Genomic DNA, 144,179 nt, shown 5'->3' on the forward strand with positions numbered 1-144,179 from the left:
AAAATTTGTTATGTGTGCCCTAACCAAGGAGGAAGGGGTGAGTCAGAATTGAGGCCCCTTCTTGCCTGGATGTGCTTCCACACTGAGTTGGGAGAGGCTCCATTCAGTCTTATATTTGTGCCTAACACCATGGGCAGAGCCCATATTCAGGTTTCTAATAACTCTCTTTCATACTCCTTTAATCCATGGCTACTCACACTTGTTCCCAAGGGGCACTAGTGTTCCAAGCTATAGAGAGCAAGCGTTTGACTGTAATATTGAATGATTGCCTTTACCCTGTTTGCAAAGGAAAAATGTTAATAGATCACATGTTCTCAATTCAAATTTTTTCTCCAATCATTTTTTACAAGTCCTTGTCTCCAGACACCACTTTCCTGCTTAAGGTTGCCAGTAGATGAGAGAAGAAAATGAAATTGCAAATTCCTATGAAGAGGAAATCTCAAAATCAATCATTTGGTCTTGGCTGAACACTTTGCTGGGTGATATATTTTATTTTAAGATGTGTGAGCTGGTAGTTGTGAGTTTATATGGTATCCAAATAATATAGGTGCATTTCTTTTTGCTAGGAAATATGTATATAAAACTAGGGTGTAGAGGAAGTAAAAATGTATTGATCTGTATTTTTGAAAATATTTAACAAAGAAAATGTTCTGCAAATAAGAGCGTATGTTCTGGATCTCTGCCCTTCTGAACAAGTCTGAGATGCCCTGTCTCAGAATAGATATTTTATTCCTCCAAAGAAAGTGGATAGAAATGATTCATGGATAAAGGCTGAGCCTCAGTATATGTACTTATTTATTTTACGTGTAATTACATGTATCTATGTAGTTATTTATGAACTGTTGCTGAAACTGATATGAATGTTTGAGGATTCAAGCTATTGTTTGACATTTAGTATCGCGTAAACAAATCTGAGTTCTTACTGTTGTTTGGCAATAGAATTTTGTGATTGGGAAGGGCCATGAAGGTATTCAGAGCAAGATATCTGAAACTTGAAACTCCCAATAACTGGCCCTCTGTCCTTTCCTGTGAACACCTCCAGCAGGACCTTCACGTGACCCTGACTTCAAGGTGAAATAATAGCATCTCTGTTCAAGGCTGTGTTATTACATGTGGATTTGTGTGAAGGATATGAAGCAATACAGCACATTTTTAGACTAGCAAAATGCTTTACAATAGGAATTTGTACTATAATATGAGTGCAAATGTGAAAGTGTATCCCTATATATACAAATTCTTTGAATCATAGCTAGTGGAGCAAAATCATGTTTTAAATTGTAATCTTCAATTACATGATACTCAATTTGGAAATTTCCATCCATGGTCTGAGAGGGGAAGAAAATTCTCTTTATATATACTACCTTCATTCGCACAAGACATTTTATTTATATTACTGATTTAATCAAAATCTCCTACTGTGCAAATGTTCTCCATATGGGGAAACAGAAGACCAGAGTGCATAAAGCCAGCTCTTTGTGTCTTTCAACTTTTAAAAAATTATGGACATATAATGTTTTGCCTATTTGTTTTTAGATTACAGAATATGTATTTTTTTTAATCAAGGTAAAAGCTTACAATATAAAACTCAGTTATTATCATCTTATTTTGTCCTATATATACTCTTTCAATTTCTCATGCAAAATTCTGATGTCTTCCCAATAGAGGATATGGCCAAAGAGAAATGACACAGAGTCTGGACGATGGGAGAGAGTGATCTGAGACCATAGCAAAGAGAAAGATCAGGACTGAGCTGGTTCAGGGGCAGAGAAGTAGTTACGCAGTTTCCTTGGAAGGAGTTCGGAAGCTATTGGACAGTAATTACAGCAGAGACACAGGGAGTAGAGTGAAGGGGATTTTGTAAGAAATGGGTGTGAGACCAAATCCTGGCTCAGCCATCCAGTGGCCGTATAACCTTGGAAGAGATTTTCATCTCTCTGGACTGCCACTTCCTCCCATGGGGAGACTCCCATCTTCCAGAGCTGTAGTGAAAGGACCTGTGTGAGGCCGGTGAACCTCATAAACAGTGTTTTTGCTTTTCCCTTCCAGCTCTAACTTGACTCTCTCCTTCCTGAATTAGAGACAGCCACGATGATGATGTTATCAGTGTAAGGGGTCTTCTGGTGTTCTTGTTCAGTTGCCCAGTCGTGTCCGACTCTACGACTCCATGGACTGCAGCACGTCAGGCTTCCCTGTCCTTCGCTGTCTCCCAAGTTCATGTCCACTGCATCGGTGATGCCATCCAGCCATCTCATCCTCTGACACCCTCTTCTCTCTTCGCCCTCAATCTTTCCCAACATCAGGGACTTTCCCAGTGAGTCAGCTGTTCACATCAGGTGACCGAATCTTCAGTATCTGTCCCTCCAATGAATGCAGAGCCTACACATCCCCAGATGACCCTCCCTTTTCACTACAGAGAATTTCAAAATTTATAGAAAAAATAAACAAAATGTATAACAAACCTCCGTGTACCCATTACCCAGCTTCAACAATTACAAGTCATTGCCATCTTTTTCATTCACAACTCCATCCACTCCCTACTTTCTGCATTATTTTGAAGCAAATCTAGACATCATATCATTTTATCTACAATGTTTCAGGATGTATCTCTAAACAAGGAATCTTTTTTTAAAAACACAGTCATAATACCATTGTTGGTTGTTTTGTTGCTAAGTCGTGTCTGACTCTTTAGCAACCCCATGGACTGTAGCCCACCAGGCTCCTCTACCCATGGGATTCCCCAGGCAAGTATACTGGAATGGGTTGCCATTTTTCTTCTCTACATAATACCATAATGCACCTTAAATATTTAACAGTTAGTCCTTAATATTATTAAGTATCCAGTGTACTTAAATTTCCAATGTCTTTTGCATTTTTTAGTTTGCTTGAATTCAGATATAAGTTATATCCACAAATTACACAGGTTGCCTTTTAAATATCTTGATCTATTAGCTAACGTGCTCTTCTGTTCTCTATATTTTATGTAAATTAGAAGATTCATCAGATTCATGTTGATTTTGTTATTGTTGTTGCTACTGTTATTGCCTATGTCAGATAAGTTATATCACTTGAACACACCATGTGATATTGCCTTTGATGATGTAATTTTTCCAACTGATGAACAACTTTTGGAAAAGGTCAATAATGCATAGTTACTTTCTGGAAAATATCAAACTGTACAAAAATATTTTTCACTTATATATAACACAGAGTTGGGCTTTAGACTCAGATAATTATAAATTAGTTTTCATCTCATGAATGTCTAGCAAGTCGGATGGTACATGGGAAAATTCTTTACCAAGGAGGATTATCTGCCACGTTGCAGAAAGTCTAACACTTCTGGATCCTGTCCACTAAATGCCAGTAGCAACCCACCAAATCTTTATGACTACTACTAATGTCCCTTCATGGGATTTCCTGGTGGGTCAGACGGCAAAGAATCTGCCTGTGATGTGTGAGACCCAGGTTCAGTCCCTGGAAGATCCTCTGGAGAAGGGAATGGCTACCCACTCCAGTATTCTTGCCTGGAGAATTCCATGGACAGAGGAGCCTGAACAATGTCCCCTCACATTCACAAAATTCCCTGTGATTCACTTCATCTCCTGTTGAAAACTATTGGCTTAGTTTGAGAAGCAGCAAAAAAGGAAACTTATTTTAATTGCATGTATGCTCTAGCTTGGGAAGTAGATAAAGAAAACGTCTTGTGTGGGGAATAACTATTGAAACCTTCACAATATTAAAGCTTTTCAACATTTTTCTCCATTGGCAGATTTTTGTTTCTCCAAACAATATTGGAAAATGTGAATAGGTTTTCTGATAAAACAAATGATATCATAATGACATCATGGGAATATATGTAGTTCAAGTACAAAATTGTTTAATAGCTAGGAAATCATCCACATAGGAAGGTGTAAGGAAACTGGGATGGTGGCAAAAAGTAATAAATGCATTTTAATTCTTTTCTGAACATAAATATAAATTTATAAATCTCTTTGTGTTGATATAATTGGCCTATAAGTCTAATAAGGAATTTCCCTTCATCTCTGAGATGAAGAAAATATAGTCAAATGTTTGCTCTCCTCAAGTTTACTTGTATCATTATGTGATATACTTCTTGCCTTTTTCTTTTATTAAAACAGTTACTTTCTTCACTGTCCTTTGTATTGATATTTACATACTATGCATCATTCCAAGATCGAAGCCATTTTCTAATCTAAATTAGGAGATATTTTATCATTATTCCTTGAGGCAGGAATTGTTTGTTCATAGTATCTTGATGGTTCCTGGTAATAGTAAATGCTTGTTTAAATATCTATTGAATGAACTTACTCATGCAGTAATCATCATTGATATATCTTATTACTATGCACAATTATGTACTTTCATGTGTGTTAATTGTATCCCCATGCCATTATTATTATTACACATTAAATGTGGATCTTTTACTCAAGGTAGAATCTTAACTGAGTGATGTCTTCTAAATCATATCGCTGGAATAACTAGGAGAAGAATTTAGAACTCCTGGCTTTGGTTTCATTATTTGCACCAATAGGTTTCTTTTTGCCTCAAAATATACACATTTTCTGTTTGTGCTGCCTAGTTGTTGCCATGTCTTCAAAAAGCATTTGTCAAAACAAATGAACCAACTCCCCCACCCCCAGAACAGTGAGTAACTCCCCCCAGATTTGCATACTAGCTTTAACCCTCAGAAATTCAAAATAGGATAACAAACATTTTGATGACAAAATTTGCCTGGTAGGAGAAATGGCTCTCTTAAAAGCGATTTACATTATTTGATGTGTGCAAACTGCAAAGCAGGTACAGAATTAACACAGCAATTGTTCAGAGGCTGGAACTTTGTAACTATGGAGACGTTACCTCATAGTGTTCTAACAGGCAGGATCAGCCAGATGTGAAAGTTGTGATCATAAAGGTAGCTTTGCTGGGTTACCGCCCTGTCTCTTGAGCTGCCTCCGGTGAGGGTTGCACACCTTCGTCTTGATTTGTTTAACATTCTTAGCCAGTATCAGTACTGGCTATGTCGGTACTTACACATTCACATTAGAATCTGGCATCAGCTTGGTGAAGAAATCATGATGTCTGGAGAGTGCTTTAAGGTAGTTAGATTAACAAGTGAGATCACTTGAAAAAGAAAATCTGCCTTGAATCTCAGTTCTCTTCATTGTCTAATGCCATAATTTATTTTTCCAGAAAAGAAAAGATTCGTGTTTTCCAGCCAGTGCAAGAGACTCAGAAACTATTCAGGAAATGTCGGTGGTGCTGCAGAGTGGAGTCCATGAGACAGAAGATAAGATGGAGACTCGAGCACAGTAAGAAAGTCACAAATGAGTTTCAGAAGATGAGGATGGAGCATTTGACCTTTTTATTTCAAAACAGCTTATAAAATAGAACTAGAATCGAGTCTACAAATCCCTGAAAATTAATGATAACATACTCCAGTTTCCTCAACCACTGTTTTATAATGTTTAGTCCCTGAGTAATAAAAAAATTCACCTAGACAGATCTCCATCATATCAGACCTGGTAGAGTTTCCAAAACTCATATCTAAACATGTTAAAGTAATTGGCAAACAGTTTCTTTAAAACTACTTTACTAACAGAGAACTGCTGGAGAATTTTGGTTTAGGAAATGTCTAGGAGGATGTTAAAATTACAACTCTCTGTTTTTTACTACTAATGTAAATCATTTTATCACCTACAGCATCAGCATTTGTTTTCCAATGTTTTGTTAAAAAATGATCTTTAAGAAAAACAGCCATATGTTAATGCATATATACGGAACCTAGAAAGATGATACTGATGAATCTATTTGCAGGGTGGCAGTGGAGACACAGACATAGAGACCAGGCTTGTGGACACAGTGGGGGAGGAAGAGGGAGGGATGAATTGAAAGAGTAACATGGAAACACGTAGATTACCATATGTAAAACAGATAGACAGTGGGAATTTGCTGTATGACACTGGGAGCTCAAACCTGGTGCTCTGTGACAACCTAGAGAGCTGGGAGGGAGGGGACATATGTATATCTATGGCTGATTCATGATGATGTATGGCAGAAACTAACATAATATTGTAAAGCAATTATCCTCCAATTAAAAATGTTTCAGTTCAGTTCAGTCGCTCAGTTGTGTCTGACTCTTTGTGACCCCATGAATCACAGCACACCAGGCCTCCCTGTCCATCACCAGCTCCCGGAGTTCACTCAGACTCATGTCCATCGAGTCGGTGATGCCATCCAGCCATCTTACCCTCTGTCGTCCCCTTTTCCTCCTGCCCCCAATCCCTCGCAGCATCAGAGTCTTTTCCAATGAGTCAACTCTTTGCATGTGGTGGCCAAAGTATTGGAGTTTCAGCTTTAGCATCATTCCTTCCAAAGAACACCCAGGGCTGATCTCCTTTAGAACGGACTGGTTGGATCTCCTTGCAGTCCAAGGGACTCTCAAGAGTCTTCTCCAACACCACAGTTCAAAAGCATCAATTCTTTGGCGCTCAGCTTTCTTCACAGTCCAACTCTCGCATCCATACATGACCACTGGAAAAACCATAGCCTTGACTAAATGGATCTTTGTTGGCAAAGTAAGTCTCTGCTTTTCAATATGCTATCTAGGTTGGTCATAACTTTTCTTCCAAGGAGTAAGCGTCTTTTAATTTCATGGCTGCAGTCACCATCTGCAGTGATTTTGGAGCCCCCCAAAATAAGTCTGACACTGATTCCACTGTTTCCTCATCTATTTCCCATGAAGCGAAGGGACCAGAGGCCATGATCTTAGTTTTCTGAATGTTGAGCTTTAAGCCAACTTTTTCACTCTCCTCTTTCACTTTCATCAAGAGGCTTTTGAGTTCCTCTTCACTATCTGCCATAAGGGGGATGTCATCTGCATATCTGAGGTTATTGATATTTCTCCCAGCAATCTTGATTCCAGCTTATGCTTCTTCCAGCCCAGCGTTTCTCATGATGTACTCTGCATACAAGTTAAATAAGCAGGGTGACAATATATAGCCTTGACATACTCCTTTTCCTATTTGGAACCAGTCTGTTGTTCCACGTCCAGTTCTAACTGTTGCTTCCTGACCTGCATATAGGTTTCTCAAGAGGCAGGTCAGGTGGTCTGGTTAAATGATCTTTAATATTGAATATACACAATTTTTAAAGCCAATGTTACTTTGGACTTAGATGTCTTGTGTTTACTGATCAATTCAAGTCCATTTTTAAAATATTTGTTCTTAGAGGTCATCTGAGAAATATTAATAACTTGTCAATATGACCAATGCCGTGTTGAAATAACATTGAAATGCTGAAATTGAATATTTATAACTACCTCTGCTTTCGTGTTAACTAGTTACAGCGGAAGCAAAATACCAAGTAAGGGCTTGGAAATTCCACATGGGAAAGGGAAACCTAACCAAGCACCAGGAAGAAAGTCTCTCATCTTCCAAAAGGAGTCTAATAGGTCTGTGAGGGCAGTTTTCAAACAGTGGGCTGCCCCATGCTCATCTCTTCCTGAAATGTTTTAGCTTTTCCAACAGTGCATGCTTCCATTAGAAACTTCTTGTTCAGCTACAAAAATAAGAACACCCCTGTGGCCCTAGACCAGATTTCTTTGATCACAACATTTGCAAAAGCTCATTGGGAATCTTTCATGGAATTAAATTTACTTGGAAATGCAATTGTTTTACCAAAGGAAGAAAAAAAATCAGAGCTTATAAAATGAACATGCTGAAAAGATATAGTCAGTTGTCTGTAATGAAACCCAGATGTAAGGAACTTTGAAAGAGAAAGGTCCTTTTCCTGCTTATTCTAGACAGTGTCAGGGAAAAATTATGTCATATGATCTGTCTCATTTTAGACAGAGATTAAATGCTTGTGATTTGACAATAGACCTCTGTAGTCTCATTTTCATTACCACCCCTGTCATACTCAAGAGGGTGTCTTCATGGGTTAGAGCTTCTTTGACGAAAGCTGAGTGGCTGGGAAGCCAGTGGAATGGCATGTGCTGAAGCTTTTTAAGTACTGCACAGTAATAATGCAGGCTTTCCAGGGGTCACTGTGGTAAAGAACCCACCTGCCAATACAGGAGACACAAGAGACATGGGTTCGATCCCTGGGTTGGGAAGATCCCCTGGAGGAGGGCATGGCAACCCACTCCAGTATTCTTGCATAGACAATCTGGTGGACAGAGGAGCCTTGCAGGCTACAGTCCACAGGGTCGCACAGAGTCAGACATGACTAAAGCAACTTAGCATGCAGAGTAATAATGCAGCTGTCAATGCCATTTAATTCTTTTTTAAAGTTGCTTGAGACATCTGTGCCATGTGAGAGGGACACTCAGAGAAGTCTGATTTTGAGTAGAAATCTCTCCAGATATATAACATTTCTGATGAAGGAACTTACCAATTATAGAATAAAACAACTGTGACTACCTCTTGGTAAACAAAGAGATTGAGAGTAATACCAGAAAGACGGCAGATTAGGAAGTTTCAGGCCTTTGTTCCCTTACATAAAGATTTGGAAAAACAAAAACAAAACAGTACTGGCTCAAATAACATTATGGGAACTCTGGAAAATGAGATCAAAATAGAGATGGTGTGTAGAGGCAAAACACTTAGTTCATAACTTATAGACATGTGGCCCCCAGGAAGGCGGGGCTTAGGCTGGCCATGAATCTGGTTTTTCAGAGCTAAAGGATGGGACTCCAGGACCTTGCATTAAAAACACACAGGGTCACAGGCACATGGATTGCTTTGAGGTTACTGAGAAGAGCCTCAATATGAGTCATAAAATGCAGTTGTCATAAGCCTTTTCATGAGCTACTCCATGAAAATATTATTTTACTCATAAAATATCTGTATTGTGGTTTAGGGACTTTGTTTAAATCAATGCATACTATACTTTTATATTTATAAAAAAACTCTTTATTCATAGTAAGATTTACTTACAAAAATAATGCCTGAAGAGTAAGTCTTTCTTCTCTCTTTTGTGCTATTCCCTTCAGCATCCACACACACACATACACAAATACACACACACGTACACATGTGAGCTGTATTTGTAGTTATTAATTTGTAGCATGTATTTGAAAGCATACATTAACTGTAGATTCTTTATAAATGCAAGACAATTAAACAACAAGGGAAATTAAAGGGAAAAGGTATAGTAAACAATGATATATTAAACAGAAGTGATAATCATGTTTTTTCATGTTAATGGAAAGGGGAGATATAATACGTGATGAAAGTGGGATGGGTGAATTTAATTCAGATGACCATTATATCTACTGCTGTGGGCAAGAATCCCTTAGAAGTAATGGAGTAGCCCTCATAGTCAACAAAAGAGTCCAAAATCCAGTACTCGGGTGCAGTTACAAAAATGGCAGAATGATCTCTGTTCATTTCCAAGGCAAATCATTCCATATCGCAGTAATCCAAGTCTATGCCCCAACCACTAGTGCCAAAGAAGCTGAAGTTGAACAGTTCTATGATGACCTACAAGACCTACTAGAACTAACATCAAAAAAAGATGTCCTTTTCATCAAAGGGGACTGGAATGCAAAAGTAGGAAGTCAAGAGATACCTGGAAAATAGGCAAGTTTGGCACTGGAGTACAAAATAAGCAGGGCAAAGGCTAACAGTTTTGCCAAGAGAATGCACTGGCATAGTAAACACCCTCTTCCAACAACACAAGAGACAACTCTACACATGGACATCACCAGATGGTTAATACCAATTGTAGCTGAAGATGGAGAAGCTCTCTACAGTCAGCAAAAATAAAAGACCGGGAGTTGACTGTGGCTCAGATCATGAACCCTTTATTGCCAAATTCAGAATTAAATTGAAGAAAGTAGGGAAAGCCACTAGACCATTCAGGTATGACCTAAATCAAATCCCTTACAATTATACAGTGGAAGTGAGAAATAGGTACAAGGATTAGATCTGATAGAGTGCCTGAAGAACTATGGATGGAGGTTTATGACATTGTACAGGAGGCAGTGATCAAGACCATCCCCAAGAAAAAAAAATGCAAAAGGGCAAAATGGTAGTATGAGGAAGTCTTACAAATAGCTGAGAAAAGAAGAGAAGCGAAAGGCAAAGGTGAAAAGGAAAGATATACTCATCTGAATGCAGAGTTCCAAAGAATAGCAAGGAGAGATAAGAAAGCCTTCAATTAAAATAAATAAATTTAAATTAAAAAAATAAAACAAGACACAAAGAGCATTAAAAAAAGAAAAAGAAAGCCTTCCTCAGTGATCAATGCAAAGAAACAGAGAAAAACAATAGAATGGGAAAGACTGGAGATATTTTCAAGAAAATTAGAGATATCAAAGAACATTTCATGCAAGTTGGGCACAATAAAGGACAGAAATGGTGTGGACCTAACAGAAACAGAAGAGATTAAGAAGCGGTGGTAGGAATACACAGAAGAACTATACAAGAAAGATCTTCATGACCCAGATAACCACTGTGGTGTGATCACTCACCTAGAGCCAGACATCCTGGAGTCCAAAGTCATGTGGCTCTTAGAAAACATCACTACAACCAAAGCTAGTGGAGGTAACGGAATTTCAGCTGAGCTGTTTCTAGTTCTAAAAGATGATGCTGTTAAAGTGCTGCACTCAATATGCAAGCAAATTTGGAAAATGCAGCAGTGGCCACAGGACTGGAAAAGATCTGTTTTCATTCCAATCCCAAAGAAAAGCAATGCCAAAGAATGCTCAAACTACCACACAATTGCACTCATCTCACATGCTAGGAAAGTAATGCTCAAATGTCTCCAAACAAGGCTTCAACAGTATGTGAACTGAGAAATTCCAGATGTTCAAGCTAGATTTAGAAAAGACAGAGGAACCAGAGATCAAATTGCCAACATCCATTAGATCATCAAAAAAGCAAGAGAGTTCCAGAAAAACATCTACTTCTGCTTTATTGGCTATGCCAAAGCCTTTGACTGTGTGGATCACACAAACTGAAAATTCTTCAAGAGATGGGACTACCGTACCACCTTGCCTGTCTGCTGAGAAATCTGTATGCAGGTCAAGAAGCAACAGTTAGAACCAGACATGGAACAACGGACTGGTTCCACATTTGGAAAGGAGTATGTCAAGGCTCTATATTGTCATCTTGCTTATTTAACTTATATGCAGAGTATATCATGCAAAATGCTGGGCTGGATAAAGTCCTCCTGACTACAATCTTTCCCAGCTTCAGGGTCTTTTCCAGTGAGTCAGTTCTTCCCATCAGTTGGCCAATATTGGAGCTTCTGGAATCAAGTTGGAAACAAGGTTGCCAGGAGAAATATCAAAACCTCAGATATGCACATGACACCACCCTTATAGCAGAAAGCAAAGAGGAACTAAAGAGCCTCTTGATGAAAGTGAAAGAGGAGAGTGAAAAAATTGGCTTAAAACTCAACGTTCAAAAACCTAAGATCAAGGCATCTGTTCCCATCACTTCATGGCAAATAGATGGGGAAACAGTGGAAACAGTGACAGATTGATTTTGAGGGGGCTCCAAAATCACTGCAGATGGTGACTACAGCCATGAAATTAAAAGATGCTTACTCCATGGAAGAAAAGCTATGACCAACCTAGACAGCATATGAAAAAGCAGAGACATTACTTTACCAACAAAGGTCCGTCTAGTCAAGGTTATGGTTTTTCCAATGGTCATGTATGGATGTGACAGTTGGACTATAAAGAAAGCTGAGCACAGAAGAATTGATGCTTTTGAACTGTGGTGTTGGAGAAGACTCTTGAGAGTCCCTTGGACTGCAAGGAGATCCAACCAGTCCATTCTGAAGGAAATCAGTCCTGAATATTCATTGGAAAGACTGAAGCTGAAGCAGAAGCTCCAATATTGGCCACCTGATGGGAAGAACTGACTCACTGGAAAATACCCTGATGCTGGGAAAGATTGTAGTCAGGAGGAGAAGAGGACGACAGAAGATAAGGTACTTGGATGGCCTCAATGACTTGATGGACATGAGTTTGAGTAAGCTCTAGGAGTTGGTGATAGGGAAGCCTGGCATTCTTCAGTCCCTGGGGTGGCAAAGAGTCGGACAGGACTGAGCGACTTAACTGAACTGAAAAGTGGGATATAAATGGTTTATAGAGTCTCAATTTTGAGTGAAAAGTCCTGGAAGGAAAAAATATTGAATCAGTACATTGTACATCTGAAACTAATATAATATTGGAAATCAATTGTATTTCAATTTAAACATTCTTAATAAAAATAAGAAGCCTGGAAGGAAATGGTAAAAATTTTAGTTGGTGGGATTGTAATAATTTTTATTTTCTTCTTTCAGGTTTTACACTTTTGTAAAGCTATCTGAAATAGGAGTTTATTGATTTTTAAATAGAAAAAAGAAAAGCTTGACTTGATACTGAAGTGTTTTATTCAGATTGTTAAAATTAAAAATATAAGATACTCTTCTTTAGATGCATAATACCTTTGAAAAGCAAAAACTGGAGTAATAGTAACAGTGAATGCTTCTTGTGTTCATAGTCTATCATTTTGACCATCTCACTTTGTTATACTCATTTTTGTACGCAGAACAGAAGACTCACGGGACGACTTCCCAAAGAAACTGCCATCTTTAGTGCATTTCTTTCCATCGTCGACAGATTCAGATAGCACGACACTGCCGTGTTCACGGTCTTTCTCTGATGAAATCCCTCTCAGTTACTGTCTGTCTAGCCCTCAAGTTAGTGGAGCAACTATATCGACAATTGGACCAAAGCCTCTTCAACCTGCTCTAGGGACCCATTCCAACTCAGAAAACAGCTTGGGTAAGCAAAATGCAAACTTTTTAAGAGTGTTTTTAAAGCATATAGTTTGAGTCATTATATGCCTCGAAGTCAAAATGACGTTTTATTATTTGTCTTCAGTTCAGTAGATCAGTCACGTCCGACTCTTTGAGACCTGATGGACTGCAGCATGCCAGGCCTCCCTGTCCATCACCAACTCCCAGAGCTTACTCAAACTCATGTCCATCAAGTCAGTGATGCCATCCAGCCATCTCATCCTCTGTCGTCCCCTTCTCCTCCTGCCTTCAATCTTTCCAGCATCAGAGTCTTTTTAATGAGTCAGTTCTTTGCATCAGGTGGCCAAAGGATTGGAGTTTCAGCTTCAGCATCAGTCCTTCCAAAGAACACCCAGGACTGATCACCTTTAGGATGGACTGGTTGGATCTCCTTGCTGTCCAAGGGACTCTCAAGAGTCTTCTCCAACACCAAAGTTCAAAAGCATCAATTCTTTGGCACTCAGCTTTCTTTATAGTCCAACTCTCACATCCATACTACTACTGGAAAAACCTTAGCTTTGACTAGACGGACATTTGTTGGCAAAGTAATGTCTCTGCTTTTTAATATGTTGTCTAGGTTGGTCATAGCTTTTCTTCCAATGAGTAAGCATCTTTTAATTTCATGGCTGCAGTCACCATCTGCAGTGATTTTGGAGCCCCCCCAAAATCAAATCTGTTACTGTTTCCACTCTTTCTCCAACTATTTGCCATGAAGTGATGGGACCAGATGCCATGATCTTAGTTTTCTGAATGTTGGGCTTTAAGCCAACTTTTTCACTCTTATCTTTCACTTTCATCAAGAGGCTTTTTAGTTCCTCCTCACTTTCTGCCATAAGGGTGGTGTCATCTGCATATCTGAGATTCTTGATATTTCTCCCAGCAATCTTGATTTCAGCTTGTGCTTCCTCCAGCCCAGTGTTTCTCATGATGTACTCTGCATATAAGTTAAAGAAGCAGGGTGACAATATATAGCCTTGACGTACTCTTTTTCCTATATGGAACCAGTCTGTTGTTCCATGTCCAGTTCTAACTGTTCCTTCCTGACCTGCATACAGATTTCTCAAGAGGTAGGTCAGGTGGTCTGGTATTCCCATCTTTTTAAGAATTTTCCAGAGTGTCTCCAGTATACTAATTTCTTAATGCCATATGCAGAATAATTTAACTATATTCACCATTGATTCTAGCACTGGAAGTCATATTCAGGTCACATAAATATATGTGGTCAAACACATCGTCTCTATGATTAAAGTGTCTTATGTTGTCATAATGGTTCATGGGTTGACCAATTCGATTATCTAGAATTGCTGGATAACTGAAAGTTTTGTTGTATGGCATTAACTGCCTTTCCTTTGAATGCCACCAGAAAGATTAACAATATTGTCCATATTGTGCTATAGAACTATGGCTTACAGAAGGAAAGACAGCTAAGAGAACGAAGAAATACAAAGTGCATAATGAAATGGTGGAGAGAAAGGGAGAAACAATCATTTGGAAACAAGGAAAATGACAGTAATGTTTTGACAGTTGCCGCAATGCAGTCAGCAGTGTTCACACTATGAGGTGTATGTTCCTCACTGCGTTTGAGGAACTTTGAGTTTTCAGCATTTAATGAAAAGACTACTGTCTTTGGAAACCGAAAACCTTGGTTCAAACCTACAACATGAAACATTTGGAATTAAATTAGTTCATTCCCACTCGAATGAGAATTTGCTTTAATTTTTACGTGAGACATTAGTTTAGATATTTGGTAACTCTGAGTCTCATTTTCCATAACCACAAAATGCAGGTTAAAATATCAACTTCGAGGGCTATTTTAAGTATTAAATGAGATATTTATGAAAATCACCTAGCGCATAATAAATGTGCTCAGTAAAGTTAGTTGTGAATCTGAACGTATCTGTACCTTCTCATAGAATAGGCTAAATTTGAGGTTTGCATTACTTCAACTAACAAATTTCAAAATTGTTAGCACAAATACACTCATGACTACTTGATGTCTTCATTTTCCCCTACCATTCTATGCACATCTACAACCTCTATATTTCACTTTGTTCGTGATATCTTCTTAAGATTTTGACACAGTGTCATACAAGATTTTGACCTTCTGCCATTATTGCTGTATTCCCTGTGCTTCAGTGTTTGTATGCCTATTTTTCAAAGCAGCCTCCTAAGTTCACACTGACCTTGAGCAATGACCAGTATCTCTATGCTTAAGAGTAAAAATACACATTTTATATCTAAGGAGGTAATATTTCTCATCCTTTGGCACTGTATCATTGTGTATGTTCTCTATTTGGGTTGAACTGCAGCAGCTCTTAGTATGAAGGGAAAAATAAATATATTGGTTTCCCCTTGCAAGGTGAGAGTGGTGCTGGGATAGAGTCTTTTCCTTCAGTTACTGTAGATCCTGACTCTGAAGATGGGTATCTGAGTTCTCCAAGACTTGTTTTGCATTTGGTCCATTTCATTTCTAGATGAGATGATAATTGGAACCCAAGATCCATGTGTCTTCTTCCCTTTCAGAGTACAAAGATTTTCATCCCTCAAGATGAGCTGTTAACAATGCTAAATAGTCTCTGTCTTCAAAGGAATTTAAAAATTTAGCAAATACTCACTTGAATAGGAATGAATTAATTTAATTCCAAGTATTTCTTCTAAACAAAATCCCCTAAGGAATCCTCTTTAGGAACTATGTGTTTTTATTTTTTTCATATCTAGCCTTGCTTTGGTTTTGTTAAAGACACAAGAAGATAAAGCACACTCTGCTGCTGCTGCTAAGTCACTTCAGTCGTGTTCGATTCTGTGTGACCCCATAGACAGCAGCCCACCAGGCTCCCCCATCCCTGGGATTCTCCAGGCAAGAACAATGGAGTGGGCTGCCATTTCCTTCTCCACACCCTAGATTGTCTTAATCCTTCGATGATTTTGGACCCAGGGTCATGTCAGCCAAAGTCCCTGTGCTACAACAATCTCTATCAGTTATTGAGTACCTGCTAAATGCTAGACACGCATCTATATTATCTGCAATCCTCACACTGCCTCACACAAGGTAGTATTATCCTTATTTTATTTTCAAGAAAACTGAGAATTAGAAGGTTTAAATTATTTTATTTAAATCAGTAAGTAACAAAGCTGGGATACAAGTGTGTCTAAATCCAAGACACAGTGCTCTATTTCATCATGATGTCTCTCTGTAATGTTTCTCTCTGCAGATACACAATTAGATTTATCCAGCATGATTCCTTCTATGCAAAATAATGAAACCCATTTTATGTTTGAATCTTAGTATTAAGAATTTTAAAAGAGTAAATTTCCAAGAGGGCATTAGAATCTGATTAAGTATTACTTTATCTTCCTAATACAATATTTCAGTTGATTAGAGGAAATTTAAGTCTGCCTGGCAAAACATACACCATTGGTAGGAAAGAACTCATTTGAGACTTTAATTTATGCATAGCAATTTGGGGAGAAGAGCTAATTATGAAATAGAATAAACTGTACATATCCAAATTTGAGAGACTCGAATGTTTTATCTACTCAAAAACTTACATTGCTTCTACTACAACTTACTTAAATTATAATTATGCTGGTAATTGAGAGTTTTAAGATAACTGAAATAATCTCTAAGAACTGAGTGTCCCTAAAAATAATCACTTACTGGTTATTTTACAGACTTTGGTTTAAAGTTTCTAACTATCCTCACTGAGTTTGACTGTGACAGTAAAGTATATAAAGAACGTTGTTTCGTATGGAAGTGAGGAATAAAGATAGTAGCTTTGGGTCCTTTTACTCTTTTATATACTTCTCTATATTTGGTTTCTTTGAAAGGACTCAACATCATCAAAATTCCAAAGAAACACTCTATTCCAGTCCTTGCTGGTGAGCCAACTGTGACTGGGGAAGGGGAAGATTATTTCCTGTCTCTGTTTGGTGATACAAGGAAACTTGTGCGTTCATTCCACGAGAAAAGTTGGAAGCACTTCTCTATGATTCTTGAAGAAGTGGGCCAATCTAGATCCAGGTATATACTCTATTTGAACTATTTATGTCTTCTATTGGAGTAAGAGTAATAAATTAGTAGGAAATAAAGATCTAATCTGTTGTTAGATCCAAGGTCTCTTCTACGAACCCTAAGCAATCCATTAAAATATAACTATTTCATATTCTGGGCAATTAAAAGGGATAAATGCAACTTTCTAGGGAACCAAACAAGGAATGTTAATTCTTCTAAGATGCCAGAGAAAACAGCACTACATAAGTCTTACCAATAAAGTTAACTCTATATAAGAACCTTTTTATTATTGGCAAAGCATTCAGATGGATTTAGAATCATTTTTTCATCTGCTTTGAGTTCAAGACAGAGGGAGAAAGGTGGACCTATAACTCACTTACAAAAATATCCATTTTTATGGTTGTTAGTATCTACAGGAAAAAGAATTGGTCAGAAAGAAAGTTGATGTTAGAATCAAAATAAAATGACTTGTTTATGCATTTACTTCACCCTGCTTTTCTTGTTGCGTGAGCAACAGGTTAAATTGTGAATTTTTAGTAATAAACATATTTTTTAAAAAGCTTTTATAGAAGAATTGTTGGTTTAAACTGTTGTGCTGGTTTCAGGTGTCCATCACATTATTTGTGATGTGCCGTTAAAAATAATGTGATTTGTGATGGACATTATATCACATTATTTTTAAAGACAGCCATTCTGATAGGTATGAGGTAATTCCTCATTGTGGTTCTGATTTGCTTTTCTCTATTAATTAGGAGTGTTAAGCATCTTTTCATGTGACTGTGTGTCTTCTTTGAAGAAACATCTATTTAGATCTTTACCTATGTTGGATACATTTTTTTTATTATTAAGTGTATGAGCTGTTTGTGTACTTTGGATATTAACCCCTTGCCGGTTGCATCATATGAAAATATTTTCTCCTATTCCATAGATGTCTTTTCATTTTGTTGATAGTTTCCTTTGCCGTGCAAGAGCTTTTAAGTTTGATTGGGTTCCGGTTTTTAAACTTTCCTTTTCTTTTTGCCTTGGGAGATTGATCTAGGAAAATATTTCTACAATTTATGTTAAATTATGTTCTGCTTACGTTCTCTTCTAGGAGGAAATGGCAATCAGCTCCAATATTCTTGCTTGGAGAATCCCATGGACAGAGAAGCTTGACAGACTGTGGTCCATAGGGTTGCAAACAGTCAGACATTACTGAGCAACTGACCATGCATGCACAAAGCTACAGTAAACAAAATGGTGTGGTATTGGCACAAAACTAGACATAAGGATCAATATAACAGGATAGAAAGTTCAGAAACAAATCCACACACCTATTACCAATTAATATTATGACACAGGAAGTAAGAATATACAATGAAGAAAAGACATTTTTCAACAAGTGAATATTTTTTTACAAGTGAGTTATACATCCACTTTTCTCCCTCTCTTGAACTCAAGATAGGTGAAAAAAAAGATTCTAAATCCATCTGAGTGATGTGCTTGTAAGGTTATGGTCAAAATCCTTCAAGCTAGGCTTCAGCAGTATGTGAACTTTGAGATGTGCAAGCTGGGTTTAGAAAAGGCAGAGGAACCAGAGATCAAATTGCCAACATTCATTGGACCATAGAGAAAGCAAGGGAATTTTAGAAAAACATCTACTTCTGCTTCATTGACTACACTAAAGCCTTTGACTGTGTGGATCGCAACAAACTGTGGAAAATTCTTAAAGGGATGGGAATACAAGACCACCTTACCTGTCTCCTGAGAACCCTGTATGCTGGTCAAGAAGCAACAGTTAGAACTAGGCATGGAACAACAGACTAGTTCCAAATTGGGAAAAGAGTATGTCAAGGCTGTATATTGTCACTCTGTTTATTTAACTTATATGCATAGTACATTATGTGAAATGCTGGCTGGATGAATTATAAGCTGGCATCAAGATTTCTAGGGGAAATATCAGTAACCTCAGATATACAGATGATACCACTCTAATGGCAGAAAGTGTAGAGGAACTAAAGAACCTCTTGAAGAGGGTGAAGGAGGAGAGTGAAAAAGCTGGCTTGAAACTCAACATTAAAGAAACAAAGATTATGGCTTCTGGGCCCATCACTTCATGACAAATAGAAGGGAAAAGAAAAAATGGAACCAGTGACATTTTATTTTCTTGGGCTCCAAAATCGCTGGATGGTGACTACAGCCGTAAAATTAAAGGCTTACTCCTTGGAGGAAAGCTATGACAAGCCTAGACAATGTATTTAAAAGCAGAGACATCACTTTGCCGACAAAGTTCTGTCTAGTCAAAACTATGGTTTTTCCAGTAGCTAGGTACAGATGTGAGAGTTGGACCATAAAGAAAGCTGAGCCCTGAAGAACTGATGCTTTTGAATTCTGGTGCTGGAGAAGACTCTTGAGAGTCCCTTGGACCAAAAGGAGATCAAACCAGTCAATCCTAAAGGAAATCTGAATAGTCATTAGAGAGACTGATGCTGAAGCCACAGTTCCAATACTTTGCTCACCTGATGTGAAGAGCTGACTCATTGGAAAAGACCCTAATGCTAGGGAAAATTGAGAGTAGGAGGTGCGGCAGAGGATGAGATAGTTAGATAGCATCACTGACTCAATGGACATGAATTTGAGCAAACTCCAAGAGACAGCGGAGGATAGAGGAGCTTGGCATGCTGCAGTCCATGGCTTCACAAAGAGTCAGATATTACTTAGCAACTGAAGAACAAGAAGAAGGAGCTATATGGTGTCATATCATACATTTAGGTCTTCAAACAATTTTGAGTTTACTTTTGCATACGATGTGAGGAAATTTTCTAATTTCATTGATTACACCCAACTTTAGCTGTCCAGCTTTCCAAACATCACTTAAGAAATGGTATTTTCTCCATTGTATATTCTTACATCCTGTGTCATACATTAATTGATGTTAGGTGTGTGGGTTTATTTCTCGGTTCTCTATCCTGTTGCACTGATCCATATGTCTGTTTTTGTGCCAATACAACACTATTTTGATTACTGTAGCTTTGTGCATGCATACTCAGTTGCTCACTCAATTCCAGCTCTTTGCAACCCCATGGACTGTAGCCAGCCAGGTTCCTCTGGCCATGGGATTCTCTAGGCAAATATACTGGAGTGGGTTGCCATTTCCTCCTCCAACGGATCTTCCAGACCCAGGGATCAAACCCAGATCTCCTGCGTCTCCTGCACTGACAGACAGATTCTTTACCACTCTGCCTTCCGGGAAGCCCACTATAGCTTTGTAGTATAGCCCAAGACTGGAAGAGTAAAACTGCCAACTTTGTTCTTTTTCCTCAGGGTTGCTTTGGTAATTCTGGTTTTGGTTTCTTACTCTTGATTTGGCAGTTCCATATAAATTTTAGGATTATTTGTTCTAGTTCTGAAAAAAATGCCATGGGTAATTTGATAGAGATTGCATTAAATCTGTAGTTTGCTTTGTTTAGTGAAAGTGAAAAGAAAGTGAGGTCACTCAGTCATGTCCGACTTGTGACCCCGTGGACTGTAGCCCACCAGGTTCCTCTGTCCATGGGATTCTCCAGGCAAGAATACTGGAGTGGGTTGCCATTTCCTTCTCCAGGGGATCTTCCCAACCCAGAGATAGAACCCAGGTCTCCCACATTGCAGGCAGATGTTTAACCTCTGTGTGTTCTAGTTTTTAGCATAAAAATCTTTCACCTCCTTGGTTAAGTTTACTCCTAGGTATTTTATTCTTTTTGATGAGATTTGAGGGTCGTTTTTGAGGATTAGAAAAAAATTTCTATCTAATATTTCATTATTAGTGTATAAAAATGAAGAAATTTCTGTATATTAATCTTGCATCCTGCTACCTTGCTGAAATCATTTATGAGTTCTAATAGTTTTTATGTGAAGACTTCAGGGCTCTCCATATAGAGTATCACATCATCTGCAACTACTGACAGTTTTACCTTCTTCCTTTCCAATGTGGATATCTTTTATTTCTTTTTTTTTTTTCTGATTGCTATGGCTAGGACTTCCAATTCTATGTTGAATAGAAGTAGTGAGAGTTGGAATCCTTGTCTTGTTTCTGAATTTAGCAGGAAGGCTTTTAGCTTTTCACCATTGAGTATTATTTGGCTATGGGTAGCTTTAATTATGTTGAGATATGTTCCTTCTATGTCTTGTTTGGAGAAATATCAATTTAGATCATCCACCCATTTTTTTATTGGGTTTTTTGTTGTTATTATTAAGCAGTATAAATTGTTTGTAGCATCATTTGCAAATATTTTCTCCCAGTCTGTAGGTTGTCTTGATATTTTGTGATGATAATGTTCTATTTTACATTTTAATGCTTATCCTTTTACAGTTTATTATGGTTATAATCACTTTTACAATTTTTTCAATTTTTTAAAATCTACATACTAACTTATTTAAGTGATTTTCAATCCTTCTATATATTTGCCTTTCCTATCGTGATTTTTTTTTCCTTTCCCATAGATTATTCTTTCTTTTCTATTTAGAGAAGAGCTTTCAGTATCTATTTTAGGGTAGGTTTGTTGTTGTTCAGTCGCTAAGTCTTGTCTGATTCTTTGTGACTCTGTGGACTGCACCACCTTCACTATCTCCTAGAGTTTGTTCAAATGCATGTCCATTGTGTCGATTATGCCATCCAACCATCTCATCTTCTGTCACCCCCTTTTCCTCCTGCCCTCAATCTTTCCTGGCATCAGGGTCTTTTCCAATGATTTGGCGATTCACATCAGGTGGTCAAAGTATTGGCATCAGCTTCAGCATCAATCTTTCCAATGAATATTCAGGGTTGATTTCCTTTAGAATTGACTGGTTTGATCTCCTTGCAGTCCAACACTCTCAAGAGTCTTCTCCAGCACCACAATTCAAAAGCATCAATTCTTTGGAGCTCAGCCTTCTTCACATTTGTACATGACTAGTGGAAAAACCATAGCTTTGACTATATGGACCTTTGTTAGCAAAGTGATGTCTCTGCTTTTTAATATGCTGTCCAGGTATGTCATAGCTTTCCTTCCAAGGGGCAAGAGTCTTTTAATTTCATGGCTGCGGTCACTGCCTGCAGTGATTTGGAGTCCAGGAAAATAAAATCTGTCACTATTTCCATTTTTTTCCCCATCAATTTGCCATGAAGTTATGAGATCAGATGCCATGATCTTAGTTTTTTTGAATGGTGGCTTTCAAGCCAGCTTTTTCACTCTCCCCTTTCACCCTCATTAAGAGACTCTAGTTTCTCTTCACTTTCTGCCATTAGAGTGGTATCATCTGCATATCTGAGGTTATTGATATTTCTCCCAGCAACCTTGATTCCAGCTTGTGGTTCATCCAGCCTGGCATTTTGCATGATATACTCTGCATATAAGTTAAATAAGCAGGATGACAATATAAAGCCTTGGCATACTCCTTTCCTAATTTTGAACCAGTGCTGAATTCTTTTTGCTTGTCTGAGAAATTTTTTGTCTCTCTTTCTGTTCTAAATGATAATCTTGCTGGGCAGAGTATCCTGGATTTTTAGTTTTTCTCCTTTCAGGACTTTGAATATAGCATGCCACTCCTTTCTGGTCTGTAAACTTTCTGCAGAGAAACTGGCTGATAGCCGTTTAGGAGTTCCCTTGTGAACTGACTTTTTGTTTTTCTCTTGCTACTTTTAGAATCCTCTCTTTACTGTTAACTTTTGTCATTTTAATTATGACATGTCTTGATGTGGGTCTGTTTGGTTTCACCTTGTTTGGGACTCTCTGTGCTTCCTGTGCCTGGAGATCTTCTTGCTTTAAGTTTGGGAAGTTTTCAGCCAAAATTTCTTCAAATACCTTTTGGATTCCCTTGTCTCTCTCTCCTGCCTCTGGAACCCCTCTTATGTATAGGTTCACATGTTTTATTTTATATTATCCAATAGATCTGTTGCTTTCTTTTCTTCTTCTTCTTCTTTTTTTTTTTTTTTTTTTTTGGTTTTCTGTCTGCTGTTCTGATTGGTTGATTTCCATTATTCTACTTTTCAGATCACTTATTTGTTCTTCTGTGTTATCTAATTCGCTACTCATTGCTTCTAGATTGGTTTTTATCTCAGCAATTGAATTCTCTATTTTTGATTAGTTCATCATCATTTCTAATTTCTTATTTCTGTGATCTGCATTTCTATCAATAATCTTTCTTAGCTCACCATTTTATTATCACCTTTTCTGAACTTGGGAGTCTAGTAGACTGGTGAACTCTGTTTCATTATTCTTGCAGAGATTTCCCTTGTTCTTTTAACCAGAATTAACTCTTCTTCCTTTTCATTTCACTCAACTTTCTCTACCTCTATGAATTCAGGAAAAATAGTTATCTAATGTAGTCTTGAAGAGGTGTTTTTATGTGGAATATTCCTGTGTAGACTGTGTCCAGTGTTCTTGGTGCGACAGCTGCTTTTGCTATGGACACCTGTGTATAGTTTCTAAGGGTATACTGGCCATTATCCCTGTGATAGGTGTGTAGTTGGTGTTACAGTGTCTAGAGTCTGTGCAGGTTGTGAAGCAGGGCTCTGCTCCGTGGCTGTTGCTGTACACCCTATCGTAAGCAAGGTGTACTCCTCAGAAGGAGCAGAAGCCCTGAGTGTCGGACTCTGTTGCCCTTAGGTATATTCCCTGCCCCAAAGGAGGTAATTGCTGCAGCGAATGAGGTCTGTGCAGTCACAGAGGACCTTTGAACCACCTGTGCAGGTGTCTGCAGTTCTGCTCAGAAGCAGCCCCAAGGTCATGTACCTTTCTTTGTTTTGTTTGTCCCAGATCTAGTGCATAGCTATGATGTGGAATTGCCTGGGGTTAGGGCTTGAGGTATCGTGGCTACTGAAGTTGAGGTGGTTCAGCTGCTGAGATCTGGGCTGCTTCTGTGGCATCTTCTTCCAGGACCTGTCTGCCCTAGATCTAGTGCTAAGCTGCAGTGTGGGATAGGCAGAGGCAGGGCACTCTCACTAGGAGAGCGCTGCATCCTCCTGACTGTGCTGACGGTGGCCACCACCACTCTATCCAGACCACACTTCAGGCTCTCCTTATTGTCTCTGCATAGTGAGACTGAGTTCTCTTCCAGGGCCTGTCTGCCCAAGATTCAGTGCCTACTGATGGCATCAAAATACTTGCTAGTTTCCATTTCTATGTCGTCTTTGTTCCTTGAGTATTTAGAAGTGCATTGTTTAGTTTCCAAATAATTTTACAGATTTTCCATTTCTAATGACTTTCCAGATAGCCTTTTAAAATTAATCAATCGTTATTATTATTGGCTGTGCTCCGTCTTCACTGGCGCACTCAGGCTTTCTCTAGTTGTGGTGAGTGGGGGATGCTCTTCGTTGTGGTGCAGAGGCTTCTCACTGTGGTAGCTACTCTTGTTGCAGCTCACCGGCTCTGGAGTGCAGGCTTAGCAGTTGTGGCACAATGGCCTAGTTGCCCTATGGCATGTGGACTATTCCCAGACCAGGGATCAAAGGATTCCCTACATTGGCAGACGGATTCTTAATCACTGGGTCACCAGGGAAATCCCAGATATCTTTTGTTATTGATCTCTAATTCAGTTTCGTACTGGTCAAAGAATAGAATTTGCATGACTTAAGTCATACAATTTTAAATGTATTGAGACTTACTTTTTAGCAAGATATTGTTTCTACCAGTAAACGTTCATTTTACAAAGAATGTATATTCTGATGTTGAGTGAAGTGTTTCATAAATATTGATCAGGTCAAATTGGTTGATGGTGCTTTTTGTCTTTTTTTTTGATGTTGTTGATTTTTATGTCCATCAGTTATTGAGAAAAAGGTGTTAACATTTCCAACTATAATTGTGGATTTGTTGATTTCTCTTTGCAGTTCTCTCAATTTTAGCTTCATGTATTTTGAAGCTCTGTTTTCAGGTGCATAAACATTTAGGATTGTTACTTCCTCTTGATGAACAGATGTCTATATCATTATGAAATAACCTTTATCCCTGGCATTATTCTTTGCTCAGAAATCTGTTATCAATGGCTATATCAATATAGCCATTCCAATACTGGTATTAACATGTTTTTTTTTTTTATCCTTTTAGTTTTAACCTATTTGTCTCTTTATATCTAATGTTATATTTTATAGGTAGCATGTAATAGGCTTGCTTTTTCACCTTCTGACAATCCCAGTCTTTTAATTTGGGCCTTTAAACTATTCATGTTTAAAGTAATTATTAATATGGTTGATAATGTCTTGTTATTTGTTATCATTTTTGATTTGCTGCAACTGTTCTGTGTTCTCTTTTTTTCTCTGTCTTCTTTGGAATTAATTATTATTATTAATTCCATTTTGTCTCCATTTTTGGCTGATTTTCTACAACTTTTATGTAGAAGTTCCTTCCAAGTTTATAGGATACATCGCAAGCCTATTGCAGAATACTTTCATGTTATCTTTTACCACTTCTCAAATAGTATAAGAGTCTTCAGTTCAGTTCAGTTCAGTTCAGTTGCTCAGTCGTGTCCGACTCTTTGCCACCCCATGAATCGCAGCACGCCAGGCCTCCCTGTCCATCACCAACTCCCGGAGTTCACTCAAACTCATGTCCATTGAGTCAGTGATGCCATCCAGCCATCTCATCCTCTGTCATCCCCTTCTCCTCCTGCCCATAATCCCTCCCAGCATCAGAGTCTTTTCCAATGAGTCAACTCTTCGCATGAGGTAGCCAAAATACTGGAGTTTCAGCTTTAGCATCGGTCTTCCCAATGAACACCCAGGACTGATCTCCTTTAGAATGGACTGATTGGATCTCCTTGGAGTCCAAGGGACTCTCAAAAGTCTTCTCCAACACCACAGCTCAAAAGCATCAATTCTTTTGTGCTCAGCCTTCTTCACAGTCCAACTCTCACATCCATACATGACCACTGGAAAAACCATGGCCTCGACTAGATGGACCTTTGTTGGCAAAGTAATGTCTCTGCTTTTCAATATGCCATCTAGGTTGGTCATAACTTTCCTTCCAAGGAGTAAGCATCTTTTAATTTCATGGCTGCAGTCACCATCTGCAGTGATTTTAGAGCCCCCAAAAATAAAGTCTGACACTGTTTCCACTGTTTCCCCATCTATTTGCCATGAAGTGATGGGATCAGATGCCATGATCTTCGTTTTATGCATGTTGAGCTTTAAGCCAACTTTTTCACTCTCCCCTTTCACTTTCATCAAGAGGCTTAGTTCCTCCACTTTCTGCCATAAGGGTGGTGTCATCTGCATATCTGAAGTTATTGATATTTCTCCCGGCAATCTTGATTCCAGCTTGTGCTTCTTCCAACCCAGTGTTTCTCACGATGTACTCTGCATAGAAGTTAAATAAGCAAGGTGACAATATACAGCCTTGACGTCCTCCTTTTCCTATTCAGAACCAGTCTGTTGTTCCATTTCCAGTTCTAACTGTTGTTTCCTGATCTGCATACAGGTTTCTCACGAGGCAGGTCAGGTGGTCTGGTATTCCCATCTGTTTCAGAATTTTCCAGTTCATTGTGATCCACACAGTCAAAGGCTTTGGCATAGTCAGTAAAGCAGAAATCGATGTTTTTCTGGAACTCTCTTGCTTTCTCCATGATGCAGCACATGTTGGCCATTTGATCTCTTAGGGTACTGTAATTTCATTTGTCTTCCCCCTAGTCACTGTGCTTTTGCTGTCATCTATTTTACTCCTACATATGCTGTAAATCCTTAAATCATCAAATCATTAAATGAAATTTAATGATAAGAAAAATATCTTATATATTTACCCTTATGTGTTTTCACTGCTTTCTTTGCTTTTTATTTCTTTTTATTTGTTTATTTGTCAGTTTTTAGGGAGGAGCTCTATAAATTGTATTCCCATCCATTATAATTATCCTAGTACCTGAAAAGAACTTCCTTTAATATTTTTTTATATTGTGAGTCTGCTCATGATGATTTCTTCTTTCAGTTTCTTTAAACAGTTTTTTTGAGATTCATTTCTATAAAAATGCATTATTTAAGATGTACAGCTTGATTTTTTTATCTTTGGGGTTTTTTTAATTGAGATATAATTGACAAATAGCATTGTGTAAACTTACACAATGTTGACTTGATACCCATATGTATTGTGAAATAGTTATCATAATAAGGTTCATTAACACATCCCTCACACAATTACTTTTTTTCCTGGTGAGAACATTTTTTTTTTTTTAAGATCCACTGTCTTCAAGTATATAGCAATATATTTTTAACTGTAGTCACCATGCTATACATAAGATTCCCAGAACTTATTCATCTTGTAACCAGAAGTTTGGATCCCATAACCAATATCACCTCCATTTTCCTTACCATCTATTCCCTGGCAAACACTGGTCTAATTTCTGTTTCTATGAGTTCACTTTTTTAAAACTATACATATAAGTGAGATTATACAGTGTTTGTCCTTCTCTGATTTATTTCACTAAGCATAAATGTGATTAATATCCATCTGTGTTATTATAAATGGCAGGTTGTCCTTTTTATTATAGCTGAATAATACTCCCTTATAGATATAGATATGGATTTCCCAGATGGGTCAAGTGGTAAAGAATCTACCTGCCAATGTGTGATATGCAAGAGATGTGGGTTTGATCCCTGGGTCGTGAAGATCAACCCCCTGGAGGAGGAAATGGCAACCTATTCCAGTATTCTTGCCTGGAAAATCTTATAGACAGAAGAGGCTGGTCGGCTACAGTCCATGGGATCACAAAGAGTCAGACACGACTGAGCAACTGAGCATATATATAGATGTGTGTGTGTATATATATAGAGAGAGAGAGAAAGGAGAAGTTGCTCAGTCGTGTCCGACTCTTTGTGACCCCATGGATGGTAGCCTACCAGGCTCCTCCATCCATAGAATTTTCCAGGCAAGAGTACTGGAGTGGGTTGCCATTTCCTTCTCCAGGGGATCTTCCCGACCCAGAGATCAAACCTGGTCTTCCACGTTGCAGGCAGACACTTTACCATCTGAGCTACCAGAGAATCCCTAAATAAAGATATAGTGAAAGTGAAAGTCACACAGTTGCATCCGACTCTTTGCGACCCCATGGACTGTCCATGGAATTCTCCAGGCCAGAATACTGGAGTGGATAGCCGGTCCCTTCTCCAGGGGATCATCCTCACAACCCAAGGATTGAACCCAGGTCTCCTGCTTGGCCATCTGAGCCACTAGGGAAGTCCTATATATAGAGAGAGAGACAGAGGCAGAGACAGAGACAGAGAGACAGAGAGAGACACACATACAAACAATTGACCCTTGAACAACACAGATTTGAACTGCATGGGTTCACTTATAGGTGGGTTTTTTTCAATTAATACTCCATTACTACATGATTTGTGGTTGGTTGAATCTAGGGATGTGAAATCACAGATATGCAGACTTGACTGAAAAGTTATATGCTGACTTTCCACTGAATGGGGGGTCAACATCCCTAACTCCTGCACTGTTCATGATCAACTGCGTTTATAAAACATATACCATATTCACTTTATCCATTCATCTGTCTATGGACAATTAGTTTGTTACTGTGCCTTAGCTGTTTGTGAATAATGCTGTAATGAACATGATGGTGCAGATAACTCAGCAAGTGGTCATTTTATTTCCTTCAAATAAATACCTAAAGGTGAGATTACTGGATCATATGGTAGTTCTAGTTTTCATTTTTTGAAGAACCTCCATAGTGCTTTCATATCTTTGCATCAATTTACATTCCCACCAACAGAGCACAAGGTTCCCTTTTCTCTACATCTTTGTCAACACTTATTATTTGTTGTCTCTTTGATAACAGCCATTCTTACAGGTATGAAGTGCTATCTCTTTGTGATTTTAATTTGTGTTTCCCTGACGATTAGTGATGTTGAGCACATTTTCATGTACCTGTTAACCATTCATACATCTACTTTGGAAAAATGTCTATTCAGGTCTTTTTCACTTTTTTAATTGGATTATTTCATTTTTTGCTATTGAGTTGTGTGAATTCTTTATGTAGTTTCAATATTAACCCCTTATCACACATATAATTTGCAAATATTTTTCCCATTTTGTAGGTTGCCTTTTCATTTTGTTGATTGTTTCCTTTGCTATACAGAAGCTTTTTAGTTTGAGATAATCCTCAGATTCAGTTCAGTCGCTCAGTCATATCCAACTCTTTGTGACCCGATAGACTGCAGCACACTAGGCCTCCCTGTCCATCACCAACTCCTGGAGCCTACTCAAACTCATGTCCATTGTGTCGGTGATGCCATCCAACCATCTCATCCTTTGTTGTCCCCTTCTCCTTCTGCCTTCAATCCTTCCCAGCATTAGGGTCTTTTCAAGTGAGTCAGTTCTTTGCATCAGGTGGCCAAAGTATTGGAGTTTCAGCTTCAGCATCAGTCCTTTCAATGAATATTCAGGATTGATTTCCTTTAGGATGCACTGATTGGATCTCCTTTCAGTCCAAGTGATTCTCAAGAGTCTTCTCCAACACCACTGTTCAAAAGCATCAATTCTTCAGCACTCAGCTTTCTTTATAGTTCAACTCTTACATCCAAACATGACTACTGGAAAAACCATAGCCTTGATTAGATGGACCTTTGTTGGCAAAGTAATGTCTCTGCTTTTTAATGTGTCATCTATGTTGGTCATAGCTTTTCTTCCACAGAGCATGTGTTTTTTAATTTCATGGCTGCAGTCACAATCATCTGCAGTGATTTTGGAGCCCAAAATAATAAAGTCTGTTACCATTTCCACTGTTTCCCCATCTATTTCCCATGAAGTGATGGGACCAGATGCTATGATCTTCGTTTTCTGAATGTTGAGCTTTAGGCCAGCTTTTTCGCTCTCCTCTTTCACTTTCATCAAGAGGCTCCTTAGCTCCTCTTCACTTTCTGCCGTAAGGGTGGGGTCATCTGCATGTCTGAGGTTATTTGTATTTCTCCCAGCAGTCTTCTTTTCTATAATTGCTTTTGTTGCCTGTGCTTTGGTGTCTTACCTAAGACAGCAAAGAATGTCGGAGTTCTTGACAATAAGAAATTATTGTAAGACTGATGTCAAGAAGGTTTTCCCCTACGTTTTCTTATAGAAGTTTTATGATTTCAAGTCTTATTAAGTCTTTAACCCATTTTTAGTTGACTTTTATGTATATTGTGGGGTAGAGGTGCAGTTTATTCTTTTGCATGTGGCTATCCACTTTCCAGCATTTTGTGAAGAGACTATCCTTGCTTTTGGGCCTCTTGTTGAAGAGCAGTTGACCATAAATATATGGGTTCCTTTCTGGGTTCTCTGTTCTGTTCCACTGGTCTATTTGTCTTTCTTTATTCTAGTACCATATTGTTTTAGTTACTTAAGCTTTATATAAATAAATATAAATTATATAAAAATAATATAAATTATAATATAAATTATATAAATATAATTTGAAGTCAAGAAGTGTGATATCTCCAGCTTTGTCCTTGGTCAAGAATGCTTTGGTTATTTAGGGTCTTTTGTAGTTTCACAAAAATTTTAGGATTGTTTTTTACAGCTTTTGTTTAAAAATGTCATTGATATTTTGATAGGGACTGCATTGATTTGGTTAGTATGAGCACTTTGACATTACTTTTTCCAATCCATGAACATGGAAGAATATTTTTTCCATTTTCTTGTGTCTTTTTAAATTTCCTTCATCGGTGTTTTATGGTTTTCAGTATATAAGTCTTTCATTTTTTTGTTAACTTAATACCTAAGTATTTTGTTCTCTCATTGCTAAGGTATATGAGATTTTTAAAATTAATTAATTAATTTTAATTGGAGGCTAATTATTTTACAATATTGTAGTAGTTTTTGCCACACATTGACATGAATCAGCCATGGGTGTACATGTGTCCCCCATCCTGAACCCCCCTCCCACCTCCCTCCCCATCCCATCCCTCAGGGTCATCCCAGTGCACCAGCCCTGAGCACCGTCTCATGCATAGAACCTGGACTGGCGATCTTTTTCACATATGGTAATATACATGTTTCAATGCTATTCTCTCAAATCATCCCACCCTCACCTTCTCCCATGGAGTTCAGAAGTCTGTTCTTTACATATGTATCTCTTTCACAGTCTCACATATAGGGTCATCATCACCATCTTTCTAAATTCCATATATATGCATTGATATACTGTACTGGTGTTTTTCTTTCAGACTTACTTCACTCTGTATAATAGGCTCCAGTTTCATCCACCTCATTAGAATTGATTCAAATGTATTCTTTTTAATAGCTGAGTAATATTCCATTGTGTATATGTACCACAGCTTTCCTATCCATTTGTCTGCCGATGGACATCTAGGTTGCTTCCATGTCCTGGCTATTGTAAACAGTGCTGCGATGAACACTAGGGTACACGTGTCTCTTTCAATTCTGGTTTCCTTGGTGTGTATGTCCAGCAGTGGGATTGCTGGGTCATATGACAGTTCTATTTCCAGTTTTTTAAGGAATCTCCACACTGTTTTCCATAGTGGCTGTACTAGTTTGCAGTCACACTAGTGTAAGTGGGTTCCCTTTTCTCCAAATCTTCTCCAGCATTTATTGTTTGTAGACGTTTTTTGATAGCAACTATTCTGACCAGTGTGAGATGGTGGCTCACTGTGGTTTTGATTTGCATTTCTCTGATAATGAGTGGTGTTGAGCATCTTTTCAATGTTTGTTAGCCATCTGCATGTCTTCTTTGGAGAAATGTCTGTTTAGGTCTTTGGTCCAAGTAAATGGAATTGTTTTCTTAATTTCCCTTTTGGTTAGTTAGTGTCCAGAATCATCACTGATTTTTGTATGTTGATTTTTGTATCCTACAAATTTAATGAATTTGTTTTGTGATGTTCTTAGGCTTTTTTACTTATAAAATCTCTGCAAACAGAGATGATTTACGTTTTCCTTTCTGATCTGACACTTTTTTTTTTCTTGCCTGAATGCTTTGGGTAAGACTCCCAGTGCTATTAAATAGCACTTGGATGTCCTCGCCTTGTTCTGGAGCTTAAAGGAAGTTTTACCTCACTGATTGTGTTAGCTGAGGTGTTTTCAAATATGGCCTTTATTATGCTGAGGTATGTTTTTTCTTTACCTATTTTTTGAGTTGTTATAGTGGAAAGATGTTGAATATTGTCAAAATTTTTTTTTTCTGCATCTGTTGCAAAAAGTGTGATCATGTGATCTTCATCTTTCCTTTTGTTAATGGCAGCTATAAACATAGGTCTCAATCTTCTCAGATAATGTTAGATACTTGCATATTGAAGGAACTGAAATGCTAAAGATAAGTTTAATAAACTTTAGAGTAGCAAAACCCTAAAGGCAGATAAGTAGCATGGAGCTATCAAGTAGAATCCTACAAGTAGAGAAATTAGAGCTTAAATAATGAAAAATTATCATTTAAAGAATAAGTGACATGGCCATTTGTCTTTTCAATATCTACAAATCAAGACCATGCAAAGGCTACTGACAGAATGTTTAGTATAGCACTCTACACTCAGCCCATCTCACACAACTTATAAGCAGAGGTTTCAAGTCATTTTCCTACTAAAGAAATAATGGGAAGGCTTACAGGGAAGAAAAAAGATAACTATTAAAGGCTGTGTGATAGCAGACTAACAGCCCTGGCTCTGTGAATTTCCTTGTATTGTGTGAAGTATTTTTCTATAACTTTTGGCATTATATCAAAAGGAAGGCAAATGAAATTACTATCCATGATATGGACAATAGTATTTTTTCTTTCAGAAAAGCTAATCTATTCTACTTATATACATAAAATAAAAATTTAGCATTACTGAATAAACATTTCACTTGAATAATAGGACATTTTTGAAAAGCAACTATACATATCCAAATACATACAGATACCAAAGGGATAACTGAGATATCCTAGGGTCTCATCTGTTTAAAAGAAAAACTCAACCTACTGCTCATCATCCCAGGCAGAAAAGGCAAGTATGAAAAACAAAAAGGAATTCTGTCAAGAAATGAAAACATCCCACAGAGAATTCAATAGCACTAGAATGAGGATGACACTGAGAAATTCAAGGGCTATCAAAGAACCACAAAAATGTTATATATATAACTTAGTAAGAACCATAATGCTAATGTAAAAGAAAAGAACTGGTATATAAATTGCACGCAAACGAACCTTTACAAAATAGGCATCCTTGTACAATGTAGTATGGGTATAAAATGAGACTGCTGAAAGCAGTTTGTTAGTGTAGATTAAGATTTCATAGATCTTAATTTATTTTCCTTTATCCTCATATAAATCTCCTTTATTCTCACAAGCCCTCTTCTAGGAGAGGGAACTCAGAGTGATAGCCTGACACTTGGAGCCAGTTTTCTCCTCAAAACACTTGTCGATTTGAAAGCAGCAGCTAAGAGGCTGAAGAATTTAATCAGAGATTTTGGCAGTCTCACTAGCTTTCCTGATGGCTCAGCAGTAAAGAGTTCACCTGCAATGCAGGAGACTCAGGTTCCATCCCTGGGTTGGGAAGATCCCCTGGAGAAAGTACTGTCTACCCACTCCAGTATTCTTGCCTGGGAAATCCCAGAGACAGAAGAATCTGGCAGGCTACAGTCCATGGGGTCACAAGAGTTGGACACAACTTAGTGACTAACCTACCACCACCAAGAGGCTGAGAATTTAATCAGAGACTTTGGCAGTCTCACAAGACTGGATGAATAAAAACTGAATTTCAGGGCCTGTCAAGAAGGAGGGTCATCCCAGATTTTCAGTTATAACTTCAAAAGTACATCCAATAGTAAGGCTATATTCAAAATAAATGGCTGACCACCTGAAGAAGTGCAGTTCCAGTACTGTAGAGAAGTGGGAAGAAGCGATCCCACTGCCACTTTATGTGTGTGACACGAGAACTCACTAAAGGACGTTCACTTCACTCAGTGAAAGCTGTACTTAAAACTCTAATTACACTTGCACATACATGCATGCACCTAGTATAAATTCTTTCTAATATGGGATACTTTATTAATGTAATAAAGATTCAGTTCAGTTCAGTCGCTCAGTTGTGTCCGACTCTTTGCCACCCCATGAATCACAGCACGCCAGGCCTCCCTGTCCATCACCAACGCCTGGAGTTCACTCAAACTCATGTCCATCGAGTCAGTGATGCCATCCAGCCATCGCATCCTCTGTCGTCACCTTCTCCTCCTGCCCCCAATCCCTCCCAGCATCAGAGTCTTTTCCAATGAGTCAACTCTTCGCATGAGGTGGCCAAAATACTGGAGTTTCAGCTTTAGCATCAATCCTTCCAAAGAACACCCAGGGCTGATCTCCTTTAGAATGGACTGATTGGATCTCCTTGCAGTCCAAGGGACTCTCAAAAGTCTTCTCCAACACCACAGTTCAAAAGCATCAACTCTTCGGTGCTCAGCTTTCTTCACAGTCCAACTCTCACATCCATACATGACCACAGGAAAAACCATAGCCTTGACTAGACAGACCTTTGTTGGCAAAGTAAGACTGCAACTAGCTAAATTTATTGTCACTATGTATATAATGTTTTGAAGTGACATATATTTTTATGAAGTACTGTTTGGTTGGGGAAAAGTTGCCTTAATGTTTGAAATGTGTGAATTTTTTGGAACTTACTGGACAGAATGATTTAACTTTTAGCTACATTATGTTCAGGTTTAGTATTTTTAATGGTGGCATGTTTTGGTTCTTGAATTTTTTGCTTCTTAAACTAATAAGACCCTGACCAAACAATATACTCCTCATTTCTGTGGGTTACAAGCCATGCATTCAAAAAATAAAACTTTGATTCTAATTTTTATATCATAGATTCTTCAGATAAAACATTTAATTGCTGAAGCACTGCATAAGAACATTATAAAGTTTTTATTTTCTAGTAAAAATTTCCTCATACATAATTGCTGATATGTAGATGGTCTCTAATGTATACATAATATTTAAATTATGAGTAATGTTGATAATGCCCTTTATCATGTTTTAAAAATAGTACACAAAAATGTTGTCACCTTATGTATTTACACCTTCCATACAGAGAGTGACCATATTCAGCCTTTTTGGCTAAATACCACATCCAAAGACTCATGGCAGTATGTTAGATTAAAGCAAAATCAAACAAACAAAAAAACCCCACCCTGTTAAATCAGTTTAATTTGAAACTGTATATAGTATTATATATTTGCTAGGAATTGGATATTTGGAGAGAAGAAAGTATAGCTGACCCTTCATATGGAAAATATTTGAAAAAAAAATCCATGAAATTGCAAAAATCAAAACTTGAATTTGCCACTCATCTTCAACTATTTATATAGCACTTACATTATATTTGGACTTCTCTGGTGGCTTAGATAGTAAAGAATCTCCCTGTAATGCAGGAGACACAGGTTTGAACCCTGGGTGAGAAAGATCCCCTGGAGAAGAAAATAGCATCCACTCCAGAATTCTGACCTGGAGAATTCCATGGACAGAAGAACCTGGCAGGCTCCAATCCATGGGGTCACAAAGAGTTGGACTGAGCAACTAACACTACTACTAATTTGGGCCAAATCTTAGTGTCAAATTATTTCACACCCTGATTGGGTTAAAGCAATTTCCCCCCAATGTCGATGGCTGCCAAAACATTATACATAGCTTTATATTACCTCTGCAAAGTTTAGTATATTATATTGATACTAGGCACTAAGTCAGACATAACAAGATATGCAAGCAGTAAAACTTGACCCAAAGCTAAGATTAAAAATGAACACAAAAAACAGGCCTAGGTGATCCAGATGTTATGGTTATCTGATAGGGATTTAAATAACATTGTCTAAAACAGTCAAGAAATTAAGTGGCAAGATAAACATTTTTAGCATAGAATTGGAACCTAAAATTAAAGAATCAATGGGAAATTCTAGAAATAAAGTAAATCCTATAACAGAAATTACTTTTTTGAAAGTATATGAGTTTAACAATATATTTGATGCAACAGAAGAGAGAATTATTGAACTGGAACATTCTCAGAAAAAAACATCCAGACTGAATTATAGAGAACAAAGAAATTGGGGGGGGGGGGGAACAGAAAAAATAAAACCAAGCATAAGGACAAATTAGGCCAACATTTTGAAAAATCTAAATTCTTGCAATTGAGGTCATTAAGGACAGGGAGGCCTGGCGTGCTGCGATTCATGGGGTCGCAAAGAGTCGGACACGACTGAACGACTGAACTGAACTGAACTGAACTGAACTGAAGGAGAAGAGAGATTGAGGTAGAACAGTACTGGTGGAAGTACAGCAGAGAATTTGCCCTAAAATGAAAAACATCAAGCCACAGATATAAGCAGCACTACCTACTCCTAGCAAGAGAAAAGATCCGGGGGTGGGGGTGGGGAGGGACCCCTAGGAATATTGTAGAAAAACTTCTCAAACAGAAGAAGTAAGGAAAATCTTAGAGAGTCAGAGGAAAAGGACACTTATCTTCAAAGGAATAACAAAAAAGTTGACCGTTGGTTTATCAACAGAAAAATACAAAACAGAAGACACTGAATAAATCTCTAGTGAGGGTTTTGGGACCAAAACTTGCAAGCATCAGCACAGTGATTCTAAAATTCATAAGTGTGTGTTAGTTTCCTTTTGCTGTCATAACAAATTATTACCAACATAGCAACTTAATGTGGATAATACCCACTTATTACCACACAGTTCTTCTCCTGAAAATGTGTGTATACTTAAACGCTATGCTATAAATCAATCATAAAAATATAAAACATCTCTATTGAAATGGACAAAATTTTATGAAAAGGCAATTTTCGGAAGAAGAAAACTGAGTAGCCGATAAGTAGCTTATTCAACTGAATTCAATTGATTTCCATCAGGGGAAATCAATTTAAAATAACAATGAGATATTTTGTGCCCATGATACTGAAAGTATTAAGAAATCTGAAAATTTCAAGTGTTGGGGAACAAGAAGAGGGAATATAACGTGCATAGGCAGTGGGTAAGCACACAATGACATAAATTATGACAAGTCTTGTGAGAAATTCTTGGGGTTACCGTTTAAGCAAAATAGGAAATAGGGAAAAAAGAAATTAAAGAGGCTGATAGATTACTTAGGGCCTTATGTCCATGCTGTGACACTGGTGTTTTCCCTAGAAAGAAATGGTCAGACTTTGAAGGATTTATTCTTGTACAAAGATTGCTCTGGAGGCAAAATGTTGAATGGTTAGGAGGGAAGGGAGCAAGACAGGAGAAACCAGTTAGGACGTCGTTACAATGTGACACAGAAGTGATGAGAACCTAATGAAGACAGCAGCAGTGAGGATGGAAAAAAGGAAATATAGAGAGAAGATACTAAAGAATAACACTAACAGAATGTTGTCACAGATAAGGCAAGAAGGATAAGAGACCAGGAGAGTAATAGAAGTTTCAGGCGTGGCCAATGGGATGAATGATGAAACTCACTGGAGTAGGGTTCCTACTTTTCTAAAATGATGAGTTCAGTCTGGGGCTTGACTTAGAGGTTCCGTTAGTGTCTTCTCTTCTTTGGGGGTCAGTTGTTTCTGTGGATCTGAAGCTCAGCAGAAAGAAGATTTAGATGTAGCAGTCATCAGTGTATTAACGTTACTGAAAGCCCTGTTCATGGGTGATAGCTCTTGTGTAGAGCGTGATGGAACAAGAGGATCAGAACCCCAGGGATTAACATCTGAGAGATGGGTGAAGGAAGAGAAATCTGAAAAAGAGACTAAAAAGGAACACCCAGCCTGGTAGAAGGAAAACAGTGACCTTGGGGAAACATGGCGAATGGAGACTATTGGGCAGAGCAAATACCGCAGAGGCGTGAAGGCAGTGACTGAGTTGGTGGGAATGTAAATTTAACCACCATGGGAACCAGTGTGGAGGTCCCCCCAAAAAATTAAAAACAGAACTAGAACTATCATTTAATCCAGCAGATCCCCTTTTATATATTTATCCAAAGAAAGCAAAACCTCTAATTCAAAAAGGTATGTGCACCACCATGTTCATTGCAGCATTGTTTACAATAGCCAGGATGCTAGAGACAACTGTAATGTCCGTCAGTGGGTGAGTAAATAAAGTGAATCAGTGGTAGTAGTAGTAAATAAAATAAATAAAATTAATGAGTAAATAAAATGTGGTAAAAATGTAAAATGCAATATTATTCAGCTGTTAAAAAATTAAATTTTGCCATTTGCAACAACATGGATGGGTCTTGTGGGCATTATGCTAAGTAAAATAAGCCAGAGAAAGACAAATACCATATGACCTCACCAGTGAAACCCAACCTCCCCCCCCAAAAAACAAAAAGAACTCATAGATACAGAGAAAAGATTGGTTGCCAAAAGCAGGAGTTCAGTTCAGTTCAGTCGCTCAGTTGTGTCCGACTCTTTGTGACCCCATGAATTGCAGCACGCCAGGCCTCCCTGTCCATCACCAACTCCCAGAGTTCACTCAAACTCACGTCCATTGAGTCGGTGACGCCATCCAGCCATCTCATCCTTTGCTGTCCCCTTCTCCTCCTGCCCCCAATCCCTCCCAGCATCAGAGTCTTTTCTAATGAGTCAACTCTTTGCATGAGGTGGCCAGAGTACTGGAGTTTCAGCTTTAGCATCATTCCTTCCAAAGAACACCCAGGGCTGATCTCCTTTTAGGGGATGGCAAAATGGGAAAAGGAGGGCCACAAATTTCCGTTTATAAAACAAATAAGTCATGGGAATATAATGTACAGCATGGTGACCATAGTCAATATTCAGTAACACTGCATTGTATCAAAAGTTTTTAAGAGAGTAGATCTTAAAAGTTTTCATCACAAGAAAAAGAATCGTAGCTGTATATGGTGATCATTGTTAACTAGACTTATGATCATTTTGCCTTATGTACAATTATTGAATCATTATGTTGTATACCCAAAGCTAATATAATGTTATATGTCAATTATACCTCAATCTTAAAAAAGTTACCACTCAGTTCACCAACTGAGAAGGCATTGATTATCTTGTTCTAAGGCAGAAATACACTGTTGTGGTTGAGGAAGTGAATAAGAGATGAATTCATGACGTTGTCTTTCCTAAAGCTGGGTTGTGATGGCAGTGTGAGGTGGAAGAAGACTGTGAGAATTGTCTTTTTCTGCGTTGAATGGTGTAGCACTTGGCAGATATGTACATATTTGGGGGGAGAGAGGCAGTTTGAGGGAGAGATTAGTGTCAAAAGAAGAGAAGGAATGGAACTGAAACACCGAAGCAGCTGGAGGAGGCGGTAAGACAAGTTTCACTTCCGATGGAGAAGGGTTCCTTCTGCACTGTGAAGAGGTGGCTGGGACGAAGAGGTCACTGTGGGCAGGAGTGAACCTGTTTCTAAGGCAAAAGCGGGAAAACACACTTATCTCTGATGGCCCTATTTTCTTAGATCATTTTCTGACAGTAAAGCTGGAGACATGAGGCAGGGACTTGAACGTTGTTGAAGGAATGACAGAATGTGATGGCTCAGTTCATGATCACAATTTGCTGCCGATGACTAAGGAGCCAGGGGTGGTTGGAGACCATTGATTCATCTGGAGTCAGCAATCTGTGCTGTGTGTGTGTGTGTGTGTTCTAACAGTGCTCAACCACCACGTTGTATGCAAGATTTGAACATTTTGAATGATTTGACCAAACCTCTTTGAGAATTTACTAGCTGAAACAGAAGAACAAACACTAACATTTATTGAATGACCTTGGACATGCTGACTGATGTCTCTAAACCTCAGTTTGCTTATCTATGGGTGTGCATGCTAAGTCAATTAAGTTGTGTCTGACTCTTCAACCTTATGCACTGTAGCCCACCAGGCTCCCCTGTCCATGGGATTCTCCAGGCAAGAATACTGGAGTGGGTTGCCATTTCCTCCTCCAGAGAATCTTCCCAACCAAGGGATTGAACCCACGTCTCTTATATGTCTCCTGCCTTGGCAGGCAGTTTCTTCATCACTGGTGCCACCTGGGAAGTCCCTTCCTTATCCATAAAGTGGGATTAAAAATAGCACCTCTCTCACTGGGTTGTTGTGGGAATTAAATGAGATGATGCAATATTTCTCAAATTTTTGATAGTCACCTTCAATAAGAAATATGTAGCCTTATTGTGACAATTAAATGAGTAAGTACCAGTCCACAATACCTTCACCAAAATACTTGAAGACTTACATGTTTCCAAAATCAGAATTTGGAGGATTTTAAGAAAGTAATATAGTGACTAGAACACATATGACCTAACCCCCCAAAAGGGCTGAGAGAAGTATCCAAAATCAAGCAGTAATCTTTCCACAGTCAAACTGATGAGTAGTCACACAAACCATGAATGAAGACTATAACTAACCTTGTCTCAGTTTCAGATCAGATTTTGCCATTAAAGGAATTGAGTCAAATTTTGCTTTAAATCTTTTTTTGGTGTTTTTTTTTTTTTTAAGAAAGCTTTCGGTTTTTCAGATAGTTTTGGATTTTGGAATTATGGAAATAAAATTATAACTATATAGAAATATAATATTTTAAAAGTCCCTGGCATGTCATAAGTATGGTTTATATCACTGGTTCCATTTTTAAAATGATGACCCTAACCCACCAAAGGAAGTTAATGATGTACTAATAGGCTGTGACCCACACTTTGAAAAATGCTTATATATAAATGGTTAGCCTGGTCCCTGGTACATGCTAAGATCACAACACATATTAGAAAAAGTACCATCTTATATTTATATATTGTTTTAAATTTGCAGAATTCTTTTAAGCACATAGATGCTATTCATGTTCATAGTAACTTTATCAGAAATAAACTAGTTTAACTTTCCTCTTGACCTACCGCAGAGTTTTATGTCTCAGTGGTTTTGTGAAGAACAGTAAGAAATTTAAATAATAATAATTACACCTTCCTATGGCATCTCTGGACTTCCTAGGTACAGCTAGTGGTAAAGAACCTGTCTGCCAATGAAGGAGACTTGATGAGATGCAGGCTCAATCCCTGGATCAGGAAGATCTCCTGGAGGAGGACATGGCAACCCACCCACTCCAGTATTCTTGCCTGGAGAATCCCATGGATAGAGAAACCTGGTGGGCTACAGTCCATAGCGTCACACAGTCAGGCACGACTGAAGCAACTTAGCATGGCATGGCATGACATCTTCAGGGCTTTGCTGGTGGTCCCGTGGTTAAGAATCTGCCTTGCAATGCAGGGGACACAGGTTCGACCCTGGGTCAGGAAGATCCTCTGGAGAAGGAAATAGCAACCCACTCCAGTATTCTTGCCTGAAAAATCCCATGGACAAAGATGGTGGGACAGAGGAACCCCATGGGCTACATCCATCCATGTCCACAAAGAGTTGGACACAACTTAGCAACTAAACGCCAACAATGGCATCTTTACCTTGGTATCTGAAGCATTTTTAAAGCTTTCCTTAAGTATTTTATACAAAACTAATTCTTTTTCCATAGATAAACATACAGAACTAAGAAATCACACCATTTGCTTAGGGCACAAAATACACTATTTCTACATAGAATTTATCCAACAGAATACACTGCTCAGCAACAGCCTCCAAAGCATATTTATTTTTCTGTTCTTAAAGTGAGCTAAAGACCCGCTCCTCTGAATGCAATTTATAATCTTTGCATTTTATTTGCTAGTGCTCTTGGAGACATTAAAATAGCTGAGGTGAATGTCAAGGGTTTATTCGTGAAGCTCATTAACTCTTCCCCCGACAAAGAGCTGGAAATTGGAAATCATACTCTCCAACAAAATGTGGATGGACAAACAATCTCTCTCTACCGATTCCTTCCCGGTATCATAATGCAGGCCAATTCTACAGTAACAGTGAGTATAAGATATAAATGCTATGAACTAGAATTGTACAGGAAAAGGTTCATTTCCCCAGTCAGACTGTGGCTTAGCACTGGTGGTTTCTTTGATCTCTCTGTTAACTGTGATTTTTGGGTTGTTGTTAGTTAATTGTGTCACTTTGTCCATCTCTGAAAATAAATTATCATAATTAAATTTCTGCAGCTTTCTTCAATTTGGCATACAATACTTGGTGTTTTCATGCTTTAACTATCAAAATGAAATATCTAAGTTCTTAAAACTAAGCAGCATAGTCTTTAAAAGAAAGGAAAGAGAAGGTTTCCTTCAGTTCAGTTCAGTTCCGTCGCTCAGTAGTGTCCGACTCTTTGCAACCCCATGAATCGCAGCATGCCAGGCCTCCCTGTCCATCACCAACTCCCGGAGTTCACTCAAACTCACATCCATCGAGTCAGTGATGCCATCCAGCCATCTCACCCTCTGTCGTCCCCTTTTCCTCCTGCCCCCAATCCCTCCCAGCATCAGAGTTTTTTCCAATGAGTCAACTCTTCGCATTAGGTGGCCAAAGTACTGGAGTTTCAGCTTTAGCATCATTCCTTCCAAAGAACACCCAGGGCTGATCTCCTTCAGAATGGACTGGTTAGACCTGCTTGCAGTCCAAGGGACTCTCAAGAGTCTTCTCCAACAGCACAGTTCAAAAAGGTGATTCTAAAAGGCTCCTCCCTCTTTCTCAGGCATCCCTCTAAACTACACACACTAGCTTTGCAGTTATACAACTTGACATTACAGATTATTGCTGTTGTTCAGTCATTAAGTCATGTCTGACTCTTTGCAACCCCATGGACTGCAGCACTCCAGGCCTCCCTGCCTCTCACCATTTCCCGGAGTTCGCCCAGGTGTGTGTCCATTGAATCAGTGATGCTGTCCAACCATCTCTTTCTCTGCCAGCCCCTTCTTTTGCCTTCAATCTTCCCCCAGCATCAGGGTCTTTTTCAATGAGTCAGCTCTTCACATCAGGTGGCCAAAGTATTGGAAATTCAGCTTCAGCTTCAGTCTTTCCAACAAGTATTCAGGGTTGATTTCCCTTAGAATTGACTGGTTTGGATGTCAGTATATTTTAAAGACCTCTGGGACTTCCCTGGAGGTCTAGTAGTTAGGACTTCACCTTCCAATGCAGGGGTGCAGGTTCAATCCCTCATTGGGAAGCTAAGATCCCACATACCTTGAAGCCAAAAAACGAAAACATGAAACAGAAGCAACATTATGCCAAATTTAATAAAGATTTTTTTTAATCTTAAAAATAAAAACTCACCTGTTTAAAAGATGTGTTGCAATAACTCTTACAGTTATAAAACTACATTGAACTCCACCGGCAATTGTCATTAACAAAATCTTTTCCTACAGGTCTGGACAGCAGCATCTGAAATAAAGCATCAGTCACCATCTGATTTTCTTTGGAAGGAACACAACAGGTTTCACACAGGCCCAAACTGTACAACCATCCTGTGCAAACCTAACGGTGAAGTCAGTGTCCAGTCCTTAATAATAGTTTTTAATAAGAACGGATAGCTCTGCTTATGTCCTCCTTTCCCCTCTTAGCTCGCTCAATGAGTTTTTCATCTTTAAAAGCTTGGAAAGAACCATCACTAACTGTCATAACATGTCAGGCAAATCAGTAGCAGCCTCTCTTCAGTGCCAAAGAGGTGCTTATAGTTTGGCAAAGATAATTTTAATATCCTGTGTTTCTAGAAGCGACTTCAAGTTTCAGAATCAAGCATGGATTTTATTTATGGCATTTGGCCTTCTCCTGAAGGATGAGAAAGGAAGGAACTACCTGTGGGCTTTCTTCTATTAGTTTCTTCATTTCTCGATTGCTTGTTGAGATTCTTCTCTATTCCCAGGGCTGTGATAAGCGTGATAAATGTTGGGAATGTAACACAGGTCAAGATTCCTACTCTCAGAGGACTATAGACTCTCACTTGTGGCCACTATATACTTTATTCGGGCTTCCCAGGTGGCGCTAGTGGTAAACAATCTGCCTAACAATGCAGGAGATGCAAGAGACGCTAGTTCGATCCCCGGGTGGAGAAGATCTGCTGGAGGAGGAAATGGCAACCCACGCCCAAGGTTCTTGCTTGGAAAATCCCATGGACACAGGAGCCTGGTGGGCTACAGTCCACTGGGTAGCAAGGAGTTGGTCATGACTGAGTGACTAAGCACACACACACACACATTATGCTTTATTCACTGTCAAATTAAGTCTATAGAAATAACTCTGATTCAGGAGGGAGGGGATATATGTATACCTATGGCTGATTCATGTTGAGGTTTGACAGAAAGCAAAATTCTATAAACCAATTATCCTCCAATTAAAAATAAATTAAAAAATAACTCTATATAACTCATTACCAATATTCTGCAATTTTATACTTTCACTCTGCCTTTTTTGGTATAATATTAGCCTAAATATATACCTCAAAACATGCCAGTAAAGTGTAAATGTATCCCTTTTTATGAGAAAAAATTTACTTCTTTCTCAAAGCCATTCTTTAGATTTTTAAATCTCTGCCTTTTCTTACCCCAAGCCTATAATTACTAATTCATACAATATATTGATCAAAATCTATTTCTGAGTTTCTTTCTTGCTGCATTATACCTGACTGTCCCTTCAGAGTAGATTTGCTAATTAATTAAGAGCTATTTAATGTCTTTTCGTGAGAACACACAGCATTAGATGGAGTGAATGCTCTTTAGATGTAAATTTGCAGGCTTTACTCACTCATTGTCTCATATTTCTATGGGCACAAACTGAATTCTATAATACTTCCAGTAGTTGTCACTGATGGGGAAAATAAGGTTATGTAATCTAAGTTATTTACTCACCTTCGTAAGAAATCATTAGCAGAACTCAGGTTAGGATTAAGGCATTCTTGTTTCAGACCTTTCACATTTATCCACCCATTTAGCCACTGTGTAAACACTTTAGGCTTCCCTGGTAGCTCAAGATGGTAAAGAATCTGCCTGCAATGCAGGAGACCTGGGTTTGATCCCTGGGTTGGAAGATCCCCTGGAGGAGGACATGGCAACCCACTCCAATATTCTTGCCTAGAGAATTCCATGGACAGAGAAGCCTGGCGTGCTACAGTCCATGGGGTCACAAAGAGTCAGACACTTTGTGTGTACAGTGTCCCAAGCACTGGGTGTTGAACCAGACAGACAAGGTCCCTGAGCTCCTGGAAGGCACATTTTAGTGAACTGTCCCTCCTTGCCACTGAATTAAACTTGGCATTTTGAGTTTTCCTTTTACTGATTGGTTTGATCTACTTGGCACATATAGGTTCAGACCATTTCTTCAGGGTGATGTAAACACAAGTAATTTTGTCTGCTAATATAAGAGTTAAACTGGTTGATTCATACAGAAAATGTTTACATATATTTATTATCTGCCAAGCTTTGTGCTAGAAGCTAGGGAAAAAAACATAATTGTTGCACGATTCTTGTCCTCAGAAAACTCGAGTCTGGTAGTAAAAATTGATATGTAACAATAAATAACTGCATTACTGTGAAACAATGCTTTAGTAGAAGTTGGTGCACAGAGTGTGGCAACTCAGATTAGAGATTCAACCCTGTAAAGGAGAGGATCAAGAAAAACATTAGAGAGCATAAAGCACTTGTTTTGAGTCTGCAGATGAGAGAAGTTCACCCAGTTGACTTGAATCATAGTGTGTTGCCCCTTTCCTCCTCCCTAACTCACACTTCCCTGTGGCTTCTCTTATTTTCCAGTACTTAATTGCTCCCTCAAGCCACGGGGCCTTTGCACATGCTTTTGCATCTCCATAGACTCATTCTCTCTTCCTCTACTTACCTATTAATTCCTACTCACCCTTCAGGCTTCAGCTCAAGTCTTTTTTTTAACATCAGTTCCTATTGGAATTTCCACCCCATGGTAAAGCAATCAGCATTGTTTAATTCAAATAGAAAATATTTCCATTAACTACACTGAGGTGTGATATTGTCAATCTAAAAGCCCTAATACAAGCACAAAATTCTCCCCCCTTTTTTTTAAACAACAATTAATTCCTGTTCTCACCTCAGTGATACTGGATCTCACTATCTGCAGTTGCCGGGCAAATTTTTCTTGAAATGATAGATTGCTACATTCCAATAGACATGCTGAAAAACAGATCCAAGCTTTCTTTGCGATCCTGGAATTGCTTCTGTTGATATAACTTGTGTGTTGAAAATAATTAATATCTTGTGGGGAAAGTTACAGAACCTGAAATCTGACTAGAACAATAGTAGACAATGACATAGACTAGAATAGGTCCTGAGTCTGGACTTGAAAAATACTTAAAAAAAAAAAAGTGTGGCAAAGAGAAGTTATATCATTGTTCAGTCACTAAGTTGTGTCCAACTCTAAAAATAGAAACCTAAAATAAAGTATGACAGATTACTTTTTGGTTCATCACTAACTTGGCAATACTTAATATTCGATCAGTTACAAACCATATGGTGTAATATAAAGGCAGATTTAGTCTTGCTTTGTCATGAGTTCATGTAAGGTTATATAGTACAATCACTATGATTCTATGAGGCTATTGACTTTTAAACAAGGCTAGATTTTTTTTCAGAAACCACTTTTTTGTCCTATATGATTTGTAGCCTCTACATTTCATGTCAAAAATTGAATGGGCATCTCATATGACTGAATGCCTTGAATTTTCCCAATACATTGTTCTCAGAAAATATGGAATTCTCAGTGAATTCTGGTGCTGTAGCAACTCATGAAGGGCTGTTTATATGTGCATTATCTCCTTTGATTCTCAGATTATTTAAGCATTATACAAAGGAAGAAAATGGGGCTTGGAAAGTTAAATGGCTTTCTCAAGATCACATGACTGGCAAAATGGCAAAAGTAAAATAAAACCAGACATTCCAACTCCAAAAATTTTTCTGTTAGGTACTAAAAATAGCCCACAAGGTTCATACGGTCAACATTTCAGAAGTGAGATTAAAACTATATCATTTTATTTGATCACATTATCATTGTCATTATCAGTAGATATTTTTAAGTCCCTTATAATACGGGAAGAAATAAAATATTGCTCTTGGCTAGGAAAGGCTTACAATCTAATTGAGAGAGATTTCACTCAAAAGATGATTAACATATTTTCCACAAAAATATCTATTTGAGCTGCAAAAGAGGAGAATCCCTAACTGATGACCTGAACCAAAAGTGGGGTTTTCTGCTGTGATCTATGAAATTAAATTTTTTCTTTGCCTAGCTTAACTTGCCTTGTGTTGTCTTTATGTCTGTTTAACTTATCAAGGCATACAGAGGGTTTTTCAATGGATACAACATCAATCTAAGCCTCTATAATTTTATAAGCTAAAAACAGATCACAAGAACAAGTAGATGGGGTACACTGCAGTGCTTAACTTTCCCTGTTGAACAAACACATAATTATCAGTCCCTACACATGATTTTTCTGAATGATTTTTACACATATATGTTATACATGCCACGTATTCAGGAAACCAAAACAAACTCCCCACCTAGGATTCTAGCTTGGAGAACGTGGTTTCCTCTTCATGTCTTTAGTTTTAACACCCATTTTCCCATCTCAAATAATATATGTATATAGAGTGTGTTGCCACTTCCTTCTCCAGGGGATCTTGCCAACCCAGGGACTGAACCTGTGTCTCCTGCTTTGCAGATGGATTTTCTACCACTGAGCCACCATGGAAGCCCCATATTTAATATATATATATTTATATTATATTTAATATTTATGTTATATTTAATTTATATAAAATATTATATAAATAAATAATATACAAATATATTAACTATTAAATTTTAACTTATTAATATAACTTTTTGCACAGTTCCTTTTAATTATGAAATTCAGTAGCTTAATTGAATCTCATAATGCTGTCATATAGCCACCACCTTCCCCATTTTACATATGAGGACACATTCCAAGGGAGTAAGTGATAACCTGCCTGCGTAGATGCAGCTTGAAATTTTCAGAGTTGGAAACTAAGGCAGGATGTCTCACTATAGCCTCATTATGTGTTTCACTAATCATTTCACAGTACATAAATGACATTACAGTTTGACTAAAATTTTATTGCAATGAGCCTGAAGTGAAGTGAAGTGAAAGTCGTTCAGTCGTATTCGACTCTTTGCGACCCCATGTACTATACAGTCCATGGAATTCTCCAGGCCAGAATACTGGAGTGGGTAGCCTTTCCCTTCTTCAGGGGATCTTCCCGACCCAGGGCTCAAACCGGGGTCTCCCACATTGCAGGAGGATCCTTTACCAGCTGAGCCACAAGGGAAGCCCAAGAATACTGGAGTGGGTAGCCTTTCCCTTCGCCAGGTGATCTTCCCAACCCAGGAATCAAACCAGGGTCTCCTGCATTGCAGGCAGATTCTTTACCAACTGAGCTATCTGGGAAGCCTGCAATAAGCCTATGTCATTTTAAAAACTTAACTCTAATAGTATTTAATATTAATGAATCATTTTTGTTAGGCTGTTGCCTGGTACACTCCCATTCACTGGAAGCAAGCATGGGAAAAATTAGAGACTGACATCGAATTTGACAGATGTTCAATAATAAGTGCAACACCTCAACGGCACATGTTTAATTGGCCAGCAGTTGCAACTACAACTAAAGAAAAACAAGACCAGTTTAAGAGAGAGTCCTCAAAATGCCAGGTGGAACAAGTTCAAGCTTCTCTTAAGAGGTAAAAGTTGCTCTTTTTTTAATTGCATTTTTGTCTGTGCTGGGTCATTGTTTCTGCGCAGGCTTTTCTCCAGTTGTGGACAGCAGGGGCTACTCTTTAGTGGTGGTACGCAGGCTTCTCATTGTGGTGGCTGCTCGTGTTGCAGAGCCCGGGCTCTAGGGCATGTGGGCTTCAGTAGTTGCAGCACGTGGGCTCAGTATTTTCTGCTCCAGGCTCGAGAGCACAGGCTCAACAGTTGTGGCACATGGGCTTAGTTGCTCCTTGGCATGTGGGATCTTGCCAGATCAGGGATCGCATCCATGTCTCCTGGACTGGGAGGCAGATTCATTACCGCTGAGCCACCAGGGAAGTCTGCTTGATTTTTTTTTTTTTAGTTGAGTTCTTCCCACAATTAATAAGGGTAGAACAGGTGGGAATGACTGGGTGACAATGTGATGAACAGATAAATCGATAAAAACAAACAAACAAAAAAAACTTCTATTTTAAATAGGACCATAAAAACCACAATAGCTTTTATGTTTTGAAACACAAAAACACAGAGCAAGCAGAGACACGCTCATGAGAAAATAAAGGTTGGCAATTTCCACTAATTGATATTAAGACCCCCCCCCCCAGGTTGTTTCATTTCATAACAGCTCTCCTGTTAGCAGTAAGGCCAAGGGGCAGTGCAGAGAGGAAGTCATCACCATGCCTTTCATAGAGCTTAGGTGGAGGAAGATTTGCATCATCTAGCACTTTCATCTTGGATCAAGAGGGGGCTGTGGCTGAAAGTACAGAATTTATGTTATTTATATGTAGTCAGATGCTTCTGATGTAATAACAGTGCTGCTCACAAGACTGGAAAAGCCATGCTCTCTAATCTTGGAACATGCTTTCTCTCTAATGGAGCCTTCATTATTCACATCACTGGGTGAAGTGGCTTTCCAGTTCAATTTGGGCTCAATTTTTCTTTTACAGAGAAAAAGAAATCCCACCAACCCTTTTCCCCACTCGCAGCCCATGGTGTCACAGTCCTAATGTCCCTGCACACCCCTACTGTGCACTGACCGATGCTCACAGCACCGCCATGGCTGAACACAGCTTAAACAGACAGCCCAGGTCAACCCGGACTGATTCAGTCCAGGTAGGTCAAAGGGATATTATTCCAATGAAGGGTAAGTGATGTATGTGTGTGTGTAGAACTAGTAAAAATGTGGTTAAGTAATAAAAGTCTCTTAAGTGTTAAAAATTATTCATATCCTCAAGAATAGATGGCCTCTAAAGTCAGTACCATGAGCTTGTTGACTTATGTCCATTCGGGTTATCCATGCAATGGCTCAGAAAAACCCAAACTTTTAGCCAGCCTAATACTTCTGCTCTAGCACAGTGTCTGAGTTATTGTTGTTGTTGTGCAGTTACTAAGTCGTGTCCGACTCTTCAAGACCTCATGGACTGCAGCATGCCAGGCTTCCCTCTCCTTCACCATCTCCCGCAATTTGCTCAGATTCATGTCCAATGAGTGGGTAATGCCATATAACCACCTCATCCTCTGCTGCCCCCTTCTTCTTTGGCCTTTAGTCTTTCCCAGCATCAGGCACTTTTCCATTGAGTTGGCTCTTTGCATCAGGTGTCTGAATGCATCATCAAAAGAACATCATGAACAAGAGGACATAGGATTCTTTAAGTGTGGTTAAAAGTACATTTTGTTTCTCAATAGACAGGATAAATGGGTCCTAGAAGTTAAGCTGTTGTAAAAAAAAATCCATTTTTTCTCAACACATTCTAATATTAATCCCAAATTCTTACTCTTTTTCCAACCAGAAGTTTCTTATATAAGTCCTTTAAGTAAAGCTTTTAGAGTTGGTGTTATTAGCCCAGGATCTGTTCATGGACTTCAGGAAGTCCACGGATCTGTTAAACTTGGAGAAAAACAAAAAAAAAAGTAAGCCTATGTGATGTTTTCTGGCAAGAAAGTTCACAAGGTTCACCAGAGGTTCCCAAATAATTAAGAACTGATTAGATATGGTGCCAGATCCTAAGCTTTCATATAGCAGCTAAATCCTGGAGAAGTTAAAATGATTTACAAACACATTTAGCAGAAAGATGCTTTTTTAAGTGAAATCTTGGGCAGAATCCCAATATATGAAATGGATGAAAACAGACCCATCCAAGTTGAAGAAGAGTGATTCCCACTACCCACTACAGCTATCTTCTTCTTTTATTTATTCATTTATATTACTGTTTGGCTGTGCTGGGTCTTAGCTGCCATGCAGGGGCTTTCTCCAGTTTCAGTGAATGAGGGCAACTCTCTAATTGTTGTGCTGGGGCTTCTCATTGCAATGCCTTCTCTTGTTGCAGAATTCAGGCTCTAGGGTGCTTGGGCTCAGTAGTTGTGGTGTATGGGCTTAGTTGCCCTGTGGCATGTCAGATCTTCCTAGACCAGGGATTGAACCCATATCCCCTGCATTGGCAGGTGGATTCTTATCCTCTAGACCACCAGGAAGTCTCACCCATTTTCTTCTCTCCTCCTTCCCTGTGATCTCTGAGGCACTTATTTGGAATCACAGGATTCTGTACATGCAGTATGAAAACCACCATGCTAGTGTACTAACCCATGCTAGAAATAGCAGCCCCCAAAATAATGCCTTTTAGAAGTGGAATGATGGAAATTCTGTAAATTCCTGAATATATTCCATTTCATAAAATTAAGTATCCTATGTCTTGTGCCTGAGTTGCTTCATCTATAAAGTATGAGACTTGGACCTGAAATTTTAAAAGCTCTTTCAGCAATAATATATATATATATATATATATATATATACACATTTAACATACATATATATTTTATAGACACACATATTTAGGACTTTAGGACTTAGATTTGAGATTTTAAGAAGTACCTTCATGTTTTTCTCCAACTAATGATTGCCTTCACTTATTCTAAACAACTTGTTTACCAAAGAAATTTGACTTCAAATTTTCTTGATACACCTTTCTATAGTGATGGCAACTTACACTGATTATTCAGTAAATTTTTTGTTCAACATAAATTGCACTATATTTGTATATTATAAAGTGATAGTTTTAAATTTTTATTTATATATTTATATTTTTTACTGTCCTGGGTCTTTGTTGCTGCACTAGGGTGTCTTCTAGTTGTGGCCAGTGGAGGCTACTTTTTGTTGCAGTGTGAGGTCTTATTGTGTGGCTTCTCTCACTGGGGTGGCTTCTCTTGTTGCAGAGTATGGGCTTTAGGGTGCATAGGCTCAATAGTTGCAGCTCACGGGCTAGAGCACAGGCTCAGTAGTTGCGGTGTACAGGCTTAATTGCTGTGCAACATGTGGGATCTTTCCAGATCAGGGTTCAAACCTGTGTCCCCTGCACTGGCAGGTGGATTCTTAACCACTGGACCACCAGGGAAATCCCATATAATGATAATTTTAAAAGACAATTACTTTAACACTTTCAGGGCATCTGTCATTCAGTTCAGTTCAGTCGCTCAATCATGTCCAACTCGTTGTGACCCCATGAATCACAGCACGCCAGGCCTCCCTGTCCATCACCAACTCCTGGAGTTCACTCAGACTCACGTCCATCAAGTCGGTGATGCCATCCAGCCATCTACCCTCTGTTGTCCCCTTCTCCTCCTGCCTCCAATCCCTCCCAGCATCAGAGTCTTTTCCAATGAGTCAACTCTTCACATGAGGTGGCCAAAGTACTGGAGTTTCACCTTTAGCATCATTCCTTCCAAAGAAATCCCAGGGCTGATCTCCTTCAGAATGGACTGGTGGATCTCCTTCCAGTCCATGGGACTCTCAAGAGTCTTCTCCAATACCACAGTTCAAAAGCATCAATTCTTCAGTGCTCAGCCTTCTTCACAGTCCAACTCTCACATCCATACATGACCACTAGAAAAACCATAGGCTTGACTAGCCAGACCTTAGTAGGCAAAGTCATGTCTCTGCTTTTGAATATACTATCTAGGTTGGTCATAACTTTTCTTCCAAGGAGTAAGCGTCTTTTAATTTCATGGCTGCAGTCACCATCTGCAGTGATTTGGGAGCCCAAAAAAATAAATTCTGACACTGTTTCCCCATCTATTTCCCATGAAGTGATGGGACCAGATGCCATGATCTGAGTTTTCTGAATGTTGAGCTTTAAGCCAACTTTTTCACTCTCCTCTTTCACTTTCATCAAGAGGCTTTTGAGTTCCTCTTCACTTTCTGCCATGAGGGTGGTGTCATCTGCATATCTGAGGTTATTGAGATTTCTCCTGGCAATCTTGATTCCAGCTTGTGTTTCTTCCAGCCCAGCATTTCTCATGATGTACTCTGCATAGAAGTTAAATAAGCAGGGTGACAATACACAGCCTTGACGTACTCCTTTTCCTATGTGAAACCAGTCTGTTGTTCCATGTCCAATTCTAACTGTTGCTTCCTGACCTGCATACAGGTTTCTCAAGAGGCAGGTCAGGTGGGCTGGTATTCCTATCTCTTTCAGAATTTTCAACAGTTTATTGTGATCCACACATACCTTTAAAATTTTATATTAATTAAATTTTTGCTATTAACAGATATACATCAGAATTTTAAGAGGTTTTTTCTTTGACTTCAGTTGAGAAAAGTGCAAATATATTAAGTCATAAGATATATTGTATAATTGAAATCTTTTAATTTATGTAAATAGCACTAAATACAGCACATGACATATAGTAATTGTTTAATGCATGTTGATGAAGGACAGAGTAGGTGACACTGAAGGTTTTTAAAGACTCATCTTTTAGAGTTTTCTCTGTATTTTAAAAGAGAATTTTAGAAACAGTGTTGAAAATGGAGTGGAGTGGAAAATATTCCAAAATCTAGGAGGAAAGAAGGAAGGAAGGAAAGAATAGAGGAGGAAAAATAAGGAAAAGAAGAACAAAGCAGGTGTGAAAAAGAGAGGACAGGAGTTGTAGTTTGAGTCCCAAAAGGACAGGAGAGTAAGACTGGGGCAAGAGTTATATTTAAAGAAATAATGACAAAAGTCTCAAAAACTGATGAAAGACATCAAGCCACAGAATCACGAAAAGTAAATTCTAAGCAGCACAAATTCAAAGGTAGCTCTATAATAAAACTTTAGAAAACCAAATCCTGGAAATCTGAAGACTAGGGAATGATATCTTCAGTGATGTGCTAAAAGAACTACTGTCCTAGAGTAGAAAGATACATGTCAACGCATCTGCTATGCACCTGAAATTGTCACATTATTAATCACTATACTCAAATATAAAATAAAAAGTTACAAAAAATTTAAAAGAACTATTATCCTGGAGTTCTATATCAATTAAAAATCAACTTCAAAATATGAGATAAAACAAAGACATTCTCAGGCCAACAAAAACGGAGAATTCATCAACCACAGACCACACTAAGAAAATACTTCAGCTAGAAAGAGAATAATCCTAGAAGGATGCACAGAGATGTTGGAAGAAGTGAAAAAAATACAGAGTCAAGACATGGTTCAACATAAATGAATATTCACTACACAGAATTGTACTACTATTGTCTTGTGGGGGGTAAAATAGAGAATTTAAATACATAACAGCTGTCATAGTTTCCCAAGCCTACTGTAAGAAAGTACTACAAACTCGGTGGCTTAAAACAAATCTATTCTCTCACCATTCTGGAGACTAGAAGTCTGAAATCAGGTTGTTAGCAGGGTTACACACTCTCTCTCTGAAGGCCTTAGGGGATGATCTCCCTTGCCTCTTCCTACCTTCTGCTGGTTGCCAGCGTTCCTTGGTGTTCCTTTTCTCATGGATCGCATCACTCTAACCTCTGCCTCCATCTTTCCACAATTTGTGCATCTGTATCCATATTTTCTTCTTCTTATAAGGACACCAGTCACTGGATTAGGGCCCACTCTAATCTACTAGAAATTCATCTTAACTTGATTACATCTGCAAAGACTCAAGTTCCAAATTAAGTTAGATTCACGACTTCAATCAAGAGGTTAGGACATATACATATACATATACATTTGGAGGGATACTGCTGCTGCTGCTGCTGCTGCTGCTAAGTCATTTCAGTCATGTCCGACTCTGTGCAACCCCATAGACGGCAGCCCACCAGGCTCCACCACCCCTGGGATTCTCCAGGCAAGAACACTGGAGTGGGTTGGCATTTCCTTCTCCAATGCATGAAAGTGAAAAGTGAAAGTGAAGTTACTCAGTCGTGTCCGACTCTTAGCAACCCCGTGGACTGCAGCCTACCAGGCTCATCTGTCCATGGGATTTGGCAGGCAAGAGTACCGGAGTGAGTTGTCATTGCCTTCTCCTTGGAGGGATACTACTTAACCCAAACAACAACATCAATAGCACAAAAATTAGGAGCAGAGAAAATGGAGTTAAAGTACTCCAAATGTCATGATTTGTTCAGTAAGTTGTAAAAATATACATTTATATTAGACTTCAGTAAACCAATTATGCATGCTGGAATTTAGGATAAACACTAAAAGAATAGTATATGAAATGTTGTGTTTCTGGCATGACATATGCCAAACTTTCATCATCATTCAGTTCAAAATATATCCTAATTTTCAATGTGATTATCTTTGATATGTGGGTTATTTGGAGATAATATAGCACAAAGTTTATTTCAAGAATGCAAAGTTGATTCAAACTTTGAAAATTAATCAACAAAATAAAAAAGAAAATTATAACCATCTCAATAGATGAAATTCAAATATAATTTCCTTTATGTCTACAAAATTCCTAATGTAAGCTATCATACTAAATGGTAAAGTAATTGAAATTTTCCCCTTGAGATCCAGCTCAAGGCAAGAATTCTCTCTAGGACAGTTCCCACTCAGCATTGTACTAGAAGTCTGGATGCAATAAGGCAAGAAAAATTATTAACAAATATTCCATAATTCATCAGTTTTAGTCCCAGATATCATAATGCCTAACAAATAGACACATATGTGGACCAAATGACAAAGACGATAATGACCACAGCAACTCTTTTTGTAAAAGCCATAAATTAGGAGCAATACTTCGAGATCAAACCAGTCAATCCTAAAGGAAATCAGTCATGAATCTTCATTGGAATGACTGATGCTGAAGCTGAAACTCCCATACTTTGGCCACCTGATGCGAAGAACTGGCTCATTAGACAAGACCCTGATGCTCGGAAAGATTGAAGGTGGGAGGAGAAGGGGATGACAGAGGATGAGATGGTTGGATGGCATCACTGACTTAATGGACATGAGTTTGAGCAACCTCTGGGAGTTGATGATGGAGAAGGAAGCTTGACGTGCTGCAGTCCATGGGGTCGCAAAGAATTGGAAACGACTGAGTGACAGAACTGAACTGAGAAGCAATACAGTTGTTCATTAACAATATCATGGATTAATTATGATATATTAATACAATCCGACCAAGATAATCACGATGGTATGATCACTCACCTAGAGCCAGAAATCCTGGAATGTGAAGTCTAGTGGGCCTTAGAAAGCATCACTACGAACAAAGCTAGTGGACGTCATGGAATTCCAGTTGAGCTATTTCAAATCCTGAATGATGATGCTGTGAAAGTGCTGCACTCACTCTGCCAGCAAATTTGGAAAACTCAGCAGTGGCCACAGGACTGGAAAAGGTCGGTTTTCATTCCAATCCCAAAGAAAGGCAATGCCAAAGAATGCTCAAGCTACCACACAATTGCACTCATCTCACATGCTGGTAAAGTAATGCTCAAAATTCTGCAAGCCAGGCTTCAGCAATACATGAACTGTGAACTTCCAGATGTTCAAGCTGGTTTTAGAAAAGGCAGAGGAACCAGAGATCAAATTGCCAACATCTGCTGGATGATGGAGAAAGCAAGAAAATTCCAGAAAAACATCTACTTCTGCTTTATTGACTATGCCAAAGCCTTTGACTGTGTGGATCACAATAAACTGTGGAAGATTCTGAAAGAGATGGGAATACCAGACCACCTGACCTGCCTCTTGAGAAACCTGTATGCAGGTCAGGAAGCAACAATTAGAACTGGACATGGAACCACAGACTGGTTCCAAATAGGAAAAGGAGTACGTCAAGGCTGTATATTGTCACCCTGCTTATTTAACTTCTATGCAGAGTACATCATGAGAAACGCTGGGCTGGAAGAAACACAAGCTGGAATCAAGATTGCCAGGAGAAATCTCAATAACCTCAGATATGCAGATAACACCACCCTCATGGCAGAAAGTGAAGAGGAACTCAAAAGCCTCTTGATGAAAGTGAAAGAGGAGAGTGAAAAAGTTGGCTTAAAGCTCAACATTCAGAAAATGAAGATCATGGCATCTGGTCCCATTACTTCATGGGAAATAGATGGGGAAACAGTGGAAACAGTGTCAGACTTTATTTTTGGGGGCTCCCAAATCACTGCAGATGGTGACTGCAGCCATGAAATTAAAAGACGCTTACTCCTTGGAAGGAAAGTTATGACCAACCTAGATAGCATATTCAAAAGCAAAGACATTACTTTGTCAACAAAGGTCTGTCTAGTCAAGGCTATGGTTTTTCCTGTGGTCATGTATGGATGTGAGAGTTGGACTGTGAAGAAGGCTGAGTGCCGAAGAATTGATGCTTTTGAACCGTGGTGTTGGAGAAGACTCTTGAGAGTCCCATGGACTGCAAGGAGATCCAACCAGTCCATCCTAAAGGAGATCAGCCCTGAGTGTTCTCTGGAAGGACAGATGCTAAAGCTGAAACTCCAGTACTTTGGCCACCTCATGTGAAGAGTTGACTCATTGGAAAAGACTCTGATGCTGGGAGGGATTGTGGGCAGGAGGAGAAGGGGACGACAGAGGATGAGATGGCTGGATGGCATCACCGACTCGATGGATATGAGTTTGAGTGATCTCCTTGTGATGGTGATGGACAGGGAGGCCTGGCGTGCTGCAATTCATGGGGTCGCAAAGAGTTGGACACGACTGAGTGATTTTACTGAACTGAACTGAACTGAATATATAAATGTGTCTATACATATATACAGATGGCAGTATTAAATACAGTATTACTGTAATTGATACACAAAAATTTTAAAACAGAACTTGACTGTCATGTAGAATATAGAAGGCCAATTAGTTGGACCTTTTACAATCAGACTGAGTAGAAAATAATTGCTTGTAAGAACATTGCAAAATCCCAAAGGTTTCTGTTATTTTTTATTATTGAATCAAGAGAAGGAGGAACTCTTATAAGGAAAATTATATTAAATCATATATTTAAAAGTAATGATTTTTCTCTTCTGCTGCTTGATTTCAGAAGATTCAGATTATAATATCACTATAACTTCTGTAGGAGTTTCATTTAAAAAATAGAAAGGAGAGAACCATTTATGCGTCTCTTCTTACAGCTGAAATGAAGGATTTTTTCTTTTTTACTTTACAAGGTTTTTTTAATGACCATATAAACAACTCCAAGATATTATCTCTAATGACAGAATGATTGGATAACTTCATGACTAAATTTTTTATTTCGAAACTTTCAACATTATAAAACAGAGGTATTTTAAAGTTATGAAAGTTATAATCTAATATATGAAAATACATCATTAATGATCCCTTGTTTCACAAAAGTAAAAATACTATTTTCGGAAGTCAAAATATTCAGATTAAAGTTCAATTCAGTTCAGTCGCTCAGTCATGTCCGACTCTTTGCAACCCCATGAATCACAACATGCCAGGCCTCCCTGTCCATCACCATCTCCCGGAGATCACTCAAACTCACGTCCATCAAGTCGGTGATGCCATCCAGCCATCTTACCCTCTGTCATCCCCTTCTCCTCCTGCCCAAAATCCCTCCCAGCATCAGGGTCTTTTCCAATGAGTCAACTCTTCACATGAGGTGGCAAAAGTACTGGAGTTTCAGCTTTAGCATCATTCCTTCCAAAGAACACCCAAGGCTGATCTCCTTCAGAATGGACTGGTTGGATCTCCTTGCAGTCCATGGTATTCTCAAGAGTCTTCTCCAACACCACAGTTCAAAAGTATCAATTCTTCAGTGCTCAGCTTTCTTGACAGTCCAACTCTCACATCCATACATGACCACTAGAAAAACCATAGCCTTGACTAGACGGACCTTTGTTGGCAAAGAAATGTCTCTGCTTTTGAATATACTGTCTAGGTTGGTTATAACTTTCCTTCCAAGGAGTAAGCGTCTTTTAATTTCATGGCTGCAGTCACCATCTGCAGTGATTTGGGAGCCCCCAAAAATAAAGTCTGACACTGTTTTCACTGTTTCCCCATCTATTTCCATGAAGTGATGGGACCAGATGCCATGATCTTCGTTTTCTGAATGTTGAGCTTTAAGCCAACTTTTTCACTCTCCTCTTTCACTTTCATCAAGAGGCTTTTGAGTTCCTCTTCACTTTCTGCCATAAGGGTGGTGTTATCTGCATATCTGAGGTTATTGAGATTTCTCCTGGCAATCTTGATTCCAGCTTGTGCTTCTTCCAGCCCAGCGTTTCTCATGATGTACTCTGCATAGAAGTTAAATAAGCAGGGTGACAATATACAGCCTTGACATACTCCTTTTCCTATTTGGAACCAGTCTGTGGTTCCATGTCCAGTTCTAAGTGTTGCTTCCTGACCTGCATACAGGTTTCTCAAGAGGCAGGTCAGGTGGTCTGGTATTCCCATCTCTTTCAGAATCTTCCACAGTTTATTGTGATCCACACAGTCAAAGGCTTTGGCATAATCAATAAAGCAGAAGTAGATGTTTTTCTGGAACTTTCTTGCTTTCTCCATCATCCAGTGGATGTTGGCAATTTGATCTCTGGTTCCTCTGCCTTTTCTAAAACCAGCTTGAACATCTGGAAGTTCACAGTTCACGTATTGCTGAAGCCTGGCTTGCAGAATTTTGAGCATTACTTTACTAGCGTGTGAGACTAGGTGCTAAATATTTCAGGCTCAAATAACCCAAGAAATTACCACCTTCACACTCTGAAATGGAAGCACTACCAGTGATAATCTCATCATTAAAATTCAAGAAATTATAGATGGGAATTTTCTGTAAGTGTTTGTAGCTCTAAAATGCAATACTCTGCTGAAGAACAAGCTTTTGGAGTGCAATTCAAAACCTTCATCTTCAGGCTCATCATTCTGGAAGGACACACATAAAATATTTACAAGAGTGTTTCATGCCAAAACATTGCTCCAAAAGATGAGAAGCGATGGCTAGATTGTTCTGTCTAAACGATTGCCTGTGTAAGGAAAATATCTTAGAAGCCTGTTTATATTTCAGGTCCATAACTCACTGTTCAGAAAGTTAATACTGTGATGTGCCAAACAGCATCCTGATTCATTAGATTTAGAAACCTATTAGTGGCTAAGAGAATCACTGTGTTAACCAGCAATACTCTGCGTTTTTGTTACTCTTTCTTGCACATCACATTTTCACACTTTGCAATCAGTTCAGTTCAGTTCAGTCACTCAGTCGTGTCTGACTCTTTGCGACCCCATGAAACGCAGCACGCCAGGCCTCCCTGTCCATCACCAACTCCCAGAGTCCACCCAAACCCATGTCCATTGTGTTGGTGATGCCATCCAACCATCTCATCCTCTGCTGTCCCCTTCTCCTCCTGTCCTCAATCTTTCCCAGCATCAGGGTCTTTTCAAATGAGTCAATTCTTCACATCAGGTGGCCAAAGTATTGGCCTAGAATGTTGATGTTCACTCTTGCTATCTTCTGTTGGACCACTTCCAGTTTGCCTTGATTCATGGACCTAACATTCCAGGTTCCTGTGCAATATTGCTCTTTACAGCATCGAACCTTGCTTCTATCACCAGTCACATCCACAACTGGGTATTGTTTTTGTTTTGGCTCCATCCCTTCATTCTTTTTGGAGTTATTTCTCCACTGATCTCCAGTAGCATATTGGGCACCTACTGACCTGGGGAGTTCATCTTTCAGTATCCTATCATTTTGTCTTTCCATACTGTTCATGGGGTTCTCAAGGCAAGAATACTGAAGTGGTTTGCCATTCCCTTCTCCAGTAGACCACATTCTGTCAGACGGCTCCACCATGACCCGTCCGTCTTGGGTGGCCCCACAGGGCATGGCTTTGTTTCATTGAGTTAGACAAGGCTATGGTCCATGTGATCAGATTGGCTAGTTGTCTCTGATTGTGGTTGCAGTCTGTCTGCCCTCTGCTGCCCTCTCAGCACCTACCGTCTTACTTGGGTTTCTCTTACATTGGATGTGGGGTATCTCTTCATGGCTGCTCCAGCAAAACGCAGCCACTGCTCCTTACCTTGGACATGGGGTAGCTCCTCTTGGCCATGCTCATGGGCTATCAAATACTAGCAACTCACTTGACAGTTCTTCTGAACTCACAGAGAAGAAAAAGAGATAGACATGACTGAGCAGCTTCCCTAGCGTGGTCTTTTCTGGAGGAGTGCATTGTAATTTGCATCTAAAATATTATTTTTCTTTCCTCTCTTGTTTTACAAGAATAAAATAACATTTCATCTCTGGGCTGGAAGTAATTTGTACTTGGGATCATCCATCCAGTACTATTTCAGTTTGATACACTTGGTTTTTTCTATGTAGGAATTATATTTCAACAAAGTGACTTTCAGTCCCTCCCAAATAGATGGAAGTGAGGTGACGGGGTCCAGCCCCAGTGGATCCAGGGTAATTCAAAGTTGGGGACAGAATCGGCATCCTAGGAAAAACTTATTTAATTACAGATAGAGAGAGATTAGAAAATTAGCGGAGAAAAGGAGGCTGAATAATTTGGTTTACGTGGAATACCAATCGCCACCTGCATAGGCCACAGGCGTCTTTCCGTTCTCCTGAAGGAGAGGAGGCACTGAGGCCTCCTTGGTCTGATCTTAGAAGCCCAGGCAAAATTAGCAGGCTTGGTGAGTACCCATGTACCAGATGGGAATTCAGCCAGAAAATAGTAGGAGAGAAAAAGAGGCTGAATAATTTGGTTTACGTGGGATACTAATAAAATTCCAAGACAAGGAATTTGCACCATCTACATTGGGCCACCGGTGCCACTTGAATATCGGAAGGTGCCCCTCCTTGGGCTCCTTCTCGTGTGGAACTTAAAAGCTGGGGCAAGTAAGTAGATGTGGTGGGCACCCATGCTCCAGATGGGAATTCAGCCAGAAAAACGGGGAGCAAGAAAGAATGACATGGGGGAATCAGTCTTTCCAGAAACTGATCCCATTTCTTTATTTTTTAGGTTTGCTTATATACCTTTTGTTACACATAGAGATAAATGGAAATTTTAAAGTCAAGCGGGGGTCAGCAGTCCTGATCTTTATCAAAATCAGGTGCTTCACATAAAAGTATAAAAAAAAGGTCTTAGGGGTTTTACATCAACTTCTGGCCATGAGGCCTGCTGACATTTTATGATCCTTTCTGATAACCAAATAACTTATTTTTTCCAAGGTGTTTTTTCTTAAACCAGGCGCCACCCTCTGAAGGTACCAGATAAAGTTGCATTCCTATAGGGTGAGGGTGTAGTGGGTTACAACTAAGAAAGGAATTTATTTAACCTAAGGTTAACATGATTAATCTTAAAGGTTAATACTTATTTCTCCTATATGCCAGTTATATTCATTATAAGGGCAGGGAATATGGAGATTTAGCAGCAAACATCAGCCCAACAAATGAAAACCCTTCACCAATGTTCCCCTTAAGATCTATTTAGTCTTAAGATAGTGATAAAGTTACATTTTTACATAGCAAGGACACAGTGATTTATAACAAAGTACAGTGATCTATAACAAAAGAGAAAATTCATTAACTCAAAAGTTCTAGTATTTCTAACATCAAAAACTACTATATTTCCTTTTCTATATTCCAAATACATTGATTAATATATTCCCAGGTGCCTAAGGATATGGAGGCCTGGTGGCAATCATTGACTCAACAATGAGAAAAGCCCTATGCTAATTAAGACTTTCAAGATACTCCAAACTCTCTGTGCTGTTTATGGTTGAGAGGTTGTCACACAAGCTAGTCTGTCAGCAGAGAGGTTTGACCTGAGACACCCTTGTCACACCCAGGAATTTTATTGACTGGAGCTGCACGTTTACTCCTTCTCTGAGAGAACCAGTGGGGAACAGCCCCCCATAAGGTCAGAGGTGTAGATGAGAGCATGAAACAGTAAAGTAGGTAGACTCTGGTTTGGGGGTAGATGCTCGGGAACAGGGGGTTTCCTGAGGCTCGATCCTGCCTTTGCGTATGCCGAGCCTCCTTCCTCATGACCTTTGCCAAGGGTGGAGTTCCTCACGCTGGCTTCCAGCAGTGAGGGAGGCCACCACTCTACCCTGGCGATGAATAGTCAGCTCATTCATCACCAGCGTAGAGCCACCTAAATTGGCAGGCTAGGCGGTGTCTGCTTCTGTTCACACATCTCCTTGTATTAATAACTCTCTCCTGATGCAACCTTATTCCTGAACCTCCCTTCATTGGCTACTGCGTCACTGTGGCTGCTGGAATTGTAGAAAGCATTTGAGGAATTTTACAGGCTGGTAAAATTATTCTGCAACCTCAGTTTTTAAAAATACATCTTCCAGATATTTCTTCTCTCAAAGTTTTAATTATATCTTGAGATCTATGTTCCCATTTAAAATGACTCAAAGTTTGGACTTACCAATCAAATAATACTTTTCCAGTGGTATTTAAACCCTTTGATTCAAGTTACTATTAAATATTGTCCTTATACCTTAGATTTTTTTCTTCAAATGAAAGATAATCCTTTGGTTGTTAGTTTATTCCAGGGTTTATTTTAATGTGGAAAAAATAATGCTTGGCATATAAGATCTTGCCCATCTGCCTAAGCTCAAGCCTTTTTTTGGGTTTGCAGAGATCAAGAAAAAACAGGACATCTGAGTTACAAAAGCAATAGGCAGTCAATTCAACAATTAAAGGTGAGTATCTAGAGATACTGCAAATTTGCCTTCTTTGAAGAAAAAGAAAACTAAAATAATTTGTAGATACATCTTTAGAAGCCATCAGATCATGGGATTTTTTCATATATCCTGTAATGATTAATTTTCTGTTAAATATTTATGTTGCTTTTGGAGCCATCCATTTGTTTTTCATCTCTGTTGTATGATAAACTTTCTAAGAGTGGGAAACAAAGAAATAGCACATGTTTACTTTTTGCCCTCATCCTACCTGTATACCCTCATCCTACCTGTATACCCTCATCCTACCTGTATACCCTCATCCTATCCTTGTTGTTGGGTAAGTAAGAGTGACTGAAATTCAGAGTCACTTAGAATACTTGCAGAAATGCTCTGTGACAACCTAGAGGGGTGGGATGGAGGTGGGGGTGGGAGGGAGGTTCAAGAAGGAGAGAAAATGTGTATACTTATGACTGATTCATGTTATACAGAAGAAACCAACGCTTGTAAACCAATTGTCCTCCAAATAAAAATAAATTCAAAAAAATGTTAAAACCTCAAACATTAAAAAAAAATATAACAGCCAGTGTTGGCAAGGATGAGGAGAAACCTCCATTCTCATTCATTGCTAAAGAGAGAATAAAGTCCTTCGAAACTTTAAAAACCATTTTGCAGCTATACCAGTACATTTTAGTTCCTATGAGCAACAAAGTATTCATAATATAACAAAGTTATTCTGGTTAAGGAGACTATGGAAGCTGTGTAGTTGTGTATTTTTTAAATGGTGATGAAAGAGTAGGAGCTCTGGCCTCTGCTATTTATTTGATAAATGACTTTGCATTGTTTAACCAATCACTTCCTACATTGCCTCATCTTTTTCGTGCTGATATCTACATCAAAGTGATATCTACAATGACTTCCTGTTTTATAAGTGGTTGTGTTTAAACTCTTGTCCAAAGAGCTGATGACAAGACAATTTTGGGTCAAGGAATCTTTTTGGTCAGTATCCTTTAGCTGACAATCCTTTGTTGCCCTAGTCCATGACTGATCTACTTATACGTCTTATTGATCTATTTTTCTGATGAAGCTTTGTGTTTACTCCTTGATTTCAGAATAAAGCTACAGGTACTGGATCCCTAACTTGTTAATATTCTAGACTCTGCTGACAAAAATGACTTACCACGACTACCCTACGCAGCCCGCTGGCCTTTCATGGTCCCACTAGCCACCCATGTCTATGTACCAACCTGTCGAGTTTTCTCTGGTTGCTCAGCTGTTCAGTTTCTTTCACTTTGTCTCTGCCTTGGTTTTTCCTGATCATCTTCTATTTTTCTGAATGTTACCTACTCTTACACAAGTCCACTCTTTCCATTTCTATAGCCTCGTTATCCTTGAGCTTCTGACCTCTTAAAAACATGATGGCTGCCTATTCCTATTCTTCTGGGAAGTTGTCTGCTCAGACACTTCTCATAAAACATTAGGGCTGTAAAAGAATTTATTTTAGCTACTTCATTCTAGAGTGAAAGAAACGGAAGTCTGTGGAGACAAGCTTACCAAAATTCACCTAGTAATCAACCACAAGGCCAAAATTAAGGATTTTTTCATTGCAAAGAACTGGAGACTCCAGCCTTGGCCCCCACTGATATAATCTCCGCTCCCAGAAGTCTTCTAGAGTTTTATCTACACTGGGACCCATTTCTTCCAGTTGGCATAGCCCTCAGCAGGGGGGTCATTGAAATGCAGAGGATGGGATCTGAGATCTGCCACAGGTGTTAGCAACCAGCACTTCTATACTCCAATTACCCTTCACTTTCTGTAACCAGAAGGGAATTGCACTGCATACAGAAAGTGCAGATGAGTTGGAAGAGGGACATTATATTAAAAACAAAAACAGGACTTTGTTCTAGTCGGTTTTGATTGGAAAAAACTGTTCTAAATCCTCTCATGGGATATTGAATAACATAATTTTGGCAAAAGATTGTAACCTTTGTTGGTCTTCTTCCATCATTATTCTGCTTAACTCCCATGGTCACAGATCTGTTCTCTGAGCCTCTCTGTGGGAAATTCTTTGGTAGTTCTGAGTTTTTTTGCACCTACTCTGTTTTGAAAAGTCCTAGTTTTCTTGAGACGCCTTTCTTTTGTTTTCTCAGAGCCTCCATCCTCAGCTGGTGACATCTCTAGGATGGATCATTAATGTGCTCTCAGAATATTTTCTGAAGCTTTTAGTGGGAGCAAAATTTTACTTCATCTGTCAGTGAATGACTTCTGTATTGCAGTTATATCTGGTGTGTCTGTTCTTGGAAAACTGTTCAAAGTCATTATTCAGTTCCCACTGGTATTTATATCATTCTTTGGTTACTTATATTGTTACACATCTGCATAGGATTTCATGGTTTTCACATTATCTTGTTTGAATCTATGAGATATAGGTAGGGCTGATGTTATCTCCATTTTATGGTTATAGAAACTTCAGCTCAGTGATTCAGTGACTTTCCTAAAGTCACCAAGATAGTAAGTGGCAGAGTGAAGACTAAAATCTTAGCCTAATGCCAGTGCTCTTCCACATGACTCTACTAATCAAGCATGAAGATTGTCTTTGTCTGATTGCACCCCACCCACTTGTCTGAAAGGCAAAAACACCCTACGTTTAGAAGTAGGACTAGAAAAAGACATCTTCATTCACATGAAAAAAAGCAGTTTGCTACCATGAGACTCTTAAGACATCTCCTTACACCAAAAAAGATTCAAGTCTTATTTCCAAAACTGCTAACTGAAGAATGTCAGTTACAAACACAGAAAATCAAAGTTCAATCTCCAGCATCTCCGACTGCTAATTACATTTTTATGCTAACCACATTTCTATGTTACAACTGAATAAATCCATGCCTTGCACTTGGAGTCGCAGCTCCCAGAAGCTCTTTGCTCAGTTCTTTGCAAGGAACGTGTGTGAGTTCTACTGTCTGACTAATGGGCCATGCAGATGGATGATGCCACAGATGGCTGCAGAAATAGAACTCCTCACAGGTTAGAGTAGATAACTTTGGCAAGGCCAAGTCATGTCTCTGTCTGCCACCTGCCCCGTGAACTCTCAGACTTGCCATGATACACTGAGGAACCTAGAATAGAAAAGGAAGACAGATCAAGGGCAGAAGTGGAACTTCTTACATTTCATCAGTACTGTCCTCAAGAGTATGCCATTGCAAAAAAATAAATAAATAAAAAGAGGGAGAGAGTATGCAATTGCTTAGGACCTGGGTGGAGAGCAGCAAAATTGCAAACATGGCATACTAAGTTCATAACTGGCTAAAGTTCTTACACTTGTAAGGCACCCTTGTATTAGGGCTCCTAAAAAAGTAGTACTGATAGAGTCCTTCCATGAACTGGTCTGTGTTCACACACCACTTACTGTTCTAAATGGCCCAAACTGGACAGCTCAAACATAGGATATCCTTCTTGTCCTCCTCTGAACCTTCCTTGGGACCCTGACAAGAACTTGTGAATATGTATGTTAGTCACTCAATCATGTCCAACTCTTTATGACCCCATGAACTACAGCACGCCAGTCTTCCCTGTCCTTCACCATCTCCTGGGGTTTACTAAAATTCTTGTCCATTACATCAGTGATGCCATCCAACCATCTCATCCTCTATCATCCCCTTCTCCTCCTACACTCAATCTTTCCCAGCATGAAGGTCTTTTCCAATGAGTTGGCTCTTTGCATCAGGTAGCCAAAGTATTGGAGCTTCAGCTTCCGCACCAGTCCTTCCAATGAATATTCAGAGTTGATTTTCTTTAGCACTAAGTGGTTTGATCTACTTGCTGTCCAAGGGACTCTCAAGAGTCTTCTCCAGCACCACAGTTCGAAAGCATCAATTCTTTGGCACTCAACCTTCTTTATGGTCCAGCTCTCACATCCATGCTTGACTACTGGAAAAACCATAGCTTTGACTATTTGGACCTTTGTTGGCAAAGTGATGTCTCTGTTTTTTAATACATTGTACATTGTCTAGGTTTGTCATAGCTATTCTTCCAAGGCGCAAGTGAATTTTAATTATGTGGCCGCAGTCAATGTCTGCATTGACTTTGGAGCCCAAGAAAATGAAATGTGATACTTTTGCTACTTTTTCCCCATCTATTTGCCATGAAGTGATAGGACTGGAGCCATGATCTTAATTTTTTGAATGTTGAGTTGTAAGTCAGCTTTTCCCACTCTCCTCTTTGACCTTCATCAAAAAGCTCTTTAGTTCCTCTTTACTTTCTGCCACTAAAGTGGTATCATCTGCATATCTGAGGTTGTTGATATTTCTCCCAGCAATCTTGATTCCAGCTTGTGAGTCATCCACTCCAGCATTTCATATAATGTACTCTGCATATAAGTTAAATAAGCAGGGTGACAACGTACAGCCTTGACATACTCCTTCCCCAACTTTGAATCAGCCCGTTGTTCCATGTCCGATTCTAACTTTTGCTTCTTGTCCTGCAAACAGGTTTCTCAGGCGGCAGGGAATGTGGTCTGATATTCCCATCTCTTATATTTCACAGTTTGTTGTGATCCACGCAAAGGCTTTAGTGTAGTCAGTGAAGCAGAAGTAGATTTTTTTGGAATTCCCTTGCTTTTCCTATGATCCAGCATATGTTGGCAGTTTGATCTATTTTTCTTTTGCCATTTCTAAATCCAGCTTGTACCTCTGGAAGTTCTCAGTTCACATATTGCTGAAGCCTAGCTTGAAGGATTTTGAGCATAATCTTGCAAGCATGTAAAATGAGTGCAATTGTACAGTAATTTGAACATCGTTTGGCATTTCCTTTCTTTGGAATTGGAATGAAAACTGACCTTTTCCAGTCCTGTGCCCACTGCTGAGTTTTCCAAATTTGCTGACATATTGAGTACAGCACTTTCACAGCATCATCGTTTAGTATTTGAAATAGCTCAGCTGGAATTTCATCACCTCCACTATCTTTGTTCATAGTAATGCTTTCTAAGGCCCACTTGACTTCACACTCCAGGATGTCTGGCTTTAGGTGAGTGACCACAACATCCTGGTTATCTGGGTCATTAAGAGCTTTTTTTGTACAGTTTTTCTGTGTATTCTTTCCACCTAATCTCTTCTGATTCTATTAGGCCCTTGCCATTTATGAAAGGAGTTTTGAAAGTCTAGTGATTGATTAAATTTTCTGGTGTCAGCATTTTCTATGTAGCTTTTGTTGTATGTTTCTTCCATCTATGTCTTTCTCCTCTCAGTGCTCAAGGTGGACTGTTTGCAAAATTCTTCAGTCAGTTGAAATTTCAAGAATATCTGTTTCTCATAACCTCCCTTCTTTCAAGTCTGTCGGCTACCCTGTTCTCTGTGTACCCAGCCACACCTTCCTGTGCCACAGCAAGGTTGTATGAGAGGAGTAAAGCCACCTACAATTTAGACTCTTCTCCATGCTGGATCAGAGATACTCCATAGGTTAGAGGAAACTACATGTAGGTGAGATGTCTTCAGCTCCATTTCCTCAGAGGAGGGAGAATATAAACATCTGAGACTGAGAAGTCTCCTGCTAAGACTCCTAGAGAAGACTCAAGCAGTTGCAACAGAGAAACAAAACTTTCTCTTCCTTTTTATGTGTGTTACCTGGTATGTTGTAAATCTGGGGCATGTCTTAGCTATTTAGAGGAAAAGCTAATCAGATACTAGTTAAGTACCACCAAGAAGGAAATGGAGGGGTGAAAGTTTAGAAATGAGTCATTAAGCTGGTTGTCTCAGAATCACTGGGATCTTCATAGTTAAGACCAGAAGGAGATAGTATCCATGATCAGGTAGTGAAATAGCTGCACTGCTTAGGAGTCATGACTCAGCATAAGAACTGTAACCTGAATAAGCACACAAATTACCAAGCTGAGTTAGAATGAGAGAGAAGTGAATACTCGTTTTACCCTGGCAAAAGGTAAGGCATCAGCAAATACCTTCTTCCTGCTATTGTCCCCCATCCATGAGTCTGTTCGAGATCTGCTGTTTCCATGTGTTCATTTAAGAGGAATGTGAAGAACTTGATCATTTCCACTTTATATTGCTCTGACAATTTCAACATGTTTACAGTCTGTATTATATTTCACCATGCATTTCCATTTTATCTTTTGTTCAGGATGATAATATTCTAGTCTGGAGAACAACACAAGGATGCCTAACATGATGCAGCCTGACTTCCACACAGGAAAGGAGAGGAAGCCAGCAGCAAGCAAGAACATGGTTTCTTTTAGAAAAGATATTTCCTCAGGACTTTCCAGATACCGTTTGTTAAAGAAGGGAGATAAGAGTTTGTGCACAAATTGAAACATTTGTTGTCCAGGGTGTTACAAAGAAAAATACTGGTCAAAAGCAAAACCATCACAGTTTTCATTTTATGCACATGAAGTTTCCCAATCATTAATTTCAGTCTTTTATACCCTGCCCAGATGTTAGGTCAACCACTTCTGCCATCTCTGCAGATGCATTTTCCAAAAGGACATGTTTTAGGAATTCCGAATCTTGTGGTCTGTCTGATTTTCTACACTTGGAATCTGTCTCCTTGAAGCATGTGTTAATCTGGCTTCCTAATGTCTAGAAGTAATAGAGGAAGTTTCTATGGGATAACTAATTGGGAGTTTTTAAACCTGCCTGCACGTAACTCAGATTCAGCCAAAATAATCTCTTCTACCTTGTGACAAAATCCTAGGTACAAAATCCCATAGATAGGAAATACCAAGTTTTTATTAAGTAATCTGATGGAGCTACTATTTTTTTTTTACACAATTCTCACTTCTTATTCTCTAGTGATCTTATTCTATACTCATCAAGAGTATACAAGTTGAAAAACGAATGAACTTGTTCATTTTTAATGTTGACCCTCTCTTCATAGGCAGAAGGTATGATTGCTTCTGTTTCTGAGAACAAATCCTGTCTATGCCTCATAGCTCAGCTTAATTTATTTTGATTTTTGTTGATTTATATAACACATGCCGAAGATGGGGCATATACAGTCTTGAAATGTGAGAAGGAGCAAGAAAAGTGAGGATTTTCCCCAAATATATTGTTTGAAAAAAATAAAGAAATGTAAAGTGAAAGTGAAAGAAAGTGAAGAAATGTAAAATAACCCCCAAACGCAGTAGTGATGACCACTGAGTTTTGTTTATTATATCCAAATATCAAGGGCTAAAAATACTTTATTTTTAAAAAGTCACATTCCAAGGAACTCAAACATATACTTGTACACCAGTATTAATAGCAGACTATTCATAAGTAATAAAAGATGAAAACAACTCAAGTGTTCATCAACAGATGAATGGATTCTTAAAATGTGGAATGTACCCATAACAGAATGTTATTCATCCATTAAAAAAAATGTTAATATATGCTACAAGATGGTTAAACCTTGGAAATATTATGCTAAATGAAATAAGCCAGACACAAAAGGACATTTGTCTGAGGTACTGAGAATAGGCAAATTCATAGAAATGGAAAGTACAATAGCGCTTACCAGGGGCCAGGTCAAGGGGAGAATGAGGAGTTGTTTTTTAAGGGGCACAAAATCTCTGTTCAAGAGAATGAAACAGTTCTGGAAACACTAATGATAGTTGTACAATATTGTGAATGTACTTAATACTGCTGATTTGTATGCTTAAAATAGTTAAAATGGTAAACAAACAAATAAAACTCTAATAAAATCTGATCAGTATTTCCAAGATGGGAAAAAAAGCATATGCCAGTTCTAAAGCATCTGAGAAGACTTACACCACTTGACAATAATTTGTCATAAACTTTTTGGTTTGAGATAAAAGGAGTTCACATCAACCCCAGCATAATGATCCAGCATAAATATTTTCTAGTCACTAGGCCACACTGATTACATCACTTCCTTAGTCTTCAGACTTGTACATTTTCAGACAGCTCTCAGTAACACCTTATGCCACTTTGAACTGCGAAGTGTGATCTTTGAGTCACACATTGGCTGAATTGTGTAGGCTCTTCTGTCTTTTTCATAGTTACCATAGAAACTGGGTAGCCATTGTGTTGTGAGGAGACAATAAGAGCATCTAAGGGTGTACAATCAAAGTTAACCACGTTTCATGGTTCATAATCTCTTCCAGCTGACTCCATGTGTGATTATCATGTTCACATTGGGAGTATAAACATACAACCCAAAGGACTCTGGGAACTGAAGCCAAGAAACCATCTCACCCATGCAGGCGTCCCTCCCAACCTCCTCCCCTCAAAGATTTGTGAAAGAAACACATGAAAGAAACAGCATGTGAGTCTCAGGTGTTTCCAATTATATATATCCCTCATGTGAGCAGAGATTTCCTAATTCAAAACATATTTTAGCTCAAAGAGTCTTCCTTATACTTGAAGACTGTGTATCTTCAGGAGAATTTCATCTGAGTCATATCCTATTCATTGACACTTCATCAATAACAACATCTCCTCTGAGCTCTTCTGTAAGAGCACTTCCTCTCTGGGTGGTCAAAAATACATTGCATTTAAGCACCGATTATTTTTATGAAGCACACTCTCAGAGAGTGTATAACCTTTTGCCCTTGCAAGAAAAAGAGAAATAAATGCTCAGTGCGGTAGATTTCTTGTCAGTGACATCACCATGGAGTTTTCTAGCACAAGCTTAAACCATCTTCCTGCTCAAGGCCAGTCAGCCTCTCTCTAGAAATGGTAAAGAAGGAGGAAGACTGAGTGATATAAATATATCTCCTATGCTGATATAAATCATTAACTGCCTAAATGTTAATAACTACTCAGGCAAGACTATTCAGGGATTACTAAGAAAGAATGTGGGTTTGGAGCATTTTGTTTTCCTACGTTTCTTGAATGAAAGATTTAAGACTGATCCTTTAGGCTCAGCAGCCTTAGACAGCAGCAAGCTTTATCTTACGGTCCCAGAACTTAGCCACTTCATTGTTGCCTCTGCGAGGTGGGTGTAGCACTCTGCTTATAGCCATCTTATAGGGGTTGTGTGAGGATTATTTTCTGAAGTATCTGAATAATAAGTATTTTTAAATAATATTCACTGTTTAGGGAAACATTTATCTACAGATGGATGAACTACATGAATTATAATGAAAATAAACCCCAAACTTTACCTTCTGCTGAATATGCCACAAAAATAGGTGAGTATTTTAAGCCCTATCCTAGTGCTTTTTCTCTCTCTGTTACACACACACACACATACACACACACACACACACATTTTATGATTTTGGCATGAAATAGTGAAAGAAATTATGAAAGGATAAATTGTTCTTATGATGAAGTGTTTTTGGTTAATTGCCAATGAGCCTTGTAGAGGAATCCAAATTTTCAGATCAGTATCAGGGCTAGAGTTCTGGAAGGGATAAACTCCTACTCTTGGCACTTAATACCAAATCTAAGTAGAGGAGGCATTCGTTAGAATCTAGCCATCTGAGTTAAGTTTAAAATGTGTGGTAACAATACAACTTTGGGCTCAAATAATATAAATGGTTACCACTCAATTATGTTTATAAAAACACTCACTTGAAATATATCTAATAATCATATCCAGAACATAGCCATATTCTTTTGAGCACATTACAAGACAAAACAGATGCAAATAGAAATATTATTTTTCAGTTCAGTTCAGTCACTCAATCGTGCCTGATGATTTGCGACCCCATGAACCGCAGCACGCCAGGCCTCCCTGTCCATCACCAACTCCTGGAGTTTCCCCAAACTCATGTCCATTGAGTCAATGATGCCATCCAACCATCTCATCTTCTGTCATCCTCGTCTCCTCCTGTCCTCAATCTTTCCCAGCATTAGGGTCTTTTCCAATGAGTCAACTCTTAACATGAGGTGGCCAAAGTATTGGAGTTTCAGGTTCAACATCAGTCCTTCCAATGAACACCCAGGACTGATCTCCTTTAGGATGGACTTGTTGGATGTTCTTGCAGTCCAAGGGACTCTCAAGAGTCTTCTCCAACACCACAGTTCAAAAGCTTCAATTTTTTGGTGCTCAGCTTTCTTTATAGTCTAACTCTCACGTCCATACATGACCACTGGAAAAACCATAGCCTTGACTAGATGGACCTTTGTTGACAAAGTAATGTCTCTGCTTTTTAATATACTATGTAGGTTGGTCATAATCTTCCTTCCAAGGAGTAAGGATTTTTTAATTTCATGGTTGAAATCACCATCTGCAGTGATTTTGAAGCCCCCAAAAATAAGTCAGCCACTGTTTCCACTCTTTCCCCATCTATTTGCCATGAAGTGACAGGACCAGATGCCATGACCCAGCTTGTGCTTCTTCCAGCCCAGTGTTTCTCATGATGTACTCTGCATAGAAGTTAAATAAGCAGGGTGACAATATACAACCCTGACATACTCCTTTTCCTATTTGGAACCAGTCTGTGGTTCCATGTCCAGTTCTAACTGTTGCTTCCTGACCTGCATACAGGTTTCTCAAGAGGCAGGTCAGATGGTCTGGTATTCCCATCTCTTTCAGATTTTTCCACAGTTTCTTGTGATCCACACAGTTAAAGGCTTTGGCATAGTCAATAAAGCAGAAATAGATGTTTTTCTGGAACTCTCTTGCTTTTTCGAAGATCCAGCAGATGTTGGCAGTTTGATCTCTGATTTCTCTGCCTTTTCTAAAACCAGCTTGAACATCTGGAAGTTCATGGTTCACGTATTGCTGAAGCCTGGCTTGCAGAATTTTGAGCATTACTTTACTGGCGTGTGAGATGAGTGCAATTGTGCGGTAGTTTGAGCATTCTTTGGCATTGCCTTTCTTTGGGACTGGAATGAAAACTGACCTTCTCCAGTCCCATGGCCACTGCTGAGTGTTCCAAATTTGCTGGCATATTGAGTGCAGCACTTTCACAGCATCATCTTTCAGGATTTGAAATAGCTCCACTGGAATTCCATCACTTCCAATAGCTTTGTTCACAGTGATGCTTCCTAAGGCCCACTTGACTTCACATTCCAGGATGTCTGGCTCTAGGGGAATGATCACACCATCGTGGTTATCTGGGTCATGAAGATCTTTTTTGTATAGTTCTGTGTATTCTTGCCACCTCTTCCTAATATCTTTTGCTTCTGTTAGGTCCATACCATTTCTGTCCTTTATCGAGCCCATCTTTGCATGAACTGTTCCCTTGGTATCTCTAATTTTCTTGAAGAGATCTCTAGTCTTTCCCATTCTATTGTTTTCCTCTACTTTGCATTGATCCCTGAGGAAGGCTTTCTTATCTCTCCTTGCTATTCTTTGGAACTCTGCATTCAGATGCTTATATCTTTCCTTTTCTCCTTTGCTTTTCACTTCTCTTCTTTTCACAGCTATTTGTAAGTCCTTCTCAGACAATCATTTTGCTTTTTTGCATTTATTTTTCCTGGGGATGGTCTTGATCCCTGTCTCCTGTACAATGTCATGAACCTCCATCCATAGTTCATCAGGTACTCTATCAGATCTAGTCCCTTAAATCTATTTATCATTTCCACTGTATAATCATAAGGAATTTGATTTAGGTCATACCTGAATGGTTTAGTGGTTTTCCCTACTTTCTTCAATTTAAGTCTGAATTTGGCAATAAGGAGTTCATGATCTGAGCCACAGTCAGCTCCCAGTCTTGTTTTTGCTAACTTTATAGAGCGTCTCCATCTTTGGCTGCAAAGAATATAATCAATCTGATTTCGGTGTTGGCCATCTGGTGATGTCCATGTGTAGAGTCTTCTCTTGTGTTGTTGGAAGAGGGTGTTTTCTATGACCAGTGTGTTCTCTTGGGAAAACTCTATCAGCATTTGCCCTGCTTCATCCTGTACTTTAAGGTCAAATTTGCCTGTTACTCCAGGTGTTTCTTCACTTCTTACTCTTGCATTCCAGTCCCCTATAATGAAAAGGACATCTTTTTTGGGTGTTAGTTCTAAAAGCCCTGGGAGGTCTTCATAGAATCATCCAACATCAGCATCTTCAGCATTACTGGTCAGGGCATAGACTTGCATTACCATGATATTCAATGGTTTGCCTTGGAAACGAACAGAGAATATTCTGTTGTTTTTGAGACTGTATCCAAATACTGCATTTTGGACTCTTTTGTTGACCATTTCTTCTAAGGGATCCTCCCCACAGTAGTAGATATAATGGTCATCTGAGTTAAATTCACCCACTCCAGTCTATTTTAGTTTGCTAATTCCTAGAATGCCAATGTTCACTCTTGCCATCTCCTGTTTGACCACTTCCAATTTGCCTTGATTGATGGACCTAACATTCCAGGTTCTTATGCAATATTGCTGTTTACAGCATCGGACCTTGCTTCTATCACCAGTCACATCCACAACTGGGTGTTCTTTTTGCTTTGGCTCCATCCTTCACTCTTTCTGGAGTTATTTCTCCACTGATCTCCAGTAGTATATTGGATCCAGTAGTCGGCGCAGGAGCAGCAGTGGCACGGTACAGGAGCTGCCAAGAGGAGAGACCCCCACGTCCAAGGTCAGGAGTGGTGGCTGTGAGGAGATACCCCATATTCAAGGTAAAAGAAACCCAAGTAAGATGGTAGGCGCCAAGAGAGGGCATCAGAGGGCAGACAGACTGCAACCACAATCACAGAAAACTAGCCAATATGATCACATGGACCATAGCCTTGTCTAACTCAATGAAACTAAGCCATGCCCTGTGGGGCCACCCAAGATGGACGGGTCATGGTGGAGACGTCTGACAGAAAGTGGTCCACTGGAGAAGGGAATGGCAAACCATTTCAGTATTCTTGCCTCGAGAACCCCATGAACAGTATGAAAAGGCAAAAAGATAAGACACTGAAAGATGAACTCCCCAGGTCAGTAGGTGCCCAATATGCTACTGATGATCAGTGGAGAAATAACTCCTAAAAGTTTTATTTTTAGAGGAATTTTATTTTCCTAATACTGAGATTTTATTTTTCTTAGGCTAAAGACAAGTTCCACATGCTCTGCTGTTCATGCTCAGTTGCTCAGTCATGTCCGACTCTTTGCAGCCCCATGAACCTGCCAGGCTTCTCTGTCCAAGGAATTTTCCAGAAAGAGTACTGGAGGAGGTAGCTATTTCCTTCTCCAGGGCATCTTCTCTACCCGAGGACAGAACCTGCATCTCTTGTGTCTTCTGCATTGGCAGGCTAATTCTTTACAACTGCACCACTTGGGAAGCCCTCAGCATGTTGAATGCCATGCAATTTCACACAAGCCTGTTGCTTATGTTTTACCACAGTATGAACAGTGTAAAACCTTTGGGATTATCTGAAAACAGAATCGTCTGTTCTAAATAGGCTGAGTTCATGTCTGTATTGTGGTCCTAGAAAGAGGGGAAAAGGTTTCTCTAAGTAAAAGGCCAATAGAATTGCCGGGCAGCCAAATTTGGCCTTAATATCAACAGATTGCCGAGGTGAGTAATAATACTACTTTCTGCCTGCATTACACATTAGATTTTATATTAGTCAATGAAAAATAATTTTAGGACTAGAAGGAGGAACACTGTAACCATGAGCAGAAGTACCATAGGAACTGCTTTTTAAGCTCAAGCCTCATACTTCTTGCTCTGCTGAAAACAGGGAAACCACAAGGCATTCAGGATGGATGTAGCTGGGGAAGACACCCACTCACAAGATGGTTCATTTACATGGCAGGCAAACTGGTACAGACTGCTCTTCCCAAGGCAGTTTGGACTTCCCCTCACAGAACTTACTCAGGTTCCAAGAGTGGATGTCCTCAGAAGCAGGAAGTGAAAGCTACCCATTCCTCAAGGTCTGGATGCAGAACATGCACTTTGCCATGTTCAGCTATTAGTCAAGCAGTTACAGAGCCCATGCTCAAGGGGAGGAGACAGAGACACCACTTCTCTACAAGAGACCCTATTTTTAAACCACCACTATGTATAAATCATCAAAACAAAAGCATTCTTCTTTTTAACTTGATCTTGCCCTTATAATCTTACCTGGGCACATCTGTCCCAATCTTGGAAAATTAAGTACATCCCCAAGTTCAGCTAGTATATCCTGATGTTTCAAAGAATCACAACAAAATAGGCAAGAAACTGTGTGGCCTTACCTTTATTTAGGGGCTTCCCAGATGGCACGGTGGTAAAGAACCCACCTACCAATGCAGGAGATGCAAGAGAGGCAGGTTCGGTCCCTGGGTGGGAAAGATCTCCTAGAGAAGGAAAAGAAACCCACTCCAGTATTCTTGCTTGGAGAATCTGCAGGGACAGAGGAGCCTGGTGGTCTACAGTCCATGGGGTCGCAAAGAGCTGGACACAGCTGAGCAACTAAACAACAACACCTTTACTGGGGTATGTTATCAATTTAACTGAAACAAGGGAAATATCTTTGAAATATTGTCCTGAAGCAATAATTGGCCCAGAGATTATAAACTATCTCTTTAATTTCTTGCACCATTCAAGAATCCCTTAATGTTTTCCCTTCTTCCTTTAATCACTGAAATCTAGGTGGATTAGCTGGAGATGTATCTTAAAGGGCTTGCAGTTGTCTGTTGAGTCTGTATTTTGCAAGCTTATTTTTTCCCTGTGATGCATTCTTAATCACTAGTTATTCTGAGCATCTACTATATGCTAGGCACTGGGATTTTCTCAAAATACATGATTTGTTCTTTTATGGGAGTCATAGACCAGTGGGAGAAATACTTTTAATAAAGTAAAGAATCCTAAAATCAAGAATCAAAGAAACACTAAAATAAAACTAAATATAAAATTACATGTGCTTTCTGGAACATGGAGAGTTCCAAATAGGTGCCATGGAGCTGATTTTAAGAAACAAGTGAAGATGTTTCAAGCAAATGGAGACAAACTGATCAGCACATGTGGCAAATAGAAGTCACTAGGTGGGCGGCTCTGAGAAATGGTCATTCATATTAGTGTGTGCGTAGAAGACAGAATAAAAGAAGGAACAAGGAAATGGGGCTAAGAAAAGTAGATTGAGTCATATCATGAGTGTTGTGTTCCGGGGCCAAGTGTTTGAACTTGCTCTCGTGTGTTATAGAAGGGAAATAGTAATTCCAGATTCTCCTTTAGAATCTGGCAGCACACTGGCTAGTGACAGAGAATTTATCCCACTATAATACAGCGGCTATTTGTTGAAGAAACCTCAACTTTTCCAAATTTGGTTTTTATAAGACTTGCCCTAAAAGAAAATATAGATCAGAAAATTTCTAGCTACATATACACAGTTGATAAACTTAAAAACCATAGAGCAAATATGGTGATTGATTATTCCAAGCTTTGACAACAGAGCAGGACCCACCAAACTTCCCTGGTGGCTCAGATGGTAAAGAATCTACCTGCAGTGCAGGAGACCAGGTATCCATCCCTGTGTTGGGAAGATCTCCTGGAGAAGGAAATGGCAACCTACTCCAGTATTCTTGCCTAGAGAATTCTATGGACAGAGGAGCCTGGCGGGCTACAGTCCATGGGGTCGCAAAGAGTCGGACATGACTCGGCCACTAACACATACACACAGGACCCTGTGGTGCCTTCCTGGGACAGACTACTCCTCCATTCTCTCTGCTTTAGCTCTTTAGCTCCTCTCTGAGGTACCTTGATGGCAGTAGCTGAGGCACATTTCCTGAGTTGTTTTACAGATTCAAAACCCCCCCACCAAATGGAAGATGTTAATTAGTTGATAACTATGAGCACATAGCCCCAGGCCTCTAGGAACCAAAGGACTGAAAAAGTTAACCCCTGTGACACTACCCTGTTACCTAACCATCAACCAGTCAGAGAACCGTGCACAAACTGTTCACAAGGTGCGACCACCCCCGCCCACCTCCATCACCTGGTTTTTAAAAATGCTTTGCCGAAATCCTTTGGTCTTTTGAGGGGTGTGAGGCTTCCCCCGTGGCTCAGGTGGTAAAGAATCTGCCTGCCAATGCAGGAGACTTGAGTTCGATCCCTGGGTGGTGAAGATCCCCTAGAGGAGGAAATGGCAATTCTTGTCTAGAAAATTCCATGGACAGAGGAGCCTGGTGGGCTACAGTCAGTGTGATCACAAAGAGCTGGATACAACTGAAAACACATACACATACCTATCTCCATGCATCCTCAGTTCCTCAGTGTTAGTCGCTCATTCATGCCCGATTTGCAACCAATGGACTGCAGCCCACAAGGCTTCTTTATCCATGGGATTTTCCAGGCAAGGATACTCGAATGGTTTGCCATTTCCTTCTCCAGGGGATCTTCCCAACCCAGGAATCGAACCTGGGTCTCCTTCACTGTAGGCAGATTCTTTACCGAGTGAGCTACCAGGGAAGCCCTTCTCCATGCATGGCTCTACATTAAACCTTCCTTTGCTCCAAACTCCAACCTTTCAGTTTGTTTGGCCTCACTGTGTGTTAGGCACAAAATCTGTGCAAACACTTTGGGTTCAGAGTAAAGGTCTGTCTTTATAGTCATCATGGTCCTCTTAAAATGCTTTCACCATTATATGCTGTTAGAACAAAGCATACAGATACTCAAAGGCAGCCATGGTCTGTGTGATAATTCCCCCTTCCCTACCCAGAAATTTGATGTTAAGGCAATATCAGTCTATACAATGTAGCTCATATTCCCTGGCTAATAGATGGCATATTGTCCAACCTTCCTTATGAAAATATGCTATCAGGAAATTGCCATGTTCAAGGAGCTCTCTCAGAAAATGAGGAGGGTATCTTATTAAGAGAAAAGAATGGAGGTGTGAGCCTAAATTGAAAAGTTGTCTTGAGCTATTCTACTAATGTCTTATAAAATTTTCAGGTAAAAACTTCATGGGGGATAGGAAGATACTCTAATTTTAAAAAGACTTCTGAAAATGTCCTATTGAGATTGATCGATATGCTTTCCTGGGGGCTTCCTAGGTGGCCCGAACCTGCCTGCCAGTGCAGGAGATGCAGGAGGTACAGGTTTGATCTCTGGGTTGGGAAGACCCCCTGGAGGAAAAAATGGCAACCCACTCCAGAATTCTAGCCTTGGAAATCCCATGGACAGAGGAGCCTCGTGGGCACAGTCCATAGGGTCTGAAAGAGTCAGATACAACTGAGCATACACACAATATGCTTTTCTAAACGTGCCCTATTCGTTTTGCCAAACTGAAAATCCACAAAGTAAAAATGAAACTCATCACAGTTCAAGACCTACAATGGCTCTTGCTCACCTATCGTCTGAAACCTCAAGTGAAATCTGAAATGTATTAAGTCTTCTAGTCGATTTCTAGTCTCTCCCTTCTATATCTATGTACACATTACTGTCTCAATTAGCAACTTATTTTTTTTGTGGTCCCCCTAAAAATGTTCTTAAAGGGGGGCATTATCCTGCCCCCCATCATGTGAAGCCCCCCTCATCTCTCCTGTATTGCTGGGGATTGTTGATTGTCAAGGGGTTAAGTTTCCCATGGTCACTAATGACTTCCTTCTGAATTCAACATGGGCTGTTCCGGTCTTGCCTTCTGCATGTGCTGTCTTTTCCCACAATCTGAACACAACCATCAGGCTGGACACCACCAGAATCCTTCCCACCCCAAACTGCTTCCTACTCAGGGCTGTAAGATGCATACAGCATATAGCGCATCATACTAGTACAGAAGGTTTGTGTGAGCCTGATGCCAAGAAAATAACAGAGCTGAATGTCTAACATTCTGTTCTTAAGTCTTTGGGGGCATTCCTATACTCTGCACCCAATTACAATGTGTGAATTTTTTCTCCCACACCAAGAAATTCTCAGACAACAGCTGGTTGTCCAACAATTTAACTCAGTTCTGACTATCTACCTGGAGGGAGCATCAGATGCCACAGGTTAAGAGCCCAGTCCTATACGATGCTCAGCCTCACCACTTCTTCAGACGTGCATCCCAAGTCCAGCTTGTCACACGGGCTCCTGAAGAACTGGCTATAGGTTGGCATGTTCCCCTCCTTGCATAGATTAATTTGCCAGAGTGGCTCACAGAACTCAGAGAAATATTTCACTCTCTAGATCACTGGTTTATTATGTGTGTTAATTCACTTCAGTCATATCTGACTCTTTGCAACCCTATGGACTTTAGCCCACCAGGCTCCTCTGTCTATGAGATTCTCCAGGCAAGGATACTGGACTGGGTTGCCATACCCTTCCCCAGAGGATCTTCCTGACCCAGGGAAGAACCCATGTCTCTTGCATCTCCTGCATTAGCAGATGGGTTCTTTACCATTAGCGCCACCTGGTTTATTATAAAAGGAACAGCCAGATGAAAGAGATGCACAGGGCAAGGTGTGGGGAGGGAGGGGCAGGGAGCTTCCCCCAGAGCACACCATTCTCCTCCAATCTCCGTGTGTTCACCAACCACAAATTCTCCAAACCCATCCTTCCGGTGTTTTATGGACATGTCACTACAGAGCCATGTTGATTAAGTAATTGGCTGCTGCTGCTGAATTCATCCTTTCTTCCCTCCTTAGAGGTCAGTGAGGGTGGGACTGAGAGGTCCAGCCCTCTAATCACATGATTAGTTCCCCTGGCAACCAGCCACCTCCTTAGGTATTTCCTAAAAGTCACTTATTAATGTAACAAAAGAAACCTTTGCTCTCATCACAGGAAATTCTCTGGTGGTGCAGAGGTTAAAGCGTCTGCCTGCAATGTGGGAGACCTGTGTTCAATCCCTGGGTTGGGAAGATCCCCTGGAGAAGGAAATGGCAACCCACTCCAGTATTCTTGCCTGGAGAATCCCATGGACAGAGGAGCTTGGTGGACTACAGTCCACTGGTCGCGAAGAGTCGGACAAAACTGAGCGACTTCACTTTCACTTTCTTTCACTTTCACAGGAAATTCCAAGGGTTTTAGGAACTCTGTACCAGGACAGGCATTGAGAATGTGTGCTCAGTCACATTCAACTCTTTGCGACCCCTGGACTGTAGCCCACCAGGCTCCTTTGTCCATGGGATTTCCCAGGCAAGAATACTGGAGTGGGGTGCCATTTCCTCCTCCAGGGATCTTCCTGACCCAGGGATCGAAGCCTCATCTCTTATGTCTCCTGCATTAGCAGGCAGCTTCTTTACCAACTGAGCCACCTGGGAAGCCCCACCAGGAACAGGTGGAAGACCAAATATATATCTCTTGTTGTAAATCACAATGTCACACCACCTCTCAGAACTTCTCAAGGCCATTCCCCTCATAAAAGCTCCATCAGCCTCCCTTCTTAGCCCCACATCCTTAGTTTCCTCAGTTCAGTTCAGTTCAGTTACTCGGTTGTGTCCCACTCTTTGCGACCCCATGAATTGCAGCACACCAGGCTTCCCTGTCCATCACCACCTCCCGGAGTTCACTCAGACTCATGTCCATCAAGTCAGTGATGCCATCCAGCCATCTCATCCTCTGTTGTTCCCTTCTCCTCCTGCCCCCAATCCCTCCCAGCATCAGAGTCTTTTCCAATGAGTCAACTCTTCTCATGAGGTGGCCAAAGTATTGGAGTTTCACCTTTAGCATCATTCCTTCCAAAGAAATCCCAGGGTTGATCTCCTTCAGAATGGACTGGTTTGATCTCCTTGCAGTCCAAGGGACTCCCAAGAGTCTTCTCCAACACCACAGTTCAAAGGCATCAATTCTTCGGCGCTCAGCTTTCTTCACAGTCCAACTCTCACATCCACACATGACTACTGGAAAAACCGCCTTGACTAGACGGACCTTTGTTGGCAAAGTAATGTCTCTGCTTTTCAATATGCTGTCTAGGTTGGTCCTAACTTTCCTTCCAAGTCTGCTTTTAACTCTCCACCCTCCCCACCACTTCCACAGTTAACCTCACTGTTACTCCTTTTATGAGAAGTTACCCTTTCCAGCTTGTTTTGTTAAAGCCAATCATCTTCCAAAAGCAACAGTAGTTCCAAATTCATTAAGTAATGTCTTCTGCACAAAGTCCTCTAATCAGCAGTGGATTTTATCAGTATAAAATGCTGAAATGTTATTTGGTTGAGCTCCCTAACAGTTTCATTTGGTAATTTTTTTATAGAGAGAAGAGAAAAATACAGCTATTGAGCACACACTTGGTACCAGCCATGAGCTAGATACGTTAAGGTTTCATTTTATCCTCAGGCAACATGAGCTCCCCACACCAAAATGGGCTGGAGTTTGGTTGTGGCTGCTTTTCTCACACCTGGCAAGTGCATGAGGGATTACTTCTGACAACCATCTACTTCACTTCCACAGAGGCGTGCAACGTTGCTTTCTCGTGCTGTGTAGTGCAAGGGCTTCCCAGGTGGTGCTACTGATAAAGAATCCACCTGCCAATGCAGGAGACAAAAGAGACATAGGTTCAGTCCTGCGCCGGAAACATCCCCTGGAGGAGGGCGTGGCAATCCACTGCAGTATTCTTGCCTGGGAAATACCATGGACAGAGGAGCCCGGTGGGCCACAGTCCATAGGGTTACATAGAGTCAGACACAACGGAAAATGCTCGTCAAAGATGAATCTCTAGAGCAGTTGCATTGAATCACCTGGGAGCTTATTAGAAATCCATCACCTTAGAAGCCACCTAGACCAACTGGGTTAGAATCTGCATCCTAATTCTATCCCTCAGTGGTTAGTATGCACATTGAACTTAGAGAAGCGCTAAGTTAGAGAACTCTGTACATTTCTACGATCACATAAACTTCACAAATGCTTGGTCATTAAGCTCTGTATTCAACTAGGACTGCTGGCTCAGAGTATGAGGATGCCAATTGCCCTACATCTCCCCTCATCACTTCCCCCTGAAAAACGCAAAAATAATTTTAACTTTTTCCTTTCTGTATTTATTATTTTGGCTGTGCTGAGTCTTCGTTCTGCACATCGACCTTCTCTTGTTGAGACGAGTGGCTGCTACTCTGCACTGCGGCGCTCGGGTTCCTCAACGCGGTGGCTTCTCTTGCAGTGCTCAGGCTCCGGGCGCAAGGGCTTCAGGAGCTGCAGTTTGCAGACGCAGGAATCATGGCACACAGGTTCAGCTGCTCCCTGGCATGCGCGATCTTCCCGGAGCAGGGATCAAACCCATGTCCCCTGCATTGGCAGGCGAATTTTTATCCATTGTACTGCCCAAGAAGTCAAAAAAATCAAAGTTTAATAAGGCAAGAGTAATGAGAAAGGAAAGGCTTTAGTTCCAAACTGAAGCTATTTACAAAAATTTAAAAACAGTGTTCAGATTTCCAGTTCCCTTCCATAACCCCATAAAATCAGGTTTTTTCCCCACACCTTTGTAAATGCTTCATTTTTAAATTTTGTGAATTTATCCACTCCATCTAGATAATAAATGTGCTACTTTTGTTTGTTAGCAACTAAAGAACATACACTTTGTTAAGAACTGTAATTGCCATGTTTTGGAAATATGTCCCTGAAAGAAGCATTACAGTTTAACCTTCACTTATATCAGGAACGTTTTATGAACATACGTAAATGCTGTTTGAATTTGCCAGATGGAGATTTTGCTAGTTCTTTTGCAGCTAACAAAAACCACTATAGATGTCCATCATTATCTGGTGTTTCTTTGCTAACTTTGGGTTTATTTGCTTATTTTTTGCTATATTTTTAAGAAGAGAGATTAGAAAAGATATGGGATTGTGTTGCAGAAGAATAAATTACACATTACAGGCTTATTCAAAATCTTCAAATATTGAACAAATGGGGAGGCGTTCAGGAAGCTCAAAGGAGATACACTCAGCTGGTTTTTATTTAAACTCAAATACTTTTTTAAAAAAAACTAAACTTTTCAGTTTCCTTTAGATTTTATCAGCAAAGTTTTCACAGGCTCTCTTTGGTGTAAAAATAAGCCTAATATATTACTTTGAATTAAAATAATAAATGTATAGCCATATTATAGAGATTTTGAAAGCTATAGAAACAGGTACACTTGACATCAGTACGTACAATCTTTATGTCCCGTTTTTTTTTTTTCCTTCTTTTTGTTTTTCAGTGGTATCACTGGACTTTCTTATGTAATTTTATTATAGGCATAGTACATATTGCTTCACAGTCTTCGTAAACTAGATGATCATTGGGTCAAATCTCATGACTTATTTATCTATTCACTTACTATTTCCAAATGCTTCCTATTATAAGCAGTGCTTCCAGAAACATATTCAGGGACTTCCCTGGTGGTCCAGTGGTTAAGAATCTGCCTGCCAGTGCAGGGACATGGGTTCAATTCCTGGTCTGGGGAGATGCCACAGGCCGCAGAGCAGCTAAGCTTATGTGCCACAGCTACCGAGCCTGCACTATGGAGCCCAAGGGCTGCAAATACTGAAGCCAGTGAGCCTCGGGCCTGCGCACCGCAGAGAGGAGTAGCCCTGCTCTCCGCAGCTAGAGAAAGTCTACGTGTAGCACAAAGACCCAGCATAACTCAAAATAAACAAAATAAAGGGTTTCTTAAAAAAAAGAAAGATCGTATTCATGCATATTGCTTTTCTACATATTGGGTTTTGAGGGGGCATCCAAAAATGCTAAAATAAAATAGAAGAGTTTAATTGAAAACTCTAACTGGATAAAACATGAACGTTTTCTAAATGACTCTCCCATTCTCAAATTCAAAAATGAAAGAAAAAAATCTGGAAAAAAAAAAGCCCACAAGTAACTATCCAGGTCACTTAAAAACACTTTTTTCTCAGTAATTACCTGGAAAGTGTGAATTTAATCCCCTTTCTGACTGAACTTTGCTTTACATGAACAGACACCATCCTTAAGGTTAGTCAGTACAGTTAAAGCTCTGGGTACTCCAAGTCTTAGCTCTTCAAATTATATACGTCAGCAAAGAAACGTTTTAACCAAGGGTGGAATGGTTAGAATTCTAATTCATACGTTTTGTGGGGTTACTACGAAGGAATATCAGCTTTCTTCATTAACTGTTCATTCTTAGAGAACCACACTGATATTTCTTTTTAAAATTTTTTATTGGAGTATGGTTGTTTTACAATGTTGTGTTAGTTTCTACTGTACGACAAAGTCAATCAGCTATGCATATAGATATATTCCCTTTTTTTAAAAAAATTTCCTTTAGGTCACCACAGAGCCCTGAGTAGGGTTCCCTGAGCGATACAGTTAGATTCTCTAATAGATTAGTTATCTATTTTATACATAGTATCAATAACATATATGTGTCAATCTCCCCAAAATAAACAAAACTGGGTCACTTACGGAGACATGGATGGACCTAGAGACTGCCATAGACAGTGAAGTAAGTCAGAAAGAGAAAAACAAATATATATTAACACACACATGTGAAATCTAGAAAAATGGCACAGATGATCTTATTTGCAAAACAGACACAGATACAGAGGACAAATGTATGGACACCAAGGAAGGAAGGGGGAGTAAGATGAACTGAGAGACTGGGATTGACATATATAGACTATTGATGTTTCTCATACCCGTTTATTCTCTGCTGTTGGTCTTTCATTTTCAAGTGTATGTCAAAATCCAATGGAAGAAAATATCTCAGACAAATGACGAACAAGCACTCTAAAGTTAAGAGAAAAAGATTAGTGGGTTGTGCGACAATAATTTTGCAAAGACACTGCTGCTACTTTGAAAACCCTAAAGTTATCCTTCCCAGACTAGATGGGTGATGTAGGCACAAGCACGTTTGGAAGAGCACCGTGGCCTGGCAGCGTTTTCTTCTGTGAACACAGAATTTCTGAGCTCAGAACACTGTTGACAAATGATAATTAATTTAATTGTGAACAGCTGTTTCCTAAGCCTGTGCCTTTTCAAGTGAGGGGGCTGAACACAAACACAGTCACCAACCAGGCACTGGGAGGACAGGACACTTCAGAGAACACGCTGCCCTTGCTCTGGAGACACGGAGAAGTACATCTTCTGAAAAACATGGAAACGTTCTATTTCTTCATTTTAGGAGGAGCCTCTTGTCTCCACTTCTTGAATTTTGTTACTGAATCTCACTTGGGAACATTAGCAAATGACATATCCAAAATGTAACTGATTTTGTCCATAGGAAATGAGACAACCCCGGATCATTCTCAAAAAGCATAATGAGTCAATGGTTAAGTATCACAAGTCCTTATTGAGGCAGCTAGATTTGTGTTAAGTCCTGGGGTGTAACTTTTTTTTTCTTCATGAAAGTAGATTGTGTTAGAAATTCAAGATTAATGATCCCTAACAACTGTAATGGAGAAGGAAATGGTAACCCACTCCAGTGTTCTTGCCTGGAGAATCCCAGGAACGGGGGAGCCTGGTGGGCTGCTGTCTGTGGGGTCGCACAGAGTCAGACACGACTGAAGCGACTTAGCAGCAGCAGCAGCGGCAACAAGTGTAAAAAGTATGATTAGTGGGAAATGTACAATTAAACATGGTGGAGACTATTGAAGCTGAAGTGATTCTGGGCTCAGTATGCAGTTATTAGGTCCCAATATGCTTATCTCCTGTTGATTCTAATCAGACTTAGCCAATTAATCACTTTAACTCATAATTCAAACATGTACTGCTGACAACAGCCATTTTATAGCCTGAAGTTTAGAGAATGTGAAATTCTTCATTGCTATTATTTGTTTTTTTCTCCATTTTGCTCTTAAACTTATTCTGAACTGTTTTTCAAATTACTTCACTTCCATCTAGTCATTTACAATTAGTTTTGTTCCATTCCCACAAAGAAAAATACTGTAGAAGAGATTTTTTTTTTGGCTGCACTGCACAGCTTGTAGGTATTCCCCAACCAGGTATTGAACCCAGACCCTTGGCAGTAAGAATACAACAGACTCTTAACCACTGGACCACCAGGAAATTCCTGCTGAAGATTTGAGTTTCAAAAAAAAGTATTGCTTGACGTGAAGCCTTCAAATGGAACCTCAGAAGAACTTATTTTTAATCATATCTATACAATAGAGCATATATATCAGAACATACATAATATATATATATATATTATATGTATATCAGAAGAAGAAATATTGTGTTCGTATATGCTGGTGACTGAAGAACATCTCCACTGACCTAACTTATTAAAGTAGGTGGGTTACTTAAGTTTGGGATTGAAAGAAGTCTTGGGAAACCTGGCTGCTGAAGAATATCTGTACTGTCAAAACAGTTACACCAGGTACCCTTGAGGGTTTAAAGGATTTCTACTGGAATTTAGCTATTGTCTATCCAGGCACAATTTAGCCATGATAAGTTCTAGATTTTACAGAGCCAACCTGATTTCAAATCACTATTCTATTGTCTTTGAATCATCATTTCTCAAAATATATATATTAGTACCCAAACTCTACATACCAGGTTGCACAAAAAGTCTGGAAGTGATTCCCAAATGCCAGACCAATTTTTGATTCATAATATACTTTGGTCACTGTATATATAATTTTAAAAAGTAATATATGAAACTATTTGCAAGCAATGTATCCAACACAGAATGCCTGAGTGCCAGCTCTGTTCTCACCAACTGTTCACCTTGCTCTGGGGTGTCCCGGGCTGGGGTAGGTGTGAGAAACAGACAAGTTATCTGCCTTCACAGAGCTTATATTTTAGTGATGGGAGACTAACAATGAATAAGTAAGTGCAGCAATGCAGCCTGTTAGAAGGTGCTGTTATGCTGGGAAACAAAACCGGGGAGGGTCAGAAGGGAAGGTTAGAGTGGGTTTACTGAAATTTTAAATACATTAGACAGGGAAGGAGTCCCTAAGAAGGTGACATGACAGCTGATAGGGAGGAAAATGAGGAACAAGCCAAGTGGAGACGTGGAAGAATTTCATCAGGAGGATAGTGAGCACAGGGATTCGGGGTGGGGGTGGGTCTGGTGTGCGTGAGCAACAGGACGGAAGCACGACTGGACTGGAGAGCATGGAGGAGAGTAGAAGAAGGTCAGATCAGAGAGGGAAGGGGGAAGCCTTATTGAATAAGGGATCTTACTTAAGGATCCCTGATTTTAAAGAGTGTCCCAAGGACATTCTTCTATGTTTATTGCAAATGTCTAAAGGAATCTAGGATAAACGGGTTAGTTCTTCTTAGTTTTGAAGGCTTAAGGGGTTTTGTGTGTTATTCCTCTTGTTTTCCATTTGGCATGAACTACTTACACTTGACAAAAAGTTAAACTGACAAGCAACAAGAAACAGCTACTGAAGCCTGAAAGTTGGGTACTATCAGTTACTTTCTCATGTCTAATAACGCATACTTGGGAAACACAACTCATCTGTTATAAATACCCAATTCAAATCAAGAATAAACAGCTACTTTGTTTTAAAACAAATAAAAATAAAAAGTAAAGAATGCCACAAGCCTCATAGCTTCAGGCATCAAGGAAGACTGGTTGCTCTCTAGCCCACGATGCACCGATATGGACAATAGTGTCTTAGTGGCTCAACTGTAATGCCGTCATTATTTGTGGATTGCAAATCATTTAGGGATTCAGTTCAGCTCAGTTCAGTTGCTCAGTCGAGTCCGACTCTTTGCAACCCCTTGAACTGCAGCACGCCAGGCCTCCCTGTCCATCACCAACTCCCAGAGTTCACTCAGACTCACGTCCATCGAGTCGGTGATGCCATCCAGCCATCTCATCCTCTGTCATCCCCTTCTCCTCCTGCCCACAGTCCCTCCCAGATGGGTCTTTTCCAATGAGTCAACTCTTTGCATGAAGTGGCCAAAGTATTGGAGTTTCAGCCTCAGCATCAGTCCTTCCAATGAACACCCAGGACTGATCTCCTTTAGGATGGACTGGTTGGATCTCCTTGCAGTCCATGGGACTCTCAAGAATCTTCTCCAACACCACAGTTCAAAAGCATCAATTCTTCAGTGCTCAGCTTTCTTCACAGTCCAACTCTCACATCCATACATGATCACAGGAAAAACTATAGCCTTGACTAGACGGACCTTTGTTGGCAAAGTAATGTCTCTGCTTTTCAATATGCTATTTAGGTTGGTCATAACTTTCCTTCCAAGGAGTAAGCGTCTTTTAATTTCATGGCTGCAATCACCATCTGCAGTGACTTTGGAGCTCAAAAAAATAAAGTCTGACACTGTTTCCATTGTTTCCCCATTTATTTGCTATGAAGTGATGGGACCAGATGCCATAATCTTAGTTTTCTGAATGTTGAGCTTTAAGCCAACTTTTTCACTCTCCTCTTTCACTTTCATCAAGAGGCTTTTGAGTTCCTCTTCACTTTCTGCCATAAGGGTGGTGTCATCTGCATATCTGAGGTTATTGAAATTTCTTCCGGAAATCTTGATTCCAGCTTGTGCTTCTTCCAGCCCAACGTTTAAGTTAAATAAGCAGGGTGACAATATACAGCCTTGACATACTCCTATTTGGACGTATTTCCTATTTGGAACCAGTCTGTTGTTCCATGTCCAGTTCTAACTGTTCCTTCCTGACCTGCATACAGGTTTCTCAAGAGGCAGGTCAGATGATCTAGTATTCCCATCTCTTTCAGAGTTTTCCACAGTTTATTGTGATCCACACAGTTAAAGGCTTTGGCATAGTCAATAAAGTAGAAATAGATGTTTTTCTGGAACCCTCTTGCTTTTCCCATGATCCAGCAGATGTTGTCAATTTGACCTCTGGTTCCTCTGCCTTTTCTAAAACCAGCTTGAACATCTGGAAGTCCATGGTTCACGTATTGCTGAACCCTGGCTTGGAGAATTTTGAGCATTACTTTACTAGCGTGTGAGATGAGCGCAATTGTGCGGTAGTTTGAGCGTTCTCTGGTATTGCCTTTCTTTGGAATTGGAATGAAAACTGACCTTTTCCAGTCCTATGACCACTGTTGCGTTTTCCAAATTTGCTGGCAGAGTGAGTGCAGCACTTTCACAGCATCATCATTCAGGATTTGAAATAGCTCAACTGGAATTCCATCACCACCACTAGCTTTGTTCGTAGTGATGCTTTCTAAGGCCCAATTGACTTCACATTCCAGGATGTCTGGTTCTACACACACAAATGCATCTTATAATATAGTAACAGAAAGAATACAATAATAAAATATAGTTATAAAACATAGTGCCTTGTGAATTGCAGACAAGGTGCTGGGAGACAGACTTCAGCAGAGAAGATCATGCATTGAACGCAGGAGAGGATTTCAGGAAGAAGGGAGAATGAGATTGCTTCCCACAATCCATGGTATTTAGGAAAGAGCAGCGCAGAGTGGGACAATTCTGCATTAGCTGAGGCAGAAGATCACAGGTCTGCTTGGCACACAGAAGTCTGATATTTTTTGACTTGCATCTTACCACCCATCATTTTATTTTCCTACCCCTCTACACTCAGAGCTGCTGCAAACCAGACAGCATCTTTCTGCCCAAAATGAAAAAGGCTCCCCTTCTTGTAGACAGTTTGCTTTCATCTGCTAGAATCTTGAAGCACACTGATTTTGTGAGAACAAGATGCTTTACTGCCATCTGCCAGGATGCCCGGATAAAGCACACACGCTGCATCCACAGTGGGCGCACATCTTCCCGAGTTCCGCAGTGCACACGCTGTACAACCGTGTGTGGTGGCTGTGCGGGTAGGAGTTAGTTGTGAAGAAGGCGCAGCATCAACTCTTTAATCTGGTGCTGCCCAGAAGGATGGGGAAACCTGAGGACCATATTCATTGGTTCCAAAACAAATCCACATTTTTGCATCCTAGCTGGACCTCCATGCTGGTTGCATCTCCCAAGGCAGATTTTCCAAACTTAATCTACTTTTCTCCCATCCCAGATGATGCTAGTGGTAAAGAACCTGTCTGCCAATGCAGGAGACATAAGAGACGCAAGTTCAATCCCTGAGTTGGGAAGATTCCCCGAAGGAGGAAATGGCAACTACCCACTCCAGTATTCTTGCCTGGAGAAACCCACGGACAGAGGAGCCTGGTGGGCTACAGTCGATGAGGCTACAAAAGAATCAGACATGACTTAGCAACTGAGTATGCATTAATCTACTTTTCTCCCACCCCTAGTCTTATCCCTGACCTATCAAATTAATAGGTAACTTATCTTTCAGTTTTCTTCCTTCCAACTCATTGTTCTCGGTCTTCCCCATCTGCCCCTCTCCACTCCGGACAAAGAGCTGCCCCTGCTGCTTCCACAGTCTGAAGTCACAGTTTTGTCCTCGCCCATCAGCATTAGAACAAAGCTCTATGGGTCATTTTTCTCTACGTCCTCAGGCTCTCCCCCTGTCTTGCCTCCTTTCTCTGAGATCTAAAACATATCAGGCTCCTTCATGCACTAACGTAAACTTTTGTCTCCTCTTTGCCTTCAAGATATCTTTACAATCTAGCTTTCTCTTTGATGCCAAACCTCTGGGAAAAAACCTAAGGTAGTGTTTCTTCATAGGAAAACTATGAATTTCCCCTCAGAAATTATGTTCCTATCACCTACATACAAAATTTTCACCCGATTTCAAGAGGTTAATGAATCCTCTGAAGCCCTTCCATGGATCCCAAGGGTCTGGGGATGCGGGCAGAGGGCTCATCAGTTACACTGACTCAGAAACTCACGCTGGTACAGCAGTGATGACACCAGATGAGTCTGGCTGCTGGTAGCAGCTACATCTCAGCTACTTGTTAGATCAGCCCTGAGCATCCTGGGAGATTCCCCCAAAATATCATTCCTGTGACTCAGTCCTGTAAATGACACTGACAATCATATTCCATTCCTCAGCTATCCAGGGGTGTGTTTCTTGCTTTCAGTCAGGAACACTGCCCACCATGCTCACAGATGACTTTCCAATTTGGTTTTAATATTCATGTAAGTAAAATATATGGGGCTTTCCCAGTGGCTCAGCAGTTAAGAATCCGGCTGCCAAAACAGGAGACATGGGTTCAATCCTTGGGTTGGGAAGATCCCCTGGAGAAAGAAACGGCAGCCCACTCCAGTATTCTTGCCTGGAAAATCCCATGGATAGAGAAGCCTGGTGAGCTACAGTCCACGGAATTGCAGAGTCAGAAATGACTGAGCACGCATGCAAAAACAAAGCCAAGTAAAATATAGAATCCAAGAGGGTCGAAACAAGGAGAAACTCTAGAAATATCGAGTCTGGACCTCTCTGTTCTACCAGGTCAGCCCCACAGCATCCATGTGACCTTGGGCCGGTATTTAACCTCTTTATTCCTTGGCCTCCTTACCTGTAAAATGAAGGGAGTAAACAGCTACGTCACAGAGCTGTCGAGCTCATGGAATAAAGTACTTGAGAAAGAATGTGAAGAATTTAGCACAGCGTCTGACACATGGAGATCAGTAAGGAGGTTGCTTCGCTTCTCCTATGGTTCTTGCTCATCTGGTCCACCCCCGACTCGTTAGTAGCAAGGCGAGAAAACTCAGGTGCATAAGGCCTGTTCCGGCAACCTCCCCACTACACCCTGCGTGTATAGGTACCATGTTCATAGGTAGGAAGGATACAAAACTTTGTAATAGTGTATACAATTGATGTGTGATAGATACTTGATGAAATGAAGAGTTGGGCCACAATGGCCTTCCAAACTCCAGAGAAAGGCAAGCTGATAGCATTGTCAAATGAATACAATTATTTGCCTTAGATTTCTCTTTTTAGTCAACTTATTTTGGGTACAAACCTCACAAAAGGAGAGCACGTGCAACTGGTTAGCCATTTTTCACTGAAGTGAGTATCTTCCCTCATAACTATGCTGCATTTCATTAAAAATTCAGTGGGATATGGAATGGGATTCTGCCTAACCACAAGCTGGGTGAGTAATTATCTGTCCTGATTTTTGAGATTACTCTTAGCCTGCATGCCCATTTTGTTTAAATGATAATGTTAAACGAGCAGGGATTTATTATCACCAGGTTCTCACTGCTGCATATCAGCTTGCTCTAGCTGGGGCGAATGGGGCTGCTCTCTAGCTCTGGTATGTGGCCTTCTCATTGCAGTGGCTTCTCTTGTTGCTGAGCCCAAGCTCGAGGCACACAGGCTTCAGTAGCTGTGGCACATGGGCTTACCTGTCCTATAGAATGTGGGATCTTCCCGGACCAGAGATCAAACCTGTGTTCCCTGCATTGGCAGCCAGATTCTCAACCACTGGACCACCAAAGAAGTCCCATCATTTATTACTGTTGTTGTTGCTGTTACTATTATTACAAACACACCAAAGAGATTCAAAGAATAAGTAGCACAGAATCCAAGTTACTTTACAAAGAAGGCTCAGAAACTGAGCACTGTCTTTCAAACATATGTGAATGTTCTGAATTTTTTTTTAAGTTTTAAAAATGTGAGAATGCTATATGCTGTAATAGTTAAAGTCATTAACTACCTCATAGTTAAATAGTCATTTGGTAAGTATAAAGTGGGAGGCTTCCCAGGTGGCTCACAGGTGTAGAACCCGCCTGTCCATTGACAGATGAATGGGTAAAGAAGATGTGGTACCTATATGTAATGGAATATTACTCAGCCATAAAAAGAATGAAATAATACCATTTGCAGCAACATGAATGGACCTAGAGATTTTCATACTAAGTGAAGTAAGCCAGGCAAAGACAAATGTCATATGAAAACACTTATAAGTGAAATCTAGAAAAAAAGGATACAATTGAATTTATTTACAAAACAGAAATAGAGTCACAGACATAGAAAACAAACTTATGATTACCAAAGGGGAAGGAGGAGATGGATATATTAGGAATTTGGGGTTAAAATGTACATACTACTATATATAAAATAGAAAACCAACAAAGACCTACTGTATAGCTCAGGGAACTATACTTAGTATCTTGTAATAACCTATAATGGAAGAGAATATAAAAAAGAATATATATACACTTTATGCATATGAATACCTGAATCACTTTACTGTATACCTGAAACTAACAATAAAAAATTTTAAATAAATAAAGCTCTCTTCTCAACCAAAGGAGCAGGGACGCGTGCGTGCTCATGTCCAACTCTTTGCAACCCCATGGACAATAGCCCACCTGCAAGAATACTGGAGTGGGTTGCCATTTCCTTCTCCAGGCAACCAAAGGAACCTCATCCATAAACGTTAATTTCTTGATATTTAACACTCTCTCAATCTTTCAATCATGCGTTTACAGTTTTCTCCCAAACTTTTCTTTTTCTTCAAAAAGCAAAAGAGAAGATTTCAATGAGTACCATGTATAATATGTATACTAATATTTTATTGCTATTTGAAAAGAACATGGTAGTGCTGAAGTGTAACTCTTAGTTCTCAGAGAATATTTCGTTCTTCTAAAATAAAAGGAGTTGAATTTTTTTGTAATAATATAAAAGATAAAAGTATTTTTAAAGCACCCAAATAACTCACAGAGGCACTGTTTGTAACAGCAAAGAATTGAAAGTAACATAAATGGTCTGACAGCAGAACAGAGAATCTGTAATATGTTCACAGGATGAAACATGCACGACACAGTAATAAAAATGAGCAGCTACAGAAACAATGTAGATGAACTCACAAACGAGTGCAGTGCAGAAGAAAAGGAAGTTAGTTGTTCAGTCGAGTCTGACTCTTTGAGACCCTGCAGACTATAGCCCGCCAGGCTCCTCTGTTCACAGAATTCTCCAGGCAAGAATACTGGACTGGGTTGCCATTCTCTTCTCCAGGAGATCTTCCTGACCCAGGGATGAAACCGGGTCTCCTGCATTGCAGGCAGATTCTTTACTGTTTGAGCCACCAGGAAAGAGAAGCCAGATACAAGAGAATATAGAGTGTATGAGCCCATTTACAGAAAGTTCAAAAGAAAGGAAAACTAATCACCCAAGTTAGTAGTTAGGATAGTGGTTTCCTCTGTGGGAGCCAGTGATTGGGAGAAAGTAGGATGGAGTATCACTGAAACTGCTAATGTTCTATCTCTTCATCTAGAACACACACTTTATATAAAGGCTAAGTTCACTTTGTAAAGCTGAACTAACTATAAATTTATGAGCTTTTACATTTATGTATGTAAAATAAAATCACTTCAGATGGTGACTGCAGCCATCAAGTTAAAAGGCAGTTACTCCTTGGAAGAAAAGCTATAACAAACATAAACAGCATATTACAAGCAGAGACGTTACTTTGCCAACAAAGATCCATCTAGTCAAAGCTATGGTTTTTCTAGTAGTCATGTATGGATGTGACAGTTGGAGCATAAAGAAGGCTGAGCACCAAAGAACTGATGTTTTTGAATTGTGGGGCTAGAAAAGACTCTTGAGAGTCCCTTGGACTGCAAGGAGATCAAACCAGTCAATCCTAAAGGAAATCAACCCAGAATATTCATTGGAAGGACTGATGCTGAAGCTGAGGCTCCAATACTTTGGCCATCTGATGCGAAGAGCCAACTCATTAGAAAAGAAAGATTGAAGGCAGAAGGAGAAGGGGATGACAGAGGAGATGGTTGGATGACATCACTGACTCAATGGACATGAGTTTGAGCGAGCTCTGGCAGATGGTGAAGGACAGGGAAGCTTGGCGTGCTGCAGTCCATGGGGTCAAGAAGACATGACATGACATGACAACAACAAGATATACTTCAATAAGAAGTTTACTTTGATAAAAGCAAATTGAAATAATCACCATCTGATTTGATATTCCCATCCTTGCTTCCCAAATCCAGCGGAGAAGTTAGAACACTCGCTCTCTTACCCTCCAGCCAGCATCAGGATTTTGAGTGACATGAGGATCACCTCTTCTCTACCTTTGTTTCTCCTTGATAGTTCCATTTTTGAATGGAAATCACCCAGTCCTATGCATTCCTTCTCCAGGATCATATTTGAATTATTTGGGGGACACTCAAAATTCTAGGTTTCTTTCCATTATAGTTCTTCTTCATTTTTTTTTTACATTTGCCCCCAGTGGCAGACAGGGAGTTTCCATTGTACTTTCATCTATTAATAACTGAGCCGCAGTCCTAAACCAAAAGATCTGCCAGGTCACTGGCATGGCTTCAGCAGTACATATTCTAGATATGACTGATCAATGGCTCATCCATTACCCTAGCAGGTTATTATACTTGGAGCACTCACTTTAAATTAGCTCATCTGAGGAGGTTAACAAACTAATTTGTCTGCTACAGCCTTGACTTTTAAAGTTCTTTTATTATTATTTTTATTACTATTGTAAATGTTCTCTGCACTTTAGCTATACTTTTAATCATTGAGAACAGAGCTCCAAACACCTCCAAGCCAGGCCCAGAGGACTCTCAAGTCAGAACGGCATAAGCTAATCCATGGCATTGTCTCTCAGGAGCCACAGGAGGCCTGCAAATGCAGGCGTGATGCTAGACAGCAGACAGCAACAGAGTCACAGCTGCAAAACCCTTCTTCAGGGACTGAGGATTTTGGCCTGTAAAGTTCTTCCCAGTGGTACCCTCACCCTCAGATAAATTCCTCTGCTGATAAAATAAATGACAGAGCAAAAGATGTTTTTGATAATGGCTGATACTATGGAATTGAGAGTGGTCTGTAAACCCTTCTTCACCTTGGAATCTTTTATGCAAGTCCATTTAGGTAGAAGGGTCCTGTCTGCTTGAAAGAAGGGCTTACCCCCTGAGCTGCTCCCCTCCCATCAACTGCTTCTAAATGGGCTCCACTGGGTCACTGGGCACCACTGCACTGAATCTTTGTCCTCATAAACTGGTATAGTCCTCAGGCCACTGGAAGAGCATTTCTCAAATTTAATCCTCCAATGGATGCCAGATTGCATAATAATCCCTGGGAGAGCTGGTTAATACTCAGATTCCCAGGCATGATCAAATTCAGTAGTGGATCCTCGGAACCTGTATATTTAACAAGGTCAATAGGTGGTTCTGATACACAGACAAGCCTGGGAATTATGGTCGTGGCCTAAACAAAAACCTACACCCATGTTTTTGGAAGTGAGGACCAAGGACCATCAGTACCAGAATCACCTATATGTCTGAGATGTGCACATTAGCACTTGTGAGGCTAGGCTGACATGTGGAGCATGGGGGCTACTTTAGTTGAGTTGAATGAGGGTTCACATTTTCACTGTATTGAAAGCAAGATGCTCTTGGATCTGAAAACCTTCCACGTGGATCCAAGTTTCTGCCCACAGTTTCTCTGATAGAGTTTCTGTACTTCAGACCAAGGTGTCTTCTAAGAGACCCACCAATGTCTTTGCTCAATTTGATTACTTTCTCCTCTCTTCTTGCCCCATTCAAGACTCTTTTATCTAGGCTCAGGGCTAGAAAAATCAGCTCAAATTGATTCATATTCTAAGTCTCTTGTCATCTTCTTGGACCTCTGCCAAAAAATCAAATTCCTTTTCCCTGTGATCTACTGAGACCTCCTTTTCCCAAGACATGAAGTTGGAAAACTCCAGCTATTTGAGGTAGAGAAAGGACCTCAGGGGGCACAGGTAAATGCAGAGGGCAAATGGACACCAGTTCATGAAAACATCCATTTCTTTAGCTGTCTGTTAGGCACCAGGTATGTTCAGCTTGGGCTTCCCTGATAGCTCAGTTGGTAAAGAATCCTCCTGCAGTGCGGGAGACCTGGGTTTGATCCCTGGGTTGGGAGGATTCCCTGGAGAAGGAAAAGGCTACCCACTCCAGTATTCTGGCCTGGAGAATTCCATGGACTGTACAGTGCATGGAGCCGCAAAGAGTCAGACACCACTAAGCGACTTTCACGTGTTCAGCTTGTAAAAACACATGGATTTGTACAAAAGTACACTTATAATTTGTGCATCTTTTCTGTCTGTACTACAGCAAGACCAAACCAGTCAATCTTAAAGGACATCAACACTGAATACTCATTGGAAGGACTGATGCAGTACTTTGGCCATCTGATACAAACAGCTGACTCATTGGAAAAGACCCTGATGCTGAGAAAGATTGAAGACAGATGGAGAAGAGGGCCACAGAGGATGAGATGGTTGGATGGCATCATCGATTCAGTGGCCATAAACTTGGGCAAACTCCAAGAGATGGTGAGGGACAGGTAAGCCTAGTATGCTGCAGCTCAGGGGGTCATGAAGAATTGGACATGACTTGGCAACTGAACAACAATGTATATACTTTACTATCTTGGTTAATACCTCAAAACCAATACAGATTATTGATCGGTAGAGACAAAGATAGAGATACAGATACATTCTGAACAGAAACTGTCCGTGGAGACACTTCCCTGGTGGTCCAGTGGTTAAGAATCCACACTCCCAATGCCTGGGCATGGGTTAGATCCCTGGCTGGGGAACTAAGATCCCATCTACTGCGAAACAACTAAACCTGTGCACTGCAACTATTGAGTCTGTGCACTCTAGAGCCTGTGTGCGGCAAGTAGAGAAAGCCCACGTGCAACAACTAAGAGCCCTTTGCCACAACAAAGACCCAGCAAGGCCAAAAAAAAAAAAAAAGATTGTCAGTGGAAGTTGTCTCAGTATTGTAATTAATTACAAGTGATTTTTATTTTCTTCACATTTATCCATATCCTTCAAATTGACTATCATGAACTCTTAAATATATTTTTTTAATTCTTCAAGTTTCTATTCTAAATGTGGACAATAATTCACAGCAAAAGCAACATCCCCATCATGTTACCTGGAGGTGACCTCTGGGGCCTGCTCCAGCAGGAAATTGTGAGCATGTTGTCTTTCATATCACTTCGTGGTTGCAGAGTTCATTTGCACAGGAACAATTTTCATCTCTGTGTATATCTGTACACACTTGCTGGAGCCAAAAGAAAACTTCAAAGAACTTAGAAGAAATAGAATGCTTTTCAGAGACCTTTGCAGAGTCAGAGCCCTGTAAGTATTTATATAAGAAGCCACTTAATGTCTACTTGACTGATGGGAACTTAAATTGCAATAAGGCAGCTGCTGAATAGAAAGGAAAGTGTTCTTGGAGATGAAAGAGACAAAGTTCCTCTCTGCTTTCTCCCAAGGGTCAGCGTGATCCAGCATCCATGCCAGAGGCTCACGTGAGGTCTTCCTGAATGACGCTGAAGGCTGGCTTGACAGAATTTGGAAACAGGCAGAACTGGCTTTGGTGCCCAAACAACTTTCCCCTGAGAACCCCTCTCTTCCCCTTCCCAACCCCTTCTCCCACCCCAACCATTCACCATTTAGTTTTCATTCTTTTTCCCTCTTTCGCTCAGCTGGAGGACATTAAATACACATAAAGAGATGAACTGATCAGTGTTACCTGAAGACAGGTAACATGTTCCCTGTGTCCTTCCCTTTGTAAAGAAGGAATTCTGGAAACGGGTTTTCAGATAGGGGGTCAGGATGGATATTTCTGGGCAGAAAGAAGCCATCTCCACCTCACCTCAGCGTTGTCTTAAGAGGCATGTCTCCACATGAAGCCAGCTCAGTCCCTCTCTTGTTTTTAATAGTTCACAGGAATGCCAGGAACCTGTCTCCTCTGCTACCAGGCCCAGGAGTGAGGTGGCCTCTTGTGCCAGTGGCTTCTTCGTGAAGGATAAGGAACGTGCCCCATGGCTCTCTCCACCACCACATATCTTCCCCCACTCTGTTAGCAGGTACATGAATTTGCAAAGGTTTAGGGTGCCTCTCGCCCCTCCCAGACCAGACAGCTGCCTCCTTCCTGATCCACAACCTAGCCTTCAGCATGTGAATGCCATGGTAAGTCAAGATTAGTACCCCAGACCACATCCATGTGGCCCTTCAACATCAGTCCTGACAACTGCTTGGAATAATGTGTGTTTTACTTCTCTGGGCCTCTGTTTTCTCATCTGTAAAATGGAAAGAACAACAGTACCTATCTTATGGCATTATTGGAGATAAAATCAAATTAAGTCAGGCAAAGTGCTCATCACAGTGTCCTGCAAATAGTACTAAATACATGTTAGTTGTTAAAACATCCAAAATCATTCCTTTCAGAGACTGTCCACAGGACAAGGGTGAGAACTCCTGGTTAAGACCATATTAACACCTTATTCAGTTCAGTTCAGTTCAGTCGCTCAGTCGTGTCCGACTCTTTGCGACCCCATGAATCGCAGCATGCCAGGCCTCCCTGTCCATCACCAACTCCCGGAGTTCACTCAGGCTCACGTCCATCGAGTCAGTGATGCCATCCAGCCATCTCATCCTCTGTCGTCCCCTTCTCCTCCTGCCTCCAGTCCCTCCCAGCATCAGAGTCTTTTCCAATGAGTCAACTCTTCGCATGAGGTGGCCAAAGTATTGGAGTTTCAGCTTGAGCATCATTCCTTCCAAAGAAGTCCCAGGGCTGATCTCCTTCAGAATGGACTGGTTGGATCTCCTTGCAGTCCAAGGGACTCTCAAGAGTCTTCTCCAACAGCACAGTTCAAACGCATCAATTCTTCGGTGCTCAGCCTTCTTCACAGTCCAACTCTCACATCCATACGTGACCACTGGAAAAACCATTGCCTTGACTAGACAGACCTTAGTCAGCAAAGTCATGTCTCTGCTTTTGAATATGCTATTAGGTTGGTCATAACTTTTCTTCCAGGGAGTAAGCATCTTTTAATTTCATGGCTGCAGTCACCATCTGCAGTGATTTTGGAGCCCAAAAAAATAAAGTCTGACACTGTTTCCATTGTTTCCCTATCTATTTCCCATGAAGTGATGGGACCGGATACCATGATCTTCATTTTCTGAATGTTGAGCTTTAAGCTTTTAACTTTTTCACTCTCCTCTTTCACTTTCACCAAGAGGCTTTTTAGTTCCTCTTCACTTTCTGCCATAAGAGTGGTGTCATCTGCATATCTGAGGTTACTGAGATTTCTCCCAGCAATCTTGATTCCAGCTTGTGCTTCTTCCAGTCCAGCATTTCTCATTAGCATTTTGTATTGGGCTTCCTTGGTAGCTCAGCTGGTAAAGAATCCACCTGCAATGCAGGAGACTCCGGTTTGATTCCTGGGTTGGGAAGATCCCCTGGAGAAGGGATAGGCTACCCATTCCAGTATTCTTGGGCTCCTCTGGTGGTTCAGACAATAAAGAATCTGCCTGCAATGCAGGAGACCTGAGTTCCATCCCTGGGTTGGGAAGATCCCCTGGCAAGTGTGGGGTGGGGTGGGGCATGGCAACCCACTCCAATATTCCTGCCTGGAGAATCCCGATGGACAGAGAAGCCTGGTGGGCTACAGTCCATGGAGTCACAAAGAGTCGGACATGACTGAGCGACTAAGCCCACAGCATTTTGTATTAGGATCTGCATCAAGCGGTCCTCTACTCAAATGCCGTTCACCAGTGTGTCATAGCTCCATTCACTACTGCTTACTACATGCCCAGCACCCTTCACATGTGCCATCTTCCTTACTCCTCATGACAACCCCATGAGGCCAGTGCTGCTGTTCTCCCCATTTTATAGATGACAAATTGAGGTGCACTGAGGTTAACGAAATGGCCAAGTTGCATGGCTACTAAATGCCAGGACTGACATTCAAATCGAAGCACCCTGGCTCCACAGTCCACATCTCGGCTACTGTTGCAAACACACGTGGTGGTGTGAGAGTCTGTCTGGCTATGGCACACCTCCTTCCTGAACTAACCAGGGCTTGCACTCAAATGATGGCCCAGTGATGGAATGTTTAATGTTCTGAGTGCTTTGAAAATTTCAAGTATGTGTAACACCCATAGTCTGTAAACATTTCCCTTGGACAGTCAGGAATAAAAATAGCATAGCTTTTAAACAACAAATACTTCAGCAGTTATAGGGGAGACATCATTTTGCCTCTACTTTCCTGCGTTATTTGGTTGACACCCTCCATAATAAAAGACAGATCAACAGAAAAAATATTTTTAAGTATATACTTACAAGAGCCCTACATAGATGTGAGATACCAAAAGAGGCCAGAAATTGAGGCTTAAATACCATCCTGAGCCAGGAAAAGCATAGGGAACTAGGACTTCAAAGACAAGGAGGGTGAAAGTTTGTTAAACAAAGGCTGCCCTGTTATGCTCTGATGGTAGCTCTCTTCCTGGTACAGGCTCCCTTTTAATGTAAAATTTCCCTCTCCTCTGTTTTCAGAGTTTCTCCTGTGTCTGCAGTTTTTCAAAATAATCTTATACCGCAGAGGCATATTTTGGGGTGGCCCAGTCTGCTCACCTGCACGGTTAATGTACTCTGGAAATCAGGCTGAGTGCTTTACGTTGAGGGGCTTCGCAGGTGTCACAGTGGTTAAGAATCCACCTGCCAGTGCAGGAGACACAGGAGACACGGATTCGATCACTGGGTTGGGAGGAAATGGCAACCCACTCCAATATTCTTGCCTGGAGAATCCCATGGACAGAGGAGGCTTGGCGGGCTATAGGGTCACAAAGAGTCAAACGCAACTGACTATGCATGCCAGCTTTACATTGATCCTGTCTTCATCTTCACAACAACTCTATGAAATAGGTATTGTGGTTTCCCTCATTTTACAGATGGGACCCAGAAAGGGCAAGTAACTTGCCAGAAGCCACACAGTGGTAGCACCTACCTTGTAGGGTTGTTTGGGGGATTAAAGGAGATAACGTGTGTAAACAAGTGCTTAGAATAGAGCCCTATTCTAACTGTTGGTCTAATCCTTGACCAACAACCAATAACCAAGAGGTTATTAGACAGGCAAACCTTCCTCTTCCTAGTACTGACCACTTCTCACAGCATAACTTGGATATGTAATCAGATTAAAAGTCTCCTTCCTATCATTTGTGCTGTTCACAGACTGATGCATTTTAGTAGGGTTCTTTGTCTCACTCTCTTAGGAGAGATCAATCTGACTCAGTCAATATGGAAAGAGATCTTTATCAACTAAAACAACCACACCCAGTCACCAACTAGAAGGAAGATTTTTAAGTCGACTGCCTATGAAGAATATCCAGATTCCACAAATTTCCTCTTTTAACTCAAATTAACTTTTGGATCCCCAACTTAATCAATTTAATAAATCTAACAGTAGGAATTTTCAGGAAGAATAAATTACATCATATATTTCTCTTTTTATCATTTAATTATATTCTTTCTATTTAAAAACTTGGTGGAAATTATAATTTGTATCCTGAAATGTCAGTACCAATGGGACAGACACTTTATTGGGATGTTTTCCTTTTCTATTTCTTTTCCCACTCAGAGACTCTGACTCTATCTTTCCCATCCATCACATCTCCAGGGCCAACTCAACCATTGCTTCTGGTTCCATATTGGGATGTAACTGGCTTCCCAACTTTCCAATGGAATCCTTGACCAAAGAGGTTATTAAACAGGCAAACCTTTCTCTTCCTAATATTGACCACTTCTCATAGCATAATTGGGATATGTAATCAGATTAAAAGCCCCCTTCCCATCAGGGGTGAGGATGATGAAGGAAGAAAAGAGAAAGAACACCCTGCTCGGCCACGCTCTGTGTTACCCTCTCCCAGCATGTGGGAGGGCCAGTGCTGAGTCAGAGCAGAAGCCATGGTTGACTCTTTTGTCCCCTCTCCTGACCTCTTCTGGGAACCTGTGTCTTTAAACTCCCAGAGTTTTCAAACGATTAACAAGCACACTATCAAAATGCCTTCTTTCTCCCTGCCCTTTCCTCCCCGCTCTGACTCATCGCTTTGTTCAGTGGAGTAAACCTGGAGGCACTAGCCCCCACATTTCTCCACGGGCACTGAAAGGTGAGCAGGCACAGTACAAATGGCAAAATTCAGTTCAGTCGTTCAGTCATGTCTGACTCTTTGCGACCCCATGAATCACAGCACGCCAGGCCTCCTTGTCCATCACCATCTCCCAGAGTTCACTCAGACTCATGTCCATCAGGTCCATGATGCCATCCAGCCATCTCATCCTTGGTTGTCCATTTCTCCTCCTGCCCCCAATCCCTCCCAGCATCAGTCTTTTCCAATGAGTCAACTCTTCGCATGAGGTGGCCAAAGTACTGGAGCTTCAGCTTTAGCATCATTCCTTCCAAAAAAATCCCAGGGCTGATCTCCTTCAGAATGGACTGGTTGGATCTCCTTGCAGTCCAAGGGACTCTCAAGAGTCTTCAACACCACAGTTCAAAAGCATCAATTCTTCGGTGCTCAGCCTTCTTCACAGTCCAACTCTCACATCCATGCATGACCACAGGAAAAACCATAGCCTTGACTAGATAGACCTTAGTCGGCAAAGTAATGTCTCTGCTTTTGAATATACTATCTAGGTTGGTCATAACTTTTCTTCCAAGGAGTAAGTGTCTTTTAATTTCATGGCTGCAGTCACCATCTGCAGTGATTTTGGAGCCCCCCCAAAATAAAGTCTGACACTGTTTCTACTGTTTCCCCATCTATTTCCCATGAAGTGACGGGACTGGATGCCATGATCTTTGTTTTCTGAATGTTGGTCTTTAAGCCAACTTTTTCACTCTCCTCTTTTACTTTCATCAAGAGGCTTCTTAGTTCCTCTTCACTTTCTGCCATACAGGTGGTATCATCTGCATATCTGAGGTTATTGATATTTCTTCTGGCAATCTTGATTCCAGCTTGTGCTTCTTCCAGTCCAACATTTCTCATGATGTACTCTGCATAGAAGTTAAATAAGCAGGGTGACAATATACAGCCTTGATGTACTCCTTTTCCTATTTGGAACCAGTCCGTTGTTCCATGTCCAGTTCTAACTGTTGCTTCCTGACCTGCATACAGATTTCTCAAGAGGCAGGTCAGGTGGTCTGGTATTCCCATCTCTTGAAAAATTTTCCACAGTTTATTTTGATCCACACAAAGGCTTTGGCATAGTCAATAAAGCAGAAATAGATGTTTTTCTGGAACTCTCTTGCTTTTTGCATGATCCAGCAGATGTTGGTAATTTGATCTCTGGTTCCTCTGCCTTTTCTAAAACCAGCTTGAACATCTGGAAGTTCATGCTTCACGTATTGCTGAAGCCTTGCTTGCAGAATTTTGAGCATTACTTTACTAGCATGTGAGATGAGTGCAATTGTGTGGTACTTTGAGCATTCTTTGGCATTGCCTTTCTTTGGGATTGGAATGAAAACTGACCTTTTCCAGTCCTGTGGCCACTGCTGAGTGTTCCAAATTTGCTGGCAGATTGAGTGCAGCACTTTCACAGCATCATCTTTCAGGATTTGAAACAGCACAACTGGAATTCCATCACCTCCACTAGCTTTGTTCGTAGTGGAGAGATCTCTAGTCTTTCCCATTCTGTTGTTTTCCTCTATTTATTTGCATTGATAGCTGACGAAGGCTTTCTTATATCTTCTTGCTATTCTTTGGAACTCTGCATTCAGATGCTTATATCTTTCCTTTTCTCCTTTGGTTTTCGCTTCTCTTCTTTTCACAGCTATTTGTAAGGCCTTCCCAGACAGCCATTTTGCTTTTTTGCATTTCTTTTCCATGGGGATGGTAAATGGCAAAAGAGACAGCATTTTAGTCACCTCCCACCCACCCCACTGTCCAGGGAGAGATTCCTGTCCCAGGGTTCTGAGATGATGGCCAATCATGTGACAACCAACCCTAGACAGATGGGATGAATGGCAGTTTACTAGTCACATACAGCTTAGACAGTAACGATTCTGCCTGCAATGCAGGAGGCCCGGGTTTGATCCCTGGATCAGGAAGATCCCCTGGAGAAGAGCATGGCTACCCACTCTAGTATCTTGTCTGGAGAATTGCAAGGACAGAGAAGCCTGGCGAGCTACAGTCCAAGTGTTCGCAAAGGGTTGGACAAGACTTAGTGACTAACACTTTCACTTTCTACATTCACAGCTCAAGGAGAGAAGATAGCACCCACACAGGCCACATGGATATTGCAGTCAGAGGCACAGTGAACCACCACCAGGGGCTTTGCAATATCAAGAGGACAGGGAGCCCCGCGGTTCCCACAGGAGGATGCAATTGGTTTGTTTAGTTTAATAATCCCACAGGCTGTCAGGAAACTAAAACTCATCAAGAAAAGGCAGAAACTGTGCCTAGTGCCTTGGTAAAGAAGGTTTCTTGGCTAGGAGACATTATCCACAAGAGCAGAGTGAAGACGGAGACATGCATTAGGCCACTCAAAGCCCTCCCCAATTTATCAGCTGTCAAGGTAGCAACATAATATTAATTTTAGGCCTTCCATCACAGAAGGTGAGCACAAAGGGGAGTCTGTGAAGACAGCTTTCGGCATACACAACCAGGTGAAGAGCAGGTTAAAACTTGAGAGACGAAGTCTATCAGGCAAGCCTGGATGCACTTCTTTAAAGCCAGAAATAGAGTGTGATGATCAAAAGCCTTCCATAAAAGCAAAGCTCTTCTCTCAAATCCCCAAATGCTTTTTTTGCTTTTTTCTTCTTTTGTAAGATTCTTGGGAATTTTGTTTGCTTTATATTAAACCTAAGTAATGACTTGGGAGAATAAAAAACGTTAGGACTATATACGGACATAAATTATAAAGTCTTATATCAACACAGGGGCTTCCCTGGTGGCTCAGATGGTTAAGAATCTCCTGAGATGCAGGAGACCCAGGTTCAATTCCTGTGTTGGAGGATCCCTTAGGCTTCAGAGCAGCTAAGCCCGTGTGCCACAACTACTGAAGCCTGCGCGCTTTGGAGCCCCTGCACCATAACAAGAGAGGCCACTGCAAGAGAAGCCATCACTCAAAACTAGAGAAAAGCCTGTGCAGCAACGAAGACCCAGCAGAGCCATAAAGAAATGAGTAAAATTTTAAAAAAGGAAAGGACCACCTCAAGAAACTGGCAGGACCGTCCCTGGGACTCACACAGGACTAGAAGGACTCTGTGTTCCCACCAGCCAGAGTGGAAAAATGCCCTGATATGCAAGGCATCCGCCAGAGAAGACAGCAGAAGAGTAGCACCTAGTAATGAGCCTAAAGGCTGCTCTGGTCCTGCCTAACAGGGCTCAAAAGGATCCTCAAAACTATTTTCAAGCAACCTAACTGCAAGGGGGAATGTTTAAGAATATTTAAATCAGTACTGCAATATCCAATAAGCAACAAGAAAAATTTGCCATATCCGGCATCCAATAAAAACCTAATAAGTATGCCAAAAGGCAGGAAAATACAGCCCCTGATGAGGAGGAAAAAAACAATCATTCAAGGGAAAGAGTCCCAGAAATGACACAGATGATAAAATTTTCAGACATGAACATTAAAACATTTATAATAAATATATTCCAAATGTTCAAGAAGGTAGAGAAAAGATTTAGCTTGTTAAAAGGAGATGTGGATGGCACGAAAAAGACTCAAAACTTTTAAGCCACGAAAAATACAATGGATGGTATTTCCGGTGTCCCAGGACCACCCACATGGAGAAGGGCTCATTACTATAGAGGGGGTGTAATCATAGCTATCACTTATTATAGCACAATAATACACAGCAGGCCCAGCAAGGGAAAAAGACACAGAAGGTGGAGTCTGGAGGAATTCAGACACAGGCTTCCAAAGTTCTCCCTTTGGGGCTGAAGAGGGGAGAGTTGGGAGGGTCACACAGAACACTTTCACAGAAATCAGTGTTTCTTCCCAGCCAAACTGGCTTAAGACTCAAAGTCCAGGGTTTTCACTGGAAGCTGGTCATGTTGGCACTCTCTGCCTGTGTGACAAGCCACAACTACCAAAATTCCAGACTCCGAGTAGGAAAGCAGGTGTTCACCATGGATACACCGTCTGTACAGTTAATCTAGGCAACCTGGTGCAGCAGGGTCAGAGCCCAGGTGGGCAAAACAGGCTTATCAGTGTAGGGAGCATTCCAAAGTCAAGTTCCAAGATGGCAGCCAAAAGCGAGCCCTTCAAGTAGTGCTTTTTAAAGATGTCCGAATTGTCTCCTGCCCAGACGGGATTACCATCAGATCGGATACTGCTGAAGGAGAGATTAGTGAGCAGTGGCAATCATCCCAGACAAGAGCAGGTGAACGGCTTCGCTGGCGGTTAAGAATGTGCCTTGCAATGTAGGGAACATTGGTGTGATCCTTGGAATGGGAAGATCCCACATGCCTCGAAGCAACTAGCTCCATTTGCCACAACTAATAAACCTGTGCTCTAGAGCCCAGGAGCTGCAACTACTGAGCACAAATGCCACAGCTACTGCAGCCTGCATGCCCTGGAGCCCATGCACTGCAGCAAGAGAAGCCACTGCAATGAGCAGCCCGAACACCACAACTAGAGAGAGCCCACGCGCAGCAAAGACTACCCAGTGCAACCAAAACTAAATAAGCAGTAAGAAAGCAGATGAATGTGATGACCCTTACATTTCTGCCTTGATCAATCTGGAAAGTGGTGGCACTAGCAACATAAGAGAGAGCAGGCATTCCATAATTCTTAAAATATAATTCTTGAACAAGCAAGCACTAAGATAACCCATTATACAGTTTTATGTAGACACCAAGGACTAGTCAGGTCTTTATCTGAGTGTTAATTTCTGAAACATCCATACCTGAAGCTTGATAAGGATATTTCTACATAGCCAAAAAGCAAGAAAACTAAAATTTTAAGCTAGTAAACATTTTAGTAAATGGCCTCTGTCAGAAAAAAAGAGAAAAAAATATAAAAGGATGCAATGTACTGATGAATACGAGAGACTGATAGAAGGAATAGCATTCATTGTTTGCCTATAAGGCACTTCCTATACAAGGATCTGACTATCTTCACAACAATTTAAGTAAGAATTATTTTACAGATGAGAAAGGAGAGGCTAAAGAGGGTTTAGTAAATACTACACAAGGAAACAGTTAATTCGATGGGAGCAAGAAAAATAAGCCCATAACTCTGTCTTCAGATTCCTTTTCTTAGGGGTAAGAGAGATTATATTCAGAAGGATACTTTTAAAACATTTTACTTTATATTGGAGTATAGCTCATTAACAATGTTGTGATAGCTTTAGGTGTACAGCAGAGTGACTCAGCCATACATACGCATGTATCCATTCTCCCCCAGACTCCCCTTCCATCCATGCTGCCACAGAATATCGAGCAGAGTTCCCTGTGCTATATAGTAGGTCCTTGGTGGTTATCCATTTTTAGTGTGTACATGTCCATCCCCAACTCCCTAGCCTTCCCCCTAGCCTTCTCTCCTATCTCCAAATTCTTTGTGCTTTCCACTGACTTCTGTTTTTATTCAAAGCGAGGACAGACAGAATGAAAGAAGTAATTTTTTAAACAAATATAAAGAGAGAGAGTTCTTCAAGTGACTCATCTGAACAGAGAGGGAGCATATCAGTGCTAGGAAGGTGGTAGACCAAAAGTGTGAATTCAGAAGACTGAAATCACCCTAATCTCTGCTCTCTCATCTCCCTCCTGCAGAAGGGGAAGCAACAGTTATAAGTAAACTCTATTCTACGTACAGAATTTTTATCTCTAGAATTTTATTCCTTTGAAAGGAAATAATTCTATCATAACTAAAAACTGTAAGGCAAAGATGGGAAATAGGCAATCACTCCTTCCTTTCATAGAAAGGAGCCATTGTTCATATATCATGGTCCTTTTCCCCTCTAAACCCAGACACAGCCCCAGAAGCCTTCTCAACACATCATTTCGGGCAGCCCTTTCCAGTGATGGAAATTAGAACTCAGAACGAAACTTCCTCAGCATGTTTACTCTCAGAGTCATCTGTTATCACACAGTGGTTAGTTAGATTTCAGGCTCCAAACCTTGGCTGTGCATGCATGTTAAGTTCTCAGTCGTGTCTCAGACTTCATATACTGAGACCCTCCAGGTTCCTCTGTCCATGGAATTTTCTGGGGAAGAATATTGGAATGGGTTGCCATTTCCTACTCCAGGGGATCTTCCTGACCCAGGGATCAAACCCAGGTCACTTGCATTGGCAGGAGGATTCTTTACACTGAGCCACCTGGGAAGCTTGGCTTGCCTGGACTCAAATGCTATCTCCACCACTTACTAACTCTAAGTGAATTTGAATAATTAACTTAACCTTTCTGATTCCTCCCTGATTTCACCTATAACTTGGGGATAGAAAGAGTGTCTACATTAGAAGTTTCTGTGAGAATTAAAGGAGTTAAAATAAATGTAATGCTTAGACTAGAATCTGGTACACAGCACTATAAGCCCAGCTGTTGCTGCTATTATTGTTGTTGTCATTAAAACCAGATGGATGAGGTCTTGATAATTGGTTCTGGCAATAAGCAGAGAGAGAAGGGAGCTGAAGGTTTTGGGCAACTGAGCAAGAAGAGGAACAAAAAAAGATAGAATGGAATAAATCCTTCACATAATTTTACTGTCTCAGTCCAGCTTACAGTGATGATTGAGGCTGGTACACAGAAGTGAGAACCAGACCATCCCTCCAAGCTTTTTCTGTCCTTCTAAAGTGCATAACATTCGTGTAAAGAAAAAAGGAAAATTATACAAGTACTTCTACCTAAAACATTTCAAATGTCCAACAACAAAGTATTTAACCAGTATAAGCTCTGATCTGTTCATACAATGAAATACCAAACGTCTCCATTAAAATGTACATTTTAAAAAGTTTGAGATCTTAGGAAATAAAATATATTAAGTTGAACAACAATACTCCAAATCATATATGAAATTTGGGGGTTTTGTAAAATATATACAAATACTAATATAAGGTCCATCTAGTCAAGGCTATGGTTTTTCCAGTAGTCATGTATGGATGTGAGAGTTGGCTGAGCGCCGAAGAATTGATGTTTTTGAACTGTGGTGTATGGAGAAGACTCTTGAGAGTCCCATGGACTGCAAGGAGATCCAACCCATCCGTTCTAAAGGAGATCAGTCCTGGGTGTTGTTTGGAAGGAATGATGCTAAAACTGAAATTCCAGTACTTTGGTCACCTCATGCGAAGTGTTGACTCATTGGAAAAGACTCTGATGCTGGGAGGGATTGGGGGCAGGAGGAAAAGGGGACGATAGAGGATGAGGTGGCTGGATGGCATCACGGACTCGATGGACGTGAGTTTGAGTGAACTCCAGGAGTTGGTGATGGACAGGGAGGCCTGGAGTGCTGCAATTCATGGGGTTGCAAAGAGTCGGACATGACTGAGCAACTGAACTGAACTGAACTGAAGAAATATTCTACATGTTTATTTGGTACATATATTGCCATATTATACATATCAACATAAGATAAATAAATAAAACTATATATGTAAAATATACACATATCCTACCTACAGGAAACATGGGTAGACATATACCAAAATGTTAGCATGCTGTATTTGAATGTAGGATTATAACTGATTCTGAGTTTTTATACAGTATTGTATTTATCAAATTTCTAATAAGTACACATTATTTTTTATTTAGATTTACTTTATTTTAACTATATATTTAATTGTGGTAAAAAATGTCAACATTTATTGGATAAAACTGGCATTTTTTACTTGTCCTCAACAGGATGTTAATTCAAAAGACATACACTATTAATGTAGACAGAAATCAATAAAATCTATAAATCCTTAAAATAAAAGCATCAAGGTATACAAATTCATTCACATAATTTGCTTCACAAAAAAATCCCAATTTCTTTCTGTATAATTTAGAGAAAAGTTATTTTTCCTGAATAATTGTGTCTAACCTATATTTCCTTATATCAAACCAAAAACAATTTCTTAAAATTCCTTTCCAAAGTCCACAAGTCAGGCACTCAAACAGTGCCTCCCAATTTTCAGTACAGAGGACTATTTATAACATCAGGCGTCAAAGCTTCTAAGCCAGGCTGTCCCACCACATCTTGGCTCCAGTCCCCTGGGAAACAGAGCCTCATGTACAGTTTACATGTGACCACTCCTGCTCCCAGGACAGCAAGAGTCTGAGGGCAGAGGGGGATGGGAGACAGTGCAAGACAGAAAGCAAACACGAGGCAGTGTGGTGGAGAGCTGGCCACGGCCCCACAAGAGAACCTTGCTTTGCTGCACAGATATTTCTGAAACGGCCACTGGAACCACTGAACCTCAGAAGAGCAGATTAAGTGAAGGATGAGAGGAGGATTTATGCTCGGGCCCGCTTCTGTTTCCTGTCCAAGTAAGCTGCATGGAGCAGCACAACCCCCTGCTGTTGCTCAGTCACTCAGCCGTGTCTGACTCGTTGTGACCCCATGAACTGCAGCAGGCCAGGCTTCCCTGTCCTTCACCAACTCCCAGAGTTTGCTCAAACTCATGTCCATTGAGTTGGTGATGCCACCAACTATCTCATCCTCTGTCACCCCCTTCTCTGCCTGCCCTCAATCTTTCCCAGCATCAGGGTCTTTTCCAGTGAGGCTTTTTTAATCAGGTGGCCAAAGTATTAGAGCTTCAGCTTCAGTATCAGTCCTTCCAGTGAATATTCATGGTGCATTTCCTCCTAGGATTGACTGGTTTGATCTCCTTGCAGTCCAAATGACTCTCAAGAGTCTTCTCCAACACCGCAGTTTGAAAGCATCAGTTTTTTGGTGCACAGTCTTCTTCATGATCCAGCTCTTACATCCATACATGACAACTGGAAAAACCATAGTTTTGACAGTTTTGACTAGACAGACCTTTGTGGGTAAAGGGAAGTCTCTGCTTTTTAATATGCTCTCTAGGTTTGTCATAGCTTTTCTTCCAAGGAGAAAGCACCTTTTTAATTTCATGGTTGCAATCACCATCCACAATGATTTTGGAGCCCAAGAAAATAATATCTATGCTTCCAAGCTGCTTCTATCCTGTTGGGGTAGCTGCTGGGGAAGCCAGATCCTGACCCATAGGAAGTACTTCCTTGGAACCTGGAAGAGGCAGCAGGAGCCAGAGCCCGTGTGAGACACTCCGTCAGAAAAGGATGCCTAAGGAGCCCTCACCCACAACGAGCTGAGATAGCAGGTGATGGCAAGTGGCCAGGGTTTCTCCTTGAGAAAGTTGCCCAGGCCTGAGGGACAGCTGGGGGAGCTGCAGAAATGGGTATAGTGTCTGCCACTAGGCCTGACCCGCCAGCCTTAGCCCACAGTTTCCTCCTTTTTCACAATCCTGAAGAATGAAACTGCCACTCCTAATATGAGGGTTCCACGGAAACTGCTCTGAACTAAGTCAGCTTTGCCTACCAGGTGTGATTTGGCAAGTCACCGTCTCTGGAATTTCTCACTATGACTTTATTGCATTCATCTTCAATAATTTTTCCTTATTAAATTCATCTTCAGATATTAAGAGAGTGACATGCTTCCCACTGAAAGCATGAAATAATGTGACAAAGGAAAATTAATAAGCTTACTTCCCTACTTAAACCCTTCCTGAGTCATAACTGATATTTACGCCCCAGCCCATGTGTACACATTTTGTAAGCTGGAAAAACATGTGGAGAAAAAGGGTCCAACTTGTTTGAGCCTGCTATTATTTTCTTCTTATTCACAAGGAACCATAACATTCACTTATTCTAAAATCTGGTTTTCTCAATTATATCAGAGACTTTCCTCCAGGCAAATATGTATAGTTCTATCCATTCAAGTACAGCCTTCAAATTCATCCTGAAACATTTTCTTGTGATAATGGCAATTTTTATTTTCCTATGTAAAATTATTTATTCTTTTCATTAAAATTAGATTTTCTTCCTAACGTAACATAGAGGCAATATAGCACAGTGTCTAAGCATGTAGCCTTGGATGCAGGAATGCTTGAGTGTAATTCCTAACTACTACCAGGACAAGTTTCTTAATCTCTCTCTGCTTCAGCATCCTTTTCTGCAAAAGAGATTACAGTTCTTGCCTCCTGAATCATATTGAAGAATTAAATGAGTTAATACAACTAAAGCACTTGAGACTGTGTGTGTGTGTTTGTGTGTGTACAAAGAGTCAGACACAAGTACCAAGTCGTGTTAGTGGTAAAGAACCCACCTGCCAATGCAGGAGACATAACAGATACAAGTTCAATCCCTGGGTCGGGAAGATCCCCTGGAGAAGGGAATGGCAACCCACTCCAGTATTCTTGCCTGGAGAATCCCACAGAGGAGCCTGATGGGCTACAGTCCACCAGACAGAGTTGGACATGACTGAAGTGACTTAGCATGCATGCATTCTTGCATCTGAGCCTGCATGCTTAGACACTCTGCTATATTGCCTCTATATTATGTTAGGAAGAAAATCTAATTTTAATTAAACAGAATAAATAATTTTATGTAGGAAAAAGTGCCTAGCACATAAGAAACACTTGAAAGAACAAAACTGAAGGCATCGCGCTACCTGATTTCAAACTGTAATTACAAAGCTCTAGTAAGCAGGTGGAGAAGGCAATGGCACCCCACTCCAGTACTCTTGCCTGGAAAATCCTATGGATGGAGGAGCCTGGTGGGCTACAGTCCATGGGGTCGCGAGGAGTTGGACACGACTGAGCGACTTCCCTTTCACTTTTCACTTTCATGCACTGGAGAAGGAAATGGCAATCCACTCCAGTGTTCTTGCCTGGAGAATCCTAGGGACGAGGAAGCCTGGTGGGCTGCCATCTATGGGGTCGCACAGAGTCGGACACGACTGAAGCGACTTAGCAGCAGTAACCAAAACAGTATGGTATTGACATAAAAACAGACACACAGATCAATGGAACAGAATAGAGAGCCCAGAAATAAACCCATGTATTAATTTACAACAAGGGGTCCAAGAATATTCAATGGAAAAAGTACAGTATCTTCAATGAATGCTGTTGGGAAAACTGGACAGCCACATGCAAACGGATGAAACTGGACCACTGTCTTAAACCCTCATATTAATGTACAAAATTAATTCCAAATGGATTAAAGAAATGAACATAAAACTTGAAATCATTAAACTCCTAGAGTAAGAAGTGTTTGGTAAATGTTAACTATTACTGTTATAATTATTAGCAGTTCATGGTGCCTACATAAACAGAAATATACCCACTTAACAAAGAAACAAAGTGAATTGAGAGCTGCTATGTGTCTTGTGCTAAGTGCATAAGGACAGCCAAAACTTGATCTCTGCCTCTGAAGAATAGTGAAAAATATACAAAGGCAGATAAATCACCATATCACATGGTTCAGTTCAGTTCAGTTGCTCAGTTGTGTCCGACTCTTTGCGGCCCCATGGACTGCAGCCCACCAGACTCCTCCATCCATGGTACTTTCCAGGCAAGAGTTCTGGAGTGGGTTGCCATTGCCTTCTCCAATTTGCAAGTCAGAGTGGTAGTATTTGAGTGGATGTACTAAGACAAAGAAGTAGTATATACAAAAATGAAAATATTCCTCTGACAAACATGTTCCATGGAGATAGGAAGACATGACAATTTTCTTCCTACTTTCCAAAGTGTGATGTCTCAGTAGTTCAAGCCAGAGCATTTGGTCATTTGCCAAGAAGCACTTTGCAAAACATTTTGGTTCCAGTGACTCATCATCACCATAGACTAATCAACTGCTATGATTCATTTCAACCCTCTTGGATTTGTACTGCTGCAAAGTATATCTTTGCATGAAGTATGCCTCCAAGTGAGTGAATAAACACTTGTTAAGGACTACACTGGACAATTACTAATCATAACTGTCATACTTACTAGAGTCTATGTTCCAACACTGATTTCTGCACTGCCAGCGAATTTGTCAGGGACCAAGAAATTGACGTTGACATACCTAAAAAAAAGTAGAGATGAGCAGTCCCCACATGAGTCAAGGAGTTTCATATGGCTACTTTACTGATGTGTGCAAAAGATACTGTATAGCAAATACTGCAATGTACAGTTTAAAAACCAATGATTCAGAAGTGGTGGCACTTGTAGTAAAGAACCCACCTGCTAGTGCAGAAGATGTAAGAGTTCAATCCCTGGGTTGGGAAGATCCCCTGAAGGAGGAAAAGGCAACTCACGCCAATATTCTTGCCTCAAGAATCCCATGGACAGAGAGGCCTGACGGGCTACAGTCCATAGCGTTGCAGAGTCGGACACGACTGAAGTGACTTAGCATGCACAAGTACTTATAAACCCTGATGATACCTTTCTGTCTCCATGACCTCATAGAGTAAGAAGGATGAAGAATTGGAGAAAACCCTGTTCATCTAAACTATCTGTTTTGTTTGATCATTTAAAATCAGACTTTTCTGTTTTTAGGGTATATGGACTATCTCACTGTAAAGTAAGTATCTTACAAGAAAATAGTGGCTCAGATGGGAAAGAATCTGCCTGCAATGCAGGAGACCCAGGTTTGATCCCTGGGTCAGGAAGATCCTCTGGAGAAGGGAATGGCTGTCCACTCCCAGTGTTCTTGCCTTGAGAATTCCATGGACAAAAGAGCCTGGTGGACCACAGTCCATGAGGTCACAAAGAGTCAGACATGAGCGAGCAACTAACACTTTCTCTTTCACCATAACAACTGGAAAAGAACTAAATGCCCATCAGTAGGGGAACATATTAATACAATAAGGTATAATCAACCAGGAAACATTGGGAAGCAGTCAAAACAACTGAACCTGGATCAACCTCAAAAATGTAACGTTGGGGCTTCCCTGGCAGCCAAGTGGTCAAGAATCTGTCTGCCACAGGAGGGGACACGGGTTCTGATCCCAGGTTAGGGAAGATCTCACATGCCCGGAGCAACTACAGCAGTGTGCCACAACTATTGAGCCCTCATGCCACAGTTGCTATAGCCTGTGTGCCCAGAGCCTGTGCTCCACAACAAGGGAAGCTACTGCTCGCCACAACTAGAGAAAGCTCGGGGGCAGCCATGCAGACCCAGCACAGCCAAAGGTGAAATAAATCAATAAGACCTAAAAACAGACACTAAATGTGATGCTGATATTTTTTTAAAAAATGCAACATGGAGAACACATACATGTAATGCTATTTCTAAAACCACATAAAATATTACTACACATAAAATATGAGTTGGAAGTACATAAACGAAAACTCAATAGAGTGGCTGCTCTGAGGGAGAAGGGAATGTAGAATGATATTGGGAGGATGATGAAAATTAAAATAGACTTAACTTTAAAAAAGGCAAAAATGTTGACAGTTAGGACTTTTCTGTACTTTTTCCTTTTTAAGTGAAAACGTGATTCATTCTTCTGTTTTACAGCTTACTTTGTAGTTTCCTATTTTCTTTACTATCAGAGATATGAATTGGTCCTACCATGTGAACTTCAGACATGAACACTAATTACAACTTTTTACATCAGAGTACAATTAGAAAAGGGGCTTCCCTGATGGCTCAGAGGTTAAAGCATCTGCCTGCAATGCAGGAGACCTGGGTTCGATCCCTGGGTTGTGAAGGTCCCCTGGAGAAGGAAATGGCAACCCACTCCAGTATTCACGCCTGGAAAATCCCATGGACGGAGGAGCCTGGTGGGCTACAGTCCACAGAGTCACAAAGAGTTGAACATGACTGAGCGACTTCACTTTCACAATTAGAAAAACAGAAACAATTCTGTGTGTTTCAAACAGAAAAGGATTAGTACACTGAAGTAGATGTTTTCAAAACCCCTGGAAGAGCTGGGAGTAGAAATTGCAGGAGAGGTGGGGACCACGAGCCTTCAGTATTTTGTTAATATTTTGTTAATATTTTGTTAATTTTTATTGGAGTATAGACGCTAAACTAGCCTTCAGGATTTTGGTGAAGTTTTGGTCCAAAGGATCAGCAGGATCCTGCTGCTACCCAATGGTCTAAAAACTGCAAGAAACCACTGCTAAAAGTCGCAGCTGCGTACAGTTCTGGTGAGGGTAATAGAGGTCCTGGTGAGACCAGCAGGGAAGTAGAGTAGACAACTGTAAAACCCACATTTGCTCAAGTTCACACACCTGCCACTGACGCTGGAGGAACTTCCCTTTACCTTCTAAATGTCACATGAATACATCTCATTATCATTATTTAAATTAAATCCAAACCTCTGCAGGAAAGGGAGTCTGGAGATGCAAATCTTGGTCTTTTCAGCTCCTGGGGTACAGAGGGTAGCACAGAAAGGGATGGAAATAGTGCAAAGTGCCAAGGCAACATCTGGACCGCCTTTATTTTGTAAAGGGCAGACGAGCAATTCTTTTAGTTCAGTCACCATTTTTTCTCAGCCAGGGTTAAGAATAAATTAAAAAGTGTTCCGCTAACCATTCATCCCGGGTGATAAAATCAGCAAGGAGCAAAACAGGGACCAGCCAACCCCAGCCAGAACAGAGTTTTTCTTCTTACCAAGAGGTATAGACCACCTCCTCTCTATGAAGTAGTGTCTGACTCTTTGCAACCTCGTGAACTGTAGCCCGCCAGTCTCCTCTCCATGGAATTCTCTAGGCAAGCATACTGGAGTGGGTTGCCATTTCCTATTCCAGGGGATCTTCCCAGGGACCAACCCTGAGTCTTCTGCATTGCGGGCAGATTCTTTACCACCTGAGCCAGCAGGGAAGCTGATGAAGCAAAGCTGATTACTAATTAAGAAGCTTCCTTCTGTCTTAAATAAGCAAATCCTATGTCTTTCCAGATTGCCAAATAAATGATGCTCTTGTGTCTTCAGACCCAATGCTGAAGAGCACACAAAAGCAGGATGGCATCCGAGTTTGGCAGAAAGGACACCAAGTCCACAGTCTAGAGACCTATATTCTATCTCCAGCCTTACCACTCACTGTTTAAGAGACATCAGGAAAATCACTCAGCTTGCCTAGAAAGATGAACTGTATCGTTGCTCAATGCTTCCAGCTCTCTAATTCAGTTCTCAAGTTTTATTGGTACAGCAATGTGGTAAAACTAACTGTCACTCTTAGAAGCCATCATTCTCACCTTATCACAAATAATCCAGACTCCAATATCATATTTTCTTGCAGAGAATGAGTAGTTAAATATTAGTTTCTCTTGGCACTTGTAAACTGAATACATCAGATGTGGCTTCCAAATCTTGATGAGATACTGGATCTAAGTAACCATCATCAATGGTTGCTAAAATGATTAGGTAGAAGGCTAATGGTGAACTTCATAATGGATAAACAAGTTGACAATATCTTAATGCATTGATCATCCTCATCATCACGAAAAGAGAAAGACATAGATACTATTTGCTTCAAGAATGAATGTCCTAAGTACTCAACTCTGTCTCTGAAATATTAGTGTCCTCCTCCTCCTCCCATTAAATCTGTTTAGGTTTCTGGATCTAAATAGAAGACTGCAAGAAATATAGATTACAAAAATACTAGATTCTAGGAAAACAGAGGAAGAAATAAGATATTAAATATCAGCAAAATCCAATAAATGAAAAATTCTATAGGACGAATAAACCATTTTTTCCAAAAAGTAAATGGCAAGGTAAAAATGAGAGCAGAAAACCTATGGATTAAAAAAAACATAATAATCATGTCAGCCAAGTTCAATGGGTGAAGTTTGTGTATATCTGGGACTCAAGCCAATAGTAAAATAAAACATTTATAAGATAATATAAAAAAGAACACTAAGAATTTGAAAACATTAAGGAATTCATTTAAGAGGGCGAATGGCTTTATGGGCTGCTTTTACTTTGTTATTATAGTTTCGTACTATTTGGATTTTATAAATCATTAGAGGTATGGGGAAATAAGGTGCTGAGCTAAATAACTCTGGACATGAGTAAAGACTGTAAGACTGAAGACAAAAGAAATTGCACACAAGAACTGTATCTTAGTTGATAAAGTTGTTTCCTTGGAGACTGTGTTCATATTTTGGAAACCACTATACGTGTGTGTGTGTGTGTGTGTGTGTGTGTGTGTGTGTGGTGTGTGCGTGCGCTAAGTTGTTTCAGTCATGTCTGACTCTTTTCCACCCCGTGGACTGTAGCCCCACAGGCTCCTCCATCCATGGGATTTTCCCAGCAAGAATACTGGAGTGAATTGCCGTGCCCTCCTCAGGGGTCTTCTCGACCCAGACATCAAACTTACGTCTCTTTCATCTCTTGTGTTGGTAGGAAGGTTCTTTACCACTAGTGCTGCCTGGGAGGTATGCTGCTGCTGCTGCTGCCAAGTCGCATGTATACTGGTATTAAATTATTAATACTACATAAATGGATGGCAGAAGGCAAGAGCCAGGATTCTCACTGGTAGAGGGGATATTAAAAGAGCAGAAAGCTTGAACAGGCTTATGTGGTATTGAATTAGAGTTGGAGACATTACTATGAATTCATTTTTTGCTTAATACATATATATATGGTTACATATAGAAATATGTATTGATATGTGTACCCGCAGTGTATTTCTTTGCAGAGCCAGTGATACCTCAGTAGTGATAAGCACACCTAGCACCTAGTTCTTAGTTTCTAGTTGTTATTGTTGCTCAGTCGCACAGTTGTGTCCAACTCCTTGCAGCCCCATGGACTGCAGCATGCCAGGCCTCCCTGTCCTTCACTGTCTTCCAGTTTGCTCAAAGTACTGTCCCCCAGTAAAAAGAACCAAAAGTGACTGATTCTAGGACTGGGGCAGAAAATACACAATATGTGCCTTACGCAAGTAAGGAAGTGCTTGAAAAACAATCAAAATTTTTAAAAATCCACAATGTTGTGGATAGTCAAAGGGATAGAGGAAACCAAATGAAAGAGCTCCCAGTAGCTAAAACTGGAAAAACTGGAGCAAAAAATGAATAAGTTAGTATGGGATTATAACTCAAGATATAAGACAAATGCCTATGAGTATGTGTGTGTGCATGCATGCTCAGTTGCTCAGTCATGTCTATTCTCTGTGACTCCATGGACTGAGCCGGCCAGGCTCCTCTGCCCATGATATTTCTCAGGCAAGAATACTGGAGTGGGTTGCCATTTCCTCCTCTAGGGGAATCTTCCCAACCCAGGTGTTGAACCTACGCTTCCTGTGCCTCCTGTATTGGCAGGCAGATTCTTTACCACTGAGCCACCTGGGAAGCCCTATGAGTATATACTGCTATAAACAAATAACTGAATAAATAAGTAAACAGCAGAGAATGGACAAACCTCCCAGCCAAACTGCAAATAATCTATGTAGATATTTCCCTTCAGGAAGGTAGAACATAATTTCTCTCATGTGGACTGAGCAGCAAGTCATCCTTCCAAGAGTATGGTGTGCAAACAGAGATGAGCAGTAATTTTACAGTGAAGGACACTGATAGCACCACGTCAGTCAGGTGATCAAGGCCAACAGTGGCAGTGATGGATCATGCTGATGATATACCCCAGCGATGTGATGTGATGAGCAGGACACTTCGCCTCTGTAGTTTCTGTCCCCAGAACTCAAGGTCCTAGTCTACTTTTGAAAAAAACATCAGACAAGTCCCAATTAAGGAACATTTTACAAAAATATTTGACCAGTATTAAAAAAAAGAAAGGGAAAATTTGAGAAACTGTTGCAGCCAAAAGTCTAAGGACACATGATAATGAAATGTAATGTGAGGTCCTGGATAAGACCCTAGAAAATGGACACTGGGGAAAAACTAAAAAAATCAGAATAAACTGCAGACTTTAATTAGTACAAATGTATCAGTATTAGTTCAGTAGTTTTGGCAAATTTACCATACTAATGTAAAATATTAATAATAGGGTATATGGAAACTCTCTGTACTATGCAAATTCTCTGTACTCTCTTTGCAAATTTTCTGTAAATCTAAAACAATTTCAAAATAAAATAAAAATTTTTATTTTTTTTAACAACAAAAAAGATAATGTACAGGAAACAAAAAATCCTTAGAGAATCATTCTGAAGTGAAATGTCCAGTACTTGCCTTAAAATAATCCACTTAACAGTGGAGGGGCTGGAGATAGAGGAAATGGAAGGAAGTACACCCAAAACAGAGACATTACTTTGCCAACAAAGGTCCATCTGTTCAAGGCTATGGTTTTTCCAGTGGTCATGTATGGATGTGAGAGTTGGGCTATAAAGAAAACTGAGTGCAGAAGAATTGATGCTTTTGAACTGTGGTGTTGGAGAAGACTCGAGAGTCCCTTGGACTGCAAGGAGATCAAACCAGTCCATCCTACAGGAAATCAGTCCTGGGTGTTCATTGGAAGGACTGATGTTGAAGCTGAAATTCCAATACTTTGGCTAACCGATGTGAAGAGCTGACTCATTTGAAAAGACCCCGATTCTGGGAAAGATTGAAGGCAGGAAGAGAAGGGGATGACAGAGGATGAGATGATTAGATGGCATCACCGACTCAATGGACTTGGGTTTGGATGGACTCTGGGAGTTGGTGAAGGACAGGGAGGCCTGGCGTGCTGCGATTCATGGGGTTGCAAAGAGTTGGACACGACTGAGCGACTGAACTGAACTGAACACCTAAAACAAGACTGGGATTGAAATATACACTACCATGTATAAAATAGATAACTAACGAGGACTGACTGTATAGCACCAGGAACTCTACTCGGTGCGCTGTGGTGACCTAAATTGGAAGGAAACCCCCAAAAGAGGGCTATATGTATATGTATAGCTGATTCACTGTGCTTTACAGTGGAAACCAACACAATGTTGTAAAGCAACTGTATACCCCAATAAAAATAATAATAACTACTTTCAAGCGTTCCTCAGAAATCAGACAAGTAACAAGAGTATGGACTAAGATATTTTAAAGTGTTGAGAGAAAAAACCCACCAAACTAAATTCTGTATCCTGCTGAATTACCCTTCACAAGTGGAAAGAGAAATATAGGTTTTCTCAGATGAAAAAAAAAAAAAAAAAAGGCCAAGAAGTTATACCTGATGAAGCTGAAATTGTGAGTACGGCAGGGATCACTATTTCTCTGAGGTACAAGTTATGTTTCTATATTTCCTATAATAGAACCACTGACCAGCACTCATTCATGTAACACTGGAAGATGAATGAAGCATGGAGTTTGTGGTCAAGAATAGCCACAAGTTTCTCAGTAAACACTGGGCACTCAGGGTCAGGGCACATAGCATCAGAGCCTAGCACACTCTGCCTAGTGTGTCTGAGTCTAAAATACTGAGCTATCCACCCAGGAGATCATGCCATGAGGCTTTCAGACCATGTAAAGAACTCCTTCTGTCCCAAAGAACAGTATAGCCACTCGTTTACTCCAGAATTTAGTAGAAATTCCAGAACACAAAGTGGAAGTCAATTTGATTTTTATTTCATAAGAAATTTTATATCATGAGTCTGGACCAAATTAATATCCTTAAAATATTTCCTGAAACATACATATTTTATATGTTTTATTTTAATCTTTACAGTGAAATCCAGGCAAAAATATTAATACCAGATAGTGATATCTGATGAATATACCTTATTGTGAAAATACTTCTATTTTTATGATCTCTGTCTGGACAACTGTACGTATCTCAGCTGTTGAAGTTCCTTGTCCTTTAGACATAAAGTATTTCTAAAGTAGCATTTTTATATGTTGCAGAATGATTCATGATAAGGGTAGAGCAACTTGCTTCATGATTTAGGTAAGAGAATATATTTTAAATAAAAGAATATAATTCATTTTGCTACCTCTGTTCTCTCATGGTTACAATTTTCTTTTTTAGGGCATGGTTTAAAATAGATTTATTCTAAACATTCAGTTAAATGTGTATTTACTTTTTAGGAAATAATTAAATTAATAAAATTTAGAGCTGTAGTCTTTATCAAATGCTTTGGTGAATTATTATAAATAATTCAAAAATGACCTTTTTGGAAGACATAGCCAGCAGAATCAGGAGACAAAATAATGTAGTACTGTCCTGTGCAAAATGTACTCCACACAATTCTAGCTCTGTGGAGTGTTACTAGCTATTATTGGCTGGGGTGGGGGAAAGTCCTGAAGTCAAATAAATTTAGAAAACATAGTGTTGATGGGAAGATAGCATTTCTTAGATGAATTTGACCACAAAACCCTTTTTTTTTTCTGAGTCACCTTCCAGAAGACCATTTATAACAGAAGGAGTAAAGGTCAGCTTGGGGAAGAGAGGGGCACAGGTTCTACAGGCACGGGAAATTCAGTCTGCAGTGAAATTCTGACTCTACTACTTACAGATGGAATGATGTCAGGCAAGTGGTCCACTCTAAGCTTCATCTTAATCTTAAAGATGACATTAACCCTGGCTTCCCTGGTGGTTCAGTGGTAAAGACTCCGCCTGCAATGCAGGAGACATGGGATTGATCCCTGGATCCAGAAGACCCCTTGGAGAAGGAAATGGCAACCCACTCCATTAATTCTTGCCTGGGAAATTCCATGAACAGAGGAGTCTGGAGGGCTATAGTCCTTGGGGTCACTAAAGAGTCAAGACATGACTGACCAACTAAACAATAAAGGTGATATTCACCTTCAAATAAAGGTGATTATATCAATTTGCATGGTTTTCATAGGGATTAAAAACAATTTAGATGAGTTCTGTTTTAGGTTACGATGTAAAAGTCTACAGCAGGCTAGAGCTCTTATTCTAACAAGTAGGGAGAAAAATGGATAAACTGGAAAAAAGGAAAAATGGATGCAAAAATGTCTGGGGGAATTAACTTCCAGACAGGGGAGAACCTTTTTCTCCTTGGTAGCATCTGCTAAGTGTGGGATAGGTAGGTAACTGAGCTTGCCACCTGAAAAGGAAGTCTTCTTCCAAGGGAAAGCAAAATCTAACAGTGTCTAACACTGCTGCAATAGCCTGAGTGATATATCTGAACCTAGAGGAATCCTCCAAGGAACAAGCTGCTCTCCCCATCAACCAGTCTTTGCCCATGAGACTGCTGATGAACGCTGGGCAGCTTGTGAAGCAAGGGCACTAGGTTGGAAAGGTAGAGAGAGCTCCCCATAATGTAAATGACTAAATCTCAAAGTCACATGGAGGGAGCTGCTGTACTGAACACAGGACAGATCTCAATAAATTAGAAGCCAGATGTAGTCATCTGCTTAGGAACCAAAGCAATGTAAACCTGTGATCCTCTCCAATCCCAACTCAATTCCTGATGGAACTGAAGTCATTAGCCCCTCAACTTTGCTGCTTGATAAAGTAAAATGTGTGCCCTACCTGAAAAGAAATATCATTAAATCATAATACAATGCCTAGCACAAGATGAAAATTAACAATAAAAAGGACATGCAAAGATGTAGGAAAGTCTAACTTATAATCAAGAAAATAATAGAAGTAAAACAAAAGATGTTCCAGATGACGGAATTAAGACACATGTCAATACAACTATTATGAACATGTTAAAATAGAGGAAATGACGAACAAAGTGACTGAAAATATGAAGAATTTAAGCAGGGAAGTAGAGTCTCTAAAAAGAACCAAATAAACTTTCCAGGACTATGGAATACAGAGAATTAGGATCTCATGGAATGAGTCAGTGAATTCAAAGACAACTCAAAATAAATTATTCAAACTGAAGCAGATAGGAAAAGGAATTTAAAAAGAAAAAGACAGTGTCAAACAGCCTAACGTGTGCTAGCGTTCTAGAAGAGGAGAAAAGGAATGGAGAGAAAGGAGTATGTGAAGAGATAATGTCTCTGAATGTTCGAAAACTGATAAAAGACATCACCACAGACACAAGAAGCTCAGTGAATCCCAACCGAGATAAATACAAAGAAAAAACTCCCGAGAACATCATAATTAACTGCTCAAAGCTAAAGATAAAAGGAAATTTTAAAAACAGCCAGAGGAAAAAAGGAGACATTTTCAAGGGAACAATTACATGAATGCATATGCGAGTTCAGTCACTTAGTCATTTCTTATTCTTTGTGAACCACCAAGTTCTTCTGTCCACAGGATCCTCTAGGTAAGAATACTTGAGTGGGTTGCCATTTCCTCCTCCAGGGGCTCTTCCTGATCCAGGGATCAAACCTGTGTCTCCCACAGTGGCAGGCGGATTCTTTACCACTTTGCCACCTGGGAAGCCCAATTATGTGAATGGTGGAAACTGAAAGACAATTAAATGACATTGTCAAAGTGCTAGAAAAAAAAAGAAAGAAAGAAAAGGAAAGAAAACTGCTGACCTAAAGTTCTTTACCAGTGAAAATATCCTTCAGAAGTAACGGGGATCATCACTTCCCTGGTGATCCAGTGGTTAAGAGTCTGCCTGACAGTGCAGGGGACAAGGGTTTGATCTCTGGTCTGGGAAGACTCCACATGCCTCAGGGCAACTTAGTACATGTGCCATAACTACCGAGCCTGTGGTCTAGAGTGCACAAGCCACAACTACTGAACCTTCATGCTGCAAACTGCTGAAGCCTGTAGCCCTAGAGCCCATGCTCTACAGCAAGAGAAGCCACTGCAAAGAGAAGCCCATGCACCACAACGAAAAATAGCCCCCTGTCACCGAAACTAGAGACATCCCTTGTGAAGCAATAAAGACCCAGCATAGTCAAATAGAATAAAATTAAGTACATTTTTAAAAGTTTGGAAATAAAAGCAAAAATAAACAAATGAGACCTAATTAAAAGCTTCTGCACAACAAAGGAAACTATAAGCAAAGTGAAAAGACAGCCTGTAGAATGGGAGAAAATAATAGCAAATGAAGAAACTGACAAACTAATCTCAAAAATATATAAGCAACTCCTGCAGCTCAATTGCAGAAAAATAAACAACCCAATCAAAAAATGGGCCAAAGAACTAAATAGACATTTCTCCAAAGAAGACATACAGATGGCTAACAAACACATGAAAAGATGCTCAACATCACTCATTATCAGAGAAATGCAAATCAAAACCACAATGAGGTACCATTTTACGCCAGTCAGAATGGCTGTGATCCAAAAGTCTACAAGCAATAAATGCTGGAGAGGGTGTGGAGAAAAGGGAACCCTCTTACACTGTTGGTGGGAATGCAAACTAGCACAGCCACTATGGAGAACAGTGTGGAGATTCCTTAAAAAACTGGAAATAGAACTGCCTTATGACCCAGCAATCCCACTGCTGGGCATACACACCGAGGAAACCAGAATTGAAAGAGACACGTGTACCCCAATGTTCATCGCAGCACTGTTTATAATAGCCAGGACATGGAAGCAACCTAGATGTCCATCAGCAGATGAATGGGTAAGAAAGCTGTGGTACATATACACAATGGAGTATTACTCAGCCATTAAAAAGAATACATTTGAATCAGTTCTAATGAGGTGGATGAAACTGGAGCCTATTAGACAGAGTGAAGTAAGCCAGAAAGGAAAACACCAATACAGTATACTAATGCATATATATGGAATTTAGAAAGATGGTAATGCAAGACAGCAAAAGAGACACAGATGTATAGAACAGTCTTTTGGACTCTGTGAGAGAGGGAGAGGGTGGGATGATTTGGGAGAATGGCACTGAAACATGTATAACATCATATGTGGAACGAATAACCAGTCCAGGTTCGATGCAGGATACAGGATGCTTGGGGCTGGTGCACTGGGATGACCCAGAGGGATGGTACTGGGAGGGAAGTAGGAGGGGGGTTCAGGATGGGGAACACGTGCATACCCCTAGCGGATTCATGTTGATGTATGGCAAAACCAATACAATATTGTAAAGTAATTAGCCTCCAATTGAAATAAATAAATTTAAATTTAAAAATAAATAAAAAGAAGTAAAAAATAAAATAAAATTTAAAAATAAGAAAATAAGTAAAGATAAAATAATGATATTTTCAAACAAACCAAAGCTGAGGAAAATTTTCACAAGCAGATCTGCAGTACAAAAAATCCTAAAAGAAGTTCTTCAAGATGAAAGGAAATGATTCCAAATCGAAGCATGAAAGTTAAAAAAAAAAAAAAAATGAAGGGCTCCAGAGAGAATAAATCTAGCATAAATGCAAAAAGACCAAGTCCTTCAAAACTTTTTAGAAGACTAGTGACTATTAAAAACAGCAAACACAATGAAAACAATAACATGTAATAGAGTTTATAACATAGGTAGAAGTAAAATACATGACAATAGAAGCAAGAAGAATAATCATAACTAGGGCAGTTTTCATGACATAAGCTTTTTATATTGTTCATGAAGTGGTAAAATACTACTTAAAGACTCTAAGAAGTATAGAATGCATTTTATAATCTCTGGAGCAGTGGTTTTCAAAGTACAGTCCCCAGACCAGAAGCATCAGCATCACCTAGAAGCTTGTTAGAAATACATTCCAGACCTACTTAATCAGAAATTCGGGGGTTGAGTCCAACAACCTATGGTTTTTTTTTTTTTTTTAATTATTTATTTTACTTTATTTTTGGTTGTGCTGGGCCTTCCCAGATGCGTGAGGGCTTTCTCTTGTTGCAACAAGCAGGGGCCACTCTTCATCGCAGTACACAGGCTTCTCATTATGGTGGCTTCTCTTGTTGCAGAGCGCAGGCTCTGGGCACACAGGTTTCAGTAGTTGGCGGTACTCCGGCTCTAGAACGGGCTTAGATGCTCCATGGTATGCAATTTTCCCAGATCAGGGATTGAACCTGTGTACCCTGCATTGGTAGGCAGATGTACCGCTAGGGAAGTCCCCAGCAATCTATGTTTTGAACAGCTGTTCAGCTAATTCTAATGCAAACTAAAACTTCAGCAACTCTGTTCTAGATCTGGAAAGAAAATAGAGAGGAAACTCTTCTCAATGGTAGACTGGTACACAGTACAACTGGTCGTTTGGATGGAAGAAGTGATCCAAGGTGAGGATGTAAATATTTATATACAAGAGACAAGGAAGCCTGTGGGTAGACAAATAGGTGTGTGCCAGCATAAAGGGTGAAGACTTGTGTATTACATGTGGATACAGACCAGAAAGCATCTACTACAGAAAAGCTCTGAACAACCAAGGAGACAAAATGAATAGTCACTTGATGTTAGTCAGCCTTTGTCATCAATCACACAGAGCAAGCGAATAGACACACAAACAGAGTGGATATGGTGGTAGAAACAGAAGTTATATGTAAGCCCAAGAGCATGAACCCCACTCACTAAGGCCAATCCAACTACTGCTGCCTCTGAATATCCAACTTGGCAGCAACAGAGATCAACACTGAACCCCCAATATAGCATCATTGCACAAGGAAGTCAACCAGCCACTTAGTAGCAAGTTGACTACATGCAGCCCCTCCATCCTGGAAAGGCCAGCCATTCATCCTCACAGGGACAGACATAAATACCAGAGTCTGAGCCAGCATCATGCCCAGGGGCCTATGCAGTGCCTCAACCACAGGCCTGGACACCCATGTAAGGCATCCAACCAGGAGACCTACTTCACCATGAAGAAGATGTGGGAGTGAATCCAAGACCATGGGATCCACTCATCACCACATCATTCAATAATGCACCATCCAGAGGGAGCCAGAATGCTAGGACCAGGACCACTTCTTCTTGGGTAACAAAAGCCCTTCTGTCATTTTCACTCACTCTATTGTCACACTTGGCCGTGGAGATGTGAGAAGTGGAGAATACATATATACAGAGAGCAGAATGAAGTAATGACATGGAGAAGAGCAAACACAGGAGACTGAGAGTGTCCTGATGTCTAGTTTCCAGTTCTTGTATTGGCCACAGTCCATGAGACATCTCCGTTTCCTGACAATAAATCACCACTCCCTTTTTGCAAAAGCATGCCTGATTTGGTTTCCATTACTTGCAACTAAAGGGTCTTGTCTAATAAAATGAATTCTAGAGGCAAGACTTTGCACATAAAGAACTTCTGATGAATGATACAATTGTCCTAAAATGGAAAGAACTTCTCTTACTATTTTTAGATTTTGATAGCCCCTCATCAGTGTGTAGAAGAGACTTTGCCTGTTATAAATAAGCCCTGATTTTTGGGAAAATATCAGGAAAAGTATGATATGGAAAATTAAATTGTTGCACTGTTTGGCATAATGATGAGTCCCTAACTGCACAATAATATTCCAAAAGAAAATCTGCATGAATACATAACATTGGAGGAGAAAAAAAACGACAGACACATATTTAGAATTTTTTTTAAAAACCTGAAAAAAATTATGATTTATTTTTTATTACATTAACTCACCAAAAGGCTAGAAGTATCTGGGGTTCAAAATAGAAGAAAAATAGCAAATAAAATATCCTTTGTATGTATATTATTATTTACTGCTGAAATGAAAATGGGAAAAAAAAAAACCTCAGGAAAAAATAGACAAAATTCTTTGTTTTACTTTCTCTTGATATCACTGCCAACAATGCCCTCTAGCGGTCAAGTAAGTAGGCACTGAGGAATGGAAAAAATGAAACCTAATTAAGTAGCCCTGTTAAACTCATTGCTAAGATTTTCATGAAAATATGAACTTTTACACTTCCAGTTGGTAACTGAATGTTATATTTGGCAAGAAAATGAATCTTTACAAAGTATCACACCATATACCTTAAAGCATAGCCATTTCAAAGCCAACTTTCCCCTGTGGTTTTCCTGAACACCTGCCAAACAGCACATGAAAATAGCCATCTGTAATGTCTTAGAGGGGCATTTCTGGGTCACAACTTCCACTGTGTACCCAAAAAGAAAGCAAAATCTACTTTTATTGAGGAGGAAATCAATCTCCGAAATACTTCTGCTTTTAAACCCAATTACCTTCAAGAATTATGGCTTCAGACAACACTAATGACTTTTGGTACCACTTGCGAGATCTTATCTGAATTCTGAGCTCATCAACTAGACACAATCCCTTTGCTTGAGAATTCTTCAAACTACAGCTCTCAGCTGCTAGAGTGAGCCAGTCAAAACAACAGTTTCAGTCACAGGAATGAAATTTCTCCAACCCACCCAGGCTCAGCAAAGAGTTTCCCAAAGGAGCTTGAGAAAGAAGACAAGGCACAAAGTTCACTCCCCTCTAATTCAAACCAGCCAACTGCGGGCTCTAGTCTCTGCTCAAGAGTTCTTTGTCTCTGCACACTGTTCTCCTTTCTCTGGTTCCAAGCCTCCTTTCCTCATACTCTCCAATCATCCTATGTTCCCTTCAGTAACTCATTACCTGTGTGATTTTGAGAGACACTTAGACCCGTTTGTGCTGACTAGATTTGCATGAGAATATTTGCTGGGATGCTCTGAATGACTTTCACTAAGGCATCAGCCTACTACTCTGTTCTGAGATTTCATTTATTTAAACAGAAAGAAACACACTCTCAATAGCTATGCTGTGCATTGACAGAGGCCATTAATATTAATATTAGTTCCCTTAGAAAGACTGGGATGATGTCATATTGAGAATGCTAAACATTTCCTGGGTTTGCACCGTGAAGATGAAATCCAAGCACTAGAAATAAGTCTTTGAAGACTCTTGCTTTCATCACCCTTAGACAGTCTCATGAGGCAACCTGAATGTCAATATCATTTTCTCCATTACCATTTCTGATGTACTAGAAAAACCTCAACTTCTGGAGTCGGGTGTAAATCTCATCACTGCCACTGACTTGGCTATTCTGTTCAGCAAGTAATTTATAAAAGCCAGTTAAGTTTTGGGAGGATTTGCAAAATAATTACCTGACAATTTCCCCCACACCTTAGTTCTAGGACAAATGAAAAAATACTCTATGCTGCCATATTGCACTGTGTTTCACTAAGTATGTTCTGTAGATCGATTCTTAATTTATTTGACCATGGAACTTTTTTTCTCAGAGCATTTTAGGAAATCAAGGTATGAAAAAACTCTTTCAGTTCAGTTGAGTTCAGTCGCTCAGTCGTGTCCAACTCTTTGTGACCCATGAATCACAGCACGCCAGGCCTCCCTGTCCATCACCAACTCCTGAAGTTCACTCAGATTCATGTCCATTGAGTCAGTGATGCCATCCAGCCATCTCATCCTCTGTCATCCCCTTCTCCTCCTGCCCCCAATCCCTCACGGCATCAGAGTCTTTTCCAATGAGTCAACTCTTCGCATGAGGTGGCCAAAGTACTGGAGTTTCAGCTTTAGCATCATTCCTTCCAAAGAAATCCCAGGGCTGATCTCCTTCAGAATGGACTGGTTGGATCTCCTTGCAGTCCAAGGGATTCTCAGGAGTCTTCTCCAACACCACAGTTCAAAAGCATTAATTCTTCTGTGCTCAGCCTTCTTCACAGCCCAACTCTCACATCCATACATGACCACAGGAAAAACCATAGCTTTAGGAAATGGTATTTCTCTGGACACTTTCAACTTCAAACTATACTCCTCAAATGATCTCAGTTGCACTAGCCACATTTCAAACGGCTACCATATTAGACAGTGCAGAATTGAACATTCCACTATCACAGATTGTTCTGTAGGATAGCACTAGTCTAGAGTTTTCCTTATAGCCTGGTAGTCATATTCATAATCGAACCCAGTCCCTAAAGACACTCACAAAATACTAACTTTAGAGAAAACTGTTAAGCAACATCTTACCCGAGTGATCAAAGATAACAGCCCAACAATGGTCCACAGAGACATCACGTATCTCCTGTAATGAATGTTAAGAAGAACACAACATCTCACGTCATGTTTCTGCCAACAATACATAATCTGAACCTAATCATTAGAAAACATCGAACACAAACTTAAAGATATCCCATAAAATAACCTGTCTGTATTCTTTAAAATATCAAGGGCACAAAAGGCAGAGGAAGGCTAAAGAACTGTGCTAGATTAAAGGAAAATAAACAAACATGATGACAAAATATAATGCATGTTTTTCAGCCAGGGAAAAGAAAAACTATAAACTATAATCATTAGGGCAACTGATAAAATCTGAATATGGAATATGGGTCAGATAATAGTATTATAAAATGTTTATTGATTTTGATTATTAAAAGGTACTCATATAAGAGAAAGTCCTTCATCTTAAGAAATATTACACTGAGGGGATTCGCTTGTGGTCCAGTGGTAAGAACTCTGTGCTTCCACTGTTGAGGGCCTGTGTTTGATCCCTGATCAGGGAACTAAAAACCCACAGGCCATGTGGCACAGCAAAAATAAATAAATAAATAAATAAGAAAGAGAAACACAACATCAAAGTACTTAAGAAGTACTTAAGATCAAAGAACTCTCTGAGTTCCAAATGAAATGGAGACAGCATACCCCACTCTCTCTCCCACCGAATGCAATTGAGTCCCTTAAAGACAGTGTATGGAGGACTTTGAAAAGTCAATGGCAACTGGTAGACTGGGAAAGACAAACAAATATCTGAGAACCACTAAACTGGGGGTAGTTTTCTGAAATCTAGTTTCTCCCAGGCTGAATTCAAAGGCAACCTAAAATCCACAAGTGTATACCAGAGCAGATGGAAAGTGCTCCAAAAGTCCTCTCTTCCTTGTCCAAGAAGAGAAATAAGAATGGCCTCTTATGGGTCAGAAAGACTGAGGGAAATCCTCTGGGTTTTTCATTCTCTCTCTTGTCCCAGCCCCTATTTAATCCTTCAGTGACACAGAGGCAACAATAGCAGAACAAATGACTAAAACTTAGAGAGAGGAAATCCTTCTCTCTGAGCAAAGAAACCATGGAGTCAAGAGTGTGAGAGGAATCCCTGTCGCTCTTTTCTCCCTGATCTCTCACCACGAGGCCCCAGCAGCAAACACAGTTGTGGGCAGGGCACAACACATCAGGGAAACTAAAGCCATGACTTTCTAGTCAGAAGACCAGGAAAGGGGTGCCTAAGAGCAGGAAAGATTTCCCTGGGGGGAAGGCATAGAGAGAAGGAAGTTTCAGAAAGCCATGCCTTAAAAACCATGCATGGACTCCTGGGCTCATCTCTGAGTTGTGCATGCGGATCATCGAAAAAGCAAGAGAGTTCCAGAAAAACATCTATTTCTGCTTTATTGACTATGCCAAACCCTTTGACTGTGTGGATCACAATAAACTGTGGAAAATTTTGAAAGAGATGGGCATAGCCGTCCATCTGACCTGCCTCTTGAGAAACCTGTATGCAGGTCAGGGAGCAACAGTTAGAACTGGACATGGAACCACAGACTGGTTCCAAATAGGAAAAGGAGTACGTCAAGGCTGTATATTGTCACTCTGTTTATTTAACTTCTATGCAGAGTACATCATGAGAAATGCTGGGCTGGAAGAAGCACAAGCTGGAATCAAGATTGCCAGGAGAAATACCAAGAACCTCAGAAATGCAGACGACACCACCCTTATGGCAGAAAGTGAAGACCTAAAGATCCTCCTGATGAAAGTGAAAGAGAAGAGTTAAAAAGTTGGCTTCAAGCTCAACATTCAGAAAATGAAGATCATGGCATCCGGTCCCATCACTTCATGGCAAATGGATGGGGAAATAGTGGAAACAGTGGCAGACTTTATTTTTGGCAGCTCCAAAATCACTGTGGATGGTGATTGCAGCCATGAAATTAAAAGATGCTTACTCCTTGGAAGGAAAGTTAAGACCAACTTAGACAGCATATTCAAAAGCAGAGACATTACTTTGCCGACTAAGGTCTGTCTAGTCAAGGCTATGGTTTTTCCAGTAGTCATGTATGGATGTGAGATTTGGACTGTGAAGAAGGCTGAGCACCGAAGAATTGATGGTTTTGAACTGTGGTGTTGGAGAAGACTCTCGAGAGTCCCTTGGACTGCAAGGAGATCCAACCAGTCCATCCTAAAGGAAATCAGTCCTGGGTGTCCATTGGAAGGACTGATGTTGAAGCTGAAACTCCAATACTTTGGCCACCTGATGCGAAGAGCTGACTCATTTGAAAAGACCCTGATGCTGGGAAAGACTGAGGGAAGGAGAAGGGGATGACAGGATGAGATGGTTGGATGGCATCACCAACTCAATGAACATGGGTTTGGATGGACTCGGAATTCGTGATGGACAGGGAGGCCTGGCATGCTGCAGTTCATGGGGTCGTAAAGAGTCAGACATGACTGAGTGACTGAACTGAACTAACCCTAAACAGCATTGAGGACTGATGAACAAGATGAGTCACTGCCTAAGTCCCAGACTGGTCACTGGGTGTGACACGTAGGTTGCGTGCATGGGCACAGAGTTGTGTCCAACTCTTTGCAACCCCATGGACTGTAGCCAGCCAGGCTCTTCTGTCCAAGGAATTTTCCAGGCAAGAATACTGGAGTGAGTAGCCATTTCCTCCTCCACAGGATCTTTCTAACCCAGGAACTGAACTCATGTCTGTTGTGTCTCCTGCAGTGGAGGAGGGTTCTTTACCAGCTAAGCTGCTGGGGAAGCCCTACACAAAGGAGACAGACCCAAGTAGCACAGCAAAGATTTTTAAAACTGAATTGATGTTGGAATCGCAGTCCAAAAGAGGCAAGGTAAGGACTTGCAAAGTAAACCTAAACTGTTTAATTGCCTACTATACAAATGAACTGCAAACATTCTCTACAGGATTTAAACAAAACCTAAAATCCCATTACATACTATTCAAAATGTCCAGGATCAAATCCAGAATTATTCAGCATATAAAAAACTGGGAAAATCTTGACGTTTCTCAAGGGAAAAGGCAATCAGTAGCCAAGAGCACAGATGTTGAAATTAAACCAAGATTTTAAAAGAGTTATTAAAATCACCCTCTAATAAGTAAATGTAAAAACCCTTGAAACAAATGAAAAATAGAAAGTCTCAAGAGAAAAACAAAAGGTATAAAAAACTACCAAAAGAAAATGTTAGAACTGGAAACATACAATGACTGAAATAAAAACTTACTAGATGGGCTCACTAATAAACTTCAGGATATCAGTAAAAATTATCCAATCTGAACAATAGGGATTTTAAAAGTTTTTTGTGTAAAGCAGAGCTGAGAGAACCTGTGGGACAATAGGTGAAACTCAAACAGAAAAAAAAAAAAAGAACCTCAAAATTATTCATATCCAGATAATACCAGACCCAAAAGGCTAAAAACAAAAGACAAAATATCTTGAAAGCAGCCAGAGAAAAATAATAGCTGATATATAGGTGGTCATAATTTTGATCCAAATGACTTCATCGTCATCATTTCTGTTAGTCGTTCAGCCACATCCAACTCCATGGACTGTAGCTTGTCAGGCTCCTCTCCATGGGACTCTCCAGGCAAGGATACTGGTGTGACTGGCCATTTCCTTCTCCAGGGGATCTTCCTGACCCAGGGATGGAACCCAGATTTCCCATATTGCAGACACATTTTTTACCATCTGAGCCACCAGGGAAACCCTGAATGACTTCACGCTTCTCATTAAAAACCACGAGAGCCAGGAGGCAGTGAAACATTTTTTAAATGCTGAAGGAAAACAGCTTTCAACCCATAATTCTATATCCAGTTAAAATATCTTTCAGGAATGTAGCTAAAATAAAGATATTCTCAGACGAAAAAATGACTGAGAAAATATATAATTAGCAGACTTGCTCTAAGAAAGTGTCATTTAAAGTTTTCCAGATAGAAGAGAAATAATAAAAGTAAGAATGCTTTTAAATCAGAAAAGACCTAGTTAAGTGGAGACACATTCTATCAATATGATGATATGTTGAAAGAATCAGTTTAACATGCCAATTCTCCTCAAGTGATTTTGGAGAAGACTCTTGAGAGTCCCTTGGACTGCAAGGAGATCCAACCAGTCCATTCTGAAGGAGATCAACTCTGGGATTTCTTTGGAAGGAATGATGCTAAAGCTGAAGCTCCAGTACTTTGGCCACCTCATGCGAAGAGTTGACTCATTGGAAAAGACTCTGATGCTGGGAGGGATTGGGGGCAGGAGGAGAAGGGGACGACAGAGGATGAGATGGCTGGATGGCATCACGGACTCGATGGATGCGAGTCTAACTGAACTCCGGGAGTTGGTGATGGACAGGGAGGCCTGGCGTGCTGCGATTCATGGGGTCACAAAGTCGGACACGACTGAGCGACTGAACTGAACTGAATGTAATTCCAATTAAATTCCAGCAAGATTTTTGTAGTGACAGACAAGCTGAGTCTAAAATTTATATGGAAAATCAAAGGAACTTGAATATCCAGAACAATTTTTAAATGAATAAAGTTGGAGGATTCACACTATCCAATTTTAACACTTATTATAAAGCTACAGGGCTTCCCAGGTGGCACCAATTATAAAGAACCCACTTGGCAATGCAGGAGACCTGCGAGATGGGTCTTCGATCCCTGGGTGGGGAGGATTCCTTGTAAGAGGGCATGGAAACCCATTCCAGTATACTTGCCTGGAAAATCCCATGGACAGAGGACCCTGGTGGGTTACAGTCCATGGGATCACAAAGAGTCAGGGACGACTGAAATGACTTAGCATGTATGCATAAAGCTACAGTATTATTAAGTATACAGTGTACAGTGTAAAGCAAACAGAATATAAAGGCAGTATGGTATTGCAAAGCAAAATACAGAGATCAATGGAAGAGAAGAAAAACCTCAAAAGTAGACCACTCAAATATGGCAAAAGTGTAAAGGTAATTCACTGGAGAAAGGACAGTCTTTTCAACAAAAGGTTTTGAAACAATCAGCATCCAGGTTGAAACACACACACATATATATAATTATCAATCTAAGCCTTGCACCTTGTAAAAAATTTCCAAAGTTAAAACCTAAAACTTTTAGAAGAAAACCTTCATAACTTGCATTAGGCGGAGTTCTTAAATATGACACCAAAAGCACAATCCAGAAGAGAAAAAATAAGTTGGACTTCATCAAAGTTAATAACTTAGTTCAGTTCAGTTCAGTCACTCAGTCATGTCTGACTCTGTATGACCCCATGAATTGCAGCACACCAGGCCTCCCTGTCCATCACCAACTCCCGGAGTTCACCCAAACCCATGTCCATTGGGTTGGTGATGCCATCCAACCATCTCATCCTGTCATCCCCTTCTCCTCCTTCCCTCAATCTTTCCCAGCATCTGGGTCTTTTCAAGTGAGTCAGCTCTTCGCATCAGGTGGCCAAAGTATTGGAGTTTCAGCTTCAACATCAAATCAGATATTCAACACAGGATTGAACATTGAAAAACACTGTCAAAATCAGCAATAATAAAATAAACTACCCAATTTTAAAATGAGCAAAAGATCTGAATATTTTATCAAAGATGAATATATGGGTGGCAAATAAACACATGAAAAGATGCTTATCATCACTAGCCTATAGTACAAATTAAAACCCCAATGTAATACAATTACACACCTACTAAACAGTTAAAACTAAAAAATAAAAAACCAAAAACTGACAAAATTAGGTGCTAACAAGGATGCATGACAATTGAACTTTACATACATTTCTAGTAGTTATACAAAAAATTAAAGTTGTCAGAAAATAGTTTGAAAGTGAAAGTCAGTCATCTCCGACTCTTTGCGACCCCATGGAGTACAGAGTCCTTGGAATTCTCCAGACCAGAATACTGGAGTGGGTAGCCTTTCCCTTCCCCAGAGGATCTTCCCAACCCATGGATTGAACCCAGATCTCCCACACTGTAGTTGGATTCTTTACCAGCTGAGCTATCAGGGAAGCTCTTAGAAGATAGTTCAGTAGTTTCTTATTAATTTAAATATACACCAGTCATATGACCCAGTAACTTCACTCACACCCAGATATTTACAGTAGAGAAAATTCAATCTTATTGCTTAAAAACTTGTACATGAATGTTTTATCACAAGTCTATTCATGATTGCCAAAAACAGAACCACCCCAAATGCATCAGTGTGAGAATGGATAAGCTCTAGTACTTCCATATATTGCAATACTCAGAAAATATAAAAGGACAAATGACTGTGACATACAACATGAATAAGTTTCAAAATGTGCTAAGTGAAATAAGCCCATCTCAAAAGGTTATATTTGCATAATTGCATTTATATGACTTCATGGAAAAGACAAAACTGTACCAAAGGATTACAGATCTGTACCAAAGGATTACAGAACTGTACCAAAGGATTACAGATTTCACTCATTTTTACATTGCCAGGGTTTAGGGGTAGGGATGGGGCAGCATGAGAAAAGCTTTGTGGTAATGGAACCATTTAGTATTCTGACTATGGCTTGGTTAAATGTACTAAAACACATAGAACTGCACACCAAAAGAGAAAGAAGTCAATATTACCATGAAAGTGAAGTCACTCAGTCGTGGCCGACTCTTTGTGACCACATGGACCGTAGCCAACCAGGCTCCTCCATCCATGGGATTTTCCAGGCAAGAGTACTGGAGTGGGTTGCCATTTCCTTCTCCAGGGGATCTTTCCAACCCAGGGATTGAACCCAAGTCTCCCGCATTGCAGGCAGACGCTTTACCATCTGAGCTATTACCATAGGTATTTTTTAAATTAGTGACAATAATACTTTAAGTAAAAGAGCAGAGGAGCATGATGGCTGCAACGTACTCTCAATTGGCTCAGAAAAATCTCTGTGTGTACAGATTGACAGGCAGAGATAATGGATAGGAAGAATGATAGAGCAAATGGAGGAAAAGATATACACCTGTGAATCTACATAAAAGGCGTAAAGCAATTCTTTGTATCATTTTTGCAACTTTCCTGAAAGTTGAAATTACACTCCCTAAAAACTTGCCACAGAAGTATATAAAAAAATACATTTGCAATAAAATACATTTAATAATATTTCCAAAAATATGACATGACATACACTATGCCAGTTTTTTTCTCCACTGCATTCAATGATCTCTCTTCAACATTTGAGCTTCAGAAGTACCATCCAATAAATCTGGAATGGCAAACAGTTTTCAACTTGTGTGCCTATTCTAATCTGCTCTTTGTGGGAAGTAGGAGCACTGAGTTGAGGATTACTTAGCAAAGGTCAGGCTCATGGAGGAAGAGTTCTGTTATTGATTACTGATGCCTGCCATGGGAGCAGACTAAGATTCTATCAGGATGCATTTCAAGAACACCTTTATGAAGCTTATATCATCCTCTTACTGATGACCATATTTCTTCTTAAAAATCAGTGCTTAAAGTTATAATAGTCAATGAAATTTTTATTAATTAATATACAGGTATACCTTGGAGATATTTCAGTTTAAAGTTCTAGACCACCATAAGAAAACAAATATCACAATAATGTAAGTCACACAAAATTTTTGGTTTCCCTGTGCATATAAAAATCACTTGCGCTTTTACTGTAGTCTGTTAATTGTATTATAACATTATGCCTAAAAAAATGTGCATAACCATTTTTAAAATACTTTATTGCTTAAAAATGCTAACCATCATTTGAGCCTTCAGTGAGTTATAATATTTCTGCTGACGGAGAGTCTTGCCTCAGTGTTGAGAGTGGTTGACAAATCAGTGTTGGTTGCTGAAAGTTTGGGTGGCTGTGACAATTTCTTAAAATGAAACAACGATGATGCTTGAATTGATTCACTCTTCCTGGTATAAATGATTTCTCTGTAACCTGCCATGCTATTTAATAGCATCTTACCCACTGTAGAGCTTCTTTCAGAATTAGAGTCAATTCTCTTAAACTCTGCCACTACTTTAGCAACTAAATTTATGTACTAATCAAACTCTTTTGTTGTCATTTTAACAATCATCAGAGCATCTTCACCTGGAGTAGGGTCCATCTCAAGAAGCCACTTCCTTTGCTTATCTGTGAGAAGCAACTCTTCATTCGGTCATGTCTGGTCCTGTGTGTGTAGCTCAGTTGTGTCCGACTCTTTGCAACCCCAAAGACTGTAGCCCCTGGGCTCCTCTGCCCATGGAATTTCCCAGGTAAGAATACTAGAGTGGGTTGCCATTTCCCTTCTCCAGGGATCTTTGACCCAGGGATCAAACCCACGCCTGAGTCTCCTGCATTGGCAGGCAGGTTCTTTACCACTAGCATCACTTGGGAAACCATGTTTGGTCATGACATTGCAGCAATTCAGTCACATCTTCAGGCTCCACTTCTAACTTGAGTTCTCTTGGTTTTTCCACATCTGCAGTTATTTCCTCCAGTGAAATCTTGAACCTCTCAAAGTCATCCATGAATGTTGGAATCAACTTCCAAACTCCTATAAATGTTGATATTTTGACCTCTTTCCATGAATCACATACGTTCTTAATGATATTTGCAATGGTGAATCCTTTCCGGAAGGTTTTCAATTTACTTTGCCCAGATCTATCAGAGGAATCACAATCTATGGCAACAATAATCTTACAAGGTATTTCTCAAATCATAAGACTTGAAAGGCAAAATTACTCCTTGTTCCAAGGGCCCTAAAATGGATGTTGTGTAGCAGGCATGAAAACATGAACCTTGTACATCTCCATCATAGCTCTTGGATGACCAGTTGTTTGTCAATAAGCAGTAAAGGGATCTTTATTTTCTGGGCAGTAGGTCTCAACAGTGGGTTGAAAATACTCAGTAAAGCATGCTGTCAACAGATGTGCTGGCATCCAGGCTTTGTTATTCCACCGACAGAGCACAGGCAGAGTAGATTTAGCATAATTGTGAAGGGCCTTTTCAGGATCTTAAATGAGCATTGGCTTCAACTTAAAGTCGCCAGCCACTTTAGCCTAACGAGAGGATCAGCCTGTCCTTTGAAGCTTTGAAGCCATGCATTGACTTCTCCTATCTAGCTATGAAAGTCCTAGATGGCATCTTCTTCCAAGATAAAGCTATTTCATCTATACTGAAAATCTGTTTAATGTAGCCACCTTCATTAATTATCTTGGGTAGATCTGGATAACTTGCTGCAGTTTCTTTATCAGTACCTACTGCTTCACCTTGCACTGGTTCTTTCTTTAAGCCTCATGAACCAAACTCTGCTAGCTCTTAATTTTAATTCTGCAACTTCCTCACTTCTCTTAACCTTCACAAAAATGAAGCAAGATAGGGCCTTGCTCTGAATCAGGCTTTGGCTTAAGGGAATGCTGTGGTTGGTTTGATCTTCTATCCAGACCACTACAACTTTCTCCACATCAGCAATAAGGCTATGCTGCCTTTTTTTTTTTTTTTTAATCATTCATGCATTCACTGAAGTAGCACTTTCAATTTCCTTCAAAAACTTTTCCTTTGCATTCACAACTTGGCTAACTGGTACAAGAAGCCCAGTTTTTAGCCCTCACTAAGCTTAATCATTTCTAGCTTTTGATTTAAAGTGAGAGATCTGTAACTCTTTCTTTCACTTGAACACTTAGAGGGCATTGTACAATTGTTAATTGGCCTGACTTTGATAGTTGTGTGTCAGGGAATAGGAAGGCCCCAAGCAGAGGGAGGGAGATGGGGGAACGGCCTGTCTGTGGAGCAGTCAGCACACACACATTTAGCAAGCTAGTCATCTGATATGGGCATCGTTTGTAGTGCCCCAAAACAATTACAATAGTAACATCAAAGAGCACGGATCACAAATCACCATAAGAAATATAATGATAATGAAAAGCTTAAAATATTGCTGGTGCTGCTCCTAAGTCGCTTCAGTTGTGTCCGACTCTGTGCGACCCCATAGACGGCAGCCCACCAGGCTCCCTCGTCCCTGGGATTCACCGGGCAAGAACACTGGAGTGGGTTGTCATTTCCTTCTCCAATGCAGGAAAGTAAAAAGTGAAAGTGACGTTGCTCAGTCGCGACCCCATAGACTGCAGCCCACCAGGCTCCTCCGTCCATGGGATTTTCCAAGCAAGAGTACTAGAATTACCAAAATGTGTCATAGAGACATAAAGTGAGCAGATGCTGTTGGAAAAAAAATGATGCTGATGAACTTGATCAGTGTAGGATTGCCACATTCAATTTTCAATTTATAAAAAAATACATATCTGCAAAGTGCACTAAGGTAAAGCACAATAAAACGAAGTGAGACTGTACATGTCCTGTGACCCATTAAGATAGTCTTAAACAGCTCTTTTGTGTTCATGTGCGCTGTCACTTTAGTCATGTCTGACTCTTTGGAACGCTATGGACTGTAGCCCACATGGCTCCTCTGTCTGTGGGATTCTCCAGGTAAGAATACTGATGTGGGTTGCCATTTCCTTCCCCAGGGGATCTTCCTGACTCAGGGATTCAACCCATGCTTCTTGCATTGGCAGGCGGATTCTTTACCACTGAGCCAGGAAGCCCAACTTACAATTCTGCCTTTACTTAAAATCTTATATCAGTTACTATTTATCTTTTCATATCTTTTTACATTTCTTTTTCTCCTTTCTTCATCCACAAATAAATCCTTATTTGATTTTGCCTAAACAGCGAACTTCAGTTCATCATACAGACAGTGGGTTCCTGAAGCGTAGGTTAGATCACATTTATTGACTGCTTATGAACCAGAGTCTATGCTAAGCATGCGAGATGAATAATATGAGGGTTCAAGCCCTAACGTCATAAATTCATGTCCAGAGGGAAAGATCAGTATGTAAACAGATGATTATAATACACTGAACATTTTTTCTTATCTATAAAATAGAAACAATAATTATACTTACTTCCCAAAGTATGGAGAGGATTAAGTGAATTAATAGCTAGTTAAATGTTTAGCATATAGTCTGGCACATAGTAATCTTATTATAAGCTCTGGTCATTAATATAATTAGCTCCCAAGTACCAAGTAGAATGTTATGAACTGTGATTAATCTAATTTCCAGACAGTGAATTTA

General features: G+C 40.1%; 1 protein-coding gene and 1 pseudogene across 1 annotated transcript; one reads left to right on the forward strand and one right to left on the reverse strand.

Annotated features, from left to right (window-relative positions):
• Positions 1-5,035: 5,035 nt before the first annotated feature.
• On the forward strand, positions 5,036-108,888 carry LMNTD1 (lamin tail domain containing 1). Its single transcript, XM_068971497.1, has 9 exons — positions 5,036-5,041; positions 5,209-5,327; positions 12,564-12,799; positions 16,642-16,834; positions 41,416-41,602; positions 42,989-43,108; positions 48,124-48,338; positions 49,296-49,461; positions 108,790-108,888. Exons 1-9 carry the CDS (start codon positions 5,036-5,038, stop codon positions 108,886-108,888), a joined length of 1,341 nt encoding a protein of 446 aa, XP_068827598.1.
• A 31,926-nt stretch (positions 108,889-140,814) lies between these two features.
• Positions 140,815-142,740, reverse strand: LOC138078733 (tigger transposable element-derived protein 1-like; annotated as a pseudogene).
• Positions 142,741-144,179: the final 1,439 nt, after the last annotated feature.

Source organism: Capricornis sumatraensis, chromosome 4, assembly GCF_032405125.1.
Source record: "Capricornis sumatraensis isolate serow.1 chromosome 4, serow.2, whole genome shotgun sequence".
In the NCBI taxonomy this organism is placed as follows: Eukaryota; Metazoa; Chordata; class Mammalia; order Artiodactyla; family Bovidae; genus Capricornis; species Capricornis sumatraensis.

Bases quoted from the DNA above. Each gene is read 5' to 3' on its own strand.
- LMNTD1 (XM_068971497.1), top strand. The intron at 12,800-16,641 runs GTAAGCAAAATG...TTTCTTTGAAAG, and splicing joins CAACTCAGAAAACAGCTTGG to GACTCAACATCATCAAAATT. The intron at 41,603-42,988 runs GTGAGTATAAGA...CTTTTCCTACAG, and splicing joins AGGCCAATTCTACAGTAACA to GTCTGGACAGCAGCATCTGA.